Here is a 127,832-nt window from a genome sequence, read left to right as displayed (position 1 = left end):
ACGACTTGCCTTTTCACGGCGACTTTGATATGTGATTTCTTTTTTATTTCTGGCACAGTGCGACTTTGTGAATTTGATCTTTCGAGTTTCTCCGACACTCTGTCACTCGATCAACTTTCTTTTGTTGATTATACCACTGTTTAAACCAACAAATAGTACGTTTTTCCTTTGCCTCCACTTGGTATTCGCTGAAATTCTTATATTTTCCCCCGTGCTTTTCCCATTGTCTTTTCACAGAAGGCTATTTATATTGATTTGCATATAGACCCTCATAGACCCAGTGATCATCAAAGGTGACTGTGTGCAGATGGTGCAGACCTATAAATATCTGGGAGTGCAGCTGGATGATAAATTAGACTGGACTGCCAATACTGATGCGCTGTGCAAGAAAGGACAAAGCCGGTTATACTTCCTTAGAAGGCTGGCTTCCTTCAACATCTGCAATAAGATGCTGCAGATGTTCTATCAAACAGTTGTGGCGAGCGCCCTCTTCTACGCAGTGGTGTGCTGGGGAGGCAGCATTAAGAGGAAAGACGCCTCACGCCTGGACAAACTGGTGAGGAAGGCAGGCTCTATTGTTGGCATGGAGCTGGACAGTTTAACATCTGTGGCAGAGCGAAGGGCGCTCAGCAGGCTCCTATCAATTATGGAGAATCCACTGCATCCACTAAATAATGTCATCTCCAGACAGAAGAGCAGCTTCAGCGACAGACTGCTGTCACTGTCCTGCTCCACTGACAGACTGAGGAGATCGTTCCTCCCCCAAACTATGCGACTCTTTAATTCCACCAGGGGGGGTAAACGTTAACATTTAACATTATACAAAGTTATTGTCTGTTTTTTTTTCACCTGTATTATTATCATTCTTTAATTTAATATTATTTATTGTATCAGTATGCTGCTGCTGAAGAATGTGAATTTCCCATTGGGATTAATAAAGTATCTATCTATCTATCTATCTATCTATCTATCTATCTATCTATCTATCTATCTATCTATCTATCTATCTATCTATCTATCTATCTATCTATCTATCTATCTATCTATCTATTCAAAGAGGCGTAATTCTGGGAGGAGTTGGGGCGGGACAGAAGGCGCGTGCACGTGCGTTACTTTTCACGCTAATCGGGATTTATGTAGTGGAAGAACGTGAAAGTATGCGTGCGCACAGATTCCTGCATCTGGATTTTTCTGTGCGTACGCACAATCCCGCTTTTGTGCTTACGCCATGTTATAGTGTGAGTTCTACGCACGGCGTTATACATGAGGCCCCAGTTGACTGCATTGTTATATGGGGACGGCAATGTGTACTGAGTGCAAGTTATTCTTTTGAGAGTGACTGTTAAAATAACTGGGTTTGAAAATTTGCAGATAGATGATCATAAGACGTTTATATAATATTTAAAGTAGACTTGAGAGTATTAAATGTCTAGTTTTAAAATTAATTCAATGCTGGTAGCGCAATCGGGCGTAAAGGAACAATGTGACAGTAAAATCCATGCAGATATACATTGTCCTATGGGGACAATGCTGGGCTGCTGCTCTTTTTAATGCATGTGATCAATCTGGATAAGAGTATAAACAACAAGATGGTTAAGTTTGCAGATGATGCGAAATAACGAGGAATAGTAGAGTCAATGCAGAGGGCCTTGGACAGCATATGGACTTGGGCAGATTGTGGCAAATGGAATTTAATGTAAGTGAATGTATAGTATTACACATATGAAGTAAAAATATTAGATTTGAACGGGAGGTCCGAAAGCACCCCTTATGAGAAGGCCCCAGGATTCAAAATGGATTTATCACTATGTACTGTATGTCTAGACAGTGCACAGAAACCTTTAACAGGAAGATGACAGGATATTGGTTATATAGCATGATGTGTGGAGCAATAGTTAAAAGAGATGCCTCAGAATACTATGTGCCATTTTGGCCACCAGGCTAAAAAAAAGACATAGAAGCACTAGAAAAAGTCTAGACAGCAGCAACTAGGCAGATTCCAGGACTGCATGGTATGAATTATCAAGAAAGACTGAAGGAGTTGAACCTATTCGGATTAAGATTAAGAAGTGACATGATTGATGTTTTTACAAATTAAGAAAGGAAGTAGTATGGTGGATAAAGGGTTTTACTGTTAAACAAGTTTTTCAACATGAACATTGGGACACAGGTAGAAACTTGTTAAGGGTGAATGTTACAGAAATGTTAGGACGTTTATCTTCACACAAAGTACCATTAACACATGAAATAAATGATCAAGTGCACTATTAAAAATAATGGTTCTTAAATGGCACTTTATGGTTCTTTACTGATGTCATGTGGTTCTTCGTAGAACTACCTGTATTGCTTGACAAAGCATTTCATTCTGGGAAAGGTTCTTTGAATATGAAGTTGGTTCTTTGTTCTTTGAAAAACTTCCTAATATGTAACTGTAATCTTTAATATATTATAGTCTACCTAGGTCAGGTCATCTTGGGGAGCATGTACTGATACAGCACTGGAAATGACCCTCTATCTGCTGCAGCCAGATGTTAAATGGGCATCCCCTTGGCCTTGTCGAGCCACTCAGGGAATAGCACCACATGGCTGTGGTGCCGTAAGTGACACTCCTTTACAAAGCAGGTAATGTGCCTCATTTGGTACTCCATAGAATATCTAGCAGGACACTAAGATTTATTGTTTTATTGTATGCAGCAAGAGCCAGTTTAAAATCATGCCCCATTGGTATTTTACAATTCTGTTACCATCTATTTTTAGTTACTGTATGGACCTGTTTCGGATTTAAATAAATAATGGTTCTTTCTGGAACCTTAATGAGGTTAGGTCTTTTGGGAACCAAAAATGATTCCTCTAAGGCAGGAGTGTCCAAACTTTTTTCAAGGAGGGCCAGATTTGATAATGTGAAAGTGCCCAAGGGCCAACAGCCCCTGATGACATTATTTTAAACAATAAAAGATGCATATGAATATTCCGTTATTTAATGTTGTCATTTTCACACAGCAAAAGTAAAAAATATGCAAATTTAAGCATTGTCACGTACGAGCGCTTGGGGAGCAGCTGATCGACCCGGTTTATTGAGTAAAACGTCCCGCGAGGGAGCTATGGCAGTGTACTAATCCTTGTCTCCTTACTTCCTCAGAAAGGCCAAAGCGGCGGAGCCTAAAGAGCGCCCGGACGATTCAAGAAAACGCACACTTCCGGGTTCATTCATAACCTCTGAAGAAACCTGATGACGTCAGACTCCCAGAATCCATCTCGACACTTCCCAGCATCCCTCCACGTTATTTCCTGTCCGCCCTTATAAAATGTCTGGTCTCCCTATTTTGATTGTCTTTTTTGAGTTTTGAAAACCTGAACTGACCTTTACTTTACAGTATACGGGGCTTAAAAACCCCAACCCTTATCCTGTTTTGTGTATTCTTTTCACAGTGGCGTAGTCGGCAGGATTGTACAGTCCGAACAATGACAGAAGGACAAGACCTGAATGCGGTCCTCAACACGCTCGTCGCGGAGCTGCAAGCAATGAAGGTAGATGCAGCCACGACTAAAGCAGAGCTTGCGGATGCGAAGAGGCGGATGGCAGCAGCAGAAGCAGCAAGGCCGGAGCCCGCGAAACCACCCCTCCCTCCAATGCTGGCCCTTACGGGGGATGACGACATAGAGTCGTTTTTGTCGATATTCGAGCGAACGGCTACCCGAAACCAGTGGCCGCAGGCTGAGTGGGCATCCATTTTGGCGCCTTACCTGAAGAGGCCCGCACAGCAGGCTTATCACGACCTTCCCGAGGAGGAAGCCACCCAGTACGACCTCCTGAAGGCCAAAATATATCAGCGCTACGGAGTGATCTCTGGCCAGCAGGCTCGCTTCTGGCGGCAATGGCGATTTGACCCCGCACTCCGGCAAGAGCCCAGGCCTTTGAGTACTGGAGTAAGCTAGGGCGCTGGCTACAGCCAGATAAAAACCAGGCTCGCCAGGTGGTAGAGCAAGTGGATTGTGAGGGGCTGATCTATGCAATGCCAGATTATCTCGCCCAACAGGTCCAGAGGCACCCGTTCAAAGACATGAATGGTCTTCTGGAGGTTTTGGAGCGTCAACTGGTGGTAACCCAAGTCAGGGGGTCTGATGGCTTCAGTCGTGGGTCCCGACTGGGATGGCCCATTGTCCCAGAGCCCACTCGCCGTGCCACGGAGGCTCCAGCCCGGCCCAAGGAGCGGAAACTCGCGCTCCCGCCCTGTTTCAAGTGTGGGGAGCCGGGACACATGCTGCCAGCTTGCCCACTCAACCAAGAGCCCATGGATTGCAGCTGGACCCGAGAGGAAAGGTACTGTGCACTGTCTAATCCCCTCGCGGTTACTAATACGGGAGTGGTGTTATTGAATGGGCACTCGGTGGTGGCAATGTTTGACTCCGGGAGTAATATTTGCTCACCGTTATGTCTTACCGCGACAATGGCTCGCCCAGCATTTGGGGGTCAAGTGTGTACACGGGAAGACCAGATCTTATAAGTCCGCAATGTGTTACATCTCCTGGGAAGGGACTCTGAAACGGTTAATGGTCGCCATGATGCCGGAGCCACCCTTCTCAGTAATCTTGGGATGGGACTGGTCAAACAATAAAAGCGGTATGACTATCACCTCTCCTAAACCTAAACTAGGTCTGGTTATGGATGGTCAGGAGGCCCTCCCAGCTGCTCCCATGCCGTGCACCTCGGCGAACGTTGATGACGTAGAGGAATCGGGGGAGCGCTGTACGGCGCCGGACCTTGACCCGGAAATAATCCAGGGTGGAGTTCCGGGGTGGTCGAGAGCCCCCACGGACCCAATAGTGGATACACTCGGTGGGTTAGACATACAGTATCGCTCTACCCCAGCGTCATTTAAACGCGAACAATAGAACTATGAAGTTCGCCAGGAATGCTATTGTGTCTGCTGACGATATATCGTCTATGGCTTCCCAACCACATGGACCCTACTTTGTACTTGAAAATGATTTGTTGTATCGAGTGGCCGAGCACGACGGCGAGGTGCGGAAATTGCTGCTAGTGCCGCAGACTTACCGGCGGGAATTTTGCGAATTAGCTCACGCCCACCTCCTAGGCGCCCATCTCGGGGCTGAAAAGACACTGGAGAGGGTTAAGCTCCGGTTTTATTGGCCCAGGATCAATGAGGAGGTCCGTTGTTTTTGCCAATCCTGCCCAGTTTGTCAACTGCGACAGATTCCCCGGAGGGACTGTGCTCCTCTGATCCCAATACCCCTAATAGATATACCCTTTGAGAGGATCGGTGTCGATCTTGTGGGACCCTTGGAACCCTCGGTGCGTGGCTACAAATATATTTTGATAATGGTAGACTACGCAACTTGATACCCTGAAGCAGTTCCCCTGCGAGCTGCCAATACAAAAAACATCGCGCGGGAATTAGTAGGGCTTTTTTCCCGTGTGGGCATACGCAGAGAAATCCTCACGGATCAGGGTACGCCCTTTACCTCGGAAACGTTCAGGGAGGTTGCCAAGCTACTCCGGGTTAAGCATCTTAAGACATCCGTCTATCATCCCCAAACGGATGGACTGGTTGAATGCTTCAACCAAACATTGAAGCAGATGCTCCGCAAGGAAGTCAGAGAGGACGGTAGGAACTGGGATCAGCTTTTACCACTAGTACTTCTCGCTTATAGGGAAGCGCCGCAGGCCTCCACGGGGTTTTCCCATTTTGAATTATTATACGGACAACAACCCCAGGGCCTAATGGATATATTAAAAGAAGGATGGGAAGGGGAGGCCCGTCCCTCCACCAACGTATTGGAGTATATCGCGCAGTTATGCAATAGATTGGGAAAAATCAGACCTTTACTTAAAGATCACATGTCTAGGGCTCAAGCAGCGCAGGTCCGGAATTATAACCGGAATGCCTCCTTACGTGAATTTTGGCCACGGGATTGCGTAATGGTGTTTGTACCCACCTCGCATTCTAAATTGTTGGCTCATTGGCAGGGCCCATACGAAGTTAAAGAGAGGAAAGGACTCGTCGATTATCTGGTGATTCAACCGATTCGTCGTCCGAGTGAGAGAGTATACCACATCAACCTTTTGAAGCCGTGGAGAGATCGGGAAAATGACCCTCTTCCCGGCCCTTCTCTCTCCCTTTTCTCAGAAAAAACACCCCTTAACTTCGGCAACAATTTGCTGCCCCTACAACGACAGGAGCTTGAAAGAGCCATCCTGTCCATCCTGAAGGTGGTCAGCGAAGCACCTGGCCGGACCTCGTTGATTAAGCACGACATTGTGACAGCCCCGGAGGTGGTTGTGAGGGAACGTCCCTACCGCCTCCCTGAGGCGAAACGTGCTGAAGTGGAGCTAGAGGTTCAACGGATGTTGGACATGGACATCATCGAGGAGAGCCATAGCCCCTGGTCTAGTCCTATCGTCCTCATATCCAAACCGGACGGGTCGTGGCGGTTTTGTAACGACTTCAGACACCTTAATCAGGTCTCGAAGTTCGATGCATATCCAATGCCCCGGGTGGATGAGCTCCTGGAGAGACTGGGAACGGCTTGCTATCTGACTACCCTGGATATGACGAAAGGGTATTGGCAAATTCCCTTAACGGCTTCTGCTAAAGAGAAGACGGCTTTTAGTACCCCTAGCATCACTGGCACTATAAGGTACTCCCATTTGGACTGCACGGGGCACCGGCGACCTTTCAACGTCTGGTGGATCAAGTGCTACGGCCTCACCAGTCCTATTGTGCCGCCTACCTGGATAACGTGGTCATCTATTCCGGCACCTGGGAGGAACATGTAGTGCAGGTTTATACGGTTCTCCTGACGCTAGTGAAGGCTGGGCTTTGTATCAACCCTTGCAAGTGTTACTTTGGGATGAACGAAACCTGATATTTAGGCCACCTAGTGGGAGGAGGATTAGTTAAACCGCAGTGCACCAAAATTAAAGACATCTTGGAATGGCCCCGTCCGATGGTCAAGAAACAGGTGCAAGCCTTCTTAGGATTGGCCGGGTACTACTGCCGGTTTGTGCCCCGCTTCTCTGAGAGAGCAGCACCCTTGATGGATCTAACAAAGAAAAGGGCCCCTTTGACTGTGGTGTGGACCAAGGAAGCGGATCGTGCATTCTGTGACTTAAAACGGGCCCTTACCTCGGCACCTATATTGCGCATTCCTAACTTTTCATTGCCTTTTATTCTCCAGACCGATGCTTCGGACACAGGTTTAGGTGCCGTGCTGAGCCAAAGCATAGATGGTGTCGAGCATCCTGTGCAATACCTGAGCCAGAAACTGCTGGACCGCGAGACAAGGTATGCAGAGGTGGAGCGGGAAGCCTTGGCCATCAAATGGGCAGTAACCCACCTGCGGTACTACCTGCTGGGACGGGAGTTCACATTGGTAACGGACCATGCCGCTCTCCAGTGAATGGCCCTGCACTGGGACTCGAATCTTCGTGTCACCAGGTGGTTTTTGGACCTGCAGCCATTTAAGTTTACTATCGTTTATCGTCGGGGCTCCCTGCAGGCCAACGCTGATGCTCTCTCCCGCATTCATGACCTCTCGGTTCGGGTCGCCCGACCCGGTGGGTCTGGACTAACGGGGAGGTCCTGTCACGCACAAGCGCTTGGGGAGCAGCTGATCGACCCGGTTTGTTGTGTAAAACGTCCCGCGAGGGAGCTACGGCAGTGTACTAATCCTCGTCTCCTTACTTCCTCAGAAAGGCTGAAGCGGCGGAGCCATAAAGAGCGCCCGGCTGATTCAAGGAAACGCACACTTCCGGGTTCATTCATAGCCTCTGACGAAACCTGATGACGTCAGACTCCCAGAATCCATCTCGACACTTCCCAGCATCCCCCCACGTTATTTCCTGTCCGCCCTTATAAAATGTCCGTCCTCCCTATTTTGATTGTGTTTTTTGAGTTTTGAAAACCTGAACTGACCTTTACTTTACAGTATACGGGGCTTAAAAACCCCAACCCTTATCCTGTTTTGTGTATTCTTTTCACAGCATTTAGATACACAGATCACAGCATACAAGTTATCGGAATTTCTAGCAGAAATTGAAAACATTCAGAAACTCTGCAAATACAGCTGTGTCTAATTCTGATAACAGAGCAACAGGTAAGCTATTGACACTAATGTGAAGGGTGAAACTGAGATCTGGATTTCAATACACAGGCCAGGTCTGGTTTGAGAGCAGTAGTAGACATGTGTAAAATATCACATAGGTGGGAGTCACTAAGTCTTGATCTCAAGCGGTTCTTGTTTAAGTTCAGAACAGAGAAAGTCTGCTCACACAAATATGTAGAGCCAAACAAGCTCAACATTTTCTTTGCAAATGTTCCCATTTCTGGAAACTTGCCTTTATCCAGCTGCCGGTAAAAAGGCACAAGAGAGAGCTCACTACTGCGTTTTGTCCTTGAAGGCTAACATTCAGCACATTCAGATGCTTTGTTATGTCAACCAAAAAAGCCAAGTCTGCTATCCACTCAGTATCTGACAGTTCTTGCATTGGCTGTTTCTTTTCTGCCAAATACTGTCCAATTTTCCCTTTAAGAGAGAAAAATCGCTGCAGTGGTGATCCCCTGCTGAGCCACCTCACGTCATTGTGATATATTACATCTCCATATTCAGCCTGGATGTCAAGCGGGAACTGCAGGATCTGTTGGAACTGGCAGTGGTATAGAGCTTTAGAACAGATGAAATGAATTGCCTTTACCACTGGATTCATGACATGATCAAATCTTAGATGTTTGGCGCAAAGAACCTGCTGATGAATGATGCAATGGAGTTTAACAGCGTCACCTTCTTCGTCGCTGACTTTGTTACAGATAAGCATGGACAATCCACTTCGTTCACTAGTCATGGCAGTGCACCATCTGTAATAATCCCACTAAGCTTGCTCCATGGTAGTTTCATGTCATGAACAGCTGAACAAACATTATGAAATAAATCAGTTCCTCTTGTTTGGCTTTAGAGGCTTTTGAGGTCCAGCATCTCTTCTGTTATGTTTATGTCACCATCAACACCTCTCAAAAAATCAGTAACTGAGCAGTGTCTGATGCATCTGTGCTTTCATCGCAGGCTAAAGAAAAAAAATCAAAATTTGTTGACTTGTCTCCCAGTTGTCTTCTAACATCTGATGACAGCTCTTCAATTCTCCGTGCCACACTGTTACGAGCGAGGCAAATGTTGGCAAGTCTTTCTTCTTTTCTGGGCAAATGTGTTCTGCTATTTTCATGACACAGTCTTTAACAAACTCGCCTTCTGTAAAAGTTTTTCCATGTTTAGCAATTAACATAGCCACTTCGTAGCTAGTTTTGGTGATGTTTTCATTTGACTCATGGGCCCGCATAAAGAACAGCTGCTGGGCGGCTAAGCTCTCCTCGAGTTGCTTCACTTTTTCAGCATGGTCAATCTCTGATAGCTTGTCATATGTACTAGCATGTTTTGTCTCGTAGTGTCTCTTCACATTATATTCCTTATACAAAGCAACAGTCTTGTGGCAAATTAGGCAGACACAGTTGTTTCGGTTTTCAGTGAAAAAATATTGGAACTTCCACCTTGCCTGGAAGTGGCGTCCTTCATTATCAACTTTCCTTTATTTACTTGCTGTAGCCATGACAGTTGTAGGGTCACAGCAAATTTTACACAGCCATACAGTGTACCTTCAAATTGGCAGCGTACACCTGCAGAATCCTCGGTGTTAAACCCACCCAAACCCCACAGCATCGTGCGTCCAGCGAGAGCTGTGATTGGTCCATCATTCAATCTTTTTCTGTTTGAGGTTTTATGGCAGTTAGCAGACTTTGTTATAAAGTGCTGCCACCATGAGTTCAAAAGAGAAACTGCATGTTGAATTGGTATGATTTATTTATTCTGTTTGTGCATGCAGGCCAAGAATAACACATTTTGAGACAAAAGGCGCGGGCCATATAAAATCTGATCTTGGGCCATGATTGGCCCGCAGGCTGGACTTTGGCCTGCTCTAAGGCATCGCTCTAAAGAACCACTGTGGCCACTTTATTTTTAACGGTGTAGTGTGGTAAGAGAGCAGGACTTTAGGAACGTTCAAAATTTAACTTGATGTTATATTTGATGAATTAGGTGAATATGATTAGCAAGCTTTATAGGGCTGAATAGCATGATCTCTTATTTGAAATTTTTTTTATAAAATTCCACTGGGTAGCCATCAGGGCCAGCTGCTTTCCCACTTTGAAGTGAGTTTATAGCGTCTAGTAATTCTGAGAGTGTCAGAGGTTTATCCAGTTCCACAGCACTAAGAGTATTTAGTATCTATTTGTAATGAGTCAAAAAAACTCATTAGATTGTGTCTTATCTTCTTTAGACTGAGTAGAATATAAGAATTTTTAGTAATCTCTAAATCTGTGGATTATATTTTTATGGTCTATGATTTTATCTCCATGTTGATAATTGCTGTTATTGCATTGTGGACTTCCTTCTTGTGGATTTGTTGGGCTAAAATCTTATTGGCCTTATCTCTGTGTTCATAATAATAATGTTGCGATTTAAAGATGAGCTGTTCTGTTCCTTTAGTAGTCAAGAGGTTGAATTCTGATTGCAAAACATTTTCTGTAAATGGCCTTATTTGAAGACGGCATATTCTAGATCTGTTCTGGTAATTTTACTGATTAACTCAGACACCATCTTGGTTTCTAATTTATTTTTGTGAGAAAGATATGAAATATTCCATCCTCTTAAAAATGCCTTCAGAGTTTCCCAGAGTATTCCTGTGGACCTCTGGGTATGAATTCTGTATAGTTCTCATCAGCTAATGACCCGGGGGTACGACAGCAGCTACCAGATGACTGTGTAGGGCATAGTGATTTAAGTTCCATGCATGGCTGTCGTAGTGGGGGGAAAAAGGGTAATGATTATCTAGGGCTCACGGTTGGGAGCCCTCGAATCCTGGAATGAAAAGTTTATTTTTGAGAGGAAAGGCCCCATAGAGACTGCTTATGTATAGAGCCTAGAGTTCTGTGCTACACCCCTGCTTCATGATCAGTTAAGTTAGATCCACTATTATTAGCAATGTTTATAGAAGCTAAAGACAACAAAATTCTAACTCAAACTTTTCACCAAGCACTAATCACGGTCATTCCTAAGAAAAATAGGGACTTACTACAATGTGCATCATACAGACCAATCTCACTCCTGAATAATGACGTTAAGATACACTCCGAAGTTCTAGCTAGAAGGACTAAGAATTGTGTTTCCTTCTGTAAAATCACAAGACCAAACCGGATTTATTAAAGGCAGACAGCTTCTAATCTTCGATGTTTGTTTAACGTACTGTAATATATTCATACTTTATATCTAAACCCCGGAGATCTTAGGATGCAGAAAAAGCATTTGATATGGTTGAATGGAACTATATATTCACCATATTGCACAAATTTGGGTTCAGTGCAAACATATGTGCATAGATCAAACTACTTTATATTAGTCCAGAAGCCTCAGTTCATATTAACAACATTATTTCAGACCACTTCAAACTAGAATGCGGTACTTGACAAGGATGCCTCCTATCACCATTGCTCTTTGCAATCTCCATTGAACCATTGGCTGTTTACTTTTAAAATGCATCAGAGGTAAAGGGGATTTGCAGATAAGGACTTGAAGAGAAAATATCACAATATGATGATGATATGATACTGTACATATCTGACCCACAAAATTCTGTTCCAGCAGTCCTAAAGGCACTAGCAGATTTTCAAAAGATATCTGGATTCAGAATTAATTTGAATAAAAGTGTGTTTTTTCTAGTGAACTCTCTAGCACACAATATTAGACTGGAGACCTTCCCATTTATCTTAGCAGGTCAATTTAAATATCTAGGCTTAAATATCACAAGTAAATATAAAGGTCATTTTCAACAAAATTTTGCTGTCTTCATGGAAAAAATAAAACAAGATGTGAATAGATGGTCCACCTCCATCTCACATTAGCAGGGAGAATCAACACTGTTAAGAAGATCATCCTTCCCAAGCTTCTTTTTCTCTTTCAAACCACCCCCATATATGTTAACAAATCTTTTTTAAAATTAATTAGATTCAATCATAACCTAAATTATTTGGGATTCGAAGCATCCACACATCCAAAAGGTGACTCTACAATGACCTAAAGCAGAAGGGGGTTGGGGTTGTTAAGTTTGATTTGATTGTATGGATTGTTATTTGCTTTTAAAATTAATAAAATCAAATAAAAAAGAACAGACTGATCTCATCAAAAGTTTTTTAATGTTCTAATTTTCTAATACGTAAATTCCACACTAGTATTGAACTGACGAAGGGTTCAAACCTGGATACCTGAATAAACGTTGCACCACCATGTCACCCCCACCCCACAATAAAACTGCAAGTAGAAAAAAAACTCCTTTCAAATTTTGTAGGTAATTTAATCATGTAAACTTTCACAATTCAGTCTAGCTAGTGCCTCCAAGGATCTGTATTATCATTCCAACATCCATATGCAGAAACTAAATTTGGTACTCAGCTTCCAGTAATTAAACAGTGCCCACGATAATTCCACATAAAAAAAAAAAAATTCATAATAAAAAGTATCCCATAAGTAGCCCATTAACCCTCAAAACATCATGATAAAGATATCAGAGATAAACACAACAAAATAGAACAAAATAACATTTATACATTATACATTTACTAGCCAACCCGCGCATAATTATGTATTGATGGGTGAACACTTCCTGAAAGACACAGTTGTCCAAATGGGGTGGGTTTGAGGATACCACTGTAATTGAATGAAAAGATGGAACTCCGGAGAGAGCAACATACAATTGTCCGTGACTGAAAACTGGGTTTGGCAGATACAGGCATATCGTTTTGAAAGTGTGTCCCTGTGCCTTATTAATTGTCATTGCAAAGGCCAATCTAACAGGAAATTGTCTGCGTGTAAACGTAAAAGGCAAATTTGAATCTGATGGGGTCAGGGATTCTCTCTCTCTCGCGCCTGTGTGTGCGTGTCTCTCTCTCTCTCTCTCTCGCGCGCGCCTGTGTGTGTGTGTGTGTGTGTGTCTCTCTGTCGCGCGCCTGTGTGTGTGTGTGTCTCTCTCTCTCTCTCTCTCTTGTGCGCCTGTGTGTGTGTGTCTCTCTCTCAAGCGCGTGCCTGTGTGCTGTAAGTGAATGAAAAGATGGAACTCTGGAGAGAGCAACATACAATTGTCCGTGACTGAAAACTGGTTTTGGCAGATACAGGCATATCTTTTTGAAAGTTTGTCCCTGCGCCTTATTAACTGTCATTGCAAAGGCCAATCTAACAGGAAATTGTCTGTGTGTAAAAGTAAAAGGCAAATTTGAATCTGATGGGGTCAGGGAAATCTGGGGAATATGGACAGTTTGTGAGATAGGTGCTGCGATTGTTTTACACTCCAGTACATTGCGGTGAATGCTGAGAACAGTCAGTCTAGTGCCTTTACAGAGACTTCTTGCTGGCATGAGGTTTCTGAGAAGCATGACGACTGAACCAATTTTAAGTTTGACTTTATGCGGAGGCATGCCAGTGAGAGTAATGGCTGCTCAGCGGGTCATGGGAATAACGACGCCGGATCGCCAGTTGGCATCATTTATGGTCGGAACTACGACGGTATGTGATCTTCTTCGAACCTCCGATTTTCGTTCTTGATTAATGAAAACATTCTTGGCAAATGCTTTCGCTCTCGCGCGAATTGTTGGCTCTGTAGTGCGTGTGCCATGATCGGCTGCTTAATGAATTGTTGGTGGGCGGGGCTCGGTCTTGCGTGCGTCTTACTTGCCATGGACTTAGTGAATTATCCATATTACTAACCGAGAATGGTAAACCGGATGGCATGGATGCAGGTAACCGGATGGCATGGACGCAGGTTCACGGCGATGGGACCATGAGACGTACTGCGCAGGCGCGTACAGCTCAACTAACGGAAATAGCAGCAGGCGTCACCGCCATATTGTGAGTGGCACTACTGCGGAGTGAAGTTAGGAATAATGTGCTGCTTGGGATTGTACAAACCGCTGAACGCTTTACACCAAATTCAAAAACAATACAGCTCAACGATACACACACAAGCCCACCTGGATAAGATCAATGAACACAGGCGCCTACAACGCGCGTCTGAAACTGCGGAAGCAAAGCAAGCACGGGTTCAAAACGAACGAGCTCGACTGACGGATATACAAACACGAGCCCGCCTGGATAAACAACGTGCCCATAGCTAACGACATAGCCACACAGAAAAGAGGCTTCTGCACTGCACCCCAGAGTCAAACGTAACACACTACGGGGTCTGCAAAGGTCCACAAAGATAGTATGGAATATATAAGAGCACACCCATCGAAAAAACATCAGTCGTGTAAAAGCACATAGTACACACAAATCATGTGCTCTCAGCGCATATAAAGTGTATTTGGACAATATGGAGAATAGAGACCCAAAGGCATTGGAGAGAAAAAAAGGCAGATAAGAGATTATGAAAGCAGTGGAATTTGAAAAGTTCAAACAAACGATGGCGCGATACACATGCAGACAAAGTAACAGAATATGAAAGCAGTGAAATTCGAAAGTATTGTAGCGTCCCAGCCAGGTTGAGGGCTTTTTGGTTTTAAGTGACTGTTAGGTCCGATTGAGGGAAGGCGGAGTACAGCACGGAGGACTGATAGCGGGGTATTGATTTGATGCGGTGGGGGGGGGGGGCGTTGGAGAGGGTGCTAGAAAGTTGTGTTTGGGGTTAGGAAGTCAGCGATTGTTCAAGTAAAACTTTTGTGACACTTTATCATGTCAGTCACTACAGTATCAAAGAAAAGATAGAAACGATTGCATTACCGCAAACAAAAGGTGAATAATCATCAGATCCAGGTGTAATTGAAAAAATACCAGGACAAACTGAGGTCTGAAAAAAAGAGTAGACAACAAAGTCTTTTCGCATTCGCATCATTCAATGGACAGAATGTGGATTTACACAATAATGAACCATATGCTATGAGAATCTGTGGTCCCACAACAGTTAAAGGAACGACAAGTTAAATTTCAAAGAGTACACAATTCGGTCGGGTGTATATTGATGATCTTGGAGAAGCGATGCAAATTTTAACAGGCAAAAAGAAAGGTGATGTATATATTCTGCGAATAACATTACACACCAAAGGAGATCGTGATATGCCATTCGTAGTAAAATGTTTACAGTTTACCGTGAGAATAGCTTTTGCTATGACAATCAATAAATCACAGGGACAAACAGAAAAACACAGATTATTTATTACAGAAACAGAAACAATATTCACTCACGGGCAGTTATACGTTGCGTTGTCACAATGTGTCTCCAAAAAATATTGTTTTTAATGAAGCTTTAATGTAAAAGTGAAAATAATGAAATTGAAACAATTCCAAAAAAAAATGTAAAATTGTATATCCAATTAACCAAACACAGGGGTTGGCGAGCGAAGCGAGCAGGGGGCAAAGCCCCCTAGCATATATAGATATAAGTAAAGTAAGATAACTATACTTAAAATTAGCACCAAGTAAAAAAAGCTGCAAATAGTTTATTACATGAGACTACTGAAACAAAATGCAAAGTGTAGTATAAGTCACACAGATTGTACAGTCAGGAAACAAACAGGTTATTTTAAAAGGTGCTGATGTTTTCTTAATATGGTTAAAAAACCCAGAGTCTGTGAAGGTACTGATAACCAGTCAGTTCTTCTGGAGGCCCATATCTAACATGAATTCTATGAATATGTAATTATGAGTTTTTATAATGACGAGGATCCAGCATGACATCAAAAATGTTTGACCATGTCAACATTCCTCACTGCTTAATGGGACATCTGTGTGTCAGCATTCTCCCCTTTGGCTGTGATGTCCTTTTGCTTCTCTCTGGCCTGAATATGTATGTATACAGGATTATGCATTATATTCTGGGAATGAATGTTATCTTTTATTGCAAATTAAATACATATATCTCTTTTGGTATATTTTTCTTTTGTATTTACTTTCTGTCAATCAGTACAAAAGGGACGGTATTGGCTGTAGTCAATTCTGCATCAAGAAACACATCCCGGGGGAGAGAGCGCCCTCTGCTGGATACAACTGGATAGGATGCTGCCGTTGATACGCTGTACAGAATTAACTAATCGTTGCAGTGCTCGCCTGTCTTTGGTCAAGCAGTTGCTTTACTACATCGTAATACTGTACAGGAGGCAAGGATGCTCTCTACCACACATTTGTTAAAGCAGGTCAGAATAGAGGGGCATAGACCAGCCTGCTTCAGCTCATCAAGAAGTAGAGGTGTTGGTGGGTTTCTTCACCAGAAGGGCTGTATTGTAGATCCAAAAGAGCTCATTTGTAATATGCACCCCCAGGTGTTTGAAGCAGGTGACAATTTCAACCTCTTCCTCATTGATGTAAAGGGAGAGAGGAGGGAGAGTACCAGTCCATCGAAAGTCCACAATCATCATCATCATCATCATATTTTTTTGACATTGTTTCTAATGTTGTTATCCTTACCCTAAGCCTCCAGTTTAGCCACTTCCATCCTGTATGCTGACTCATCATTACGAGTGGCAATTCCCACCACTGCTTTGTCATCTGCAAATTTCACCATGTGATTGTTTGGACAGTGAGATAAGCAGTCATAGATCAGCATAAACGTATACAGTATACAACAAGGGGCTTGAAACGCACCTGTGATGGGTGACGGTGTTGAGAATGATGGTAAAAGATGTAATGCCATGGATGCTGACTGACTGGGGTCCATTTGTTAGAAAATCCAAAATCTAGTTGCAAAGCATTGTGTAGGGAAAGTTTGTTCAGCGTTTGATAAAATGGAACTTTTGCTTGCCATCAAGTAAAACCACTTTCTGTATAAAATGAAAAAAATACCTACAATGTAGAAGTCCTAATGGCAGCAAAGTCTTCCTAAGTAAGCCTCTGCAAGCTTTGCACACCTGGATTTGGGCATTTTTATCCCATTCTTCCTCTCAAACTCCATTAGACTGGATGGGAAGCATCTTTAAACTGCTATCTTCAGATCAATCCCATAGATGTTCTATGTGGTTTATGTTTTGGCTTCAACTAGGTTGCTCAAGGACAGAGACTGGTCCTGAAGCCACTCCAGCTTTGCCTTGGCTGTATTCTTCAGGTCATTGTTGTGCTGAAAGGTAAACTCTCACCATAGTCTGAGGTCGCCTGCACTCTAAAGCAAGTTTTCTTCAAGGACCTCTCTGTATTAGGCCACATTCATCCTTCCATTGAGAAGCACCCCCACAGCATGATGCTGCCACCACCATGCTTCATTGTAGGGATGGTATTAGTGCAGATGATGAGCAGTGCCTGGTCTTTGCCAGATATAGTGCTTGCAGCTCTGCACATAGGGTTCAGTTTTGTCTCCTCATACCAAACAACATTTCTCCTCATGCTCTCAGAGTCACCTAAATGCATTCAAATGCCTTTTTACTCAAGAGGGGTGTCTGTCTAACCCCTCAACCATAAACACCTGATTGATGAAGTGCTGCTGTGATTGTTTATCCCTCTCACAGGTCCTGCCATCTCACCAGAGAATGTGTCTGTAGCTCTGCTTTAGTCACCTGCCTGACCAAGGCCCCTTTTTCCCCAGTTACTCAGTTTTGCCAGACGGCCAACTTCCTTGGACTTTATGGCTTGGCTTTTGTCCTGATATGTAGTGTGAATTGTGGGATCTCATATACATAGGTATGTGCCTTTCTCAACAATGTTCAATAATTCAATTCAATCAAGTTCTAGACACGTTTCAAGGGGAATTAAAACTCCTGACCACAATGTCTTGGCCAAAGGTCTGAAAACGTATATAAATGAATGAGAGATTTCAGGTTTTGACTTTTAATATACAGTATTTGCAAATCTTTCTGAAAACATCTTTTCATTTTGACATTATGGGTTATTGAATGTGGATTGATAAATAATAATGGTACATTTATTCACTTAAAATTAAACCTACAACATAAAGTGAGCAGAAAGTGAAGGGGTGTGAATACTTTCTGAATCAACTATATTTCTACTCAGCTATATGTAAGGTTACCAGTGTAAATTCCACTAGTACAACTAACATCACTAATATAAATGTCAGGCAAAATTCTCTCTGGGATGCAAATGATTTTTTTATAACTTTACTGAAGGCTCCCATTTAGCTATCTTTATAAATGCTTATCACTTTATAACCTAATGATTTTAATACTGGCTTGAAAATGAGAATTTGTGATCTGATGCTAATTAGAGAAAAATCATAATAATTCAAACAGAAATGGCAGCATAAGTAACTGCCATCCTATAAGGGTCTGAATCATAACTCTTTCTCAGAAAGGAAGAATAGTGTACATAAGTTTGGAGAATATAACTATGCTGCTCCACTCTGGTTTTAAAAGTCTGTAAAAATTAGATTTGAACTAGGTGCCTTTTTATGATATTGTCTAGTAAAATGATTGAAAAGGTTCTTTTTTTTAGTTAAAATTAGAAACCTAAGCTGGCAGTTAAACAACTAAAATTCAATTTAATAAAGAATTATACATGCTACTATCAATTCAAAAGCATTTTGTATTGTAAACCTTATAACTTTCATTTTAATCAAAGGAGATATACATGGTAAATATAAATTACAATCTAGAAAGAATCTGCTGAAAGACTCAAGTGAAATGGGTTTTTATCAAGGATAAACAGAGACCATGTCACTGCAGTGAGGGTATTATTTCATATTTATTATCATTTCATAATCCTGACAAAAGGTGGTGCAGTTGTCAGCACTCACAGCTCCAATAAAACAGAGTCCAAATCCTGGCTCAGTCACTATTTGGGGCTTACATTTTCTATTCTTTGTTCTTTTTGGAATTTTTTTCCTGATACTTAGATTTCCACTCACATCCAAAAAAACATGCATGTTTGCATCTTGATCCTAGCTTCACTCAGTATGAGTGTGTTTGTCTTCAGATGCTTTGGTATCCCTCCTACATTTAGTTTCTTCTATAACCCAGTGCTGCTAGAATAGGCATCACCTCCTCATAACTGACCTGGATCAATAGAAGCTGTTGTGGAAAAGGGGATGGTGGCAAAATTGAATGCCAACATGAAAAATCCCCACCATCCCCACAAGGAGGTGCTCTCTTGGAGCACTTTTAGTCACAATCTCATTCCTCCATGGTGTACTAAGAAACATCTCGGGGGGGTCTTTTGTGTCCACTACTATCAGGCAACTCAATCATTCCTTCCGATGCCCCAAACTAAATGCCGATACTCATTAAATTAATTTTGCAATTTCTGAACAATATACACATATTATTTATTGATTGATTGATTTGTCCTGTGAGTCAGTATCTTTGTTTTATATTTCTGCTGCTGTATACATCTAAATTTCCCCTTGGAATTAATAAAGTTCATTGAATTTAATCTAATTCAACAGGCATATAAAATGGATAGATATTGTATAGATTATTAAAATTAGTTCATTGAATCTAATCTAATTAACATGCATAGAAAATGGATAGATACTGTACCGATTATTAAAATTAAAAAGGAATATATTCTTTAACACTGCTTTTGAAAGGAAATGTAGGAGACCAAGTTTATTAATAATACATTGTAAGTAGTTGTTACTCTGAAATGAATGTGTTTGAGGCAAGCTGTAGAGACCTAGTTTGCACAGTCATAGGTTACAACAAGGTCAGAAGATGTTGATCCAGCAATTGGCTCCCTATGAACTGAGTTACCGTACTTATTCTTATCAAAGTCATGTAACTACAAGCAGTTTAGTTAGCCTACCTTTCATGTAAATGTTTTAGCTAAATGGTCCATGGGTGTTTTATGAAGCAAAGAAACCTGGACAACAAGACAACTACAGTCCTGTGTAAACCATTATAGGGAATGAAAATTCAGTCTTCTCTAGAACAAATGTGGACCCAGATGTGTTTTCTGACAAATCCAGATACATGGGGAACACTGCAAGTACCCTTTAAAAAAAGGACTGAATTCCATACTAGCAATTTGTATGCAGAAGTTAATTATATATTTAATCCAATAAATCTTGAGAAGCCTTTTTTAACTTTGTGTGTTCTATTCCCTGGAATTATTAGTGGCTAGTTATTTTACCTTTCTAATGTAATAAAGGGCACTCAACTCTTTTGAACTGCTTCTGAGAACTATGTCCATTCATTAATATTAATTTGCTTGTCACAAAATCTTATTCTGATTGTATGCTAGTCCATCACGGTATGCGCACCAATAGGCGACTTGTCATTCCCAAGTATCATAAGAAAAGCCTTCCTCCCACCACATTTGTCCGTTCTGTTACACTTTCATAGAAAGCTCACAATTCCTGCATATTGAAAACATTGCCTGTCTCCCAAATACTCACTGCCTGGCCTGCTCCATTACTGGATCATCTTCAAATCCAACCAACACCTGGAAATGTATGACACCATGTCAATGATATGAAAAGGGAAGATGAAAATAATTTCAGCTAGTGACTGAACAAAGTTGGTAGATAGAAGCTGTTTTCATCCCAATGCAATTTCCGAAATTGGCCTGTAAATTATCTCAGTGTAAGATTACCATTTTTGTGTACTGCAGTAATATCATACAGCTGTTCACCTTCACAGTCAAGAAATTCAGAAAGCATTAGAATTTCTGTCAATCAGATGAAATGCATTCCTGATCTTCACCATACTGAGATGTATAATGGAGAGCATACTGGTTGACTGAATTACAGGCTGACATCAACAACTAATCTGTGGCTTTGTTATGGGTGGTTTAAATAACCCAATGAAAAAAACACTTTTTACTGCTTCAGGCTCCAACAATCTGTATGCTCTCTGCTACCCAGTAAGCAAATACTATAGCATTAAATGGTGATCCTGCAGACTTGTTAACAATTTTGTTTACTGTTAACTGACATAAAGTTATCAACTTGAACCTGCTTGTCTTGTGACCAAGACCCCATTATGTAGATAAATACCTGACCCATAAATCAGCTTATACTACCTTTTCCTTTTGAGTGATGATTTTGAATCTAAGGTACACATATACTGTCCAGCGTTAGGTCTTATGCCTGAAACATTCAGCATTTCTGTTGTGATGTTTCCTCATTTATTTTTTATTTGATACTGCTGCATATTTACTGTTCTGTTAAGTGATCAGTATTTTATTTGCAATGCAGGCATAATGACAATATAATGTAAGTTAGTCAGGTCAGGTCAGGTTGGGGGGCATGCAATGCTACGGCATGTTGCCTCACCCCACCACACAATGAAACAGCTCAGGATCCCGGTTGGCAACCCTCAGGTAGACACACACTCCATTCCCACCCTCCGGAAATGACCATCTATCTGCCGCAGCCAGGTGTTACGTTGGTGTCCCCTAGGCCTGGTCCAACCACTCGTGCCCTCAACAATGAGGATCCTGTGAGACGGATCACCTTCTGGGAATTAAGACACATGTAGCGCCATAACTGATGGTCCCTCACAATGCAGGTAATGTGCCTCATTCGGGACTCCATGAGCAACCACTAATTCAACACAAAGTCAAACCAACGGTACCCAAGGATTATCCGGAGAGACACAGTACCAAAGGAGTCCAGTCTTCGTCTCAGGTCACTGGATAGCATCCATGTCTGGCAACCATATAGGAAGACAGGAAGAACCAGGGCTTTAAAGACTTGGACCTTCGTCCTTTTGCAGAGATATTTATTAATAAATTAATAATAAATCAAAATTAATTGAATCACACAACAGTGCACATATCTAATGTTAGTAATTATGGAATTTTACAAAATGCACTATTAATTATTCTCTTAATTTTCCTGCCAGTGTTATGAATATCTATAAGTGAATTAATCAAATTCTCAATTATTATTTACATTCTCATAAAACTACAAAAGTGAAAGTGGCATTAAAATATTAACATCTGTCAAACTGCCCAATTCCTCTCTCAAGAGGTCTTGATCCATCCATTCATTAACTGAACTGTAATATTCCAATTCTTAATGTCATAGGATGGGGTGGTATAGAAAGTAGAAAACTCGTGCATACTAGCCCATTTTACAGTTGCTAATAAACCTAATATACAGTAGCTTGTATATGGAAGAAAAACTGCAGTACCCTGAGAAAAACTAATACAAAGAAAGAGAAAAAAATAGCCATTTTAAAAATTGTAAATGGGTTGCAGTTCAGACTCTGCTTCAATGTAGATGTGTAATCATAAAAAAAAAATTAAATCCTAAACAAGAAAAAAGCAACATAATTTTTGTAAATAAAAGTTTTAATTGCTTTCCATTTACTTATCACTCAGGTCACATAAGACATAATGCCTTTATAGTACAAAGCAGGACAGAACATAGAAATACATCAAAAAATGAAACTTGTGCATTAGAGCTTACTGTTGCACTTGGCAAATCTTCATACTGACCTGCAGAAGTTTAAACATCAAAGAAAATACACACACCTTACTGGTTATCTGCACTTTCTAGATAACACTCTAAATCTTTGGACAAGGTGACTGTACATTTCTTTTATTTCTGCACTCTATGCTAATGCTGACAAATTTACAGAGACTGTAAATATACCATCTAAATCAGGTACACTATTAATATATGCTGCTTTTCAAAACTGTATTTTGGGCACTTCTTTGATATATGACATAATTAAAAAAAAAGATAATTGATTTTGCCTTACAGTACATTTGAAGTTTCCTGAAGTGTCTGATAGAAACCATTTGCTGTACAACAAAATGAAGCAGTGCTGACTTATATTTTTAGAACAAAGCAGTTATGAAATTACTAAATAGAGTACTTGCAGGAGTCTTCAGGTATGGTCTCCAAAGGTCTCTCAGAGATTACCTTAAATGAACACTGTAACATTAGGCACAGTAGAAACAATCCCTTTATGTCAAAAGTTAGTGGCTTGTTAAAATACCCCTTCACAGCTAACCCAAAGTAACTCTGCAACATTGAACTTGCATCATTTATTGCCTTTTTCTGATTTTTAAATATACTGTAACAATAGCAGCTCCAAGGATGAAAACCAAGAGGAAAAACTGAAATACAGTAAATAGTAAGGTTTTCCACTGAAGTAGTCAAACATCATGAAGTTACCTAAATTATGCAAGGGATGTCAGGAATGATACTTGAAGCTAGTGGCAGAGCTAATGGCTCAAAGTGTACATTTCTATATTACAGATGGAACTGCATTACATCTCAGCAAATAACCGCAGAAGGAGTACTTGTCAGTTCATGAGAAATAGTAGCTCTTGGAAATCAATTCAAAACAAAACATAGAAAGTTTGCATTTTTATTCAAGGACAGAGAGTTTAGTAATTTCAATCACATACACATCCTTGTCAGCTTAAGAGTACTAAATAAAACTACATTGACAGATATTCGTAGTTTGTAAATATTACTTCACCTCAAGTCTGGATGGCTGCACTGTGTATAAGTAAAGGTTGGATTTATACACACCTATGAATGATTATGACTTACAACAAACATCAATTTTGAAACAGAAACAAAAGGCCATGAAATTTTACATTTGCTGTTTTATTTTTTGGTGGGCCTCAGGCCATGCACCAAAAGAAGTGAGACTGGCACTGACGAACAAACTTATCTAATCCATTGACACTTCATCCTAGCTCTGCACATTGCCAATGTAGAGGAAACCTCAGGCAGCATGTCAAAAACATACATAGGTCTGAGACTCCCAAGAACTCACTGACTCAGTTCAAAATGTCCTAGACAGGTTACAACTTAAAAAATAACACCTAAGTAAAAAGTAATGAATGTTTTTGTATAGATAATATTTTTGTTACCACTATAGAATTCAAAGTAGCAGGAGTTATAATTAGACTATGAATATTGTAGCAGAAAGCATGTATACTGCTGTTCTCAGCCTCAAAGCATCAACACAAAAGTTCACTCACATCAGACTCCCGTGTAAGCAAAAAAACCAATTTTATTTCAATTGTCCCAAACTGCTATACCTTCATACACCTTCATAAATGCATCCAAAACTCCACGTATCTTAGTAATTCATAGCCGCCAACATCATATATTTCTCTTAATGACAGCTCATACTTTCTCTCCAGTCTCCTCCAGATGTACTACATGCCATTCCTTCTGTCCTAGACGTGTCAAGAAATATTATTTGTTTTGGTCTACAGAACATTTCAACTTGCTTACATTTCCAAACCCTAAATCTTCTGCTGCGTGTCAAGAATAAAAATGCAAACATTTTTTTCTACATGTATCTAGCATATCAGAATTAAGTTGATTTTCTCAGAGATTGACAGGGAGTGTCCATTAATACTTTTGGCCCAATCGACCCTTAAATAAAATGCATTGGTGGGTTAAGGTCTTCTGTCCAATACATTATGTTATGGAAAAAAACAAAGAAGAAAAAAAATGGGTTTGTATTTGTCATCTGACCAAAAGGCACATGCATGAAACATTAACTGTTGTTACAATCACTTCTGGAACTTATTGTAAGAGGAAAAAAATACAATTTTCTTTAAAATGGACAAAAACTTAATGTACTCTACTGTACATCTGTGTAGTTAGCACACAGTAAGCACCTGGAGTCAAGAAACTCCTATCCAATTTCCACTTCAATATTGGCACCCTGTAATGAGGTAATAAACAAGTTATGAGACTGGCTGCAATGCCAAGGAGAAATAAGCAAAGCTGAGTATTGAAAATTAGAACTGGGAATGATATCTGCCCTGTATAACAGGTATACACAAGACAAATATCTTAAAAAGCTGTTGCAGTCTTATATTGAACATTAAGTGTTAGAAAGTCTAAGAAAGATACAGGTATAACTATTTCCTCCAGTACTTGAGAATTGTGGCTGTTCTTGCTATTCTTGTTTTCATCATTATTAAAAGTATCTGAAGGTCAGGGAGTCATTCACACTCATCATGATTGGTCCAAATCTTTGACAGCTCCAATCGAGCACTACATCATTTTTTATTCCCTCTGTCTTCATTAGATTAGTGAACACTTTGAAGCCTTCTTCTCTGATGTATCCAGTTTCATATCTCTGTTCACAGGAGCCTAATTAAAAACAAAAAAACAAAGATTTGATGATTTTTGAAAAGCAGGTTACTTTCAAATAATATAAATAAATATACATTTTCAATTCTCCCCCAAGATTTAATACCAGGTGTTAATTCAATATACATACATTTAAAGGGAGATTTATTTTAAAATATTAAATTAAATGGTGGCAGTTGGCACTACTCTGTCAACATTTATATTTTCCCTTCAGTTATATCAGAATACATTTGTAGCAGATCATACAGTGACTGCATTTTTGCACAGTGGGTATTCTTGTTAAAGAATGATGCATCATGAAAACAAAGTAATTGACTCTAAAAACCTGAATACAAATTGCAAAAGACTAATTGCTAAAACCTGAATACAAATTGCAAAAGACTAATTGCAAACAAAATTTCAAATCATGTTAATGCTCAAATTATTTTATTTAAATAAGGGGTAAAAACCATGCAAAAGAAAAAAAAAATAATTTAGTAAAATCAGGACTTCTTTCTGTAGCATAATGTCAAACATTCAATACTTTGTTTAATTGATCAGGCAAATTAACATACATTTTACAGTATGCCTTTAGAGACAAATATTGATAATGCATGTGGAAACATAGAAGAAAAGGTAAATAGTGAATATTTTATTATTTCAGTAAACAGTGGATAACAGACTTTGCTGTCCTTCATTATATAGCCTAGCATAATATTATGGATTAGGCCGACATAGCAGTTTTTCAACATTCTCACATCAAATTGGCACTTCTCAGAAATCATCTGAGTTTCTCTGTGAACAAAAATATGAATATTTCCAGGTATAATACACATTCAACACATTTAATTATTCTAAAGGTTTTCACTTACCTTCTTCTCATTTTTTTGAAGAATGTCTCGTGCTAGTCCCAGAAAGGCCTACAAAATAAATGTTTTTTTTTAAACCAGATCAATGTAAATTACTTATTTAAAAAAAAAACAGCACATGATTTGTCTGTAGTGAACGGACCAAATATTTGTATAATATATACAGCAACTGAATATTACTCTATTGTGAAGTCCTTTCCACAGGATCTGATGAACATTCAAAATCAACTGTTTACTCATGTCTGATTTGAAGGCTTACATTAAGTACTGTAAAAGAACACTAATTGTGACTCTCAAATTTACTTTATCAGAAAAATATTGATAACTCACTTACTTAGGCATGTCAAAATAACTAAATAGAAATGAAAAAATACTGTACCTCTTCAACATTTAAACTTGATTTGGCACTTGTTTCAAAAAAACGAATGCCATGATCCTTTGCGAGCTGTGAAAAACAGAGCAGAAAATGGTCACTGTTAACTTTTTATGAATATGTAAAATCAACTTTCATTTCTAATAACATGGCTAAGGTTATGTTTTATCTGGGAAAACCTGACTCCAATTTATGATCATTTATGACATCATGGTATACCAAAAAAAGTATATGGAAATTCACCTAGCTACTGCCAGACATATATAGTCAGTTCAGGCCAAAGGCAAGCTGAAATCTTGCCCAGGAACAACCGTTTCTCTCTCTCTCTCTCTCTTTTACACACACGCACACACACGCAAAGATAAATGGACAGAAGCAATATGAATATTCCAAACAACCTGAAGGAATGTCTATAAATAGCAACAGAAACTAACATGACAGGATGCAGTAGCAACAATAACTTCAATGCCACTGCACCATCCTTGATGATACAAATGAGGTTTGATAATTTATTATATTAAAATAGTAAAATTGTCCCAATTTTAAAAGTACCTACATATGAATGTATCACTTGAAAACTGATGCTTGCATCTGATTGCCTCCACCTGGAAAATCCTTCTTTAGGGCATTTGATATTCTTTTAAGTATTCCCACTGAAGCACTGTAATGCCTTCCTTGCTAATTAATTCCTTGTTATGATTTGATTTTTTTTTAAATGTAACAATCAATCCTTGCTATTTTGCATTACCTTTTTCCTCTCATATCTGAAAGCTGATGATCTTTTCAGCTAGCGCTTGTTTCCACTAGTTTGATTAAATTTAGTAGTACCTACAATAACATGTGTATACTTAAATCAGTACTTTCATTCTTCACTAAATATTTAAAAAGTAAAATAATAATCTGCAACACATAGCTTGAGAGTGCAATTTCAAAAATGATTACTGTATACCAAGACAGTGCTCTGAAACAAAACCTAGTAACTTAACTGAAAGCTTAAAAACTACATAGCTTAAAGCTTAAAACTACAAAGCTTAAAAACTACAGTATATACATATATACTATACATATTTATAAAGCCAGCATTGTCATTATATAAAGGTATATGCAAGCTATTATAAAAATGTTGAAAGAAAATAAAAAGTCCAATAATTTTTACATTTATTAACTGTCCTTACAAATATAGTATATACAAAGTTAATTAACAATAAATATCGTTACAGACCAATATCATTACTCTAGTCTGTTGTGCCCTATGACATAACAGAGGCTAAGCACTGACCCCTTCACCTCTTCTACTCAAGCAAAAGAAAATAAAACACAAAACAAAAATTATTGCCTAGACAGATACAGTTAATACACTTTGAGCAAACTATTAGGAAAACCTGTATACCTGCTTATCCATGGAATTATCTAATCAGCCAATCATGGCAGCAGCACAAGGCATATAATCATGCAGATACAGGGCAGGAGCTACAATTAATGTTCACATCAAACAACAAAATGCAGATGGAAACACCTTGTTGATGAAAGGGATCAGAGGAGAATAGCCAGACTAGTTTGAGCTGACTGAAAGACTATGGTAACTCAGAATGTACATCATGTCAATCCTTGAGGCGGAAGGGCTACAATAGCACAAGACCACATTGGATTCTATTCCTATCAGCCAAGAACAGAAAGCTGAGGTTGCAGTGGGCATAGGCTCACCACAACTGGACATTTGAAGACTGAAAAAAAATTGCAGTGTCTGATTAACATGGATTACTGCTGAGGGTCACAGATGTTTGAGTCAGACAATTGGCACCAACAGCATGAATCTAGACACCAAAACTGCCTTATGTCAACAGTCCAGGCTGGTGGTGGTGATGTAATGGTGTGGAGGGTGTTTTCTTGGCACACACTGGTTCCATTAATACCAGTCAATCATCGCTTGAATTTCATGGCCTACCTGAATGTTGTTTCTGACCATGTGCATCCCTTCATATCCACAATTTACCCATCTTTTAATATCTACTTCCAGCATAATAATGCACCATGTCACAAAGCAGAAGTCATCTCAAACTGGTTTTACAAACATGACAATAAGTTCAGTGTTCTTCAGCTGCCTTCCCAGTCAGCAAATCTAAATCCAATAGTATACTGTTGGGATGTGACAGAACAGAAGATTTGTAACAAAAAAGAGGTCCTACTCAGTATTAGTGTTAGTTCCTAATACTTTGCTCAGTAAGTGTATATATTCATTGTTCTCAATTTCATGAACTCTGTCTTCCGCAAAGTCCTTCCCTACAGATGAAGCTGGTTGTAACAGTCTGAGAACAGCATTAATTTCCAGCCAACCTGGAAAAATGCATGGGTGACCAGCAACAAACTTTGACTACTGCTATGTCCAACTATACATTATAGAAAATGCTCACCATTTCATTGGTGACCTGCTGCATTTATAGCTGGTCATTGCTGCTAGGCAACTCCTAGCCCATGCACCTCTACTTTTCTATCCCTCAGTGTTGGTGTGGCGTCATCCATGGAATTGTGTCTAGGCACAAAGCACAGCTTCTGCTGCGCTTCCACTGACTCAAACAAATGCTTTGGCAATACCACTCTAACAATACTCTTATAGTTCTCTCCTGACATGGGGCTTTTGAATGCTGGAATAACTTTATTTACACTGTTCTCTGAAGTCAACGGGTTACATCCATAACCCTCCCTCCCATGTCAGCTATATTTTAACTATGTCTGAACAAGTTCGCATGATTTGTAGTATACAGTTTTCTTTCCAGTTACTAAAAAAATGACTAATGATTCAGGGCAATGCAAAAATATATGAAATATTTTATACTTCTATAATATTTTATATTTCTTTCTAAAATCTTTGAATACAATTAAAGGAATGAGATATGTTTTTTGCACACTAATAAAATCTTGAACTTTTTTTTTTTTATTGGATTAAGTGGTTTTATGAATGTTATGTTACCTTCTGTAATTTCATCATCCCATGTAAAGAGCAAATAGAAAGTAAAGTTCTCAGTTTTCATAGTATAACCTGGGGAAATTTCAGCTGTTGATTTTCTAATTGTTGCTTTTATTAAGTATGTAATTATAATACACTTAGTCGTCTAGCTAAAATAGCCTGCCTTTGAGAAACACTCCATGGTGTAGAATTTACTTTGTACCTTTTTGTATGGAAAAATTAATCTCACAGAGAAGTAGCTAATTTTCAGTCATTTATCAGATATTGGTGTTCAAAAGAAAGCAGATACTAGAAATAAGTAAAACAATACATGCTAAATACAGAGAACTCTAATTCCCATTTGTAACAGATACAATGATTTAAGGGTAAGTCCTCAATTAAAAGCTAGAAGCTGAACCTGTTTAACTGGTTGTCCTTAAAAACAGTAGCCATGGGAAAATCCCAGAATAAGCACTGAAAATGGCTGTCTCACCTGGAAGTTATAAAAACCTTGGAAAAATGTTTTATAATTCCTATTTATTATTGAAATAGGCATCACTTTTAGATCGGAAGAATGATTTTGGATTAAACATGAGTTAAAATGCAGGTAAGAATGCAGGTAACAAACTGCATAAACTTACAAAACATGTTAAATTGGTTAGTCTTGAAAATATTTGTGGTACCCTAGAATCATCAAAATAATTATAGAACTCAGAGTTGGCCGGATAAGTGTCAGATAAAGATTAAAGTTCAAGAAATAACTGTAAAGGTTAATAATGTCAGTTTATTTATAGAGCACATTTAAAACTACATCAGTAATGCTGTAGCCAATGTGCTTTACAATAAATAATAACAATAAATAATGGGGAATATGTGCTACTAGACTATAATAAGAAAAGACTGAAGTGCTTAAAGCTTTTCAGTTTAAGCAATTAAAGATTAAGAGCTGACTAGACAGAGGTGTTCAAAATTATGGGAATTACTTGGGTAGACTGCTGCTACAAACTTAAAATATGTTTTTAACAAGCACTTAGGAACAGAGATAAGAGTTGGTTAATTGTAAAATTCTCACTAATTTTAGAAACTATTTTAAAATACTTACCTTTTCCCCTGCCTCCTTTGAAACTTTTCTTCTGTTCTCAATATCACATTTATTCCCCAAAAGCATCTGATTTACACCCGCAGAGGCATTCTTTGGGGAAAAAAGCAAAATATAAATATGTCGCACAGGATTTTTTAATATTTCTATATATATAAATTGTTTATAAAATTTCAAGAACTTATAATTACTTCTCTAAGCTCTGCCCTGAACATTTTAAAAATAAAACATAGTTTACTTAAATTATTTTTTGTAATTAATATTTAATTTGTTCCAAAAATATGCATTACAAAGGAAGTGTTATAATACAGTAATCAAACATACATCTGAGTGAAACAAAATTAAGAGATTTGAAAGTCTGTTCAATCAGAAACACAATCATACCCATATATCTCAAAAACAAGTCAGCTTATCAAGTGTCTTAGAGTAGGTCATAATTGGCTCAAAAATCTCAGAATGATGCAAATTTGGACCTGCTCTTAGGAACAGAAGTAAAAGCATTTTATCAATTTTCCTAATTTAGGAAACAATTCCTAACTTCTCCAGAATTGAGAGCTTGTGAGATGTCTTAACTCGCTATGAGCTGCCAGACGTTGGTGTTCTGGCATAGATCAGCACACACATGCCAGGAAAGCCTGAAAGTTTTAGAAATGAACTCATAAAAAGACTTGACAGAAATTTAATAATATTAGTAAAAAATCATGTATGTCATGTGATTGCTCCATCTATGAGAAAACGGCAAGCATTGTCAGATGGAATGTCACATTCACTGCCTCTCACCCACTCATTTTTCTTAACTAGTCTGCTCTTCTGTGCCTCCTTCTGACAACTTCACCTTTCTTGACACCACTGCTGCAACTGACACCCTATACTCAGCTAAACTATGTTTTGATGCTATCTGTCCTCTTTCTTCTAGAACTGAATGTGAAAGACCCTCCTGCTCATGACTATCTTAAGCTCTACGCGGTCTACAAACCAAGCTTAGGACAGCTGAAAGGAAAAGGAGAAACTCAAAAGCCCAAGCTGACCTGGTTAAGCATCACTCTCTTCTATCTTCCTTCTATTCCACTACTACCAATGTTAAGGTAAGTTTCTCTCAAAACAGGATTAACAACGTGTCTGATACTCATAACTTGTCCTCTGCTTTCACATCTCTCCTCAGCCCACAACCACTTTGATTGCTGATGAATTTTTTTCAGGAAAAGAAGGGCGATGTTTTTCAAGGAAAAAGTGACTGTCACCATCACTCTCTGGCCAGGCTGCTCCCTCCTGAATACACCACAGCATTCTCCTCTTTATCCTTCCTCTCCACTACTGACATTTCCAACCACTTCTCTAATTGTTCCACTTCCTGTTCACTTGACCCCATCCTCACATATGTACTCCCAGGCTATCTTTGCCTCACTCATTTCTGCAATTACACACATTGTCAACTCAGTACTCATTCAGCACAGGGACTTTTCCTACATTGTTTAAACAGGCCCTAATAACTGCTCTTCTCAAGCAGCCCACTCTTGACCCATCTTAAGTAAATAATTATAGAAGAGTCTCACCTCCATCATTTCCATCTAAAACATTGAAACATGCTGTCTTTAACCAGGTATTTTTCTTTCTTCAACAGCTAAGTCCTAATCAGTTGGGTTTCAAGAAGGGCCATTCCACCAAAACGACCCTACTTACCATTGTCAACATGTTATCTTGGGCTAGAACTATCAATGTGTCATATATCCTCATCCTGCTAGATCTCATTTCTGTCTTTGACACGGTCAACAACCAGATCCTCCTTGCCACCCTCTCTGACCTTGGAATCACCTCAGGTGGTCTGAATCTTACCTCTTGGTCAGATCCTATCATGTGTCTTCGTGTGGAAAGATGTCAAAGGTGCACCCGGCAAGCATGAGGTTGACCAAAAGATTGGTGCAGGGCCTTCTCCTGTTCTCTCTGTACGCCTCCTCACAGGATTCTATGATCTAGTTCCAAGGTTTCTCCTAGTCGTGCAATGTTGATACACAGCTATACCTGTTTTTTTTTTAAAGAGGACCATTTGGTATCAGCTAGAATCTCTGCTTGTCTCACTAATATTGCAACCTGAATGAAGGAACACCATCTCCAGCTCAAGCTGGCAAAGACAGACCTTCTTGTCATCCCAGCTCTCCTGCCTGTTCAGCTTGGTTCATTATCACTAACATCTGTCCTTCAGGGACCATGCTGCTATGGTCTTTTGGTCTTCCAAGACCAGACCATATCTAACAGCTTCCAGTTTGCAGGAGTACTAGGCATGTGTCAAAAGCCTGCTGCAGATGATTGAAAATAGAGCGGCACATTTGGTGTTTAATCAGCCAAAGTTGGGGACATGTCACTCCTCTCTTCCGATAACTATGTGATAACAACTTGTGATAATCAATTTAAAGTTCCTAAACCGTACCCCAGACTAATGTTACTCAGTTATGTTAGCAGCTCTTGTAAGATACTTTGGATAAAAGCATCTAGTAAGCAAAAAAATGTAAATATAGATGTACTATCATCTTTGTGGACTATGAAACGTAATCATGATTTCTGAGGAAACTACAAAACACCTTCATAAGTGCCATTTTGGAGGTTGGGTTTCATAAAATCATGGCATCACTCATTCTCAAAGATGATCCCCTATTCGTAGCTTGGAGTAGGTGTAGGATACTTCATAACTACTTTTCATGTCCTACTCTGAGGTAGGACAAATTTTTCTCCTAGTCAGACATTTAGTGCAATTCCTAGGAGAAACGCTGAGATGTATGAGAAATATGAACATGAATCTGTAATCATATTCCACACTAAAACCACCACCATTAACCCAACTAATCATTAACAAAAAGAGACTCCGCTGATATAAAATCTCATATTACTTAAAACAGTTGGAGTTAGTAGACAAACCAGCAGGAACCCAAAGACCTATTTTAGTATAACATTAAAAGGGCTTAAAAATGGTATGGTATCAAAGAACTTTAACTTCAAAGTTAAGCATCATTCACAAACTAAGTCTCTAGCATTTTTGAAGTATTTATAAAATTTTCTTAATTTCATGAGCTTTCCTTTTACCCAATATGCAGAACAAGAGAAAAAAGTTTGAGTCAGCTGCAGTGTGTCATGAGCTGGGGATGAGCCCATGCTGATCTAGTCTTACAGACCAAGACTAAGACTAAGTGCAGTTGCAGTGATTCTTAGATTCAGGGAGTTTCACAGTAGCAGCTACTGTATCATGGGTTCTGGGAATGAAATCCATTATTACACAAGTTTTACTTCTAACTGTAATTTTATACTCCAAACAATACGTGACCTTTCCAGCCTACACTCAAGACACAGTGTGTAACATGTAATAATGGATAACATCTTTCAAAAGCAATTACACTTGTATTATTATAGGAAATCTTTTGTGTAATTATTAATTTTTATTTATCAATGTTCATAATATTGCATTTTCTCAAACTTTTCCTTAAATGAGAAAATATCCGCAAAAACTCAAAATACAAAAATAATTCATCATTCAGTATAAAAAATAAAAATTACTTTGTTTTCTGTAATCAATTTTGAGCATGTATGCCTTTTGTGGATAAAATGATTTTCAGATGAAATACATTTATGGGCAGAATAATTTTAATTTATATTCACAAAGTGCGAACAGAATATTATAATATTTCAAGTGAAAAAGCATGTTAAAGGTATCAAAGAGCGCTCACATACTGCTGTATTCTATATTCTAGTCTAAAATAATTTTTAAGCCTTTTTCTGAAAAAAAAGAAAAAAAAACCTGTAAGGATGAACAGTAAACTGCTACTCATTAGCTGACAATGTAACCATGTGGAATATCACCACTATCACTATTAATCACTCCAGAGCGATGTCAAAAATATGTTGGATTTGACGCACAGATTGGAAGGGGCCCAGGCCACATGCAGGCAGAGGGGCTACCCCTAGTTAGGCTCCTTCTCCTGTCTAACTGTCATGTCCCCACACAGTTGGAGGGGACCCTCTGGGCGATGGCCCTTGCTGAAGACATTGACAAGGAAATTCCGCAGCCGGGACTGAACATGTGATCAGCTTTGCCTCCCACTTGCTCAGTCCCTGGAGATCGGCTTGGCTGATGTTTGTTGCTCTCAGGCCAAGATCTTGAAAAAAAAAGATAATTTTAAGGTCTCTGTTTGCTTAGCCAGGTGCGAGATCCCTGCCCTGTTGGATTCTGGTAGTGACCTCTGTGTAATCCAATGTGACTTGCTCTGGCAGATACCCTGCACAAGCACGAAGCATGTAAACATTCTAAAGTTTGGACTGCCATGTCGGGCTCTTCAAGAGGAATTTCCTATTCCCACTGGTCTTGGCCAACTACAAAGCACCTCATTCTTTAGTAGAAAGAAATGGCTTGCCGCTGACAAGGTCAGTCAAGAAGCTGGCTTGAAGATTGAACTTGATTTGTCCAGTGAGGTTGGGGATGATCATTCACCTGCTTTCCTGGGATAGTTGGAGGTTCTTTGCAAAAGGTGCTTGTACCTTCAACCTCCTCAGAAAGGGCTGCTGCTTCCGGCTCTGGGGAAGCATTGGCTAGGGAGGGGGGCGCTGCTGTGTCAGGCTCAGGAGAAGCAGTGGTTGTCACACAGACAGAGTTCGCATGTTTGCAACGAGCCACAGCAGCTTAGAATTTGCATTTGAGCACACACACATTGTAGGTAATTGTTAATATGAAGAGTGGGAGGGTCCTAGTTTCAAAACTGCACTTTTAAGTTAAGAACGGCTTTTTGTATTGGGTGATTTCCGATCGCAGGCTGATTGGGGACAGGCTGATTGAACAGTTGGTGGTTCCAAGTGCTCATAGAGAGATGGTATTGAAAATTGCTCACACACATGTCTTGGAGGGCCAACTCAGCATGGAGAAGACAAGGGATCGCATTTCGAAATGTTTTTATTGGCTGAATATAGGCAGAGATGTGGAGCAGTTTTGTAAGTCTTGCCCTGACTGTCAAATTGTTTTCTACTCATACACCTGCTAGGGCTCCCCTTTTACCGATGCCTATTTTGGATGTTCCTTTCGTAAGAGTTGGATTAGACATTGTTGATCCACTTTCCAAAAGGAAGTATGGTAGTTTATTAGCTTGCAGCCGTTGATTTTGATGTTCACCATTGTCCCAGTTCTGCACACATCAACATGGATGTCCTCTTGGTCTGGCTGAGCCTGGTTGGGACTGTCACTTAGTTCACACCAAAGCTGAGGTGGGGTGTGAGGGCCCAACACCCCTGAACGGGTGCTTAACAACCCCCCAACTGTGCTGTGTGCTGAAACTCTGTTTAAACAGGCAGGGGTGGTTGTCCGAACTGCAAGTTCTCACGCTCACTAAGTAATGTGTCAAATGACCTGGCCTTGCTCTCTTTCTGTCTTTTCTCTTCTGCAGGATGGCTATCTGTTCTTTTAATCTGAGAAGGGAGCTAATGTTTTACTGCCTTCAGTTAGTGAAGATCACGTCTCATCTCCCTAGTCTTTCTCTCCCAGGATTTTTTTATAATAGAGAGATATGACTATAGTTTATGTGAGCAAGTGTGTTTGGTTATGTTCATTAAATAGTTAAAAATCTTTTGAACTTTTTTGGTAAATACCCATATAGTGCACTACTGTTATTAAAATTTCTTTCCTTTTGCATTTTTTCAGTGTTATTTGTTTATACTATACATTTATGGTTATTTTCTTAATCTTTGCATGTACATTATTTGGAAAATTATTAGTTTACCAAAACTGGAGGAAATGGTCTAACCTGTATAAGGTTTGGTTTTGGTTAACATCTAAACATCTCCATCTCAGGGCAGTTAAATAGTACTAGATGCAAGCAGAAAAACCCAATTTTTACACTATTGTCTTATTGTACACTGCACAATAACATGATATGCTAATACCTAATTAAATTAAGACAAAGAGACTTAAAATTTGTTGCAGATCTTTACCAGAGAATCAAATGTCCTCTTTCCAACAAAAAAGAGGAAGAGCTCAAAGAGAAATTTTACGGTTCTGTAAACATAAACTGCTACTGCCCAGTATCTTACTAGTAAAGGAGAATCTCTGAAAAAAATGACTGCTGAGATATAGTGCCAAAATTGGATTGCTCTTGGTGATCACTTGACCAATAATGGTGCCCAGCAAAATTAAATGGGTAACCTACAATGATGGAGGAAAAAAAAATACAATGGGATACCAAGAAAGTTGTGTGCTTTGTTTCACAGAAACATGGCTGGTACATCAAAAATACACATGTGTACAAAAATATACATCTATAGCAAACTTCTGATTCAGCCCGCAAATATAATGGAAGAGGCATGAGATAAATAAGCAACAGTTTCTTGTGTGTGGACGAACAAGTCCCTTCCAAACTATGTAGCTAACCTTGGAATATATCACACCTACAGTGGTGCTGTATGTTATTATACACAGCTCAGAGATTATGATAGCTGTATGCAGTGGTCCTAAATAATGTGAATAACATCTTTTGTAAAAATGCCACTAAAAGTTACCTTCAGCATAGTTTAGGATTGCAGACACTAATAAGTTTTTGTTATAAGGTATATTGTTAAACAGACATTTTTATCTTCCAAAGGAAATATTGTAATGTCTTGGATCACTACTGTTTCACCATTAAAGCAAGGCTCCACTTCATGGAACACTACTAGATCTGATCTGGACTTTATTATTTATTTCCTTGTATAAACATGGACTTTATTATTTATTTCCTTGTATAAACAAAAAGAAAATAACACAAAAAGCACACAATTGTACTTCTAGTCAAACAAAGCACAGAAGCAACTTACTGACTGTATGAATAGAGCATACTGCAAAACTTTTACACTCCCTGTAGTGAATGTACAGTTCTATATTAAATACTATTTTGACAATTGTTTACCTACCAAAAAAGATCTGGCTATACATAATAAATACTCCAGGGCAAGTTTGATTTCATCGGAATGTCACTTGGCTCACCAGGTGTGGCAATAATCTGGATCATTATAACACCCTAGTAAAAGACACTTACCATCACCTTAGACATTCAGGTCACCACTCAGTACTGCTGCTTCCAGCTTACAAACAGAAACTGAGGAGCCTGCAATGAAAGTGAACCAGTGCTACACTAAAGTGGTAGAGGAAAAACTGTATGATTGTTTGATTCTGTAAGTTGAGATGTGTTTAGAAATTCCTTACAAGATCTGGATGAGTATGCAATCATCATAAGTAGATTCCTCAAAAAATTTATGTAAAACTGTGTGCCTATGAAAGCAATCTTTTCATTTTCAAATAAGAAACCACAGATGTCCACTGACATCAGTAATTTATTGAAGGCTCACAATAATTTATTCAGATTGACAGTGTGAAACTAGACTAGAAAAGCAGGTATCCATGAAACTAGGACATCACAAAGACAAAAGAGTTACAGTCCACTACAAAAGGCACGTTGAAAAAAAATGATCAGAATTAATGAAAAATGAGCTGCCTCAGACTCTTTGGGTTACAGACATAAAATGATCTACACACGGTGGGACACTGTTTTGAACATTGCCTTAGGCTATATTAGTTTTGAATACTCTATGTACAGAATATGTTTTTTGTTGTGATGAATAAGGTAATTACATACACAAATTCTAGATGTCAAATCATGAATTTGACAATACAGTTTCCAACACTTTATATAAGTAAAATTATTTTCTCTCTTTTATAGAGTGTAACACAAATAAAAAGCTATAAAAGTAATGGCAACATTTCACAAGAATGTGGCTAAACAGAACTACTTGCTTTCCTGTTTTTAATGGCTAACCTCTTTAATACTCTTCATCCAGTTCTGAATATTTTCAAAGGACTTCTCATCTGTAATGTCATATACCAAAATAATACCCTGAAAAACAGTGAAAGAAGTTTTAATTAGTAGAATAGTTTAAATTGTGAAAATAAGTCAGTGTTTTCAAATAGTGCCTTTGATGGATCAATAAAAATGAAACCTCCAATCATTAACTTTTTGCAGATATTATCAAATGTAATGCTAAACAAACACTAGGACATACCAAAAGAGGCACACCTGGTACAAGCTTTTTTCTGATTAGAAGTGTTGATGCAGCTTTCACAAAATTTTTACATACAGTATGTAAATACTGTATATCTACATGAATATTTACTGGATATTTTTATATACAATCACACTGGACAATTAGAATACAGTATGCAAAGAAATTAGAATCTATATGATTACACACATTTTACTATGCGATTCTGCACCTTATAAGACATTATTATTTTTAAAGTATATTGTAATCTCACCAATATGACTGAAACCCTGAAATATGTAACCACTCCACCAAGGTAAAATGACACCCTAACAGATGATGCCAAAGACTGGGTGAAGGAATAGCAATAAGAAGGTGTGGTTGAAAAACAGACAAGACAAAGCTGTCAAAATGCCAAGAGGTGCTAATCATTATCATAATGAATATGGGGCATGGATGGACAGAAATTAATGAGAAATGGGCACGATTGAAGGGCAATCACACAAAGGTGGCAAAATGCCATTAGGTGTTGTCCATTAGCATAATGTCCTTGTACTCAGGAACAGCGGCTCTCTCTGCAGATAGAACATGGATATTTATTATCTTTAATTAAAGTCTAAACTGAAACCAGAAGGCTTTGGGACTCTACGTGATTTCCTGGCTTTGGATATTATTGGATTGGGATTTAATTCTACGACAACAGATGCCCTTTACCAAAATTTTCTTATGGTATATTTTAAACATTTAACTAATGCAAAATAAAATTTGCAAGGTATCAGTTTTAATCAAAATCCACATTATTAGAAACATTAATCATTATAAAAGTAATTTCATCCATATTTTGTTTTATATTTACAAATGATGAATGCCCTTGTTACTAGTAGAATGCTAAAACATCCACTACATGTGTAGCATATTTGTTATACCTAACATGAAATCATTTTGTAGTAATGAAAAGGAATAATAACATTTGAACAAAAAAGAATGAAAGAAATGTTAGTAATTGCTATTAGCTGCATGTGTTTTAAGAAGGTACCAAGACTTTAAAAAAATAAACACTGCTTTTAGAAACTCAAGCATGTACAATATGTAAAGAAGCTTGTATGGTTCCTTCAAATGAAGTTCTTTTAATAGGACATTATAAGAAGATTAGGAAATGAACTAGCAGATTATTTTAAGGCCAACTGTGTTACCCAGCTTCGCCCAGAAAGTTTTGTAAGACAATGGGCCTCAGCTATAGTGCTGTCGGTTAATCGGTTGTATCTGAAGTACTGTGTAATTCAAGCTCTTCTGTATACAATATTACTGGTAGTAAGTTATTTACCAAGGACTAATATTATTGGCAGGGAGTGTGGCATTGTGGTTAAGACTTTGGACTTCAAACCCTGAAGTTGTGGGTTCAAATCCTGCTACTGTCACTGTGTGACTATGAGCAAATCACTTCACTTGCTTATGCTCCAATTCGAAAAACAAAAGAAAATCATGTATGATAAAGGTATAAGTGAAATAATAAGTAATATTATTATTAGGTCGTTGACTGCTCACTCTTCAACATGATATATAAAACTGCACATGAATAAATAATTCCTGCTTATTCTAGTGACTTGGCTTTTGTTGATTGTTATTTCAAAATACAGTGGAACCTTGGTTTGCTAAGAACTTGGTTAACGAGTGTTTTGCAAGACGAGCTAAAATTTTTCATAAATTTTGACTTGATAAACGAGCGAGGTCTTGCAATACGAGTAGTATGTATACGCTTTGTCTGCTGAGCGTCATGTGATCACAACTGAGCTGATGGTTCTTCTCTCTCTCGCTGCAGGATTGTGAGCAATCGTCTCCTATTCTCCGTCTGAGTCGGCGTGCCTCAGTCATATAGTCAACATCCGTACGAGTGTATACTGTTTACTACAGCATTGTGTGTGTGTGTGTGTGTGCGTGTGTGTGCATGTGCTGTGACGTGCGAGTCCCCGTCTTGCACCGCAAAACAGGAAGCTGAGTCTCAGTACTTTAGCAACACCAGCTTTATTCAGCTTGAAACAGCAACAGCGCAGTAATTTATTGTAGCAGGATCTGCCACTCTCCTATACACAGACACTGCGCATTTATAATGTTACTTGTTCCTTGTATCACCCATCGACGGTAGGCGCTTATAGCATGTCCGCAATCTTTTCGGATTCGCATTTACAGTGAATTGCTACAGCGCTGGGAAACTGCGATTGCTTTGGGACACTCTTCCGCATGTCGTCCCATTGGGTGGAATCCCACAAGAGTTTAGAAACTCACTCACACCAGCCATAATTCTTTTCAAACGTAAAGTGCAGGTTAATTTGTTTTATGTATTTGTACTTTATATTTTGTATTAATCATTTTTATATGAATAGTTTTGGGTTGTGGAACGAATCATCTGAGTTTCCATTATTTCTTATGGGGAAATTCACTTTGATATACATTTGAGTGCTTTGGACTGCGAGCACGTTTCTGGAACGAATTATGCTCGCAAACCGAGGTTCCACTGTACAATTTTACAAGAAAATGCAATCTTTTGAATTAATCAGTAAGACAAATGTGAAATCTGAGTACATATTACCATTATTAGATGTTCAAGATTTTAATTTGTTTACATTATTCCCTCAAGTACGGTATTTTTTCTTCTTTTACATCAGTTGTATGTGGTCCCCCTTTAAAGTTTGCAGATACAAATATATATCCAAACCAATCCTTGAAGTATATATTTTAAGTACCGGTGCCCTGTGTCACTGATGTATTAACATGAGGAATGTGGAGCAGTAGTTTCAAACATCATGACACAACTTCTTTGCCTTCACCATTAGAAATTAAAGCGCCACAATCTAAGACAGAGACTGGGGTATTGCGCTATTTAAGTAGCGTGATGAAAGAGTGGTTGTGGGTTGGAGAGTAGTTCTTTTCGGAGTTAGGTGAGGTGATGATTAGTGAGTAGCAGTATGGTTTCATGCCAAGAAAGAGCACCACAGATGCAATGTTTGCTCTGAGGATGTTGATGGAGAAGTTTAGAGAAGGCCAGAAGGAGTTGCATTGCGCCTTTGTGGACATGGAGAAAGCATAGGACAGGGTGCCTCGAGAGGAGCTGTGGTATTATATGAGGAAGTCGGGAGTGGCAGAGAAGTACGTAAGATTTGTACAGGATATATACGAGGGAAGTGTGACAGTGGTGAGGTCTGTAGTAGGAGTGACGGATGCATTCAAGTTGGAGCTGGGATTACATCAGGGATCAGCTATGAGCCCTTTCTTATTTGCAATAGTGATGGACAGGTTTACAGATGAGATTAGACAGGAGTCCCCGTGAACTGTGATGTTTGCCGATGACATTGTGATCTGTAGCGATAGTAGGGAGCAGGTTGAGGAGACCCTGGAGAGGTGGAGATATGCTCTAGAGAGGAGAGGAATGAAGGTCAATAGGAACAAGACAGAATACATGTGTGTAAATGAGAGGAAGGTCAGTGGAATGGTGAGGATGCAGGGAGTAGAGTTGATGAAGGTGGATGAGTTTAAATACTTGGGATCAACAGTACACAGTAATGGGGATTGTGGAAGAGAAGTGAAAAAGAGTGCAGGCAAGGTGGAATGGGTGGAGAAGACTGTCAGGAGTAATTAGTGACAGACAGGTATCAGCAAGAGTGAAAGGGAAGGTCTACAGGACGGTAGTGAGACCAGCTATATTATATGGGTTGGAGACGGTGGCACTGACCAGAAAACAGGAGACAGAGCTGGAGGTAGCAGAGTTAAAGATGCCAAGATTTGCACTGGGTGTGACGAGGATGGATAGGATTAGAAATGAGTACATTACAGGGTCAGCTCAAGTTGGACAGTTGGGAGACAAAGTCAGAGAGGCGAGATTGTGCTGGTTTGGACGTGTGCAGATGAGAGATGCTGGGTATATTGGGAGAAGGATGCGAAGGATAGAGCTGCCAGGGAAGAGGAAAAGAGGAAGGCCTAGGCGAAGGTTTATGGATGTGGTGAGAGAGGACATGCAGGTGATGGGTGTAACAGAGCAAGATGCAGAGGACAGTAAAATATGAAAGATGATGATCTGCTGTGGCAACCCCTAACAGGAGCAGCCGAAAGAAGAAGAAGATTGATTAGGGGCAATATTGTATATGATGGACAAAAGTATCAGGGGCTTACTGCTATGTCATATATATACAGTACTGTGCAAAAGTTTTAGGCAGGTGTGAAAAAATGCTGTAAACAAAGAATGCTTTCAAAAATGGAAGTGTTAATCATTTATTTTCATCAACAAAATGCAGTGAATGAACAAAAGAGAAATCTAAATCAAATTAATATTTGGTGTGACCACCCTTTGCCTTCAAAACAGCATCTATTCTTCAAGGTACACTTGCACACAGTTTTTGAAGGAACTCGGCTGGTAGGTTGTTCCAAACATCTTGAAGAACTAACCACAGATCTTCTGTGGATGTAGGCTTCCTCACATCCTTCTGTCTCTTCATGTAATCCCAGACACACTCGATGATGTTGAGATCAGGGCTCTGTGGGGGCCATACCATCACTTCCAGGGCTTCTTGTTCTTCTTTACGCTGAAGATACTTCTTAATGACTTTGCCTGTATGTTTGGGGTCGTTGTCCTGCTGCAAAATAAATTTGGGGCCAATCCTACGCCTCCCTGATGGTATTGCATGATGGATAAATATCTGCCTGTATTTCTCAGCATTGAGAACACCATTAATCCTGACCAAATCTCCAACTCCATTTGCAGAAATGCAGCCTCAAACGTTCAAGGAACCTCCACCATGCTTCACTGTTGCCTGTAGACACTCATTATTGTACCGCTCTCCCGCCCTTCAACGAACAAACTGCCTTCTGCTACAGCCAAATATTTCAAATTTTGACTCATCAGTCCAGAGCACCTGCTGCCATTTTTCTGCACTCCAGTTCCTATGTTTTCGTGCATACTTGAGTCGCTTGGCCTTGTTTCCACGTCGGAGGTATGGCTTTTTGGCTGCAACTCTTCCATGAAGACCACTTCTGGCCAGATTTCTCCAGACAGTAGATGGGTGTACCTGGGTCCCACTGGTTTCTGCCAGTTCTGAGCTGATGGCAGTCCTGGATATCTTCCAATTTCAAAGGGTAATAAGCTTTATGTGTCTTTCATCTGCTGCACTAAGGTTCCTTGGCCGACCACTGCGTCTACGATCCTCAACGTTGCCCGTTTCTTTGTGCTTCTTCAAAAGAGCTTGAACAGCACATCTTGAAACCCCAGTCTGCTTTGAAATCTTTGCCTAGGAGAGACCTTGCTGATGCAGTATAACTACCTTGTGTCTTGTTGCTGTGCTCAATCTTGCCATGACATGAAACTGTCTTCCACAACCTCACCTTGGTAGCAGAGTTTGGCTGTTCCTCACCCAGTTTTAAGCCTCCTACACAGCTGTTTCTGTTTCAGTTAATGACTGTGTTTCAACCTACGTGTGACATTGATGATCATTAGCACCTGTTTGGTATAATTGGTTGATCATACACCTGACTAGAATCCTACAAAATTCCTGACTTTGTGCAAGTGTACCTATAAGAATTGATGCTGGTTTGAAGGCAAAAGGTAGTAACACCAAATATTGATTTGATTTAGATTTTTCTTTTGTTCGCTCACTTTGCATTTTGTAAATTGATAACAATAAACAATCATTATTTATATTTCTGAAAGCATTCTTTGTTTACAGCATTTTTTCACATCTGCCTAAAACTTTTTCAAAATACTGTATATATAATAGAGAAAAAAATCGGACGATTAAACCTGAGGCTCCTATCCCCCTCCCAAAGCCAGTGTGTCTCTCCTGTCTGATCTTGGATCAGAGGACACCACTTCTCTGTTTCTCTCTCACTCCCTTTATACTTCCAGAAAAGCAACATCAATACACAGCTGCAGCACCTGGTACTGGAAATCAAGGTTTATAGCGAAATTGCTAACCATTTACCTTCACAACTTCCTTGTGCTTTGCTGAACTTTCTCCTTCCATTTCATACCTTACTGCAGATGCTAAACACTGGCACTTAAACAGCTAGCTGGTGCAGAGGTCAGATGTGACAATAGCCCCACAAAGGTCCGAAAAATTCTTAACAGAATTAATGGATTCCTTGTTCTTCTTTAGTTCAAAATGTTACTTTGTTTCATATGGTTTTTCAAAGAGGACTTACCTATATTATCAAATGTCACGCTCCTTCATACAGTAACGGCACCCTGGTAAATATGTATTTGATTTTTCTTGTTGAACCCAATCTTTTTAATCAGTATTTCAAACCATTTCAAGTTAAAAGCACAATTTCTTGGAATTATGATTGCTTGTTAAATCACTAGGATATGTTTAACATACACAGTTTAATTTACCTTGTATTTAACATTAAATATTAGCACAACACTAGTAATTTGATTTCCTGGCTAATGGCTACTACATAGCCATATCAGTTCACGCCTCAATGTAATACTACGGTGCAAGGATATGAAATATGAAATTAGGTGAGTTTTGGTTTGTGTTGGTGAAATATAATATTTTGTTCCTAATGATATGTTTTTATTTTAACTCACTTTAATATTTTCCATGACTTTTGAGTACCATTTCAAATTTTTTAGAATGTCAAGGACTTTTCAGTACTGGACTTTGGCTTGTTAATTTTTCATGACTTTCCAGGTTTTCCAGTACCTGTATAAACCCTGTTATAGGTATATGTATATTCTTAACTTACTTCAGCGTTGATCCCAGAGGGTGGGTTTGGAGAAGGCATTCTCAGTTCTAGCTAGTTGATTCCTTTAACACTCCATATGCCTTCTGTTCAGAATAATGAGTGGAGGAAAGCTTTCTTTTATTCTCATTATGTCATTTGCTATTTTTGACTCAAATTGTTTCCAAATACAATAAAAACATCAAAAAAAAAACTAATGTCCTATTTGCAAACTTACAGAATTAATTCAAGTAACACATACATGAGATTGAGTGAGCAATGCTGTCCTGCAAGTGGGATACTAAGTGACTAATTAAATGTAAACAATTATGACATAATAGCTTTTAACATAAAATTTGCTTCCTATGATTCTATTCATTTACATGAGGATTGTGTTAACATTGAAGTTCATATATGCATATTTTCTGAATCTCCATGAAGACTCTAGGAAGTTCTGGTATGGTCATAAACTCTGTACATCTAAATCAACTTTAAGCTTAAAAAAAATCCCTTCCCAGTGCCCTGCTCTGCCCAGGAAAGAACTGTATTTATGCTACTTTACTCAAGCATAACTCTGTCGCCAACTCAGGAAACTGGTAAATAGCTTTGACAATTATTCTATATACTGCAGCTACACAGGAAATGCAAAAATGTGGATAACAACAATGATAAAGACTCACCATTGCACCACGGTAATAGGCAGTAGTGATGGTCTTAAATCGTTCTTGACCAGCAGTGTCCCTGTCAAGAATAAACAAGTCAGGAATGGGGACCCTCAGAGGGACTGTGACTAATAAAAATACTAGTCCCATGCAGAACACTTGTAAGATGTACAGTAGAATCATTCAGTTTGTCATCTGATGTATCATAGTCTTTGTTTTACTCCAGGTCCAGTTTATCAATAAATATGTTGTAAATGCATTGCAATCAGGTTATGTCTTGGATCTCAGATTTATTTAATGCTTATTTTTAAAGTTCTTATAGATAACTGGTTTTGCTACCCAAACGAACATTCTTTTAATTAGTTATAATACTGTCCACTTATTCATTTCTGAACCTGCAACTCTATAATGATAAAATGCAGATTTATAAAATGGATGGTTTCAAGAAGCATTAATAAGTTTTGTATATATGCACTCTTTTTTGACTAAATGACACAAGTGCCTTTATTATAAAATCTCCAAGCTACAAAGAAACAAACAGAAGATTTATAGATTAAAAATACTAAGATTGCAGCTTTTATAAGATAAGGTGGATACAAGAACAAAAGAATTGTGTTTAAGAATGGGAGACTAACCACCTTTGTACACATGGGTGGGAAGTACCAGCACTACGTCAACAAGGCTGGTATTCTTTTCTACGCTGTGGTACTGATGTTTTAACTGGCTTTTTGCCAATTAATTTTCTGTGTTGTTTTCTCCATTTATTTTCAATTAATTCATTTATAGCACAGTTTACTGAGTACAAGATAGCAGAATTTAGGCAGGCTTACAAATATAATGATGCAATATTAATATACAGTACATAATTTGACAACATTTGCATACATAAACAACCTTATTTGGGTAAAGAGACACTTGTTTTGTCACCTGGTCCTTAGTCTCTGAAATTATTCCAAATGTTGGACAAAAGAACAGCTATGAAGGAAGACTAAAGAAGGCAACATGTAGACAAAAGACAGACAGACAGACAGAAAACTTACCAAACTTGGAGTTTAATCTTTTTACCATCAACTTCCACCGTCTTTACTTTAAAATCAATCCCTGTAATGACAGAACATCCAAATTTATTTTTTCAGAAGTGGTCTTGAAATTCAGTATAAACATAAGTGAAGTAAGCATTTTCATGAAACAGGTCTGTTCTAAAAATGAAAGAAATAAAAGGGTCAATCCATGTGAAATCAACCAAAGGCCCATTCACAAATTCTGGAAAAATTACCAGGTGTACCATTGTTACTCGAGACACCCTGTAACGTTTTTTTGACGTAAGATCAATACTTTCCAAGATATAGTCAGTTAACCGAGGGGAGACGGGTGTCAATTTTGTTTAGCCTAATTTTTTTTTAATCAAATTTCACAAGTCCATAGCTCAAGAACTAAACTACCGAGCAGGCTCAGAATTTGCATGCTGGTACAATAATTGGTATAGCATGTCACAAAATTAAAACATTTGGTCCAGATGACCCGGGCATTGTTCAAGCAGCCCATTCAAACTGACCATGGCTTTGCTATGTTTAAACCTCAGAAATACGTAATCAAGGCTGGGAAGGAGACGCTCTTCCCTTCACAAGTATATTAGAATATATCGCGCAATTATGCAATAGATTTGAAAAATTCCATATGACTATTCTAAAAAGTCATATGGAAGAGGCGCAAGCAGCACAGGCCCATTATTATGACCATGGCACAACGCTCTGAGAATTCCATCCGGGGGATCGTGTCATGGTGTTGGTTCCCACCTCCCATTCCAAATTACTTGTCCATTCGCAAGGCCCTTATGAAATTAAGGAGAGGAAATATCATTATACTATTTGGTAAAATAACCCCATTGTCGACCAAGAGAGCAAATTTATCATATGAACTTGCTGAAGCCATGGAAGGACATGGATCCCGATCCCTCCTCCGTTCAGCCACACTCATTCTTTGCTCTAATTGACACCCTTAATTTCGTCGAGGAATTAACTTTCAGACAGAGACGGGAGCTGGAGTCAGCTATCCTGTCTGTTCCAGAGGTGGTGAGTGAGAATCCTGGAAGGACCTCTCTGATTGCAGATGACATATTGACCGAGCCTGGGGTTATCGTCCGACAGCGCCCCCATAGACTCCCGGAGGCAAAGAAAGTAGAAATGGAGCTGGAAATCAAGCGAATGCTGGAACTAGGAGTGAAAGAGGAAAGTTTTAGTCCCTGATCCAGTCCAATTGTCTTGGTTAGTAAGCCTGACAGGCAGTTGGAGGTTTTACAATGACTTCTGTCGGCTTAACCAAGTTTCCCAATTTGATGCTTATCCCATGCCTCGTGTGGACGACCTCCTTGAAAGGCTGGGCCAAGCAAGGTTCTTGACCCTCTTGACATGACAAAGGAGTACTGGCAGATTCCTTTAAAGGATTCCGCAAAGGTGAAGTCGGTGTTTAGCACCCCTAGCGGACACTGGGAGTATTGTGTCCTTCCATTCGGGTTACACGGGGCTCCTGCGACTTTCCAGCATCTGGTGGACAAAGTGCTCCATCCCCATAATGCATATAGTGCTGCCTATCTGGATGATGTCATCATCTATTCCAGCACATGGAAGGAACACATACAGTAGGTCAGAGCAGTGTTGCGGACACTAGGAGAAGCTGGGCTCTGAATCAATCCAAAGAAATGTTTCTTTGGACTGAAAGAAGCTAAATATTTGGGCTACCTGGTGGGTTGGGGCACCGTGAAGCCACAGTGTTCAAAGATAGATGCCATTTTGAAATGGTCCCGTCCGCGAATCACGCAGCAAGTCCAAGCATTTCTTGGATTAGCCAGATACTACTGCCGGTTTGTACCTCGGTTTTCTGAGAGAGCGGTGCGCTTGACTGATTTGACGAAGAAAAGAGCTCCTAACAACGTGGTATGGACTGACAAGACAGAAACTGCGTTCTGTGACTTAAAACTGGCTCTTACTTCACCACCAGTATTAATCACTCCTAATTTTTCTCTCCCGTTCATTCTCCAGAAGGACGCTTCGGACACAGGCCTCGGTGCCGTGTTGAGCCAAAGTGTCAATGGTGTTGAACACCCCATCATGTACCTGAGCCGGAAACTGCTGGATCGAGAGATCAGGTATGCGGCAGTGAAAAGGGAGGCCCTGGCGATTAAATGGGCTATTACGCAGTTGAGGTACTACCTCTTGGGCCGACAGTTCACTCTCATGTTGGATCATGCTCCTTTACAGTGCATGGCCCTTCATAAGGAGTCGAATCCATGGGTCACTGGTGGTTTCTTGACCTACAACCTTACAAGTTTTCGCCCATTCATCATAAGGGCTCTCTCCATACCAACGCTGACGCCCTTTCTCGTGCTCATGACCTCTTGGTGCAGGTCGCCCGACCCGATGGGTCTGGGCTAAGGGGGGGGGGGCATTGTCACACACACGCGAGTAGAAGGCAGCTGAAGGGCTTAAGTAATGGTAATACCACATCCGACCAGGGGGCGGTGAGGTGCACTAACTGTCTCTCTCAGTTCCTTGCAGACCATTCCCTCAGAAGATGTCACTTCTGGGTCTGGGTCGTTTGATGATGTCACTTCCGGGTCTGTCCCCTTCGATGACGTCACTTCCTATGTGGCCCTTTAAAGCTGCCATCTTACAACCAAGAAATCAGTTCTGTTTTGGACTCAGTATTGCGAACATCTCTGTCAATTTAAAAACCTTTTGCAGCCAGGAATATTATACAGGTGTCTACCCCAAGCTTTTTTATGATGTCTGGTCTGTGTTTTTATCACAATGTGTATTACAGGACTTGCTTCCAAAGGTTGTAAGTATGATGTGACCATCTCGCGGGACATGAAAGTATCTCTCTGTCTCTCTTCAAAAGATCACGTCTCGTTGCAGGAAAAAAGTTTCGTCTCGTCCCAAGTTTTTTTTTATAATAGAGAGATTAGAGTTTGTGTAGGTTTGAGAATCAGCCAGCAGACAGTACCTACACTTATGTTGTCACAATATAGTTAAACAATAATTTCTCATTTGTTTTTAATATGAATGTTCATGCTGTAATATGCTTCCATACTTAAAATGAATCATTTTTATAAATTTAAAAAAATATAGAGCCTGTGCTGTTTAATTTAAAACACGCCTCAAACAACAGGAAAAAATCATTTATCCAAAAAAAGATTGTTCTCAGAGATTGATTTGTGTCTTGAGATTGCAAAATTGCTGTAAAGCAACAAATCCCTCATCAATGGTGTTCACATCATTGTCTGTCTTCCTCCACAGCAACCTTTCATAGATAGATAGATACTTTATTAATCCCAGGGGGAAATTCATCTCTAAGTTTGTGATTTCCTATAGTTTGTGAAAGCTTCAATTGTTATTTCGAGTGCTTACAGTGGTTATGGCAGTGCTTCCCAACCTGTGGGCCGTGGCAGCATTGTAAGTGGGCCATGGTGGTTGACCCTGGATGAAACCCCAACCCACTAAAAGCAAACTGACACTGGTGCTCAAATCACAGTGGCAACAATGCAGGTTAAATTCAGCCAACCACGGGTGAAACCCCATCCACTAGTTCAATGATCGCTCTCAATGTGGCAGTATCGCAAGTGGAAGCTAGTCTAAACTGTTTAAAATTTTATATCATTAATCTGTTGATCTGTCTCATTCTTGCCCATCTTAATGTTTCTGTTGTGAACAGTTTTTTCATATAGTAGAGTGTCTTTAATTTTTTTTAATATCTTCTTTATTTCTGAAGTCAGAGTAGAGTTGTTCAGACAGATTTTAAAAGCACTTTTTTACATAGTCTCCATCCAAAGAAAGGTTTTCCATGCTTTGCAATCTCAGAAGAAACAGCAAAACTTGCTGCAGTCACATTTCTTGGAAATTGTATCCAGTTGCTGCATATCAACATTGATTGTTACATTTTTTGCTTAATTTCTGTCACCACTTTTTTCCTTTCTTCTCTGAAAGAATTTTTTTTTTGCAAATACTTCTTGCTTTGTTAAAAAGTGATGTTCGAAATTAGATTTTTTGTTCTTGGATAACTTTTCATTTCATTTTTTAAAAAAATTTTTTTTATTAATTTTATTGTAATCATTCCAAACAAATAGATCAATTTATAACAAAAAAAAAATTGAAGACAAATCAAACCCCACCCCTGAGAAAGAGAGCTCAGCCAAAGGAGAATTGCTTAGGGCTTTTTAATAAGGCAACAATAAACAAAAGAAAGGAAGAAATATATATAGGTAAATAAAAAATGGAGAAGGGAAATAAATGCGGTAATAATTATTTCTTCTTATTCTAAAATAATATTGATTAGATCCTGCCAGGTTTTGAAAAAATTCTGTACAGATCCTCTAACTGAGAATTTGATTTTTTCCAATTTCAAATAATATAAAACATCGGTTTCCCACTGACTTATCAGAGGGGAGTTAGGATTCTTCCAATTTAACAAAATAAGTCTGTGTGCCAAAAGTGTAGTGCATGCAATCACCGTTTGCTTGTCTTTCTCCACTTCAAGTCCGTCTGGAAGAACACAGAACACAGCTGTTAATGGGTTAGGAGGGATTGTGACCCCAAGGCTGTCTGAAAGGCACTTAAAAATTTTGGTCCAAAATGATGTTAGTTTGGTGCAGGCCCAAAACATGTGACCCAATGAGGCAAGAGCTTGGTTGCAGCATTTGCAGGTTGGATCTTGCCCTGGAAACATTTTGGACAGTTTTAAGAGAGACAGATGAGCTCGATATATCATTTTAGTTGAATAATTCTATGCTTTGCGCATATGGAGCTCGAGTGACTTCTCTGCTTTGCTACCTTCCACTCCTTTTCTGATATATTGATTAAGAGATCTTCTTCCCAATGTACTCTTGGGTCTTTGAAAGGTAGGGACTCTAATAAGATTTTATATAATGCGGAAATGGTGTTTAATTCCTCGAAATTGAGCAGTATTTTTTCCAGCATGGTGGAGGGTACGAGGTGAGGAAAATCGGGCAGTTTCTGTTTAACAAAATTTCTAATTTGAAGATAGTGAAAGAAATGTGTAGCTGGGAAGTTGAATTTGTAACGTAATTGTTCAAAAGATGCAAATATGTTGTCTATATAAAGATCTCTGAGCATTTTAATCCCAAAACTTTTCCAGGTATTAAAAACTGGATATATTTGTGAGGGTTGAAAGAGGTGGTTCTCTTGCAGAGGTGCCACGGATAAAAGATTTTCCATCTTAAAATGCTTTCTAAGTTGGTTCCATATTCTGAGTGAGTAAAGCACAATTGGGTTATTAGTATATTTGCGATAACTTGCATTTATTGGAGCGCAGAGCAGGGAGTATAAAGAAGTACAGTAATCCCTCCTCCATCGCGGGGGTTGCGTTCCAGAGCCACCCGCGAAATAGGAAAATCCGCGAAGTAGAAACCATATGTTTATATGGTTATTTTTATATTGTCATGCTTGGGTCACAGATTTGCGCAGAAACACAGGAGGTTGTAGAGAGGCAGGAACGTTATTCAAACACTGCAAACAAACATTTGTCTCTTTTTCAAAAGTTTAAACTGTGCTCCATGACAAGACAGAGATGACAGTTCTGTCTCACAATTAAAAGAATGCAAACATATCTTCCTTTTCAAAGGAGTGCAAAGCAAGCAGTCAAAAAAAAAAATCAATAGGGCTTTTTGGCTTTTAAGTATGCGAAGCACCGCCGGTACAAAGCTGTTGAAGGCGGCAGCTCACACCCCCTCTGTCAGGAGCAGAGAGAGAGAGAGAGAGAGAGAGAGCCACAGAAAAACAAACAGTCAAAAATCAATACGTGCCCTTTGAGCTTTTAAGTATGCGAAGCTCCGTGCAGCATGTCCTTCAGGAAGCAGCTGCACACAGCCCCCCTGCTCACACCCCCCTACGTCAGCGCAAGAGAGAGAGAGATAGAGAGAAAGTAAGTTGGGTAGCTTCTCAGCCATCTGCCAATAGCGTCCCTTGTATGAAATCAGCTGGGCAAACCAACTGAGGAAGCATGTACCAGAAATTAAAAGACCCATTGTCCGCAGAAACCCGCGAAGCAGCGAAAAATCCGCGATATATATTTAAATATGCTTACATATAAAATCCGCGATGGAGTGAAGCCGCGAAAGGCGAAGCGCGATATAGCGAGGGATCACTGTACTACAGGATTTTACTTTTATTGTGAACCAAGCCTGTATATATTCATTTTTTTGTGTCCAGGTTTTTATGGCTTGTATGTTTGCTGCCCAGTAATAAAACTGAAAATTAGGTAAAGCCATGCCACCTTTTGCCTGAGGTCTTTGTAGGGTCACTCTTCGGATACGTGGGTGTTTTGAGTTCCAAATGAATGAGGTTATTGTTGAATCTTATTGCTTAAAAAATGATTTATTGATATATATTGGAATGTTTTGAAATAAAAAAGAAGTTTAGGAAGGATATTCATCTTAACAATGTTACTTCTTCCGGCTAGAGTGAGATGAAGGGTTGACCATCTATGCAAGTCTTGCTTAATTTTTTCCATACAGACGGCAAAATTTTGTTGATAAAGAGCTTTATGTGTTTACTTGTGATATTTACCCCAAGGTATTTAAACTGATCTGCTATGGTAAAAGGTAGGGTGTCCAATCTAATATTATATGCTTGTGAATTCACTGGAAAGAGTATACTTTTATTCAGATTAATTTTAAGACCAGATATCTTTTGAAATTCTGTGAGTGCTATTAAAACTGCAGGCACAGTGTTTTCTGGGTCTGATATATATAAAACCATATCATCTGCATATAGAGAAATTTTTTGTTCCAGTCCTTCTCTGATAATCCCCTTTATCTGATAAGAATTTCGGCGGTTGCAAACAGCAGTGGTGACAAGGGACATCCTTGTCTGGTACCACGTTCTAGCTTAAAGTAGTCTGAATAAATGTTGTTAATACAAACTGAAGCTTCTGGATTTGTATACAGTAGTTTGATCCATGCACAAATATTCGGGCCAAACCCAAATTTCTCCAATGCAGTGAAAAGGTAGTTCCATTCAATCATATCAAATGCTTTTTCTGCGTCCAATGATAGTAATATCTCTGGAGTGTTTGATTTTGCTGGTGAATATATAACATTAAACAAGCGTCGGAGATTGGAAGATAGGTGTCGGCCTTTAATAAATCCAGTTTGATCCTGTGATATTACCGAGGGCAGCACTTTCTCCATCCTTCTAGCTAGAATTTTTGAGAGTATCTTAACATTATTATTCAGGAGTTAAATTGGTCTGTATGATGCACATTATAACAAGTCCTTAACTTTTCATTTCAAATTAGGCATTTTGGAAGACCCATATAGTTTTGTGTAAAACCATAATTTTCTTCCCATTTGGCTTTAAATTCACGGTTTTCATCTTCTGTTTTCACTGTTTTTTCTTAGCTGCCATCTTGTGGTTTGGCATCTCAGTCTTAAATCACTTGGACGCGTAACAGTACAAAGGTGACTAATATTACAACATTGTTTAGTTCTGTAGTGAAAGTCTTCACTCTCATCCCTCCTTTCTTGAGTAATGTTTGCTCGGTTCTGCAGTCATCTGCCCTTCACTCATGACTACTGCAACTGTGCTGAATGAGAGTGCAAAATGTACTCACCACTCTGAACTCAGCTGGCTAAAATATGTAAATAAGAGAAATGGGTGGTGATTTACCACAATGTGTATTTAAAAGATTTAAGAATCCCAATAAACATTAAAGCATATATCCACTGAAGAAAACTCTGGACAGCATATCATTTGACTGGAAATGTAATCTCAGGCAGTCCATGCGTGGGACAAACAGCATGATTCACATATAGCTAAAGAAACATCTAAATAAAAAAAGAATAATATTAACCCATAAATAAACTATCTTTACAAAATTACTATGAAATAATATGTTGATACATGACAATGTGACTGTGTCTGTTGTTCTGAGAAGAGCCGCAGCCACATGGTCAAAGAGCCACATGTGGCTTGCAAGCCGCCAGTTGCCGACCTCTGAGAAGAGCCGCAGCCACATGGTCAAAGAGCCACATGTGGCTTGCAAGCCGCCGGTTGCCGACCCCTGCACTAGAGGATTCAGTTGAATTTACTGTAAAACAGAATAGGTTGTAAAGATAATGTAGTGTGAATGCATTAGAACCCGCCTGACATTTCACCTCTTTAGAAACAGTTTGAACAACTGTGACACATGGAAGCTCAGAGCAAGTGAAACACCAGAACAGACGAGAAGACAAATGGACCAGAGCTTAAAATGACTTACCCATGCAACTCTAGGTCCTGCTTCTTGTTTCTCTCTTTATGTATATTGCAGATATGCACACTACACACACATGATAAAGTGCCAGGCAGGATAATCCGGAATCTCGCTCAGGAGAAAAGGAGGAAGCAAAGCCCTGGCATTCTGTCTGGGAAAGGTATGAGACTCTTACTGAGACAGGAGGCCAAAACAAAGGAACAATGGGGGAAGGTGCCTTTACTGGAATATGTTCATCCCTAATGCACCAGATGGCAGCATCCCAGGACCTTGGTAACTATGCGGTCACATGCATGGCATAATGAGCCATGAATCAGCAGTACTGCAGGGATTCGTGATCCCAGTTTTTTGAGACTTCCGTTTGACAAGGAAATGCTGCCATCGGGCTATGCCTTGGCAGTGGAAGTACTCCCAGGTCTGACATAAAAAGAAGCCATCCAGCCTCCTCCAGTGTAGTCAGAGTAGAGATCAGCAGCAATATATGGGAACCCCAATCCTACCCCAGCCTTACTTACTGCTTTTCACAGATTATGGATTCAATTACTTAACAAGCCATCCAGTTTAATAATGTGGGATTAAACATACTCTATACTTTTGAAACCACGTTAAACTATGAAACACAAAGAAGCAGCGCTCATGCTTCCAACCTAGCAAGGTGTTGCCATAAGTATGCAATCCAATTATACACAAAAAATACAAATTCTTGAGAGCAGAGAAACTGATAGTTATCAGAGGTAGTGCACATGACAATAGGAAACTAGCATTTCAGCTAGCAAGGACAAAAGGGTCCAAAACAAAACATAAATGTTTGCTTTCTTACCTTAACATGTTATACAAATACAGATATACCTGCCGTATTTTTAAAAAATAATTTAAAAAAATGTATCTGCTCAAGTGATCATTGTAAATTAATAATTCCTGCTTTGGTTTGTGCTGTATTCTAATGTACTTTGCAATGCATTGTGATATTCTGTACTCTGTGAAATATAGCATATAAAATAAAAGTCTAATTAGGACCTATAGTTTTAATTTGTTAGTTTTATTCTGCTCTAGAGCTGAAAAGGTACTTTGTGGTTTTTAAAAACTTTGGCAGTTTTCCAAAGCTTCAGTATTATACTGAAAAAAAGCAGACTGCTTCTGCAAATGTGAGCCAGTTAATGAAAACAACAATGGCATCACTTCTTTTTCTCATATGTACAAGCTTATTTTGCTTCTTAAATTATTATTATATGTTTTTTTTTAAACAAAAAGAGTGTAATGTTTAGTTCTCTTCTTTTTTTATATCTGAGGCAAAAGAAAACATGCTCACAAACACAACAGCCCATACTCAGCTAGATATGATATCACCAGTACAACAAATGTCAAAAACAGAGAACGTCATTGAACATATACCCCTAAATAGAACAGCCACAGATTAAAAGAGTTACTTGGATAAATATGCTGGTAAACTATGGAAGGGCTCACCCCAATGTAGTATTAGATCCAGGACATGACAATGAAAATCATATCCACAGCTACGCCAAGTTTTTGTTTCCTCAAAGCCTAAAATTCAAGTATAGTAATAGTATGGAAACAAAAAACAATAAAACAGAAAACAAATATTAAAATATTTCAAACACAAAATTACCATTACATTACCTAAAAAGTACAATGTTTCCTTTGAAAAAGACCTTTTTTTTTACAATAATTTGTACCAACAGCTTTTCTAATCTTAAATGCAGCATCCATCAATTTAGGAGCACCTCTAAACCTGCCACTTGAGTGGAAAAGAAGAGAATACAGGCCCTTGAAAAACTTTAGTGTCAGACAGCCAACACAGGAGGTGCAATAAGCACCTCACAACACTGTGTTTGCCATTTCCTCTGTACTGCAAGTGTCATTTTCAATTTATCTTTCCCCAAGAAATATAACAGAGTATTTCATTTAATCCTACTTTCATGCTGATCATGTATGGGCAAAAAGTGTTAAATCTTGACAGGGAAGTAAAAAAACAAAAATTGTGCATTGTAAAAAAAAAACGACTAATGAGCCAAACAGGAGTTGCTGTAAAGCCATTTACAGTGTTTTCTGTAAACCTATATATATTGTATACTTTTTCATTAGGTTTTGACAATCAATTGAAACAAAAATAAAAGTATATATTTAAAATTTTATATCATGTGTCATACAGCACATTATTATCTAAAATACAAACCTTTGTGCCTTTTAACATGAAGGAGTGTTATCAATAAAATTTGTTAAAAAATAAAGCCCTGTAACACTTTATGCTCACACATGTACCCTAGTGTGTGGCAGTCTAAAAGACTTTTCTGTTTTACTTACAAGTGTCCCCAATCATATGCATCTTGTTTTTTTGAGTGAAGATTTGAACCCAAAATTATAGCCACATATCAGCGATTTCACACACTGTTTATTCCTGACAGGGATTAATGGTCACCCCTTGTATAGCAGCACTATAAAGTGTCACTTCTGGGTGACTAACCAAGAACATTTTTAACCAAAAAAAAAAACCAAACACTGAAATAGTCAAATTCTGCACTACTAATCACATCAGAGTAAGACATCCTAAACTCTGCATTAAGGCATATGGTTTGAGGTTAGCCTACATAACTCGCAGGAACCTTTCAACTTTTAAAACCACTCAATGGATGACCAAGGGAACCAAGGTCAAGGGAACTGAATTCATTTTCTCCTCCTCCTTTTCCTGTGAAACTGTGTCACTACCTTCTCAATAAATAAAACTGTCTTCACTGTGAAGTAGTGTACTGGTGTTGGTATTTGAGGGCTAAGAGAGAAAAGGATTTAGTTTAGTAATAATGCTAAATCTATAAAATCATTTGGGAAAGCAGCACAACTGTGAAATCACTTAATCACTGACAATTCAATGGAACTACCCCTGCTCAGAATATTAACATTCTGTAATTTAAGCCTACAAGATTCATTGTTATGTGATTGCGGTCCAGAATTCAATTAAAACTTTTCTCAAGATGAGTACACAGTGACAACACATATGTAAAATGCTTCATCTAACTACAAGGTGTAAGAGAAATAATAAAAATGCTCAATACAGTCTTAAAAAGTTAACTTAAAACATTTCTAATCGCGTCTACATTGCTAACTACACCAGTTATACCATTGTAAACAGCATGCAAAGAAGATAACAACATGAGCTGGTAAGACACTGTATTTCGCGAGTTAATAATATTAAGGTGTTACTGCAGTTCTACAGAATTTCCATCAAGTCTTTGGACATTTGTTCCTGAACCAATCCATCTGTAGCCAGCTGAAAAACACTGGGAAGGTGCAGACTAATAAATAAATATTTAGCTTTTGGATATTAACATCATATTTATATTTCATTAAAAGTGAAGAATAAAAAATTGCAATAAGCTACAAAAACAAATTTCGCTTAATACTGAGTAAAAACGGCAGGACAAATATTTAAAAAAATTTGATTAGGAAAGTCTTCAAAGTAGCACAAGAGTTTTTAGGTCTAGACAACATCTATCCATATAAAATATAATGCCATAAAGAAGCACTTGAAACACCAAAGAGAGTTTCAGTTTATATTAATAAATATGAAAAGACACACAATTATTCCTCTGTGAATATTCTTTCACACTGTAGCTTAAACAAATATGAGACCTCTGGCATTTATAGCATATATGCAAAGCTTTTAACCATACCATTCAGCTCATGCGAATATTTACATTACAAATTCTGTGCTATTTAGATGCCTCAAAACCTACAGGAGGCTGTGCTGTAAGATTTTCAAAGTTACACTTAATCCCAAAGGAAATTACCCAAAGGCCACCAATTTCGGAAGCACAAAGTAAAAAACAAAGGGTTTCTATGGCATACTTGTTTGCTAATTAATGCTTATAGCTTTAAAGAGGAATGCATACATACAGTCACACAACTTTAATGTATTTTCAACCTGAATAAAATTATTGGCAAACTACATATACTCACAGAGACAAAACATATCCACCTATTGCATCAAGAAATGTGAAAAACTGTCCTAAAAAACACGTCTTGATTTACAATATGAGGAATTATTAATGTAATGTACAACTGGTACACATGGTTCTTTAGCCATTCACAATTTTAAGGATTATATGCTATTGTGGCAAGCGGTTGGGGGTGGTACCCAGCCCGGACACCCGGGAGGACCGGAGGAGGGCTCACGCCTCCTCCAGACCACAAGGGGGCAACCGCCCTGGTTGCTTTGGGAACCACGGGAACTGAGCTTGGAAGCTCAACCCTATAGGGGCCCGTGGTCACCGCCAGGGGGCACCCCAATGCCTGTAGAACCCTGGCCCTCAGCACTTCCGTCACACCTGGAAGAGCTGGGGGGAAGAAGACCAGGAACACCCAGAGTGCTTCTGGGGGCGCAGCCGGTACTTCTGCGACACTGGGGAGTGCCGGCGGAAGCTAATCGAGAGGCACCTGGAGCACATCCGGGTGGGGATAAAAGGGGCCACCTCCCTCCGTTCGATGGCTTGAGTCGGGAGTGGAGAAGGACAGGCAAGGAGGCGGCCTGAAGACAAAGAGGCATTATAAAGAGGCCTGGACTTTTTGGGGGCTTTTGTGCTTCACTGTAAATAATAGTATCTATAATAATAAAAGGCAAAGCCCTCACTGACTGACTCACTCACTGACTGACTCATCACTAATTCTCCAACTTCCCGTGTAGGTGGAAGGCTGAAATTTGGCAGGCTCATTCCTTACAGCTTACTTACAAAAGTTAGCCAGGTTTCATTTCGAAATTCAAAGCGTAATGGACATAACTGGAACATATTTTTTGTCCATACACTGTAATGGAGGAGGCGGAGTCATGTATCGCGTCATCACGCCTCCTACGTAATCACGTGAACTAAAAACAAGGAAGAGATTTACAGCACGAGTCACACGCGGGAACGAAGGTAAATGACGTTAATTTTTGACTGTCTTTTAATACTGTGTAAGCATACATATTAACACATGTGCAATTAAACGTGTGCATTTACGGGGTGATTTCTCAGGCTTAAAAGCTCACCTTTTATCAAACGCGGGAACAAAGGTAACTGACGTTGTTCACTGTCTTTTAATACCGTGTAACCATACATATTAACACATGTGCAATTAAACGTGTGCATTTACGGGGTGATTTCTCAGGCTTAAAAGCTCGCCTTTTACTAAAAAGGTAAATGCAAAACTATTTTCAATCAGTTTATTGAAACGCTCCCGTTAAGGATTGCAATAACATATTCGCGAGATAAAAGAACGAAGTAGGGGGAAATGGAGGAACAGCCGCAAACAGCGAAGAGCAAAAAATTAATTAAACAATTGAGAACGGAGCGAGTTAAGCATACAAGCATGTTCATAAGGGAAACAAAGCACGGTGTAAAACGTAACTTTAAATTAAGTTTATAGAAACGCTCCCGCTGCGGATTGCAATAACATATTCGCGAGATAAAAGTTTAATGAGAAGACACGAGGTATAAACGAACCACACGCCGTGGCGCAACGTTAGGGGCAACAGTTTCAACCATTCTATGATCTGCTTCTCGCAACTGAAAGACGGCACATGGCGGATGTTAGCCGACTTGCTGACCGCAACGTTAGGGGCTTCAACTATGGCGCTGACGCCACATCTCAGTGCCAACACTTTGCAGACTGTACTTAAAAGACACGCCCTCCTCACTGGACAGTTAAAAACACCAATCAAACTAACGATGACATCAAGTATTACCCAATCAAAAGTAGGAAAGGAGGCATCTTCATAAAATGCGTGTGGGATGATTTGCATGAGACGCTGCTTTAAAAAAAAAATGATAAAAAAAATACGGGATAAATCCCGTCCAGTATTGATTCAAAACGGGACGCGCAATTTCATTCTCAAACGCGCCACGATTCCGTATTTTAAAGGACGGGTGGCAACCCTACAGTGCCAGGTAACCACCCATACAATCAGATTGTGATTCAGACTAGGAATGCAATGAATGTAATTACCCCGATCTACATACAAGGCGAAAGTCTTGCAACATTCAAAGATGATGGTTTGGGATAAGTACACCATACAACATAAAAGAGCTTATGAAGCCTTGAACCGAAAAAAGCAACATCTCAGAGATCGTAAAAAAAAAAATAGGAGGTAATGTCGTTTTACTCGCTGTAGATTTTAGTCAAACATTACCAGTTATTCCACGAGGGAGACCAGCAGATGAACTCAACGCGTGTTTAAAATCCATGCTTCTCCCACGCTCGGTTATATGTCGCGTGTTCTCCGGTAGGTGCACCAAAAAATGTATACATTTAAGCATGTAATGGGCAAACAAAAAATGAGGTATACCCGAAGGCACTGCAGTAGTACTTAATGTAACTTTACTTCTTAAATGTTAATGTTTTACTGTTTAATAATTTATACGCTTCTTATATGTTGTTCAAATTCTTTTATCAAAATACCACTGACAGTGCAATGCACGATAACATGGAGTGAATACACCATACGCATCCGCCCACGGCTGCCCGGCTGTGCGCAGATAGGAGTTGATTCTACAATAAAATAAAATAAAGATAAAAAGAGTAAAACAATCATCACCCATAAAGCGTGTGTGTGTGTATATATGTGTATATATATATGTTGATATGTGGATGTGTATATGTATATATATATATATATATATATATATATATGTAGATATGTATATATATGTGTATATGTATATGTATATATATGTTTATATGTGTGTGTGTGTATTTTATATATATAAAACACAGCAACACTCATAACAATGACAACACAATTACATTGACAATCATGTTACGTTATTTTTAAAATGTTTCCTTTTTTTTTCATAACCTCTTTAACACACTACTTCTCCGCTGCGAAGCGCGGGTATTTTGCTAGTGTATAATAAACGTGTGTTGGGTGAACCATTGCTGTCCGCCTGTCTGTGTCCGGGCTGCTTTCCACACTATTTATTTATAGACATAGACGTCCACTGCTAACAATCTATCAATCCATTATCATGCCCTGTTAAGTCAGTTCAGGATGACAATGGCCCAAAGCAAGGAATCAGGACTGGACAAAGGACATTCACAAGGTATCCTTATTCATACATCAATCCCCTGCATATCAAACAAATTTATTTAAAAAAAAAGCAAAATTTACCACAAAGCTTTTCCTGTTTTTACTGCTGAATCCCAGTTTCACCTTAGATGAGTTCACCAGTCAGTAAACAAAGAAACGGCAAAACTCTAATTGAGTTTTTTTGTTTAACCTTACTACTGGAGTGTACTGCTTATAAAAGGTTGTCATCAATTATAAGTCTGTAATCTCTATCTAAGGGGTATATTTATTATGTATTTAGTAAAACACATAGTAATGTAACTGCATAAATTGATAATTCAATAATCATATGTGTAGCTCAGGAGAACAATAAAACAAAATAGTAGAAAGGAATGAAAAATCGGATTGTCAAACAGATGGACAGTGGCCAGATGAGCATGGAGAAAACAACAAATTAGTGTCCACTGCATATCTTGATGGATGAAAGTCACAGTTTAAAGTTTAAGGCTTATTACATGGGCATGTACTGTCGGTGAAATATAGATATTATTAAATAATAAACATTTTATTTTAACATTGCACCTATTTGAGTAACTGGATGGTGTTAGCAAATTTTGGCAGATCTACCTGAATGAAATGAATGAACATTACAAAGGTTAGAGTGCACTACTTTTCTGTTATTGAAAGAAACTTAATAATGACTGAAAGGCAGTTAAAATGTGTCTATGATAGTATGGAATAGACAGAACACAGCAAACACTATGACCACTCCTTGAACACATACAGTATAAACAAATAGGTGTGTACATGTATATATTTTGTATATTATAAAATATGTGCAGAGTACAGTGATATTCGTATTTGAATGTGCTAGTCAGTATGCAACAAATTTATTTATTTAGAAAATGGAAAATAGTTTATATGATCTTTTTGACAATAACATTTAATATATTCTTGTTTATCGTGCCGAATTTCTCTGCACATGTAAATAAATACACCTCCTTACATATAAAATGCAAATAGTTTAGCCTCTCCCTTATCTTTCAGAACTTATTAGTGCCTACACTCTAGAGTGTACTTTGTGATCTCAAGATACAATCTTCTTTAAAATTAGGAGGAAAATAAAAGCAGCATAGGAAGAACACCCACACTATGGAATTATGTACCAATCAACATTATAGAAGCTCAAAGGGTCTTGATGTTTAAATTAAAGATGAATTCTCATTATTTTCAAAGAGCATACTCAGAGCTGCTGACAAGTTTATTTTATATTGCTCTCATATTAATTTCTATTAGCTTTTGTTTTGCCACTACTAAATATTTTCAATTTTCTTTTTCTTCATTATCTGTGGTGGCACTTTCTCAAAATGGATGCACTCTCACATTAGAAAGGCCTTCTTCAAGAACTTGTCTATCCAAATGACACTATCAGGTATCACCTGTCTATGGAATAATCCATTTTAGAATGCAGTTGACCTAGAACAGTTGGAATTTGAATATTGCTTTCATAATTTATAGTAGCGAAGGTTTCATACAGTTTGATCATTTTTTCTATGTACTCTCCATGGTGTTCAATACAAGTTTTCCAGCACTTACAAAGTGCACAGATTCCTCTAGAAAAAAAAGTCTTTTGATCTTGTGCTCAGCTACTCATGCACCATCTTCTGTACCTGGTTGTTAGACATTCTACCCATTCCTCCAAACAATGTAGCTCAAAGTGGTTTACAAGATGTCAAAAAGAAAGTGACAAGAAAAGAGAAACAAATAAGATTAGACAATAATATTAAAGAATAAGTAACAAAGAAAAAAAAAAGACAAAATAATCTAAACCATCTTTAAAACAGATAAATATCAAGTACAACAGTAGCGTCCTTATATACAGTGTTATGATTTAAGTCTCTAAGGATGAGTGTGGTGATAGGTTCAGATGGCTGGCTGGAGACAGAAAAAACAAAAACTCTAGCTAGGCTGAGAAAAAAAAAAATCTGCAGGGGTTCCAAGGCCAAGACCAACCAGCCCCCACTGGGCACGTATAGTGGATGTGGAAGAAATTCAAAGTGCAGGTCATTGATGGTTGCAACCATTGAACATGGAGTTTGTGGCAAAGCCTTGTCATGTTGCAACAAGACAGCTCTATTGTGAACCTTTACTCACTGATAATTTCAATAGGTTTCACATCATTTCAGTGTTCAAAAAGCAGATGACAAAATGCTACTCCTATTTGGTGCATGTTTCCACTATCTCTCAAAATGTCAGATGACCTTACTTCAGCTGTGGACACCCCGCTATATAGTAAACCAGGCCACTAAACAACTGAGGCTTCTCCAGCCATTGCAGTTTTTGGTTATGTTTATCTACTACTACTATTTAACGTAGTAGTTACATAAGTGCTTAAAACGAAGATTTTATTTTGACAGCACTGTAAAGACAAAGTAAATATACTCCAGACAAAGAGGCATCTCCCTGTACATCTTTAAACACACAGGCCTGGCACTGAGCAATCAGAGGGGATTATTTAATTCAACTTTTTTCAATTAATTTTCAATATACAGTACCTCAAAGTATTATGAGAAACATCCATTGTTAGTCCCACTTATTCAAAAACATTATAAATGATACAGCAGACACAAAGTAATATTACAAAGAAATGGCAATTAAAATTTTTAATAAAGTTCAATACATATGCAACAGTATCAAATTAAAGAAGGCGTATTAGATAAAAACATGAAATAACATCTGTACTACATTACGAATGTATGGCTTCAATTTAGTTTGTTTGGCAAAGTACAAAAGCAAAGTTGTTTCACAATGTTATGCAGAGCTTTTTAAATATTCAGACGATTATCTGTCTAGATTGGGCAATCTGTACCAGAGTCACCTTTTAAGGGAGGAAAAAACTTTGATTGCAATTCCAGTTAATTAATACCCCATGATGGACTGGTGTCATGTCAAGGGAATGTTACTGCCTTTCACCCTATGCTTGCTGTGTTAGGCTCTAGCTTTTCTGTTACCATACTCAGGATAAAACAGGTATAGAAAATGGATGGATAAATAGATAAATTATTAAATACTAACAGTGCTCAAATGGACCTCTAGGGCATTTCATTGATGACTTCACCCACAAGGAGCATTCTCTATGTCATTTTTTTATTTGTCCAATAATGGCTTACAATTTTTTGTTTCAAACTCTATGTAAACTATTTTTACTCTTTAATACTGTTCTATTAGCAGCAAAAAAATCTCAAAAATGTTGTATTACAGGAGTAAACTGTTCTACATTCATGCTGGCTGTCATTTAGAAGGGTGATTCCCAGCATCAGCGGGTAGAGATAATTTATGGTTGCTAGTTTTAATTTCAATCATTTTATAATGAGTGATTCATTCTTAATTGCAACCGACTTCCTCTTTAAATTATCTGTTCTTTTTCATCTCTTGGTTTATACTCAGAAATATATATAGTGAATAAAGGTACAGTTCCCCAAAGCTATGTTTGGATCAGATATAGATTTAACATTTAGTCAGATATTGGGTCAAGTACTCTCTCTACTGCCATCCATTCATTTTCTGAACTATTTTAATAGTTCATGATTGCAAAGTGTGCAAAAACAACTTACATTTTTCAACTACTGCAAAACTTATATTATTTGTATTGAGCACAAATGCATCTATTGTGTATATTAATGATCGCACTTTCATAAAACTCCTATAAATCTTGAAAGTTTAGATCAAACATAAATACTCTGATTTAAGGCCATTCAAACTTACGGCCAAGGACCATAGGAAACCAATAAGGTAATAATATTCTATAAATTGCTAAAACTAACTGTAGTAATACATCTTTTGTTATAATTATTATTTTTATTATTTCACAGGGGTCTCTTGTTTTCAGACTCTTGAAGGGGCCTTTAAGGATTCTTTTGATTAGCGTGCTCCATATAGCTAATTTTTATGTAATCAGCAAACACCACCCTCCCTTAAACCAGTGTTTCTCAACCTTTAAGGTCCAGAAACCCAGTTTTGTCTTTTTAACTCCATTGATAACACACTAGCACCAATTACAAACTGCCCCCCCTTGGTGAAACAAGCTCACATAGAAATGGGTAAATATATCACACAGTGACAGCAATTGCTTAGGCAACCCACTGCAACCCTCTTACGGACTAATGAGAGCAACCTGCAACCCAGTCGTTCAGAAACACTGCTTTACATGGTTAAGACTCAAAGATTGGTGTGTGCTGGTCGGTACCAGCAGTTAAAGTATGCATGTCAGTGACCCACACTAGACCCACAGAGGCTCAACTGCAAAGACATGTATACTATGTGACCGACATATGGCCAATGTGACATATGGCCAAATAGCTGGACCCAAATGGAGCTGTAAAGTCAATGTCATATTTTCGACTTTTTGTTATGGAACATGTTAGATTTGTTGAACTGAAAGTTGTTGGGCATGTTTACTTTACTGACTGAGTTAAACTTTCAAATATGGCTGTTACTGACCCTTTTTTTTTGACAGCTAATAGCATGCTCACTGACGGAGCCAGTGCTACTCTGTACGAAGGGTTAGCTGCATGGGGTTCAGCGGCACTCTCTGCTCCTTTTTTTGTTTTTCCATTTTGTCATGGTAGTTAAATTCAGAAACACCAGACAGAGAAGCCTGTTTTTTTGTAAGGTCCAAAATCCTCGTGTTGACTGATGGAGTCGACACTTTTCCTCTGCTGTGCGAAGGGGTAATGACTACAGTGAGTTGAGCCGCATTCTTGGCCCTTTTTTCTTTTTCCATTCTGTTTTAATAGGTAAAACATGAGACATCAGAAAGACAAATCTCTCTTTTGTTTGAAAGGTCCAAAACATGCATGTTCATTATTCCACATCACTACATTCTATGCATTGAATTCCGGATAAGCATTCATTATTTGTCAGCTTTCCTACTAACTTTGTATACACAGCCCACCCCCTCAAAAAAATCAAACCTGTTTCTTTCTATTTTAGCCAGTCACACACTACTTGGTCTCAGGCAATAGGTATGCCACATGCACTCCGACTGGCTAAGATTATGTAATTGGAAGGCTAAGTCTGAAAATTGCTGGAAAAGTTGCCTAATGTGACTGCACATGTCTGTATTACAGTAGTAGAAAATTAAAGTTTAATCATCCATTTCCTTAAGATGTTCAGTCCAATTCTGGGTTTTTAAGAAACCAAAGCATATCCCAGTAACACGAGTATGAGTTGGGAATCAAAATCACTGCTATTCATAGCATCCCCCTAAAGCAAATATGATAACCAATATATTACAAAACTAATCCATATGCATTAAAATGAGAATGAGGTATTGACCTTGGGAAAACATATTAAGAGTTATGATGTTAAAACTTTAAATCAAATCGTACATTAATACATTTTCACATTAAAAATCACCACTAGAAAAAAGGGAGTCTTTCCAATATTGGTATGATTACAAACTGGTTTCAGAATGGCATTAATATCTTCCATGTAAAAAGAGGTTTTGAGATTTGAAAAGCAAGTTCATTCTAAAGCATGGAAAATAAAGGTTGCAGCATTTGGTGTTTTACCTGTAAACAGAATGAAATAATACTATACACCATGGTGTTCTGGATGTTCCCATTTCTTACTGGAAGCAAACAATTTGCCGATTCCCATTAACCTAATAACAGAGGACAAAGACTTGACAGTGGCCTGCCTTCAAAATGCTGTGAAAGAAATAAAGGGTCCTTAGTGTAACAGTCATAAAAAACATTTTCTAAGCTAAAACTAGAAAGCCATAATAAGAATGTATATGGTGTGATGTGGTTTTGTATGAAGAGGTAGTGTGGTTAAGTGGTTAAGGCAATGAACAAACTGCAAACCATTTTTAATAAACAGTACCACTGAAATTGGTTAAGATGTTTTAGCTGAAATCAAATACATACATACACAAATTAATTAATTCAATAATGTGAACTATTTCACAGGCTTTATTTTACAGATCCAAAGTATGGGAACATATTGAGGATAACTGAACCTACAGAACAGAGAAGGAGATGTAATGTCACTGCTAGACATTTAGTTTACAGGTTGTAAAACTTTCATTTTGAAAATGTGAAGGCAAATTCCAGTAGCCATTAAAGAGATGTATTTCATAATTCACAGTATTGGGTATAAACCAAAAATGATGTATCCAGAGTAGTCTGTTCTTGATAAAGTTTGTTGTCATAGCAGAGGCGTGCCATCTATGCTACTCAAGAAAATGTACAACATAGTAAGCTACTACAAAAGAAGACTGTCCTTCACAGTCTCTGTAGAGTGAGAAGGGTTAAGCTGAACAGGACTGCATGACCTACACTTAAAGGAATGTGGCAATAATTAACACTGCTTAGGACACAGCTTTCTAAATGGGCGAAAAAGGCAATTCACCCGACAGATTCCAGACATACAAAAAAGGAAGAGGCTTGGCAAAGCATTTCCCAGCTACAGAAATAATGGTGCTGTTTATTTCTGGTGGGGGAAGGGAGGCTTCAAGGGACTCTCAGATCTTCATTTACACAAGAAATGGTTTACTAGTGTTCAAATGAGGTCATAACTAAAAAACAGTGTACTTTGCTGTCTTCAAGTAACCTTTTAATTTCTTCTGGTATTATAAAAAAAAAAACAAAAAAAAAACATCAGGTGGCTTAACTTTCTGTCCACAAGTATCATATTGTAAAAAAATGCATCTCCAAATGTAAAGTGTGTTTCCTGGATCATTTCACTGTCACAGGTAATAGCAAAAAGATGTCACATTTGAAAAACTCATTTTATCTGTTACACTTATCCATTACACTGTCATGGGAGCACATAGTGTGAAACAGGACAGTCATCCATCACAATTTATACTCATGTACACTCCTGTATTTACTAACACTATGCTGTTTTATCCATTACGCTTGTCATGGGAGCTTGTAGTTTGAACAGGACAGTCATCCATCACAAGTCATACTCATGTGCACTACCATATTTACTCAAACCATGCTGTTAAGATTTGCAAATTAACATGTGTTGAGAAGTATCCACACATGTAGAGAAATATCCACAATCCTCATCCCACTTAAAGTGGTAATGACAAACAATTTAATAATGTTTGGACTGTTGGGTCTCCAGCAGTATTTGTTGGACCCCTGCTGTACATATGGGAGAGCACACTACCTAGGTATTGTTTGCTCCCTAAATGACAGCTGATGTTCAGATGTGCAGGTTAATCCTGGACTGGTAGATGCAGCTCTAGGTCACAAGATTGTACATAAGTAATCCTCTCTCCAGAGTTTTCCTATGAAGGGCTACAAATATAAAGAAAACTCACCTTTAGGAGGTACGTATATTATAGTCTTGGAGTGCGGGTTAATCCAGGGCAAGTGCAACACTGTAGGGTAGAAAACAGACTAAAGCTGGGAGAGGAGGAGGCAGAGGTGTTTTCAGGGCTACTTGTGTGAAACTGAACTGGGTAAGTGGGCAGTCACCCCTAAAGGGTAAACAAGGGCTTTCTTCTTAGTTTGGTGTCTACTGTCTTTCTTCCTGTTTGTGTTGTACTACTGTACTCCACTTGGCCATCTTTTGCATGTGCTATCTTATTTTACTAAATCCATTATATTAACATTTTGGTTTTTGGTTGGTGCCTGGGTAATATGAAGTGAAGGAGAGCCATGTGGATTTTGTTCATCCTTAGGACAAAAGACTAAATGAACAGCTATTTATATAGACTACTGCTGCCCATAACTGAATTATATTGATAAGGTTTTATGGACTGTCTTAATTAAAACTTTATATGTTATAATTTGCCAGACAGGTGGCACTGTAGTTAACACTGCTGCCTCACAAATTTAGCCTTATAAGTTTGAAACCCAAGCTTGATCATGTCTGCATGAGTTTCTTTTCCAAATGCTCGATTTTCCTCAATTTTTTTTTTGAATAAAATGTTACAACATAATATTAACACAGCGAATACAACAGTATAAAGAGTACGCCTCACAATTAATCTAAACAAATTAGCTCAGCCTTCATCTCCTACTCAAAAAGAAAAAAGGATTCCACATGTGTAATGACATAAAACTTAGGTTAACTAGCATTTCTAAATGGTCACAGTGTGAATGAGGGTATGTGTACGGATGGTCCACGAGATGGACTAACAACCTGTTCTGAGTTGGTCACTGCCTTGCACACCAACTCTGAATTCAATTAAGTTGGTTTAAGGATATATAGTATATGTAATAATTTTTTTTTTTTATACTTTCAGTTTTTTGTGTCAAATCATGTCAAATTGAAATCAATAAATGTTTAAATTGTGGTCACAAAACTGCTATCATTAACTAAAAAGCTTTTAATCGTTACTTGTACTCACGGCTCAGAATATTAACTTCTATAGTATTGTTGATATAAGCACGGATATTTTGCTGTTTTATACAAATACCTCTACAAAAAGTGGGAGTAAAATAAGCTGGGAAACGATGCTTAATACTGAATAGCAAACTGTTTCACTTATTAAAATGTGATCAAAATTTCTTTTTTGTTTCTAGGCTCCTCAAAATATTAGTTAATAAAAATTGGTGAAATAAAGGTTTGATGTTAAAACCAGAATAACTAACAACAAAAATAATTTATCAAGTATACTGTATGTACACACACGTACAGTATGTGACAGTGAATTAATGTCCTTGTCCTATCTGAGGCTCCTGATGTATGGTATATTCAATTATTTCAGCAACATTAATATTATTTAAATTACCATCACTATGCTTAGTTTGTTTTTTTTCTGAAAACTGACTCATTATATGGGTTCATATGAAACATTTTGTGATTTTCTTGGACATATTTACTTTTTTGTTGCTGTTATAAAAGATTAAATGTAACTATGTTTTATATTTGGTCCTACAGACCTCCGTATTTCTTCCTGCTATTCAGCTATTATGTCTAGCCTTTACCAGATCTTGTTTAATTAGATAATATGTATGCAATGCTTATCCAATGTAAAGCAGAGTGCTGCAGTTACCAGTCAGTTATACAGTCTCATGACAGTGAAGATACACTGCAAGTGGGCAACCTTAAGTTACCCTGTAAATTATATATTTACTGAAAGACATTAACATACTGGGGGGGCACGGTGGCGCAATGGTAGAGCTGCTGTCTCGCACATATAGACATGGCTTCGCTTCCCAGGTCCTCCCTGCATGGAGTTTGCATGTTCTCATGTTCTGCGTGGGTTTCCTGCCATAGTCCAAAGACATGCAGGGTAGGTGCATTGGCAGTCCTAAATTGTCCCTAGTGTGTGCTTGGTGTGTGTGTGTGTGCCCTGCAGTGGGCTGGCGCCCTGCCTGGGGTTTGTTCCTGCCTTGCTCCTTGTGTTGGCTGGGATTGGCTCCAGCAGACCCCGCGTGGATGGATGGATGGATGGACATTAACATTGTTGCCATGCAGGTCCTTGGTACTGAGTTTTTTCTGTCCTCCCTGGCCATTGGACTTTACTTTTATTCTATGTTAATTGGTGTTCTCTTATTTTAATTCTTATTTTGTCTTGTTTTCTCTTTCTTCATCATGTAAAGCACTATGAGCTACATTATTTGTATGAAAATGTGCTATATAAATAAATATTGTTGTTGTTGTTAACTTGTTAATGTGAAACAATACCACAGCATAGGTTTTGAGTAATCAGTAGTTTTTCTTTTTTTCAGAAGATTTTTATTCTGGAAAGCAGTTTGCATTTGAATTCTCACATAAAAAAAGTTTTTAAATTACTCCACACATTTTTTATATTTTGGCCCTTATACATACTTAAACTTTAGTTCACAAACAATAAAATAAACTCTCTGAAAAAAACATGCTACTGAAATAATTTGAGTATTACCACTGGAAAATAATATTTAATAATAAATTTTATTTATTATGAAATATTATTTTTCCAGTGTAATTTAAAGATGTCAAAGAATAACCTTGTTTGTTCCCATTTAGCAATCAGATACGGAGTATATAACATTATTCATAGGGTGACGTTTGTCTGTGTCAAGTACAAGTTGAAAAGTAGGCAAAGCAAAGGCCAAACTTTCTGCTTTTACTTTTTGGAGCTGAGATATCTTAAACAGTACAGCTTTAGTAACCTCAAAGCGATCAAAAGGCAAAATGAGACTTGCTGAGTTATCAAGAATGTTTCCTGGCCTATTCTAAAGATCATTAACTCTTTTTTTGACAGTAAGCCCTCATTCTAAAAGTAATAAAAAAAGAAATCATACTCATAAAGGCACATTTTTTGATCTTCTTTTCTCATTTTATATCTGATAATACTGTATATCTAAATGAGAACCAAAAAAACTGTAGTGTTAATACTTCTCACATGTACCTCATTAAATATTCTAAAAAAATCTTTAGATTAGAAAAACAAAAGCTAATGTTTATCCCTGCAGCACCAAGTACAAAACAGGATATCAATTGATGGAACACACTACAGTTGCCAGGCACACCCAGCAGACATATTTATAACACCACTAACTTATAAGGGCCATTTCAGAGTGTCCAATAAACGTAACATGCACTAGACATCTTTTGGAGGGGGGAAGAAAATAAACTATATAGAAAAAAAGCGTGTGGGCATGAGGAAAACACGCAGGAAGTACTTCTTTACACAAAGTCATGTGAATCTACAACTAGTAGCTGAAGTGGAAGTCTTTACGAAAATGAAGAATCAAACATCAAAAATCAGACTCGTGTCTCCCTGAATCTGTGAGACAGCAATGTTTATCACTGCACCACCAGATCACCCCATGCCTAGTTTGTAAAACTAATGTACAAGTGACAACATTCACCTTTTGCAAAATGCAAAATCAAACATTTAAACAGCATCCTCTCTGGCATATCTAAATGAATTACTTACTAGTCATGCTGCCTGTCAAAGACAGGTAATAGAATAAGTAAAAAATATTTGCTATCTCTTACACTACATACATGTACCTTCAGTGCCTTTGCTTAGTATCCACGTGTCTGAAACTCTCTTGAACATTGCTCTTTTTCTTAAGCATGTTCCCGTAAAGCCTGCTCCCAGATTCTGTCATTATTTTTGAGGTGCCTTTCTGTTGTTGTGTTCAGTTTGATACTTTCTGTCTTTGAAGACGACTATCTTAGTGTGCTATACCTTTTCTACTCCTTGTGTGTCTCACATTCACACTTCCTCTTTGGAACGCATCACTAATCCAAAATGACCAAGATTCCCCTGATGGACACACTTTAGTACAGTAATCCCTCCTCCATCGCGGGGGTTGCGTTCCAGAGCCACCCGCGAAATAAGAAAATCCGCGAAGTAGAAACCATATGTTTATATGGTTATTTTTATATTGTCATGCTTGGGTCACAGATTTGCGCAGAAACACAGGAGGTTGTAGAGAGACAGGAACGTTATTCAAACACTGCAAACAAACATTTGTCTCTTTTTCAAAAGTTTAAACTGTGCTCCATGACAAGACAGAGATGACAGTTCCGTCTCACAATTAAAAGAATGCAAACATATTTTCCTCTTCAAAGGAGTGCGCGTCAGGAGCAGAGTCTGTCAGAAAGACAGAGGAAAGCAAACAAATCAATAGGGCTGTTTGCTTTTAAGTATGCGAAGCACCGCGGCACAAAGCTATTGAAGGTGGCAGCTCACACCCCCTCCGTCAGGAGCAGGGAGAGAGAGAGAGAGAGACAGAGTTTGTTTTTCAATCAAAAATCAATACGTGCCCTTCGAGCTTTTAAGTATGTGAAGCACCGTGCAGCATATCGTTTCAGGAAGCAGCTGCACAAAAGACAGCAACGTGAAGATAATCTTTCAGCAGTTTTAGACGAGCGTCCTTATCGTCTAGGTGTGCGAACAGCCTCCCTGCTCAATCCCCCTACGTCAGGATCAGAGAAAGTCAGTGCAAGAGAGACAGAAAAGTAAGCCGGGTAGCTTCTCAGCCATCTGCCAATAGCGTCCCTTGTATGAAATCAACTGGTCAAACCAACTGAGGAAGCATGTACCAGAAATTAAAAGACCCATTGTCCGCAGAAATCCACGAACCAGCAAAAAATCCGCGATATATATTTAAATATGCTTACATATAAAATCCGCGATGGAGTGAAGCCGCGAAAGGCGAAGCACGATATAGCGAGGGATTACTGTATTGTCACAGACAGGTGCATGGGAGGCAGTTAAATGGACCAAAGTAAGGTAATTCCACACCAGGCTAGGGGGTGGTGAGGTGCATTAAACCTTCCTCTTTTATCTCGGCAGACCGGACACGGGAAATTCTGCCTGATTCAGGCCCGATGATGTGATTTCCAGTTCCGGCCCCAAGGACGTCACTTCCACCTGCCTGCTTGAGACAACTTCTGCTGTAACCTTAGTTCTGTTTTGGACTCAACTCTGTACACATCTGTACTACTTTTTTGCCTTTTTGCAGCCAGGCTTCAAGCTATACGGGTGGCTGCCCCAAACCTTTTTTGTGTGTCGAGGCTATTTATTTCACAGTGTTTAGTATATACACTTGATTTGGTTGATGTCTTTATCCAAAATGACTTACAATATTTGGGAAACAACTGGTTACATTTCTTTTATTTTTCCAATTGGAACAAAGTCAGTGAAGTGACTTGCTCTTGGTCACACAGTGTCAGTGTCAAAATTTGAACCTTCCACTACACCATACTGCCTGCCTTAATCTATTATTTTGTTTATAGTGTGAGGTATTACATTGACCAATTTTATCATGGTTTAACAATACAAACAGAAAGACTATGGGATATAGTGATTGGGTTATAAATCCATATATTTAATGTCCAGATCCACACAGGTCCTACTAGACAGCTGTCTTTAAAACCAGTATCCTCACTTCTAGGTGATTATAACATCAAGTGTAAACAAAGCAGCACTAAAAAATGAACTACACAAGAACACACCTAAGTACACAGAAAACTAGGTAACTGATTTAGTGAGACTGGGCAGAAATAATGTTCATGTCAAGAGTCAATGGAGCTAATACAGCCATAAACGAAGATCAATAAGCTGTGCACTGGAGTGGGAGGTGCTCAGATTTCTTAAAACCCAAACAAAAAATGTTAACATAAAAATCCCTGAAGAAAGCAATGACAGGAGTACATACAATACAAACAATATTTCTCCAACACTATAATATTAACTATCATAAAAAACTAAATAGACCATAAAGATAACTAAAAACACATCTGCATTATACAAACACATATATTAGAATAAAACCCGGAACTAGGAATATAGCCAAGTCCTGTATCCCAAAGTAAGGGATTTAAACACTCCTATCAAACAGAACAGGCTGCTTTTGCACTGATAGCAATTCTTATGTCATGTTCATTAAATTGCTGCATGGGTGACTTGGCTGAATACTTATAACAACATTTATTATTGTTTATTCTATCTTAATTTGAAGCACTATGTTGCTGTGCTAAAAGAGAACCACCTCTGAGGAAAAGGAGCACGTTTTGCAAAATTAAAATGCACAAAATACAGCACTGAAATGTGGATAAAGACGTATTGCACAGAGCACACTTTTGACCATTGGTGACCTAAAGTTACCGGTCAATCACCAACAGGCTGCTTTTTTTACACAATGTAACAGGAACAATTAAAAAAAAATATTAAAGAAGAAAATAAAAAAACAGTAAAGCACACAAAATTGGCATTAAAACATTACAAATGTTTAACCATATACTTACATATAAATGCACATGCCTGTGCAATAACAATCATTTACAAATGACACCTTGAGAAGAGTCAATGCATATAGATCTAACAAACCGTGAATATAAATCAGCCAGCCACAGTAAAACTAGGGTTGCTCCGATCGATCAGTCACTGATCAGAATCGGTTGATTTTCACTAAAAACAAGACTCAATCGGTGATCGGTAAAAGGCTGATCAACAAAAACTGATATTTTCAGCCCCTGCTTTTCTAAGCCAGTCAGTCATTATCCAACCTGCTATATCCTAACACAGGGTCACGGGGGTCTGCTTTTCTAAGCTTTATAGGCCCCCTCTTCAGGGACCTGAAGGGCCTGAGTTGATTCGAAAACCTGCATATTGTAATCTTTTTAGTCAGCCAATAAAAGGTGTCACTTTGCTTGGCTTTTCTCTACATTCATAATGGCTAACATGGTACAACACCCTAGTACTATAAGCTTTATAGTAAATTAGTTGCAGTGCTCCTTTACACAAGCTAATATGGTAGTTGAGCAAGCGCACATCCTTTTTTTTTTCCTTTTAAAGCACACTTCCTATGGTGTAAAGTAAACAAACAGCAGAGAGTGGAGGATTGTTTCATCAATGAACAAGAGATGATTGGTATATTAGCTTTTATGTTAAAGTGGAGTAATAAAATGAAAAAAGTAGAGAAGTCATCCTTTACAAACAGACAAACGATAAGAAAAGCTACTTTAAGGAATTCACACCTTAATTTTATCCTACTAGGGGGCTCTGCCCCCTGCTCGCTTTGCTCGCCAACCCCTGTGTTTGGTTTACCGGATATACAATACAATTTATTTTTTGTACAGTAATCCCTCCTCCATTGCGGGGGTTGCATTCCAGAGCCACCTGCGAAATAAGAAAATCCGCGAAGTAGAAACCATGTGTTTATATGGTTATTTTTATATTGTCATGCTTGGGTCACAGATTTGCGCAGAAACACAGGAGGTTGTAGAGAGACAGGAACGTTATTCAAACACTGCAAACAAACATTTGTCTCTTTTTCAAAAGTTTAAACTGTGCTCCATGACAAGACAGAGATGACAGTTCTGTCTCACAATTAAAAGAATGCAAACATATCTTCCTCTTCAAAGGAAACAGAGAGGAAAGCAAACAAATCAATAGGGCTGTTTGGCTTTTAAGTATGCGAAGCACCGCCGGTACAAAGCTGTTGAAGGCGGCAGCTCACACCCCCTGCGTCAGGAGCAGGGAGAGAGAGAGAGAGAGAGAGACAGAGAAAAACAAAGTCAAAAATCAATATGTGCCCTTTGAGCTTTTAAGTATGCGAAGCACCGTGCAGCATGTCGCTTCACGAAGCAGCTGCACACAGAAAGTAGCAATGTGAAGATAATCTTTCAGCATTTTTAGACGAGCGTCCCTATCGTCTAGGTGTGCGAACAGCCCCCTTGCTCACACCCCCTACGTCAGGATCAGAGAAAGTCAGCGCAAGAGAGAGAGAAAGTAAGTTGGGTAGCTTCTCAGCCATCTGCCAATAGCGTCCCTTGTATGAAATCAACTGGGCAAACCAACTGAGGAAGCATGTACCAGAAATTAAAAGACCCATTGTCCGCAGAAATCCGCGAACCAGCAAAAAATCCGCGATATATATTTAAATATGCTTACATATAAAATCCGCGATGGAGTGATGCTGCGAAAGGCGAAGCGCGATATAGCGAGGGATCACTGTATAGCCCAAAATCACACAAGAAGTGTCGCAATGGGCTTTAACAGGCCCTGCCTCTTGACAGCCCCCCAGCCTTGACCCTCTAAGAAGACCAGAAAAAACTCCCAAAAAAACCCTTGTAGGGAAAAAATGGAAGAAACCTAGGGAAAGGCAGTTCAAAGAGAGACCCCTTTCCTCAATACAGTATAAAAATAAAAATTCTAGAAGTACGGAGTAGAATTTCACAATAGATGATATCACATAATATGATTTGGATTTGTTTTTAGTCCTGGAGACCTCATTCATCAAGCTGCCTCCCCCATTTTGCCATTCCACGTCTGAAATAGCGCTAATCCGATGAAAGGACCCCTCATTCCCACGTCCCTATTCATCAGGAATGACTTTACCTTAGGCAGGCAATCTACAATTTAAAGAGATTGTTATTTTCTTGTGAATTGTTACATATGCATTATTTTCACTTTTACTTTAAAAACTTTTGCAAAAACAATACTTGTTTCTTTATTTCCTGCCCCGCTCATGTTGTGAAGGGTTGAACGTACGCCAAGGATATGCCTTTGGATCATTTGCTGTCTTTTTGCTGCTTGCTAGCTGCCTCTTCTGCCTGTCGCATGTCGTTGTTTTAAGAGCTCGGAGCACATGATGCTTGCCTGCCAAAAGCAATCCAACAACTGCTAGCTTAGAGGTCTGTTGACTTGTTTTAAATGATGGCTCACTGCCTGGTCTTGTGTGACGTTGTAAAAGCAATACCTGTCTTTTATTTCTGGCCCCGGGCGTGGTTGAATTCTTTCTTGCAGGATGTATAACGCTGCTCTCGTTCGGTTGGGGTAGCTGCTGTCGCGCTGCCCTTCGATCTTTTTAAAGCCTGTACAGCCGCTGTCCTTTTTGCTACGGCCCTGGGACAATCTCTTGGCACCAAGTCTCATGTTTACGGTCCCTGCAAGACGCACCGTGGCAAGTCTCCTTGGTCTCGCGGGTCTTTAAAATGTCTTTCGAGATTATCACGTATCGTAGCCTTCCATTTGCTTTCCATTGCAGGATTTTCTTTTATATATAGAGAGATAATATTAATTTGAAACTGGTGCTTACTAAACAATAAGACTCTTTTTAAGATTTGTACTGTGTAAGAAACAAGCACTACATAATTAAAATTATAATCCATATTTTAGAATTATACCTCAAGAACTACTAATGTCTCTTTTGATACACTGGAGGTAAAAAAACTATATAAAAATAGAAAAGGTAAATATTAACAGCAAAAAGCTGTAGTGCAATTAATGTTTTAAAATGATTAAAACCTGTAAGTATCAACACAGCCACAGGGGATGCACAAACCTGTGTGTTTCTTTGTGCTGGTCCCAAGCTCGAATAAATGGGGAGGGTTGCGTCAGGAAGGGCATCTGATGTAAAATTTTGCCAAATCAATATGCGGACAAGATGATCCGCTGTGGCGACCCCTAATGGGAGCAGCCAAAAGAAGAAGAAGAAAACCTGTAAGTATCAATTAACTGATTGTGTAAAAACATATACATATTTTTCTTGTTAGAGGAATGGTGAAAATTACCTTTTTTTAATTAAGCCTTGCTTCAGATAGGTACATTACAGAAAAAATGAAACAATATGACAGCTTGTAATAATGAGAAACATTTTATACTCTTTTATGCCATATGTATTATGGATTTCTGTACAATTTTATTAGTCAAAGTATGCATTTTAAGAAAATTTTACTTATTTTACTATTTTATGGTCACTGAACAATAAGCCCGCAGAATTTCATTTTGTTAACAAAAATGAACAATTAACATCTGGGGTCTACATATCTTAATTATAAAAATACACTTAAATATAGGACTTAAGGCTTCTATGCATCTGGTTATGCAGGAGCTTAGTATAAAAAGTGTTTTAAAGGAATAAATTAAATAAAATAGGAATCGTCCAATCAAGTAACATGAAAATTGGTGATTGATATCAGCCGTGAAAAACCTGATCGGAGCATCCCTAATCGCCCTTGACCCTGGTACAGTACCAACCTCTGCCAAAGTCTGCAAAGCATTCCTTGAAATTGCTTAGGTCTCATGACGCTCATTGCTTTTGATTAATCGTGTCTCCTAAACAACTGAAGAAAAGTGACAAAGATGCAGTGAAGCACAGTACAAAAATTTAATAGTTTAAAGGTAAGCCTAAAATATTAAAGAGGTTTCTAAAAAAGTTGGTTTCAGTAACAAAGTACAAAGTATATGTACATTTCATATATAGCTTTGTGTTCACGTACAGAATACTTGTGCATATAAATATGCATGCATACCATTATAGTAAAATATGAAATTTAGGAAATTATGGATTTCTGAATTAACCATTTCTCCCAATTATAGTCTGCTATTCCAATGATGCACTGTACTTCGCTTGTTATTGATTAATTGTATTACTGCAGACATAAAGCCTCATCTGACAAAAACTCAAAAGTTTTAAGGACAGGATATGTACCAATGTGAGGGTGTTCCATGTTCAGTAACTAAATATTTCCACTCTTACCATGGAGAATGCTGACAGACTTGAAACCCATTAACATTATTAAAAAAATAAAACTGAGTGGGATGGACTGAGTCAAGAATTTCTCTCATATGGTGAGGTGTAACAAATCAAGATTTTTCCCTATAGAATATGATTTCCACTTTAAAAATGGACATAAACTGGAAAGCAAAAGATTGAACCACAATACCTAATATATGACAAAATGTAAAAAAAAAAAAAAAAATCAAAATATTACTGTACTATGAACCAACTATTGCTATTATATTGTATCTTAGGGCCAATGGAAATATCCCACCCCTACACAGACAACAACTAGTTACAGAATTCAGATCTAAGACACTGGTTTCATTAAGCACCAGTGCTTATCATTACACAACTGTGCTGCCAACTACATATAATTTAACTTTAATAAAAGCTATCCAAATTACAGGTAATACAGAAAAGAATTATGATTACAATTTAAAATGTATACATATCATTATGCCCCAAACACCACCTATTAAATATCCAGGAGTATTTCCTTTCATTGGAAAACAGTATCATTAAATATGGGAGGTGTTTCATTTGGAGTATATCATGACAAAAATCCACTTAACATCATACTACCATTATGCAGCAAACGCACAAAGCAGTCAAATTCTACTTTTAAAAGTCAACGTTTCTTCTAATTATAATTTCTGGCACCTGGCAGTATCATATAACATAGTGACACACTTTCTCAGGCTCCTTCATATTCTTTATATGCTCTTTTCACAGTCACAAATTCAACACTTAACAACTAGTGCATGGTACCTTCAGTGATATTTTAACCTCATCTGCAAAAAAATCTCTTGATTTGTTTAGGATAAAGGTTCTCATTCAGAACAGATCTTGATCAATATACTTTAGATATTTTTACTAGTGTTAAACAAACACATCAGTCTGATGTTATCAGTAATCCGTGTTGAAGAAGTATTACAGTACTGTGTCTTCAAATGCTCCAAGGTGAATCAGCAATATGAGGGATAAATGCCACCTGTACAAACTGTACCCTTTCACATACTCTCAGTGGCCACTTTAGTAATTTCACCCGCTCATTAATGCATACAACCTAGAGAAAATCATGTGGGTACAACAAAATATATACAAAATTTCAACACTGTCAAGAGGTTTATGGGTTTTTGATCAATCAAACATTAAATTAGTAATTATGTGATGTAATCCACTTTGAGTGTGGTATGACTTCCAGTATCTCAGAAAGAACTGACCTCCTGGGATTATTATATACTACAGGCACTAGAGTTTATAAAGAATTTTGCAATAAATGAAAACATCTAGTGAACAACAGTTTCATGGGCGAAAACACCTTGGTAATGACAAAGTGTCAGAGGTACAGTAAGTACTGAACTTGTTTGAGATAACAGAAAGGAAAAAAATACTCAAACACCAACTGTTTACAATAGTAGTGTACAAAATGGTATCTCTGACTATACAATATGCTAGAACTTGAAGCACAGAGGCTGAAGTGGCAGAAGACCTCTCCAAGTTCATTCATATTAGATACAAACAGGAACAGGCTGCAATGGAGCAACAAAACTGGATAATTTAAGTTTGGAAAAGTATAGTCTATGTCAAATAAATATCAAATTCTGTTGTAAGTCAGTGTTGCACATTAAGATCAAATTTGATCAAGTTCAATTTGGCCTTTGAGCAGATTGGACCAGGTCAGGTTTAATTTCTTTTAAGCCAATTAATAAGAATCTCTAAGTAGATAGAGAAGGAAGATGGATATAAACAAAGTCATAATATAAATACAGCTTTAATAATTTTGCATTTATTTACAGGAGCATTTGATCCAAATATACTTTACTGTAAACGTGTCTATGCTTTCTATCAAAATGACAGGATGTTGGCCAAATGAGAGACTAGAGCCATATCGTAAAGGGACATTTTATACTGTAATATTGACTTTATTTTGTTTAACATGTCATACTGAGTAAAGCATCATACAAATAAAATAAACCCTGGCATATCATATTCTTGAGATTGTCAAGTATGTTTCCACTGTACTGAACAAAAAGAAAAGACATTCAAAATATCAGAGGAAGGCTATTACAGTATATTATGTAAGACTTACCTGTCATGAACCCTACAAAACTTAATAGCATATCTGGTACTCTGACACACCTTTTTTACCTGAAGGTATGTATACAGCATGACTGATGCTGCATCAAAAGTTAAACTACATGAGCAAAGAAGACCATTACTAGCAAACACATTGTAAAAGCATGCTTACCACAAAAGTTGATGTGATCAACTGATCACTTTGAAAATAATCAGGTCTCAAAGAATAAAACCTACAACAAACTTAAGCAGCTTATGACTGAGCATTAGGTACAAAATATAAAATAACCATACAGCTTACATGGCACTTTTGAGTGTAGGGCATGATGAAACCTTAAAGCCACACAAAACTAAACTACCCCTTGAACTCAACCCAACAAGTGACAGAATTAAACTATCTAATCTGTTTTTATTTTAACAGGATGACTCCACGTTTACTATATCTCACTTCTAGGTATAAAGTAATGACTCTGAGCTTACCCATCCTGCTATTAACCTGCAAAATGAACAACCCTGCTATAGAATTACAGTTCACTTCTTAGAACGTGTTATATGCAGCATGTACACCAGTTACAGTAAGTGATAGAGCCCGCTATCTGCTGGGTGCAATACATACATCAAATCCATGCGTTAATGTATGTAAAGCCTTTTTAATACAGTCATGGGGTTAGAGCAGAATCAAATATAAGGCAAGAACGGACCCTTGATGGTGTGTTAGTCCATTCCTAAGTATATTCTGTTGTGAAATTCATGACACAAGATGTTAAAAAGGGGTACAGGCCATAAAATATACAGAACCACACTAGTCTGCACCAAAATAGTCCTCGTCTCAGGCAGCCTGACCCTAACCTCAACAGGCTGGCCGGCTCCATGGCCCAAAATGACACTACTTGTTTCAAATATAATTTAAATGACCCAAAATTACAAACATCGTCTTCAAGAGAGTAATCCATAATACCTGTGCCTTGAGAAGACAAGGTCAATGAAAAATCTTTATAAGGAATTTATTCAAAAATAATAAATGAAAAAAACAAAGAAAGGTCAGATAATAAGCAAAAAAGATTGGGAGCGCATTGCCACACCCACCACATGACGAATCACCTCAGGATCCCAAATTAGGACCCGAGTGCTGCTGTGCAATGGCTGCAAAGCTGTGCTCCACACTAGTTCAAATGAAGTGGAACAGTGTGAGGTTTTTTACAGTGGCTGGAGTGCCAGTCATGCCACCAACTCCTGAGTTTTCCCAGCAAGTTGGAGGACCTGCTTGCAGGGCTGGATGCAGGTTAACGTCATACCCAAGACAGAGCAATTGAAGGTAAAGGACCTTGCTCAAGGGCCCAACAAAGTGGAATTACTTCTGGCATTTACAAGATTTGAGAGCAAAATCCAAGACGAAAGCAAAAAATCCCAACAATACCTACATAAAGATCCTAGCAATCTAACACAATTTGAACCTTTGAGGTTCTCTTCTTCTCCAACTGAATATAAAGACTGAGGGCGATGTCATGGTTTCCTCATTCCCTGAAATACTATTTTAAGTGGACAAGACACATAACTAAATCTATTAAAAGCAGAACAATTAAACAAAATTATACTCAACAAATAATGATAAAACCCATGAATAACAACATTGGATACAAAATAATATCTAACAAAACATAAAAATAACACTTAAAAATAATGATTTACATGGGTCAAGGATAAAATCCTGGCTAAAACATAACATATTCACTCATACATCACTCTCACTCACACAGAAATTTTCAACAAACCTAACTTGCACATTTTCGATATGTAGAGATAAAACTGTGTCATATAAAGAGAAAAAACAATGCAGACATGGGGAAAAATGTAAATTCCACACCACTTATGTGACTTCTGGGTACACAAAATAATATTTAACATCAATGTTACTCCTTTAATAATGAACACCAAATAAAAATGCTGTGACCAAAGTGTCATAGTTCCATATTGCTAAGTACAGTTGATTTTCAGTTTCAAAGTTCAACTCAGGCACTGTCACAACATTGTCCCTGTATACATGTGAATTTTGTCCGCTTTCTTCTTAGATCCAAAAATGTGCTTATTAGGGTAACTGGCAAATATAAATTCATAATGTATAAGCAGGTCATAGTAGATGAGACGACTTAGTCAACTGCAAGAATTGAGGCATGACACTAGTAGTGTGCTACAGTAGTGTCAACACAGTAAAGCTACCTGTATGAAATTAATTACTTAAAAGTTAAATTGAACACTTAAATACATCTATGTAAGCCTAATGGGACCAAACAGAAACTGGGTGTGCTGAATTGAGAGTGGTAATCTTTTCTTAATTTAACAGCTTTTACATAATAATATTAAAAAAACGTTTAGATGGGTATTTTATCGTAAACGGAAACATTGACCTTTCAAAAATAAACTAGGCAAACCTAATGTAACGGGGTATATATAAAACTATATATAATTCAGACCAATATCGTACCCAAAATCTAAAACAATAAAGACACCTAAGAGATTCTCCTAATTAGATAAGACAGGAAACAATAAATAAAAAGCAGTTTTGTAACACAAACAAATAAAAACTCCTAGTGCTAACTAGGGAATATAAGCAAGGAGAAACAAAAACTGGGATAAGGTTTAGGTAGACAAAGAAAAGTTTGTCAAAAAGCAAACAGTTAAGAATATAGATGTTAAAGCAAAACACAACCCTAAAGGAGTTGTTTCAATTATTTCAATATATTAGAAATAAAATAATAGTTGAATAATGTTAAAATCTTTAAGGGGGAAACAAAATATCCAGAAGAGGAAACAGCTGTACAGCTGTGAAGAGACCAGCAGTTACAGGGACTAATAAAGAATTACTAAGCATTGTCGAGATCAGAGATAGCAAAGTGCAACTGGGATTAAAAAACAATAACAGTACCAAAAAGCACTTATCCAAGAGCATTTAAGCAAGCTACCACTGAAATAAATCTTCAACATGAGTGTTTTTTATATATCACTAAATAAAAGGAAAATTCCTAAAAATTACTAAATATTTTCCCATGATCGAGAATGTGTTAAACCTAGTACCTATAAGCTATTTATCTTAACATTTTCCATATTAACAGAACCAATTATACCATCTAATAAAGATAGCACAAAGCAAATTATGTTAACAAATACTGTATGCTGGAGTTTTAGGAGGTAGCAAGCAATGTTGAACAATGTCTTAAAAGTTCTGTACTGTGACTGTTGTCTAGCGTGGAGGCAGAATCTCTGTGTTTTTCCCAGTTTATTCTGGGGTTCGTCAGGGGTGTGTTCTTACTCCTACTCTGTTCAATGCTTGCATGGACTGAGTGTTGGGCAGGGTCATGGGGTCCAGAGGCTATGGGGCATCTGTTGGTGAAAAGAGATTCACTGATCTTGACTTTGCCGACAATGCTGCGAGTGAGGAGTCTGTGTGTCTGGGCTTGCGAGTGTCCTGGATAAAAACCAACAGCCAGGCCTTAATGACCTCTTGGGCACAGCCATCAGCAGTGTGTCAGTCTGTGTAGAGTGTGTCGACCTTGTGGAGAAGTTTACTTACCTTGGCAGCGACAACATTCATGTCTCTGGTGACTCTTCCTATGAAGTCAGTAGACGGATGGGGAGAGCATAGGGGATTATAAGGTTGCTGGAAAGGGGAGTTTGCACTATCAATATCTTTGCAAAAAGACCAAGGTCCAAGTCTTTAGAGTTATGGTGCATCCTGTCTTGCTATATGGTTGCGATACATGGACACTATCCAGTGACATGAGATGAAGACTGGACTCCTTCGGTACTGTGTCTCTTCGGAGAATCCTTAGATACTGCTGGTTTGACTTTGTGTTGAATGAACGGTTCTGAATGAGGTAATTTACCTGCATTGTGAGGGAGCGTCAATTACGGTACTACAGTCATGTGGAGTGATTCCCCAAGGGTGATCCGGCTCTCAGGATACTTATTGTTGAGGATTGGAGTAGTTGGATCAGGCCAAGAGGACGCCCACATAACACTTGGCTGCGGCAGAGAGATGGACATTTCCAGAGGGTGGGACTAGAACGTGTGTCTGCCTGGGGGACTGCTAACCAGGATCCCAAGCTGTTTCTTCATGTGGTGGGTGCAGCAACGTGTTGTACCAGTGCATGCTCCCCAACCTTATAAAATAATTTTAAATAAATGTCTACCAAAAGGAGAAGAGAAGTTACTAATTACTTTTACTCATTCAAACACAGCATGTATATTTGATTACTGTGGAGCATATACTGTATTACATATATTGACTTTAAAAAAGCTTTTCATAATTTAACATGATGGATTAATAAACAATCAAAATGTTTTAGAAGTTAATGTCGGGAAAGGTCGATGCAGTGCTGACCCAGACACTTATATCAACAGGTTATGCTATTTGAAACTTTATCTGAAGTCAAAGCAGAGGTACCAGAGAGGCCACCACTCCACTTAATTCATAAATAATTTAGACGAAAACTTGTCTAACCACATAATGAATCTACAGTCGGCCAAACCAAAAAAGAACTTGAATAAAATTCATGAAAAAGTAGGCATATTGTAAATGAAGTATAATATAAAGAAATATAAAATTTAACAAACATGAAGTAAACAAAAACTATAATTACACAAGGGGGGGGGGGGTCTAGAGCAGGGGTGGGCAGATTCAGTCCTGGAGGGCCGCAGTGGCTGCAGGTTTTTGCTCCAACCCAATTGCTTAATAAGAAACTCTTATTGCTCAAGTAACACTTCAGCTTCACTTTAGTTGTCTCGCTCGTTAAGATTTTGAACCCTTATTGCTTATTTTAGTCTTAAACAGCTGTATTCTTGGTTTTTAATTGCTCCTAATTAGCAATGCCATGCAAATGACAAAAGAGACCAGCATTTCTCCATTTAGCTTGTTTTCATTTACACCTGTGTGTATTTATCACGCACTATTTGGTTTAATTAAATACTTGGAAGGAAAGTGAAGAGAAAAAAGTGAAGCACTGAGAATTACTCATCTGTTTTAGACTTCAAATCATTTGGACGATATCCTTAGAAAGGAAAATAAATCTAGGATATGAGAATGACCTGACATGGCAGAGTTAAAGCACTAACAAGCCATGCAATTAAATAATTGACAAGGATTGGTTTTTAATTAAGCAACTGGGTTGGAACAAAAACCTGCAACCACTGCGGCCCTCCAGGACTGAATCTGCCCACCCCTGGTCTAGAGGCTACAATATGCTACTCATAAGTTTTAAAAAGCACATATAACAGCACTACAGAAATTCCAGTGAAGAGCTGCTAGACTGCAAGCACTGAGATTTTAGGAAATATTGAGATATTCAAATCTTTTCACTAAATGGAGGTGAATGCGTGATATGATTACAGCATTTAAAGTTACAAAGAGAGTGAGCAGTGTGGATGAGAGTTATAAATACTACAAATGGAACAGAACAATGGAAGTTACCAAACAGCACTATTCAAAGGAGCAGTTTGTGGATCTTTCAATTCCAACCTGACAATACTTTGAAAAAGTTAAGTTGACAGAAAATGAGTTATGTACTTGTTCAAAATTCTTAACATTGTAATTATTCACACTTGAAAGATTCAGTGCTGTAGGCAAGCACACTGGTGTAATAGTTAATTTATTTCATTCTGAGCAAATAATGGAGAGATTTTACTAGCACAAACCTTACAATCGGGGATAACATTCATATTGATGTAAAACAATACCATAGACTATTACTGATTCAACCAACAGATCTCCTTGTCACAATCCTGGACCTTGGCATCACTGGGACTGCCCTCAGGAGGTTTGAGTCCTACCTCTTGGGCAGATTGTAAAGTGCCTCTTGGTGAGAAGAGATGTCAAGGGTACACCAGCCAAACACGGGGGTCAAGAATCAGTGTTGGGCCCTTTCCCCTTCTTTTTTTGCACCTCCTCAACAAGCTCTATCATTATGTCCTATGTTTTTTCTTATCAGTGTTATGCCAATTATATTAAGCTGCACCTTTTGTTCCCTCCAGAGGACCACAGCCTGAATTTCTGGATTAAGGAACATAATATCAAGCGCACCATGGCAAATACATACCTTCTTGTTATCTCAGCTTATCTATCTATTCAGCACCTCATTATCGCTAACACCTGCCAAGTCTATACAAAACCTTAGGGTGGTGATTGACGATCAGCTATTCTTCAAGGATCATGTTGCTGTGGTCAAATATCCACAAGATCACAACATATCTGACAGAGTATGCATCACAATTCGTCCAGGCTTGGTGTTGTCATGTTTAGGCTACAGCAACTCTCTGCTGGCAGGAGTACCAACATGTGTCACCAAGCCACTGTAAATGATTCAAAATGTAGCAGCATGTCTGGTGTTTAATCAGTTGAGGCAGACACATGACACACATCTTTTCAGATCACTTTATTGGTTCCTTGTATTGGCACATATTAAATTCAAATCCTTGATGCTTGCCTACAGAGTAGTCAATGAGTTAGCACCTCTGTGTGACATAAAATCTAAATTCAGACTCTTTTCATGTGTAGCTTTTGACTCCATCAATGTGTATAAGTGGCATGTGAAAACTCTCTTGTTTAGTGAATTCCTGTCTAATGGATATTGTAGCTAGGTTTTTGTAACCTAGGAATTATATAACTAATTTGTTTTTGTTCTGAGCTCTTCACTTGCGATGATTAATTTGTAACCTTGTCCTGTAACACTTATTTTCCAAATAGTTCTCCAGACTGATGTTTACTTGATTATGTTGACCTCTTTTGTAAGTCACTTTGGATAAAAGTGTCTGCTAAGCAAATAAATGTAAATAACAAGTTAACACATACAGTAAAGATGAATAATGAAGATTTTTTTAAACACATGAAGGGCCAAGCACAGAGCAAACTATATAACACTGCAACTGCAACATGAAAATCTGTCAATACCCGGGTCTACTATACTGAACTTTAGCCTCTTTCCTTTTCAGTCGTCCAATTTTGGTTGAGATACACATGCTTTTAACATATTTTTCTTACCAGAACAAATGTTTAAGAATATAAAAATATTATATTTTTGGAAAATAAGTATACAGTATCTTCAAAGGCACATACTTTCAAAAAGAAATAATATATGGTTAGTTTGGATTCAAGAAAAGCAATATAACAATCTCTCTGACAAATTTCATGCTTTCTTTATGATGACACATTACCTGCTTAATCCAATTTAGGGTTGCAGTGGGCTGGAGCCTATCCCAGCAGCACTGAGAGCAAAGCAGGAAAAAACTCTAGTCAGGGTGCCTTTCCATTGCAGGGACCACTTATACTTTGACATTCATGATCTGCATGTCTTTGGATATGTAGGGGAAAACTGGAGAAAACAAAAGAAAGTCTATGCAGACATTGGGAGAATGTGCAAACTCGACAAAGAGAATAACCAGGTGAGGATCCTCTCTGAAACCTTGCTTGCTTTCCTCCATATCCATTTCATTATCTCCATATTTAGCTTCCCAAAGTATCTAACATGACTTCTTGTGTCTCCACCATTTCTCTAGCCTTTACTGACATCACAGTTCATTTTCCTCTTTCTTCTGACCATTTATTCATTTTTCCAACTAGCTCAGAATGCACAGGCCTTCTATTTTGCTTTTTATAGTACAGAAATAATGTTAAAAAAAGAAATTCTGCCTGACTGTAAGTGGGTTTTTGGTATCCATTGTTTCAGATTCCTTTCCCTGCTCCTTTCTTTATTGCCCATGGTACAAATTGAAAAACAAACCTGTTTCATGATTAACAAAACAGATAAGTCCATTCATCAATTCCAACACAAAAACTCTCCAGAAAAAAAGTCTCATTAACAATATAATCCAGCCCAACAAATCCCTACTAAACCAATCAGTAAACTGAACATTCACATTTCCTTACAATTTTTATTTATCCAGTTTGCACCATTTCTTCTTTTTTCCCCCCAATATAACACATTTCTTTACTTAATCAACTCTCTGCCTTGACTATTTTCTGAATGTTTTGCTGGAAGAACAGTGATAAGATCTATTGTACATTATCCTTAAATTTTGAAATAGGTATAAACTGGGACATAATGACCTTCCAAGAGTTTTATATTGAGTACAGTATTTGGCTACTGAGTCACAGACACTGCATAATTACATCAGCAAGCTGCTGTTTCTAATTAAGCTAAGTCTGAAACAGTGGAAACTAAAGTATTGTGAAGTGACTACCAAAATGTGGAAATAAAACACTAAACTCCACACTAAGTTAAGGTTTGCTTAAATAATTTTTTTTTTTTACTTAAACTTACTATTTCGTTTTCTTCAGTATTTCTGCATTTTACAGAACTTGCTACCTGTGACAGCAATCACAAAAAATGACATTTAGTGTATTTCTGGCTTCTCATGACCATTTAAAGGAAACAAATTGGATCTGAACTGAACAGATTAAATGAAGGTGAATTCCGTTTTAATGAAATAAACTAAACAAAATGAACTGTTAGGAGGAGAATGGTATAAAACAAAAACAAAGGCACAGGTGTGCTGTATTTTACAGACAAACTCCAGCTGGTTTGGATGTTTCCTCTGAAATGATATCATGTTGTTTAAACAAATCCATAGTCATGCAGAGGGTTCATGCTGAGTGTCATGCACACCCCTTTTAGGTGGACTAATCACAAGGAACCTGCATGCCTCAATGAGTGGGAATTTACATTCAAAGAACAAAACATCATAAATGGTATAAGGAATTTCCAGATCAGATAAAAGTGTTCCAGCTCCATGTTAAGAAAAAAATGCACTATTATGTTAAGATGCAAGTCTCTACAATGGCAAGATCGGGAATCAAACGTGAAAACATAACATTGTGAGGTAGAATGTGGCACCATAATACCTGTATTACTAAACTATTTTAAAGTCACAAAATATGACCTAAATAAATTACATGAGGCTGTCGAAACAGCTATCAAAGTTTTTATACTATAAAGTGACCATGTACATACTCAAAATTAAGTGCATCATGGCTGAAAGCTTAATCTAGAATATCTACATTTTGTTTTCTTGTGTAGTATACCGAAGCCCTAAGGTATAAACTAAAAAGTTAAGTCTCACTACAATTCACAATTTTAAGGCAACAGGCAAGATGTTTGGTCAGTATGCTTATATTCTACACATTTAGTGTCAATCTGTATTGAATCAGAGATTTAGGCACCTTTAGGCTCTGTTTGTCACATTGTTAAACGTGTCCTTCTAATAAAAAAATTTAAAAAAAGCTGTATCAACGTGGTCATGTTGTTCATAGTTACTATGTCCACTGTCAGTCACATGATGTGTTATATACTGAAGACGAGATGACATAAGATTGTGAGTGAAAGTTTCTGGTGTCCAAATATTTGGATCCATTTAATTAAAGAACAAACAGTGTTTTAAGTAAAAATAAAACAAGTTATTTTGAGCACTTTTTAACATTACTTTCAACTACAACTTTGTTTTTTTGTTTTGGTTTTGACATTTGGTTCTACAGACCTCTCGTAGTTTACTGACTTTAGCTTGAGCTTTAACAGCAATATAACCAGCTCTTGGGCTACACTCAGTATGTATTGAAAGATACTATTTTTGTGCAAAATATGCAGGTGCAGCTAGTCAATGTTTAAACTTTGGGAGGTGCAGTTTCAAATGTGCAGCATGCAGTGTCCTGTTTGCAGAACACCATTATCTTCCTCCCGTTCTTGCCCACTGGATGCATGCTCCTTGGTGCTTGCACTTTCTCTCTCTCAACACTAGACAAAGCAGTAGCACTGCAGATGCAAAAAGGGATATAAATGAAACAACTTACATTGAGATTATAATTGCAAATCAGGGCAGGCCTAGTGAAAGTGTCTTGCTGCATCAGGACCTGTATCAATTGCATAATTAAAGAACCAATAAATTTTGCTCTGTATCATAAAATTCTTAAGGAGAATATCCAATAATTTATTTGTAAGATGAAACTGAAGCACAGGTGGTTCATGCAGCACGATACCGATCCAAAACACAAAAACAAGTCCATATGAAAACAGCTGGAACGAAGTAATATTAAAGTTATTGATTAGCCTAATCAAAGTCCAGATCTAAATCCAATACATATATATATGCTATGGCAGAACCCTAAAGGAGCATCTCAGCTCATACTTAACAACCTAACAATGTTTATAATGAAAGCACTTTGCCAGACTCAGTGGACTAAAATTCCTCCAGTGTTACAGTCATTGCAGCTTAAGGAGGTGCAACCAATTGCTAAGTGTTAAGAGGCAATTATTTTTTATCACATACTGCCGATTGATGTATGTCATTAAATAAATGACACAAAAAGTTCTTATCTGTTCATTCAAACTTTATCTAATATTAGATCGTGCTTGCAGTCCTGAAAATATTAATTGTCAAATACATAAAATAACATATGACATCAGGATGGGACAATTGTTTTTTTCCACTGAACTACTTATACTCTGTGATGGTTAATTTACAATGAACTTTAATTGGTATCAAGAACCACAATGTTTTCAACATATTTTGCTTGTTCACTCCACTAAAAAATGACAAATGTACAACAAGGAGCATCTCAAATGTCCCTCAATAGGAAGCCCTGGCATTCTGCAACACAATTTCTGCCTAAAGGAGCTGCACTTCCAGTGAACCATGCCTGATAATTCCAGTTTTCACAAGAGACAGAAGCCACTAAAAAAAGTAAAGTTTTGCAACATCCAAATTGTCATAGTGGCAATATTCCTATTGGGAAATTAAAAAATATAAAAGGAATTATTAATTTATAAGGTAAAAATTATAGTGCATTTGGCAATAAAAGTTCTGCTAAAGCATTTTCCTCTCCTGCAAATGTAGCCAGGCAATTCCAGTCTTCACAAGGGACAGTAGCTTTAACTCTATTAAATGTATAACAGAAAACAAAACTGCTGAGTGCCAGATGTTTCTGGACCTCCACCCTTTCACAAGAAACAAAACCTTTAAGAGACACTTCCTCAATTCTTTTGGATAACCCCTTTTGTTACAACATAAATAGAAGAGTATAAGAACATAAGAAACTTGACAACCGAGAGGAAACCATTCAGTCAATCAAGCTTTTTTGTTTAGCTAATAGCTAAGATGTTCCAATATTGCTGTGCCTAAAATGAGTATTCATCTTGGTAGATAAGCAAATAACAAGATGTCATGTATTCGTCTCATTATCCAAATTAGATTCTAAAGTCCAATTTCAATGATTTCTGCAAACCTATTTTGGAAACTATGGTCCTCTCTATATGTAATGTAAAAATCCAATCTTAAACATAACTGAAACACTGTACTCGAATATAAGCTAAACTCTAGCAGGCTAAAATTATGTCATACTGTAATGCAATTTGGTAGGGCAAACCAGTCATGACAAAATACCAGGCCTTCAAATGTAGTTATATTTTTTTTCCCCCCCAAGAGAAAAAATCTAAGATGGTATACTGTGTTTTTTCTGCCAAAAACACTCTTGAACACTCCGGGTAAATTAACTTCTATATTTAAGTACTCTATCAAGAAAGGGGCTTGGTGTCACTTTATACAGTAATCCCTCGCTATATCGCGCTTCGCCTTTCGCGGCTTCACTCCATCGCGGATTTTATATGTAAGCATATTTAAATATATATCGCGGATTTTTCGCTGCTTCGTAGGTTTCTGAGGACAATGGGTCTTTTAATTTCTGGTACATGCTTCCTCAGTTGGTTTGCCCAGTTGATTTCATACAAGGGACGCTATTGGCAGATGGCTGAGAAGCTACCCAACTTACTTTTCTTTCTCTCTCTCTTGCGCTGACTATCTGTGATCCTGACGTAGGGGGTGTGAGCAGGGGGGCTGTTCGCACACCTAGACGATAGGGACGCTCGTCTAAAAATGCTGAAAGATATATCTTGACGTTGCTACCTTCTGTGTGCAGCTTTTAAGTATGCTGCACGGTGCTTCGCATACTTAAAAGCTCAAAGGGCACGTATTGATTTTTTTATCTGTCTCTCTCTCTCTATCTCTCTCTCTGCTCCTAACGGAGGGGGTGTGAGCTGCCGCCTTCAACAGCTTTGTGCCGCGGTGCTTCGCATACTTACAAGCCAAACAACCCTATTGATTTGTTTGCTCCTTTGAAGAGGAAGATATGTTTGCATTCTTTTAATTGTGAGACTGAACTGTCATCTCTGTCTTGTCATGGAGCACAGTTTAAACTTTTGAAAAAGAGACAAATGTTTGTTTGCAGTGTTTGAATAACGTTCCTGTCTCTCTACAACCTCCTGTGTTTCTGCGCAAATCTGTGACCCAAGCATGACAATATAAAAATAACCATATAAACATATGGTTTCTACTTCGCGGATTTTCTTATTTCGCGGGTGGCTCTGGAACGCAACCCCCGCGATGGAGGAGGGATTACTGTATACCAGTCTCACTCTGAATATTGAATATTGTGTGCACCAGGTGTCAATGTCTGTGGATCTCAAGCGGGATGGTCTTAGTTTTACAAATTAGTTCTACCCAACATCAGGATTCTGACAAGGCAACTAAACTGAGGAAGATAAAATGTCAAATAAGGTTTATGTCCCCCTTTAGATGGAATTCTTAGGGATAACAAGAAAACCTCAGATGTGTAACAACAAGCATGCTGCACACAACCTTCATGGAATGTGATTATATCACTGTTACAGAATGTAACAATGGGATGGCATGCAGGCTTTCATTAGTGTGATTAAACACATTTACACTGCAGCTCAAGCCAGACCAAATCCAAATAGTGGGTTTCAGTTTTAAATTACTCAGTTTAACTGATTGTAAAGTTTGAATATCTAGTCTCAAATATGTTCTACATGTTCTAAATGTATTAATCTCCACAGATGTCCACTGGTTAAAGGTCTTTCTGAGTAGCATAGGAATCTCTGTGGGAAAACATTCAGATACTATACAATACCATTTTCTAAGCCTGCTTAATCCTGAGCAAAATAACAAGGGGGCTTTAACCAGTTCCAGCAAGCATATGGAAAAGGCAGGAACAACCAATGGACAGAGTGCCAGTCCATCACAGGGTGAACACACACACAAGGCCTGAAACGAAACTTTTATTCACAGAGAAATTATTTATTTGGCAGTATTTTAGGCTTTCGTTAGATTCTGAAATGTTTTCTTCCGTGAAGCTTATGTTCTAGTGGAGATTGCTTGAAAAACATTGAGATCACAAAACTAAGAGCTATGCAACTGAGGGGACTGAAGCATTACAAGAGAGTACAACTTTGAACAAAGCCACTGTATCAAATATATATGCATTTAATTTTAAAAACTGGAATGCTGAAGGAGAAAAACTGTCAAAACCAGTCAGAAAATCACATACTCCTTCACATACTGTGCAAAAACCTCACAAAACTCACACTGACATTAAGTACATTGAAACACAAACCCACAACAAAACCAAGAAATGAAAGCCTTTAAATTCCACTTAAACGTTAAGATTTGGCCTGGCATATACATTAAAACATTATTAGTGTTTCTAAGAGTAACTAGTAGCTAAAAATGTAAGCATGTTCCACGCAAGCAATACCATGCATTATGATATTTCTTGCCCATTCAAGAAACATGCTTTTTGTCACAGCAGAAAAGTTGTACAACATGCAAATTGCCACAGTAGCAACATACCTATTGGAAAAATAAATTAATATATACAATCTCATTAATTATTTATAGGGTAAAATTTTAAATTATAAAATAATTTCACACTGACAACAGGAAGCTAATTATTGCAGTCTACTAAATAAACATTAAGGCATTCAATAGTAGAATCTGAAGTAGAATTTCCCATTTGCATACGCTGTAAGCATGAAGTTGCCCAATACTCATTACGTTAGCCACCTACCATCAAACCCTCTAAATCCAGTTTAGTGTCATGGAAGGCAGCACTGGACATAAAGCAGGAATTTGAATCACAAGACACAGTCATGCACAAACCCACACAAACTCATTAAGAGCAAATTTTCAGTTGTCAGTAGACCTAACATTACAATGTTTGGCAGATAATGCTGCTGCTAACATGCACAGAACATAGCAATTCCTACTGGATGATGCCTGGTGGTGGATTTTAACCAAGTATAATCTGTTAAGATTGATGGGGCAGTTCATTGTGACTTCCAGTTTTCATTTCCTTTTCAGTGTAGTGCTGTGGCAACCATTTCTATCATGTTTTTCCTCCTGAACATGGAGAACAACAATAATAATAATAAAAATACAACAATAATAATTCTTTACATTTATATAGCGCTTTTCTTACTACTCAAGGCACTACCACACAGGATATGATGTTCTTACTATGAGGCAGCAACACTACCACTGCGCCACCTACATGGTCTGAATGGGTCTTGTGAAAACACCAATGATAGATCCAAGGTCAGGCCTTTGTCATGATACATCACAAACCTCAACATAGTTTTATTGTTCATGTTTGGGCAGCAAGTATAAAGTAGTTCATTGTGCACATTTAAATATGGACCTGATGAAATTTTGCACACATTGCATGAATAGGGATTACAAAGTATGTTTAAGCAGCAAGTCCAATTTTCTTTAAAACAGTTATTATATTACTATTGGATTTCAATACTAGTTGTGAATTGTCCATAATAAACATATTGTTCAAACAGAAGTGTTCTCAAAAGTATACCTAGTAATATACCACCTAGGGCCAAAGAAGCCATGTCATCTGATCTAAGGACATATACAGTCATATGAAAAAGTCTGGGAACCCGTCTTAATTCTTTGGATTTTTGATTATCATTGGCTGAGCTTTCAATGTAGCAACTTCCTTTTAATATATGACATGCCATATGGAAACAGTTGTATGTCAGCAGTGACATTAAGTTTATTGGACTAACAGAAAATATGCAATATGCATCATAACAAAATTAGACAGTTACATAAATTTGAGCACCCCAACAGAGATATTACATCAATACTTAGTTGAGCCTCCTTTTGCAAATATAACAGCCTCTAGATGTCTCCTATAGCCTTTGAGGAGTGTCTGGATTCTGGATGGAGGCATTTTTGACCATTCTTCCATACAAAATCTCTCCAGTTCAGTTAAATTTAATGGCTGCCAAGTATGGACAGCCTGCTTCAAATCATCCCATAGATTTTCGATGATATTCATGTCAGGGGACTGTGACAGCCATTCCAAAACATTGTACTTCTCCCTCTGCATGAATGCCTTTGTAGATTTCAAACTGTGTTTTAGGTCATTGTCGTCTTGGAATATCCAACCCCTGCATAACTTCAACTTTGTGACTGATGCTTGAACATTATTCTGAAGAATTTGTTGAAATTGGGTTGAATTCATCTGACCCTCGACTTTAACAAGGGTCCCTGAACTAGCCACACAGCATGATGGAATCTCCACCAAATTTGACAGTAGGTAGCAGGTGTTTTTCTTGGAATGTGGTGTTCTTCTTCCGCCAAGCAAGGCGCTTTTTGTTATGACCAGATAACTCAATTTTTGTCTCATCAGTCCAAAGCACTTTGTTCCAAAATGAATCTGGCTTGTCTAAATGAGCATTTGCATACAACAAGCGACTCTGTTGGTGGTGCAAGTGCAGAAAGGACTTCTTTCTCATCACCCTGCCATACAGATGTTCTTTGTGAAAATTGCGCTGAATTGTATAACGATGTACAGATACACCATCTGCAGCAAGATGTTCTTGCAGGTCTTTGGAGGTGATCTGTGTGTTGTCTGTAACCATTCTCACAATCCTGTGCATATACCGCTCCTGTATTTTTCTTGGCCTGCCAGACCTGGGTTTAACAGCAACTGTGCCTGTGGCCTTCCATTTCCCTGATTACATTCCTTACAGTTCAAACTGACAGTTTAAACCTCTGAGATAGCTTTTTGTAGCCTTCCCCTAAACCATGATACTGAACAATCTTTGTTTGCAGATCTTTTGAGAGTTACTTTGAGGATCCCATGCTGTCACTCTTCAGAGGAGAGTAAAAAGGGAAGCACAACTTGCAATTGACCACCTTAAATACCTTTTCTCATGATTGGACACACCTGTCTATGAAGTTCAAGGCTTAACGAGCTAATCCAACCAGTTTGGTGTTACAAGTAATCAGTATTGAGCAGTTACATGCATTCAAATCAGCAAAATTACAAGGGGACCCAAATTTTTGCACAGCCAGTTTTTCACATTTGATTTAATTTCATACAACTAAATACTGCTTCACTAAAAATCATTGTTCGGATAAAACACCCCAGTACTCAGATGTTCCTAGGAAATGAAAGATATACCACTGTTATCTTTTTTTGTTGAAAGGAGAGTTAATTATTATGCAGGCTGAGAAGGGTTCCCAAACTTTTTCATATGACTGTACCTAGACCATCCACATAGTGACAAATGGTCAGTTGTTCACCACTGCGTATCCACCTGGCTCAGACAGTTAAACTGTGTTAGCTGGGCTAACCAGGGAGACCCACAGTTTTCCTCTGGAAGAGTTCAAGTATTATCTCTGTGAGAATTTTTACTGCTTATTGGAAACGTTAGGTAGCTAGGTGTTTGAACAGACTTTCAATGCATGATTGTGTTGAAAAGGTATGGCAAGCAACCCAGGGGGCAAATGATGGACCCTAATAGTAAAGGAAGCCATCAAATTAAAGAAAGATGTCTTCTTGTTTGTAATTTGAAGTTGGAGTTGGAGTTGAGGCTGCAGTTCCTTGGAGTACTAATCATGAATTAGGCTAGAGATTATTTAGAAACTGAACAATATACTGGTGCATTGTTTAAAGAGAACCAGGAGTCAATTACTCCATTGAAGATCTCTATTTTCTTGTCAATCTGTGTTTTCATCCTCATATTTGGTAATGACTTTTCGATAGCTATCTAAACAGTAAAATCAAAAGCAGAGTTGAAAAAATGAGGCTCATTTACAAATTACACTGCTTGACTCATTCGCCATAATAGGATGATGGTTTCATCTATCTAGAAAGATCTCAGATTACAGTCATTGCTCCTCTGAATCAAGAGAGATAAGATGAGGTGGCATGTACATAATATAAGGATGTACACTTTGCAGCTCCAGTGAAAGGTACATCTGGCATAGTAATGAGGAAGTAGATGTAGGGCAGACAAAAGACACTCTTAAAGGATTACATATTTTTCTTGACCTAGAAACATCTGTAAAATTCCATAGGAGAAGCTAAACACTACTACATAGGATACAGATGGCAGCTTAAAATGCTGCCATCCTAATTCGCTACAAAAGAAGAGGATAGCTAGATAGTAGGTGTAGCAGTGCAAAGCTACAAAAATCAATATGTAACAATTAAAAACAATCACACCACACAAAAAGTTTGTATATTTGTATTTATTATTCTCTCATGCGCTCAACCTCAGCTTCTTCACAGGAGTAATCCAACAACCAGGCTGTAAACGATGTGTAAATTCTCTAGGAGGAGCAAAGCTCTGTTTTCTTATGGACATGGACATGAGATCAGCTCTAGTGAGATTGTTTGCATCATGAGCCTCACCAGAAGAAACAAACAGCCTGCAAGTAAGTACAAAGCTAAAAAAAACCCATGGACCAACTAGGTTAGATTGAAGGTTGCACACTATATTTTACAAAAGCTGGTTACCTCCATTACATAGCTTTAATTTAAGGCAAGACCACAATAAAGTCACAAAATTTCCTACTTTGCTAAGGAATCATTCTGATTGCATACTTGTGGTACATAAGCATTCATTTTTTGTGAATGTTTTGGAATTAGGAGAAAGCACTTTGCATTGTTTAATGGGAGAAATGAGGATCATCTTTAATCATGGCTTCCCTCAAAACAGTTGTCACTATGGCTGCAACATATTCATGATTATAGCTTCAGATGCCATTGTTAGCTTTATTTTAGAAGTCTTTAACAAACACGCAGCAGGACTGTTCACAAGCAGCTTAATCAGCATTTCTGTGTAAGAACAATTTGGGCTTTGATGGACTGGCTGACTATCTATCCAGGGATTGTTCCTGCCATGTGCCCTATGCTTGTAGGCATAGGCTCCAGTTTCCCCACTAGTCTGCTCAGTAGAAAGTGGGTTTAGAAGTTTGATGGATGGATTTATGGATTGAATCATAAAGAACTATTAAACAGCCTGGCACATTAAAAAATGTCATCGCTTTTGCTAGCCTTGTACTCTGTTCATCACCCTTGATGCTTCATTGCATGTTATGAAAATTTAGACTTGTAAAAAAGTAGGTGGTTAGACTAATGTCTAAAGTTTAACTTGGTGTGTTATAATGTAGTAGTCTAACCTTATTTAGATGGAAATTATAAAGTTTTATTGGAGTTACTTAAGATTTCATTAACAAGTGTAAAAAATGTTCTTTCAAGTTACTTTAATGTCAACATGTTGTCAATGCTGGTATATCAAATTGATAATATCAAGCTGTGGGTTTTAAAGATAAGGATGGCAGCAAAAGAATTTCTAAATTGAGGCAGAAACATGCTTTAAAAAAACCTCTGAATATGTTGTTAAAACCACTTATGATATCAAGGGTCTTCATTTTGAAGTGCCAATGAACAGCATAATGAGATAAAATGGTATATTTACAGTAAAGCATAAATCAACAAGATGGCTTCACGTCTCTTCACTTCTGCATTCAAATATCTTTGTTTGGAATTGATGATTCCGATTATCTTAAATTCCTGGAGTAGCAGGAATTTCCCTCAGGGATAATAACGCCTACCTTCATACCAAGCAAAGTCGAAGTGCTCATAATCAAATTAAAATCACCAAAGGAGATCCTCAAACCTAAGAGGTATTCTCACAGAAAGAAGAGCAAAATGTGTGCACAATCTATCATGTCATCAGTACAGAAAGGCAAGCAGGCAGCAAGTAGACATGATTAGATTTATTGAAATGTGAGTGAAACACCAAAATTACGATAAACAATCCTAACTTGTGCAGGATTTCTGTTATTAACAATTAGTTCGTAAAAATGTTAAGGATACTCATGTCTAGATCTGTATGTAGTGCTTAGATCTTACAAAAAAAAATCATAAAATTAATAAAAATATAGTTTTTAAACTGAAAGCTGTATAGATAGTATCTTTTCTTAAAAATATGTTTTAGGGGCAGGTTCTTTAGTTCTTCAGGTAAATTAGATATGATGTTCTTATAGGGGTGCTATGTTCTGCAATGGTTGACTGACACAAAAAGACATACCCACTCAAGCCAGTTACAGGGTCACACTGAAGAAGGGGCAAGAAAACATTTATTAAAGGAACCGTGGCTTCGGAGAAAAATTAAATTCATGACTTTACATGTTTTAACTAATAACATCCACATTTTTCATAACTACACTGTAAAAAACAGGAAAGAATATTCTGGAGACAGTGGAAATTACTTCAAATAGACATTTACTTACAACTGAAGCCATAATACAGCTTCACACTGAAACATTCAGTAACAACACCAAAACGGATTTGCCTTCTATCATACTCTTTCTTATACAGTACTACAGAATTGCAAGCCTATTCTAAATACACCAAACAGAGGTACATCTTACTGTATGCTATGTTGGTATTAGGTCTACCACTGAAATCTTTTTTGCTTTTTGTTTGATTGTCCTTAAGTTTTTTCATTTACTTGTACTGCTTGTATCTCTTTTTGTTTCTTCAGAAGTAATATTATTTTGTCCAAATGTGGTTCCTGCAGCTGTACACTCCCGGACCCTCTCAGCCTCAGAGTATATTAAAAGGATTCAATAACTGATGCATAACACTACTTATAACAAAAGTTGGAGCATCATTTCTAGCCAGCAGCAAATTTTGTAGGTCTATCATATGATTAGGCGACTTTCCTTTCCCACACATTTGACAACAGAAGATATGCACTCTTCCAAAAAACATCTGAAAAAGACGAATCCCTGCCACTCACCATGTAATTTTAACAAAACCAACTGGCCGCAGTGTTAAATCAACTTTGAATCATGTTTAAGTTACCTTTGCAACATTACCCATCATACACTTTGGATTCAGTGCCCTCTAGTTGAGGGTGCACACTTAATAACCCCTGTCCCATGCCTATGAACTGATGGAATGAATATCGAAAATAGGATTCATTACATATAGTGAAGAAGTCCTGGCACACAGTTAGAGCTTTGAAAATTACTTTAATTCAGAAAGATATTAATAAGGGCTTTTCTTACAGCACAGTTCAACATTTTTTTTAAATTGCAATCTGAAATTGAGTAAACCCAACACATTATTCTGATTCATTTAAGACCAACATATGATACAAATCATAAGTGCTTACATTTACTTCATTCATCATTTAAAATATGTCATTGATTCTGAACCAGATTCAGTTCCATGATTAAAAAATTCCTGTGTTCTGCAAGTAACCCAAGTGACCTCCGTTCACTTGCTAATACAAATTATACATTGTCTTAGGCTACCTCAGATGACCAGGATACTATAGAGAGGACACCTCAGATTATTTCATTCAAACAATTTATTTTAGTATGTGGTTTGCCAGAAACACCTCGTGGAGGGATTAAAGAAGACACTTGCACTAATAACAATGTATAGAAAGAGCAAAAGAACCCAACTGTCCCACCAGAATTTACATGGGTGATGCCAAACACTCATGACACTTTACATTTGCCCCAATAATACATCTCAATTACTCAAGATTGATTTAAAGACTTTCTTTCCAAGGACTTTTTTTTTTTATTTCCTCCCTGCTTAATATAATTAACACTGCCAGAATAAGATGTATCTTGAAAGGTTTATGTACCGGTATTTAAAATATGCTGCTTCTATGCCGTGTCAGTAATCATTGTAAACTGCATAATAAGCTTTTATCATGAAATGGACCCCACACCCAAAGCATACATTCATATATATCCAGGCTATATAAATAATGTACCAGTAAACTGACAGTTCAGCTTTGTTTGTTCACACATGCTTGTTACCCATCTATAAAAACCTGATACTGTAAACCAATTTTCCAGGTAAAGACCTAGCTTAAATCCCAGGAATTTATCGACTCTGCTTGTGTGTGAATAAAGCCATAAAACTTCTAGGATCAAGTTCAAAAAAATATCTACATCTACAATGTAGACATGCTTGAAGTAATATGAATAAGCAGGGCCATGATGCATAATAATCTATGAAAGTCTACTTTGTAAAAAATTAACCATTTGATGTGTCTGGAAACCGTGCATATTGTGAAACATGGAAGCTACTCTTCATCCAAGTGAAGGATTACGTTATTGACAAACATTTTCCACCATTAAATGGAGGAATGTGCTAAGGTAGTAGTTAAAGTGAAGAGATGCAGCTCTCATTCAGAGGACACCTGAAGGTTCACATGCTTTTAGGTACAAAGACACATATATATGCCATATATACTGTATATTAGCCCAACCTTCTCCAAACCTGCTTGGAGAGGTTTCATACCCAGTCTCCCAGTGCTGTGAGAAGACTGCACTGAACACTGAACTATACATACATGAACAATAATAATAATAATAATAATAAAAATAATAATAATAAACACCAGTAGAACAAATGCATCACTCAAATGTTGCTGTTCACTGCCTGTTTCACTTCAGAGAAAAATAAAAACAACTTTGATGTGGGTGCTTGTAAAACTCATCATTTTCAACCAGGCAAATTATGTGTGAATGAGCAAATTTCAATAAATACTGGGAATGTTAAACCCAGTATTCTATATCTGAACAAGAAAATCAAAGGAAATGGGTAACCTTGGTAATAACAGAAAGTTAGTCATCCAATGTATCTCCAGCGATGGCTATATAAATGACAACAGTGGTACAATGTCCTTATAGGGTTCTCAGAATCCATCATTGATTATTAGACAGGATCTTTGTCTGGTTTTACATGGACAGACTTCTCTTTATTCCCTGCAGATAATCCATTTTTACTCAGTAGTAATTTCTAAATATGATGGGCATTCTTTGAACTATGATAACATTCTTTTTAAAGACTACATTTTTCAATAATCTCTCTTTTTCTAAAGAAGAGATATCTTTTTCATATGGTATAAACCCCTGTGCTATGAACAGCAAGTTGTTGGAGTTAATCCATAAAAACAAATGTTAAATAATTTGGGATACCTTTATCTTTTTGTTTGTAATGTTATAATGACAAATTAAACTTTAATTCCAGATATTACTGTGTTCCCTTTAGAGGAACAAATTGCTGAAAACAATTTTTTTTAAAGTTACATTACCTTTATCCATGAATTGTTTAAATATGTTACATTGTTTTAAAGCATTTTAAGATAGCACTCAATTAAAAGAGCATAATATTATGTAAACATTTATTTGCAGGAATTCAATATTTATCTTTGAACTTAGGCAGCATGGTTGTGCATGATTGCCTCAGAGCACTTTGAATCCCTGCCCACTCACTTTTAATGTGGAGTTTAGTTGGGTGTTTTCTCCAAAATAATTATCTCTGAACTATTTTCCACAGATCACACCCTCAATTTCAAGTATCAACTGAGGCGTGCTAAATTCAATTTCCTCTCCACTGCGCATATCCTTAAACGGCTCCTTTAACCTAACCTCTCTGATACACTATCCAACTACACTACAATGCTAAATGTCAAAACTTTCAATATTTGTATCCAGTTTTCATTGTCCAGGTCACCCAAACTGTAGATCCTGCCATAATGCCTAAGCCCCAATAAACTGACTGGCAATCACTGCCAAGGCCTCCGAGAACTTTCACTTATCCACGCGTCGATGGTTCTTGCAATTCCTGCTTCCTTTGCACTCTAAAGAAACCTCTTCATTGTTGCTCCAAAACGGCGGACCACCACCCTGATTCTGACGTCTAAACTATCTGAAAGTCTGTGGCCATTGCCCAATTCGGCAAAACTTCGAATTGTTCTCCAGTTTTCAAGCAGCCCCAAAACAAATAACTTATGCCAAATCTCTGTGCCCTTCTGCTGCTGATCAAATCCGTCTACGTCTAACACTGTCAAAGGCTTAGTGATTGAAAGTGATAACCTGTAATAGCTGTGCTGCTTGTGAAATAGGGGATTACAGTCCACGTCATAAAGCACGGGAAAGGTGAGCAAACCACTGAGTTGGAGCCGCAAGATCTTTGATTGAAAATCGCCAGGCTCCAACTAAGGACCCCACTACAAAATAACCCATTAAGTGACAAACTTCAATTTAACGACCCACACCCCACTCCCGAAAAAGCGGACAATCTGCGTGGGTTCAGTGAAAATTAACTGCGCAAACATACCAATGGTTGAGATGTATGTGCTGTTGAAATTGTCTTCTGCAAACCTGATAATAAGACAGGTCTTCCCGACGCCACTGTCGCCGATGAGTAAAAGCTTGAAAAGAAAATCATATTTTTTAGCCATGCTTCTGCTCAAAGCCCAAAAAACGAGGAACGCGAACGTTTGGCAGTTTTCCGCTTTGCAGTGTTTTAGGAGTGGCGGTGATCCACCCGTTGTCGCTTCCAACTTTTTTCCACGTCTGTCTTATATAAGTTTTTTTTACTAAAGACGGTTGAGACCGTTGAAAGGCCTGGTCTCCCTTTTACTCTTGGATTCTTATTTTCCACAAAGACACGTATATTCCAAACGAATAAGCAGTTATCGCCAAGTTTCACCAACGTAGTCTGAGTGCCTAAAGTTGTTGTACACTCAAAAAGAAAAAAATAATGAATGAAATTTTGTTTTCGACCGGTAGGCGGCGAACCTACAGTAGCTTCAAAGTGTGTGGCCTCAACATGGCCTGCTGGGAAGTTGCCGTTCAAACTGCGCACTCTGATTGGCTGTTGACTTGTTCTGCCCGCAAAATTAATCTATGATATGCTGCAGTGCAAGAAAGTCAACCTTCCGTAGAATTTTCAAAGAGTAATTTTAAAGAGATAAAATGCATACATATTCTGTCCCGTTAGGCATACATATTCTGTCCCGTTAGAAAAACTAAACTGGTAAACCTTTCGCATAAAAATTATATTCATCGATCTCTACAATTACTGGTGATTTAGGAGCGCAGTCGTTCCCTGCGCAGATTGTGCACATATTATGCGCTGATGTCATACTTCAGGACGGCTTTGCAAGACTACCTGCGTGCCAGGATTTGTGTTGCAACGATGGTTCTGCAGTAAAAAAAATAAACAAAGCTACTGTATATCTGAATGTAGGTCGATTTTTTGAATATTTCGTATTTTGTAACGTATATAAATGTAATGATTTAACATTTCAGTATATTTAAAAGTATGCAACTTGTGTAGTTTTTATCTCGGAACTTAACCTGCTCTATATGATGTTTCAGTTAATGTGGATTTCCAATTACTTTTTATCATGGCCTGACATAGACTTGTTTTGAATTAAATTAATCGTCTGCATATTTATTGCATTTTTTTTTATTCATTTTGTTTATTTTTGACCTTTTTTAAGCAACCTTCTTTTGCTCAAGGACATGTTTTAATTGTTATCCTCTTCTCAAAAAATTAATAACCCCGTCATTAGTTTGTGACTGGCAAAAGGTATGATTGGCAGCTCTCGTTATAATTTTACAAGTTAAAACGTTAACAGGTTTTCATCAACTGTTTACACTTGTCATTCAAGTATTAATTAAGACAAGCTAAGGTTTTCTTGGTAAAACCAATAATATTAAGTAAAACCATGATTTAGTAGACCCTCTGGTGAATTGGTATAAATAGGACTGTTACAATATTAATAAAACCCAAAAACATAAGGATAATACTCGCAAATAAAATTGAGCAATCTGTGGTGCAGAGGCAAAATATATTTTTTCTATGTATTCCTTATTAAAGCGACTTAATCCAGAGCCTGTACTGGCACACTAGGAACAAGGGCACAAATCCACTGCAAGGCACACTCATGCACATATTAATGCGTACTGGGTTTGTCAAAAAATAAAATTTACAGCATTCTATATTAAAAAGAATGAGTAAATCACTGAAATGTTCACTTTTTTAACTGCACAATATATATGCAAGGGTTACATATTTTAATTTATAAATTGTTCTGAATTGTTGTGGCAAATATACAATTAAATATAATTAGAATAAAGCCAGAACTGTGATAGACTGGTCCCTTGACCGTATGTTGCCAGGACAGGATATGATGCAGTCATAGCTTTAATTAAATGAGTTCAAAAACAGAAAGAAACTAAAATAACCCACATATGGAAAAAAGCCATGACACAGAGTTCACTGAGAAAACACTCACTAACCAATTTAGTGTGATAAAATTTCTAAATTATGAATGTAACATTTTAAATAAATTGCAACAGGACATATTGAAGTTTCTAGTTTTTCTCATTTGGTTACCAAAAGCTTGTGCTCTGCAAAAGTACTGTAGTCTAGCAAAAATTAAATAGGTTATGGAAATTCATAAGAGGAACGTTAATTAGATAATTTCACCACTGTAGATTCATATTTGACTTCATTACATAATTTAATACCCTATACCTGCTGTAAATGATTTGATATAAATGATAAAAATAATAAAATACAGTTGTACTGTACAAGGCTAAGACACTCCATTTGAGACCTGTCATTTGGATAATTATTAAACTTATTACAATTAAGTTTTTACATTTGTTTTTACAGACTTATTTATGAGTAGCAACATGACAGCATATGAAGCCTCATAAGAAAAAATACACCTTGGATTACATTAGGAGTGCCAAACTTGCCCCATGTTAGGGAATGCGATGCAGTGGTTCTTGTTCTATCTGAGATTGTCATTAGGCTTTTTTTTTTTAATACTTTCTTGACAGAGATTCTCATTGTAAACTCAGCAGAGCTTTTAAAAGTCAGCTCCTTGGAGGCTGTAGAACAGTCTGAATATCATTCCCCCCACACTCTAATGCTATAGATACATTAACATCTTTAACCAAACGGCTCAATTTTTGTTTTCCTATATTGTCATGCCAGTTTTTGCAAGAATATTTGGCATCTCTGCATGTCTAATTATGGTAATTTCACAAAGATGACTCTGGATACTGTAAATGAAGAATAATAATCTGATTGGAAGATTCCTTGCAACAAAAACTAGCAGCCTAAAGATTGGAGTTTGCCATCCATGGATGAAGTTATCTAAAATGCTGTCATTTAAATCAAATATAATCTTGCAAGTTAAAAAACATAATAGTTCATTAGTAAAAATCTTAACTATTTTAAGGAACTTTGTTACTTTATTAGTTATTCAGTATGTTTTTTTATATATGTGTGACTATTTCTTTAAAAATGTACTTCATGGTAAAGCAGCCCTAGAAATGCAACTAGACCTTATCATCATGGCCTCCTCACCACTCCACCCGTTACTTCCGCTCCCTGTGAGCAAACCCCGTTGGTTGATATTAGAGCTCGGTTTCCGGTTTTTCCTTCTTTTCGGCAGCGGCTTGAAACACGCCAAGATGCCTGTGAGTGCTCGTTGTCAACACTTTTGGTTTTAACTCTTCAGGTTTTGATTTTCACGCATTGTCGTTTTCCTGGGTAGTTGTGACATTTTACTTACTTTAGCATCATGTTTTGCGAACTTCACTATTACCTAAAGAATAGATTTCAAGTTATATTGGAGTGTATGTAAGCGAAAAGATGGCGTCGCTCATGTGCCCGATGCCACGGGTAGCAAACAAGAGTAGGTAGCATCACAGGGCACGTTTGGTTTCATACTTTTGCTTTCATAAAGTTGGCAGTGATTGTTATTATCTTTGCCCGCCACAGGAGCCCGTTTTACTGTTGTGGGGACAAAAAAAGTCGCTACGAGTATGACGTAGGATGCATTGTTTTTTATTCTAACTTGCATTGTAGTTCAAGTATGGAAATAATGTTGGGAGTTCGGCAGTGATCGAGTTGTTTTGATATGTCGAGGTTGTAATTCTTGTTGAAAACGGTGGCATTTTAATTCACTAAACGTTATAAACTTGTACTTTATCTAAAAAAAATGCTTTTACATAGAAGGCCTAGAATCGGTTTCCGCCGCCGAAACGTTTGGGGCCCTTAGAGCTACGCATTTTTGTTGTCGCGATTTATTTTCTGTAAAGGGGATATTGTAACAGAGCCCAAGGTTTTATCTGGCAGTTATTTTAATTGTCTGAAGCCTATATGTAGGCCTTATTTGATATATTTCTCTGGTGTTTATAGGCCCCAGCAGGCCATGATGATGGTTTAGACTGATTTAAAATCGGGACGGATATCGATGGTATTATAGTTCATTATTTAGTAACTGTAATAAATTCTTTGATAATGGTTGCGTTTCTTTAAAATGATGGAATTAGTAGAATAGTCAAAGTGTGCGTTAATTTTAATATGCTTCAGTAAAACCAACAAGTGGAGTTTTATCTTGCAATTAATAAATACGTAGTTGTTTTTATTCGTAATGACGCAGTTTTTGTTTGAGCGATAATAACTAAGGCCTTGCCCAGCATACTCTTGTAAGTAGTTACGTAAGAAAGTGACTGATGCTCCTACGCTGTTGTTTTTATGGAGCTATTCGAAAGTTATCACTTGACAAGTATCCTCTTCTCGTTTCTTTGCGCTTAACTGAGTGCCTAGTCTGTGTTTTGGGAGAAAAGACGGATTTTTTTTCCGGGTGAATCTGTGTGTGTGTGTGTGTGTGTATATATATATATATATATATATATATATATATATATATATATATATATATAAGTTGATTGGATGGAGATTGGAAGTTACCTGTTCGGAAGAAGTTCGTTTAACTCGAATTTCCCGTCTGACCAATCATGATAACAAACCACTAAGTATGAAGCATGTCGTTTTTTTTCTGGTACTGTCCTTCAGAAAACAGTGTAAATTCACTGCAAATTGATAACGGGATCCCACTTGTGCCAAAAGTGTACATTATTTGACGTTTTCTTTTTTTTTTTTTTTTTAGCTCGCAAAAGACTTGTTGCACCCATCCCCCGAGGAGGAAAAGAGGAAGCACAAGAAGAAAAGACTCGTTCAGAGTCCGAACTCCTATTTCATGGATGTGAAGTGCCCAGGTAGGTACCTTGGATGACCTCTGGGACCAAGTTAGAATACTTTATACAGGTTCGGTGGATGATTGGATTAAATCCTATGGCATTTTTTTTTTTTTTTTTACAATCGTTAATTGAAACATTTTGTATGGTATCACTTTATGAATCTGCATTAACAAGGGGTTTAAATTTTATTCTTTGACAATTCTTTAGGACTTAAAACAGTTGTGGGGGTTTTCTTGGTTGAGGATCAGCACAAAACCAAAACTTTGGCAAACTGCTGTTTAGTGACACAGTATCTTTGTTACATGTTTGGTTATTGTGTAATGTTTGGTTTTCTTACAGTGGGGTTACTACTACTGCCCCACATTTCTCTTGTCTGAAGTCAAGTCATGACCTAGGCACAGTCCACAGGGAGTTTTGTAGCTCTTAACGTCTGTATGCATTATCTGTGGTTCCTTAGTTTTTTTAAGTTTGGTTTGGATTGATTGGCAATTCTAATTTGCCATACTCTTGAGATGGCTTGCCCTTTGATGGAATGGCATTTTGTTTGTCTTGCTTAATGCAGCCAGGATATGCAGTGCCATTCCTTGCATTGTTTGAGAGTGAGCAACTTCATATTAGGCATGAAGTGTTCCTGAATTTTGAGAAATAAATTAATCCATTGTTTACCTTTAGATGTACAATTGTATAAATTAATGTAAATTAGCACTGTTAATAGATATTAATCTGAAGTAATTTACTGACTTTAATCCAATAATAAATGTCTATAATATGACAAGTTAATGGGTCCTTGCTTTTGTACAGGTTGTTACAAGATCACTACTGTATTTAGCCATGCACAGACAGTCGTGTTGTGTGTTGGCTGCTCAACAGTGCTGTGTCAACCCACTGGAGGCAAAGCTAGGCTCACAGAAGGTAAACACTTGACCTTATTCATTACGCATCTTGCAATAAACACTTGACCTTATTCATTATGCATCTTCCAAGTAGCGCTGCAGTTTCTTTTATGTCGATTTTGTTGTAGGTTATTTTTCCTTGCAACATTAAGGTAAAGTTTTTTTTGTTTATCTATAAAAGAAGAAACTATCACTGCTGGGCAAAAATGTGATATAATGCACATCTGTTTTCAGTGTTGGGACATTTCTCCCAAATCATTTTCTTTTAAGAGTGGCATTTGCCAAACCTTCCTATTTTATTTGGCCACTTTCATTATTTAGAGAATAGAATACACATTTTATTCTCTTAAGCTTATTTCACAAATAGACGGTAGCGGCCACAGATAACAGTACCAGTCAGACGAGTTGAGATTGTGAAAGTTTTTTGTTACACTTGTCACTTTGTTTTTTACCTTTTGGGGGGAAGAAAAAACTGGTTAGTGGACTGTAGTAATCACTGAAAGCCTTATTCTCATATACTTACAATCTTAGGAATTTATGGGGTTGTCGGCAAAATGGCAGGGTGGGGGGTCGAGATTTAAAAAAAAAAAAAAAGTCTTCAAGGTTATCCTAATTTCCCTTTTCAAGATGTATCCCTATGAAATTGTCAGGTTAGTAAATGAGGGATGAAAGCCACTGAATTGCCAGATAAATCATCAATGTTTTGTCTTTATATGAAATGTTGACATCCATATAAACTAGTCACTATTGCCATTAAAATCTAATTTGTTTCTTGGAATTTGAAACTGGACAAATGTATAAATAAAAGGTAAAATCCACTTCAAAGAGGAAATGTTTGAACCCTGTTTCCAGCATAAGCTGCAGTAAATTTGAGCAAAGTGTTTGGTGAAACTGAACCTTGTGCAGTTTTCTAGAACCAAAGTGCAAGTAGCATACATCTTTAGAATCATCCTATCTGTAGCGTTTGTCTCCAATGTTTTTTTTTTTAATCCTGAGTTATGTTGTGCAAAATAAAATCAGACTTGCAGTTGAGCATTGATACTAACCAGAATATTTTCTGTAAAATTAGAAAGTGTAGTCTATGGCAGGGGTGGGCAGATTCAGTCCTGGAGGGCCGCAGTGGCTGCAGGTTTTTGCTCCAACCCAATTGCTTAATAAGAAGCCCTTATTGCTCAAGTAACACTTCAGCTTCACTTTAGTTGTTTCGCTCATTAAGATTTTGAACCCTTATTGTTTATTTTAGTCTTAAACAGCTGTATTCTTGGTTTTTAATTGCTCCTAATTAGCAATACCACGCAAATGACAAAAGAGACCAGCATTTCTCCATTTAGCTTGTTTTCATTTACACCTGTGTGTATTTATCATGCACTATTTGGTTTAATTAAATACTTGGAAGGAAAGTGAAGAGAAAAAAGCGAAGCACTGAGAATTACTCATCTGTTTTAGACTTCAAATCATTTGGATGATATCCTTAGAAAGGAAAATAAATGTAGGATATGAGAATGACATGGCAGAGGTAAAGCACTAGCAAGCCATGCAATTAAATAATTGACAAGGATTGTTTTTTAATTAAGCAACTGGGTTGGAACAAAAACCTGCAACCACTGCGGCCCTCCAGGACTGAATCTGCCCGCCCCTGGTCTATGGTCATGGATCTGTTCAACACATTTGAGCTTACTGCTGACTGGGTTGAAAGTTTCTGCCCAGTTGCTTTTTTGAATTCTAATTCTAGGATTTGGTTGTAAAACTAATTACTAATTTTCTAGGTACAGTGATCCCCACCTATCACGGAAGTTACGTTCCAGACCCATCAGCGATAGGTGAAAATCCGCGATATAGAAAGACCATATAAATAAACATTTTTATAGTTAAAGCCTTAAAATACCCCTCCCACCTGCTTTAAACACATGTAAACTTATTAAAACACACTTTGTAAACACATATGATATGTGGATGTCGGGCTAAGGATGAGTAACATGTCTCTATTATTTAAAAAAAATAATGATAATAATAATCTCTCCAGGGAGATGAGATGTGATCTTCTTGGAAGACAATTTGATGTAGTGTGCCTCCATTGGGGGGTATTGGGGGATGCTACTTGTGTTTCCATAAAATATAACGTGCTTTTGACTTGTGCAGTGTTGCTTAAAAGGCCACTTCATTTTCTCTTTGCTGAATCCCATTTCAGTGGAGTTTGGCAAATGTTGCACTGCATCTTTTTACCTGTTACTTTTACGTGTAATAATCACAAGCTCCGACAATCACTCCTGATTGGTCAAACACATTAAACAGCCGTTTTTGTCACCTATGCTTCTCTTTGATCAAGTAATGATCCTTTTCTGTAAATTGAGTGCATGGTATCCAAATGAAGCGACTGAATATGCTTAAAAAGTGGTTCCCAAACTTGGTCCTGGGGGCCCACTGTGGCTTCTGGTGTTTTAACCAGTGTACATTTTTAATTGTACTCCTAGCCCAATTATGTAAGCTGTTATTTCCCCAGTTTGTGTTTTGGTGTCAATGTAGAAATTGCAAAACTGTGTGGTTAATTTAAAATATACTAAGCAGTTACAATGAGCTAATGAAGTTTTTTTTTTCTTTTTTTTTTTTAACTTTATTTTCATCATTCTCCTGATCAGGTTATTTAACCAGTATTTACTAGCTGAACTAATTTCAGCCTTTCATCATTAAATGTTTCCCTGGGTGTCAGCTCTGCTCGCTTTGTCATAATTAGGATACAATAAATGATGCAAAAACTGCACAGAAAAGGGCAGAGTAACAGGAAAATGACATGTTAAAGCATTTAAAGCTAGTAACAAATATAAATATTTCTAAATGACTTATAATTGTAAATCATACCACTGTGATTTCTGAATGCAGAGTAAGAGACCGGCTAATTAATGGAATCAGTTTTTATCAATTATCACTGATTGTGAATCAGGTTGGAAGTGGATCCCAGGACCATGTTTGGGAACCACTTAGCTTAAAGGTTGCATACAGTCTTTAGGTATTTTTTTCTCAAAATTATTTAGCAGACACGTTTATTCTAAGCAGCTTACAGAAATGTTAAGTGAGTACAAGTGTTTATTATTAACCTAGTAGTTTCATGATATTAAAGCACAAGAAGTATATGCTTTGTTACATAGGTAAATGAATGGTAGCATCTTTTAAAAACAAACTGTGGGTTGGCTGGTGTAACTAAAAATGAGCATTGCTGATACTGTGTCAGTCAGAAACTCCACATACTTTTCAGAGGTCATTTTCACACCTTCAGGGACCCTAAAGGGGCCGACCAGCTCTCTCCCCATGATTCCGGCCCAAAACATGACTCCGCCCCCTCCTTGCTGATGTCGCAGCCTTGTTGGGACATGGTGGCTGTCCACCAACCATCCATCTGGACCATCCAGGGTTGCACAGCACTCATCTGTAAACAAGACTGTTTGAAAATTAGTCTTCGTGTAGTTCTGGGCCCACTGCAGCCATTTCTGCTTGTGAGCATTGGTTAGGGGTGGCCGAATAGGTTTACTCATAACTGCAGTCCTCTGGAGGATCCTGCTCCTTGATGTTCACGGGACTGAAGAGGCACCAGCAGCTTCAAATACCTGTTTGCTGCTTTGTAATGGCATTTTAGCAGCTGCTCTCTTAATCCGATGTATTTGTCTGGCAGAAACCTTCATTTTGCCTTTATCTGCACGAATCCGTGAGTGCTCTGAGTCAGCCACAAATCTTTTAACAGTACGATGATCATGCTTAAGTTTTCGTGAAATATCTTAAGGTTTTCATACCTTGTCCAAGGCATTCAACTATTTCACGCTTTTCGGCAGTAGAGAGATCCTTTTTCTTTCCCATATTGCTTGAAAATGGTGGTCTGCTTAATGTGGAACATCCTTCTTTAGTAGTTTTTCTTTTAATTGGGCTCACCCGGCAAACTAATTATCACAGGTGTCCGAGATTGATTTCAGTGATCAAAAGAGCCCTGAGACATAATACCATACCATCCATGAGTTTAATTGAAAACAAAATATTTAATCTTTGACACTTAAATTCAATTTGCATAATAATTTGGAACGTGGTGTAAACTATAGCAGCAGATCTAACACTTAAGTGTTAAATCACTTTTGGTCCATATTTTTCACATTTTCAACAACATAGCTGTATGATTAATGTATAACTTTCTCATTCCTGCTTATTCCAGTTTTGGGTCACAGGTTAGCCAATGCCTATTTAGGAAATATCAGGCAAAATATAGGAAGCAACTCTTAAACAATGGAACCAGTCATTGGGTCTTCTGCATACACACAGATGGGGCAACTTTAAAACTGCCAAGTAACCCCAGCACACGTCAGTTGTAGTTAGTAATCAAAAAAGACAGGATAGGCACACATTTGCAGAGAAGCACAAAGAATCCTGATATCTAAAGGTTAGTTTAAACTGTTAAATGACATTCGGCAAGTTTTCACATTGCAGGAGGCTGGTTTGAATCAGTATCAGCTCTCGTATCTAGGAGATATATATTATAAATGAATGAAATGGACTTGCATGCACTGCATAGAATATGAAGCACACCCACTAAAATAGCTTTAACCTATCATGGTGTCCATCTGGAAAATGTTAATTCAGGTCACAAATCAACATTTTCATGTAAAGTTACGGCTGGGTGATATATTTTTTTTCTTCCCATAAAGTGATAACAAAAAGACCATTCTGAGTCAAAGCTACATGTCTCAAATGTCACACACACTTTTATTAACATACAGCTGTAGATGTACATGAGAAATGGCTCAAACAATAAACTGTCGGCATATATTAATAATGATAGATAGATAGATACTTTATTAATCCCAATGGGAAATTCACATTCTTCAGCAGCAGCATACTGATACAATAAATAATATTAAATTAAAGAATGATAATAATACAGGTGAAAAAAACAGACAATAACTATGTATAATGTTAAATATTAACGTTTACCCCCCCTGGTGGAATTAAAGAGTCGCATAGTTTGGGGGAGGAACGATCTCCTCAATCTGTCTGTGGAGCAGGACAGTGACAGCAGTCTGTCGCTGAAGCTGCTCTTCTGTCTGGAGATGATACTATTAAGTGGATGCAGTGGATTCTCCATAATTGATAGGAGCCTGCTGAGCGCCCTTCGCTCTGCAACAGATGTTAAACTGTCCAGCTCCATGCCAACAATAGAGCCTGCCTTCCTCACCAGTTTGTCCAGGCGTGAGGCGTCTTTCCTCTTAATGCTGCCTCCCCAGCACACCACTGCGTAGAAGAGGGCGCTCGCCACAACTGTTTGATAGAACATCTGCAGCATCTTATTGCAGATGTTGAAGGAAGCCAGCCTTCTAAGGAAGTATAACCGGCTTTGTCCTTTCTTGCACAGCGCATCAGTATTGGCAGTCCAGTCTAATTTATCATCCAGCTGCACTCCCAGATATTTATAGGTCTGCACCATCTGCACACAGTCACCTTTGATGATCACTGGGTCTATGAGGGGTCTGGGCCTCCTAAAATCCACCACCAGCTCCTTGGTTTTGCTGGTGTTCAGGTGTAGGTGGTTTGAGTCGGACCATTTAACAAAGTCATTGATTAGGTCCCTATACTCCTCCTCCAGCCCATTCCTGATACAGCCCACGATAGCAGTGTCATCAGCGAACTTTTGCACATGGCAGGACTCCGAGTTGTATTGGAAGTCCGATGTATATAGGCTGAACAGGACCGGAGAAAGTACAGTCCCTTGTGGCGCTCCTGTGTTGCTGACCACAATGTCAGACGTGCAGTTCCCAAGACGCACATACTGAGGTCTGTCTTTAAGATAGTCCACGATCCATGCCACTAGGTATGAATCTAATCCCATCTCTGTCAGCTTGTCCCTAAGGAGCAGAGGTTGGATTGTGTTGAAGGCGCTAGAGAAGTCTAGAAACATAATTCTTACAGCACCACTGCCTCTGTCCAAGTGAGAGAGGGATCGGTGTAGCATATAGATGATGGCATCTTCTGCTCCCACCTTCTCCTGATATGCAAACTGCAGAGGGTCAAGGGCGTGTTGAACCTGTGGCCTAAGGTGGTGAAGCAGCAGCCTCTCCATGGTCTTCATCACATGTGATGTCAGAGCAACAGGCCGAAAGTCATTCAGCTCACTAGGACGTGATACCTTTGGGACTGGGGTGATACAAGATGTTTTCCAAAGCCTCGGGACTCTCCCCTGTTCCAGGCTCAGGTTGAAGATGCGCTGTAGAGGACCCCCCAGCTCCGATGCACAGACCTTCAGCAGTCGTGGCGATACTCCATCTGGACCTGCTGCTTTGCTGGCACGAAGTCTCCTCAGCTCTCTGCTCACTTGCGCTGTTGTTATTATGGGTGGGGATGTTTTTCCTATGCTGGTATCAGCAGAAGGATGTGTGGAGGGTGCAGTACTCCGAGGTGAGAGTGAGAGTGGGTTAGGGTGGTCAAACCTGTTAAAAAAGTTGTTCATTTGGTTTGCTCTCTTCACGTCTCTCTCAATGGTGGTACCCCCGCTTCGAGCTGCAGCCAGTGATGATCTTCATCCCATCCCACACTTCCTTCATGCTGTTATTCTGCAACTTCTGCTCCAGCTTTCTCCTGTACTGCTCCTTCGCCGCCCTGAGTTGGACTCGGAGTTCCTTCTGCACGCGCTTGAGCTCATGCTGATCACCGTCTTTAAAAGCCCTTTTCTTCTGATTCAAAAGGCCCTTGATGTTACTTGTAATCCATGGCTTGTTGTTAGCATAGCAGCGTACTGTTCTTACAGGAACTACAATGTCCATACAGAAGTTGATGTAGTCAGTAGTGCAGTCAACAACTTCCTCAATGTTCTCATTATGAGATCCCTGCAGGATATCCCAGTCTGTAGTTCCAAAAAGTTCTCTCAGAGTATTCTCAGCCTCCGGGGTCCACTTCCTGAATGATCGTGTGGTTACAGGTAGGACTCTAACTTTTGGTTTATAGTGAGGCTGAAGCTGAACCAGGTTATGATCTCCTTTCCCAAGCGCAGGCAGCGGGGTGGCGCTGTATGCGATTTTAACGTTTGCATACAGTAAATCAATAGTCTTATTTCCCCGGGTGTTACAGTGCACATACTGGGAGAATGCAGGTAATGTTTTGTCCAGCGTCACATGGTTAAAGTCTCCAGCGATGCTCCTTGAATGAAATAAAATGTTCTTTTCCTTCATAACAAAAGACTCACAACTTTGCAATTTAAAAAAAAAATGTAACAACAGGGCGATTTGCTCTATGGGTTTCCACTGCAATATAAAGTTTTCTTTACCTCCTGTGTTTAGTCCTGTACAAAACATCTATGACTTTGTGCAAATAACAAAACATGTAACAACTGACAAAACAAGTGACAACTTTCTTACAGAGAAATGGCCTGGGTGATGCAAGTATCATCCATACCATGTCCTGTAACACACAAAATAAAAATGTTAAAAATTGCCTTTTTTATGTAAAGAGGCAGATCACTCAAGGGCAAATTAACATCCATCTGTGTTTAGTAGGGGTGTATAAGATTTAACTACTTGTGTAAACTATGTTGTGTAATGTGTAAGCTACAAATGGTTTTAGTTAAAACCATTTTGACAAAATCAACAACAAATGAGTGAAACATGTATATTTTAGACCTTTTCAATCTAAACACTTCTGAATTTAAAATGCATCCCTGTCTGTTAATTTGAGTAGTGCTGTGGTGGTAAGGAATTGCTTGCTGTCGCTGGTTTCAATTCCGCAATTGCTTCATCCTGGGTATGACGTTAACTTGCATCTAGCCCTCCAACTTGGAAAACTTGGGGAGTGGTGGCAGAATTGGCCCTCCAGCCACCTTAAAACCCTTCGCAGCTCCACATGGATTTGCGTGGTGCCGAGGCATGTCAGGTGTACACAGCACATGCTGCCCTTCCCTTTCCTGTTTCTTCTCAGCTGGGGCTCTCATTCAGTGTCACAATGCACAGTCTAATGCACGCACGCACATAGTCCAATAGGGCTTTATGTAACAAAGTTTCAATTTCATAAGTGGTAGCTGTATAAGCTTAAACATTTCAAATAGATTATCTTGTGGTCAATAGGCATAATTAGCTCTGTTTCTATAAAACCTTTTACTTTTTTAGGGCGGGCAGAGGGCAACAAAAAGCTACAAACGTAGATAAAACTCACCATTACGTTTATAGGTAAACCCTCTTTACTTAGAGGACTGTTAGACTCATTGACTTAACGTTGAATTCCTGCATGTGTGTGAGTAGCATAGAGTAAACGTCTATAATGACATTGACATCAGGCGAGAGAGTGAAGCGAATGTGCAAAGCAAAATACTCGGTGGATGACATTTTGCATATATTTTGAATTATACTTGTGAGTTGGTGCAAGTGATCTGGAGGTCAAAATCTGAAACGAAAGTGAGGTACTGGCATCAACTGATCAATTGCCAGCTGACTCCCCCAGTCGTTGAAGCTGTTTCTGCCAGATCTGTAACACACAACAGTACACTGCATGCAGCAACAAACATGGTTTTATGTGAGAAAGTATTGCTTTGTGTGCTTTTTAGAAATCTGAGGTTTTTTGGAATAAATATTCAACCCTGGGAGGAAAAAAAATTGCGATATGATAAGCACTGCTTAACTTTTGCCTCACTTCACCTTTTCTCTCATAAGGCACAGAACGGGTAAACGAGTTTTGTAACGTGGTTTATTTTGGGGGGGGTCTGGGCTGCAGCATGCATTTTCACACTCTTCGTACTGCACTTTATGGCGCTGTTGTAAATAGTGGAAAAGAGTAGCAGCGCTTGAAGCTTTTGTCAGGACTTGTTTTCTGCATTCTGTACAGAATACATTATTCTGCTGCTCATCTGACACTTAGAACCTGAACCATTTCCAAATAATTGAGCCATTGTTTTTCTTTTTATCAACCAGCTCTTCTTCGATAGCTTCTTTAGTGTCTATCCATCTCCATCATGTCGCTGCCTGTAGGACTTACCGAGTGAAGCAGTGGGGAAGGGATGAGTTGTTTTTAGAGAGGGAAAGAGGTGCGAGAGACAAACTGGGAGAAGATAAAGGCGAACTGGCGGCTGTACAAGAATAAATTTAACCCAAAATACTCAATATAAATGATATTGTCTCAATCTCTCTCGTGTAAAAATGTCTTTTTTTAAAAAAAAACTTGATATATTGTTTAAATGTTTTGATAATGTGTTTTAGCTTAAGTAGACTTAAAATGATCAGCTGTCTAATAATTTCTTACGAGGTTTTCTGGATCTACCTTTAACATGTAAAATTGTAGTATATCCTGTCATAGAACTATAAATCACTTTCTTTGTGTTGTACAGGGTGCTCATTCAGACGAAAGCAGCATTAGAATGCTACGGTTTCTGGAAGATGCTGTACAGGATTCAGATTATGGATCTCTTGGAATAAAGGCTGTTTGGTGCAGTCCAACCCAATGGGACCTGGATCGTCTATCAGTAATTGATTAATGAAATTTCATGTGGCGGGGCACAATTGATCTGTCCTTGTAGCTTCTGCCAATATGACTAAATAAATTTTGTTTAAAAAAAACGAAAGTATTGGTGGAAGTTTGTTTGTGGAATTGTTCTGCTCCATACTGCACAACTTTAATCTAGTTGGCCTTGATATTACATGGATTTCTGGTTAATATGTTGTCATGTATCTGAGATTTGCACAAAGGTAAGGCAAATGTGTGCATAATGAATTGTGCAGTATTTTAAAAACAATATTGTTAATTGAATAGGAGACTCATTGAAACTGTTTTGAAAGTGTAGAAATTTGTTGGGCTGTGCATAAAGCTAGTGCTTTTTAAATTAAGCCAAAAGCATATTAAAACTGAAGACACCTTTATGGCACAGTCACAGAATTTAAAGCTCGCAATTTGAGACTTAATTCCCACTTGCTTACAAGTAAGGTCTGTGTACAAGTCTAGTTATAATGAAATTAAAGCATATGTTGTGCAATATACACATACAGTGTACACTAACAGATGAAGAGACTGTGCTGCAGCCACTGGACCCTATGACCCTGCCCAACACCCAGTCAAGCATTGAACAGAGTAGGAGTAAGAACACACGTCTGACAGACTCCAGTATCATCTGGGAAAACTCGGAGGTTCTGCATAGCACTCGCAGTACCAGTGTACATGCCAGCCATGATGATATCCAGCAACATTCAGGAGATCCCAAGAAGTCTCAGTATGTCCCACAGGGGAGCTTGATCAACTGAGCTGAACACTTTATGAAAATTGACAAAGGCTGCAAAGAATCACTGCAGATATTCGTGTTTGTGCTCCATGAAAATCCTCAGTGCTAGGAAGTGGTCGATGGTAGACTTCTTGGGCATAAAACCAGACTGCTTTGGTCACTGGTAGGTGAGCAAGTGATCATGGATCCTATCGAGGATGATCCTAGCAAGAACGAAGGACCTTACCTGGCACTGAGAGCAGTGTTATTCCCCATTAACAATTCTGTTCCAGAATTCAAAGGTAATATGTCCATTGGAGGTCATAGTAAACTAAAAGTGCTGCATGCAGTTAATTGGGGGTGGAACAGTAGGTGGCACTCCTGAATCACAGTACCTGCTCTGCTTTGCATATTGGAGCTCATGTATGTTTTTTCTGACGGTCTTAAATTATACTGACAGCTTAATTAGTACTGTGCTTTATAATAAATTGCTGTCCCAAAATACGTTCCCTGATTATAAATACAGTATATGGATTTAGAGAACTCGGTACTGTATATTGTTTAGGTAGTGGATGGGTGGAACCTTTCATTCAAACGTTCTAACTTTAGGATGGCAATATTTATCACACTGATCTCATTCTACTGTTGTAACTTCCCAAATTTCAGGTGGGTTTCTATGAAAGAGAAGATCAGATTGATATTATGGCTTGCATTTATAACCATGAACTTGGCTTTATAGTGCCCACCAATGGTGTGTCTTGGAGCTATGTATTTAATCCACCATTGCTTGAAATGTATGAATACAATATGTAATTATTTTTGTGTAAGCATCTATGCTTCTTGTTAACTTCCTTATTTAGAGCTTTTCCATGAAATTTAACATTCTGGCCATGTGAAGGGGCTTTCCCTAAAATGCAGGTGAGGGAGGAGCAGCTGGATTCTTCACATCAGTCAGTGTGTTTTCTGCACAGGCCATGCGTGCTACTGAAAGGCTAACAACCGGGCAACTCGACACATCTGTGAATGGAAAGTTGATTTTTTTCAGAACTAAGGTATGATCCTGCCTTATTTGACAATCAAAGTTCAGCTCTGGGATTATTTAAAATTGTGGAAAACTATTTGTATTTGCAAAATATTAAGGTGTGCACTGTTAGATATCGGTAAGATGTCATTTTAACAACATGAAGAGCTACGAGTGTGTTGTGTTACTCCTGGTGATGTTAATTATAGGCTTGCACTCTAAAAGCAAAGTCCATAGCTTCAGGTTCACTAATTGGAGCCTTTGGGATGATATGCTGTTAAAATGATCCAAATTTCATGTTTGTTCAAAGAGAACCTTATATAAACTTTATTCCACAGGGAAATTCAGATGCATACAGCAGCTGAAATACAAAAAAAATAATACAGATAATACTGCCAATTAATAAGTAAATAAAAATACACTTGATGAGTATATTGGTTGAAAGGATTGAATTGGCTGATAGCAGTGGGCATTAAAGACCCCCAAGGTGCTTCTTAGCACACTGTGGTAGAATGAGCCTGTGGCTAAAAATGCTCCAAGAGAGCCTCCTGAAGGGGAATTTTCAGGATGGCATCCAATGTTGCCACCATCCTCTTTTCCACAGCAGCTTCTAGTGTGTCTATGGGTCACTGGATGTGATGGTGTGCAAGCTTTCCTGTTAAGTTCGTTTAGGATTTGTGCTTCTTTTGTGCTCAAGTTGCCTCCCTAGGAGACTGCAGTGTAGAAAATCACACTAGCCACTATGGACTGGAAGAACATTTCCAGCAGCTTGCTGCACATGTCGGAAGACCCAACTTGTGTCTTTACTGGGAATTATTGTTTTTCGGTCAATAAGATGGGGAATCTAGCCTGATGAACAGCCTGTGTAAATGTCACAGTGCAGAGTGGGAGAAAGTACGGCCCAATTGGTGATCATGGGTGTGCAAGTGCCATTAATGGAGTGCAAACTATCAAAATGGGGTACTGGGTGGGCTGACGCCTTTGAAATCCTGTTCCAGTAATTCGGCTCTCATCAGATGGAAGAATGTGCTGAGAAGCGAGTCTGTCTCTGACGTTTGGTGTTTAACATTGTCAAAATGCAGCTACCAAGACTCAAGTTAAATGACAATGTTAAATCCTACAATAATTTACTGTATCGTCTATGTAGAGAAAAGCCAAGCAAAATGACACCTTTTATTGGCTAACTAGAAAGATTACAATATGCAAGCTTTCGAGGCAACTCAGGCCCCTTCTTCAGGCAAGATGTATCGTCTATGAAAAGTCTATGTATGCTGAATCAAAAAAAATAGCGTTCAGTTAAATACAAATTTCTATATTTTTGCACCACATTTCCCATATGATGTTAGAAAAATAATAGACGCTCTCATTTGTTGTGTTTTAAAGTGAATTCACACATCAAATTCAATTTTATAATAATTCTTGCCTTGTGAAGTTACATAACTAAGATCATATTTGCTTGCTCAATTTTAGAAAATATTTTTTAAATAATTTTTTAATAATGAGTACAGAACTTGATGCAGTGATTTGGGACACTGTTAGTCAAATATGTGATCATTTATATAAAGGACATAATCAGAATAAAATGATTTGCTGATTTGCTGTAGGCTCCTAGGCACACTACGCCCTCTTGCGTAACCTTCTAGAATTGTTCCACCTTTGCATAAACAACGGCACCATTTTGCATGCAATGTCAGAAATATGCCGGAAATCTCCGTTCTAAAGCATGTTTCTCCAGCAGGGGGCAACAGTACTCCAAATTAAAAAAATGTTTTGTAGTCAGAATTAAGAAAGCAAATTCCACAGAAAAAGATATATATATATTTTTTTTTAATTAAGTGTAAATCTGACACTACTGCACTTTTCTAAATGCAAAATAAAAGGAAGAAACGGCTGGCTGACTGAGGTTTGGAACAAAAACCTGCAGAAACACAATGGCGACGGGGAGCCCTGAGGACTGAATGCTGAGGACCACTGCTGTAGATGATAACATGAGTAGACAAAATCAATGTCCCATTGTGAAATAATCATTATATTTATTTCAGGGTGGTAAGGTTCTCAATAATAAATAATAATACATTTTATTTATTTGTAGGCACCTTTCTAAACACTCAAGGACACCAAACAATAGACAAAACACATTAGGCCTATAAACAAAACTAAAATACAAAAAATAAAATCAAACAGAGCAATTATAAATAAAGAGATAAAACTCATTTGTTTAAGACTGCTTTAAGTTTAGATTTGAGAAGTGAAAATGATTCAATATTTCTAAGCTCAGATGGTAGTGAGTTCCAGAGCTGAATGCTCTGCTCCCCATAGTGGTAAGACGGACGAAAGGGACAGTCAAGTGGATGGAGGAAAAGGATCTAAGGGTACGGGAGGGAATGGCAACATGGAGGTGGTCAGACAGATATGGAGGGGCAAGGTTGTGGAGAGCCTTAGAAGTTAGAAGAATTTTGAATTGAATGAGGAACTTAACTGGAAGCCAGTGAAGCTGCTGCAAGACAGGAGTGATATGGTGAACAGAGGGGGTTCTAGTAATGATGTGGGCAGCTGAGTTCTGGACAAGTTGAAGCTTATAAAGAGATTTACGAGAAAGACCAAAGAAAAAGGAAATTGCAATAATCGAGATGAGAAGTGACAAGGCTATGAACAAGGATAGCAGTGGTGTGGGGAGTGAGGGAGGGGCGAATACAATTAATGCTACGCAAGAGGAAATATGCAGACCAGGAGATGTTATTGATGTGGCACTGAAAAGATAAAAAAAGATAAAGTACTGTCAAGGATGACACCCAGACTCTTAACCTGTGGGGAAGGGGAGACAGAGGAATTATCAATAACAAATCAAAAATGATCAGTTTTGGATAATGTTGATTTTGTACCAATGAGGAGAACCTCAGTTTTGCCATTATTTAATTTAAGAAAATTTGAAGATTTAATTTCTGCTATGCAGTCAATAAGCAAGGAGGGTGGAAAAGGAAAAAGCAAGTTTGCTAGTGAGGTAAAGCTGGGTGTCATCAGCATAACAGTGGAAGTTAATGTTATATTCAAAGATATTACCAAGGGGAAGGAGATAAATAATGAAGAGGAAGGGCCTCGGGACAGGGCCCCGGGGCACACCTGAAGTAACAGCGGTGGGTTGGGAGGTGAAAGTTTTAAGCTGAACAAACTGAGTGTGGCCTGAGAGGTAGGATCTGAACCAATCTAGTGGAGTGTGGGTAATGCCAATCAAAGATAATCTACTGGGAAGAGTAGTGTGACAAATAGTGTCAAAGGCTGCACTCAGATCAGAGAGGATGAAAATAGTAATTAAACCAGAATCATCTGCCATAAGGAGGTCATTAGTAATTTTTATAAGTGCCGTTTCTGTACTGTGGAGGGGATGAAAACCAGACTGGAACTGTTCATACAGATTATTTTGAGATAAATGAGAATGAAGTTGAAGATATAGGCACATATAGGCAAGCCTGTCCATTCCCACTGAGGTATATTGTTACAGATTTTAAGCATCTTTCAAAAGAAGTATAAATACTAAAAATATGTTATTGTTTAGATAGATAGATAGTGTGATGGATGGCCGGCAGCTCAACCTGGCCGGGAAGCCCCTGGAATGGAAGGATGGGGAAAGGCACCTACTTGCCGACACTGCTTCCCCCCAAAACGCTAGATGACAGCACCCCTGCAGTGTGGCAGTGCCCCAGATTCCCACAGGGCATCCTGGTACTTGGAGTTCGGTTTCTCAATCCTGTTGGGTGCCGCCAGGGGAAGTTGTTGAAGAACCTGACTCATACTTTCCTTTTAGTCCGGAAGTACGTGGTAGTCATGAGGACGGAAGAAAATGTCAGTTCTTCATTAGACCCAGAAGTGCCAGTCAGTCATGTGGTCGGAAGGACAGAAGCACTTCTGGGTCAAGGACTATTTAAAGGACTGATGGGAACACAGCAAGCGAGCCGGAGTTGGGAGGTAGTAGAACAGAGCTTGGTGAGAGGTGTGGAGGAGAGATTTAAATATTATACCACATCACCTGTAAAACACGGTGGAGGCAGTGTGATTGCTTGTGTCGTGCATGGCTGCCAGTGGCACTGGGACACTAGTGTTTATTGATGATGTGACACAGGACAGAAGCAGCCGAATGAATTCTGAGGTGTTCAGAGACGTACTGTCTGCTCAAATCCAGTTAAATGCAGTCAAATTGATTGGGCGGCGTTTCATGATACAGATGGACAATGACCCAAAACATACAGCCAAAGCAACCCAGGAGTTTATTAAAGCAAAGAAGTGGAAAATTCTTGTCAGTCACCTGATCTTAACCCAATTGAGCATGCATTTCACTTGTTGAAGACTAAACTTCGAACAGAAAGGCCCACAAACAAACAACAACTGAAAGCCGCTGCAGTAAAGGCCTGGCAGAGTAATAGAAAGGAGGAAACCCAGCATCTGGTGATGTCCATGAGTTCAAGACTTCAGGCTGTCATTGCCAGCAAAGGATTTTCAACCAAGTATTAGAAATGAACATTTTATTTCCAGTTATTTAATTTGTCCAATTACTTTTGAGCCCCTGAAATGAAGGGATTGTGTTAAAAAAAATGCTTTAGTTGCCTCACATTTTTATGCAATCGTTTTGTTCACCCCACTGAATTAAACTGAAAGTCTGCACTTCAACTGCATCTGAGTTGTTTCATTTAAAATTCATTGTGGTAATGTACAGAACCAAAATTAGAAAAAAGTTGTCTCTGTCCAAATATTTATGGACCTAACTGTAGGTAGGTAGGTAGATAGAAGGAAAAAGGAACTCGATAAATAGAGAATGGTACTATATTAATAGATAGAACTGTATTTGCCTCACCAAGTGACCACAGCAACACATCAAAAATTGCAAAAGCACATAATTATGAAGTTCACGTTGCCAAAGCTTCATGATATTTTAAGACATCAGTATTGCAACGCTGATCATGGAAGTAGTGCGCAGTACATTCACGGGCAGACACTTCTGTAATACTGAAACTGTGTTCACTGTCATGGCCATACTTAAAGATATGACAACTACTCTAACATATTCACGGGCAATCGCATTGCACTAAACATCAAATGCGAGACATACACAAATACACACACGTACACATACACTATACTCATACAATGAAGCTGGACCTAAAATGCTTAACCAAAGGACAGGTTCATTCACAGTCATTCAGCCTGAGGTACAGTATATCTCAGTGTACCATCTCTCCATTTTCTGAAACGTTTTACAATATCAGGGGGAAGTCAGAGCCTTTCCTGACAATACTCAGTCCTAGACAGGGTGCCAGTCAATGACGGGCATAACTTCACTGGAACTGGACAAGCTTAGTGTCACCAGTTAAGACATGGTTGGCATGTGGAGGAAGCACAGAGCAGCTGGAGACAATGTGACTGGGCTGGGAAAGCCACCCAGTTCTCTGGATTTGTGAGGTGGTGGCACAGACAGTCCTGCCACCTTTGTACCAGAGATTATACATACCACTTACACTGGGGAGTTGCCATGCATTCCCCTAGCTGCTAATGTAACGTTTGAATGAGCT

The 127,832-nt window shown here is 38.2% G+C and overlaps 2 protein-coding genes across 2 annotated transcripts; one reads left to right on the top strand and one right to left on the bottom strand.

Moving 5' to 3' along the window:
- Positions 1–22,265: 22,265 nt before the first annotated feature.
- On the bottom strand, positions 22,266–105,852 carry rab13 (RAB13, member RAS oncogene family). Its single transcript, XM_028795136.2, has 8 exons — positions 105,421–105,852; positions 46,784–46,844; positions 45,762–45,822; positions 38,151–38,228; positions 30,337–30,426; positions 26,297–26,362; positions 25,921–25,968; positions 22,266–25,069 (listed from the first exon to the last, which is right to left on the bottom strand). The coding sequence occupies exons 1-8, from the start codon at positions 105,542–105,544 to the stop codon at positions 25,001–25,003; spliced, it is 597 nt and encodes a 198-aa protein (XP_028650969.1). The 5' UTR covers positions 105,545–105,852; the 3' UTR covers positions 22,266–25,000.
- A 2,625-nt stretch (positions 105,853–108,477) lies between these two features.
- LOC114646793 (40S ribosomal protein S27) lies at positions 108,478–120,548 on the top strand. The gene is made up of 4 exons (XM_028795135.2): positions 108,478–108,587; positions 110,066–110,174; positions 110,958–111,068; positions 120,387–120,548. Exons 1-4 carry the CDS (start codon positions 108,582–108,584, stop codon positions 120,413–120,415), a joined length of 255 nt encoding a protein of 84 aa, XP_028650968.1. The 5' UTR covers positions 108,478–108,581; the 3' UTR covers positions 120,416–120,548.
- Positions 120,549–127,832: the final 7,284 nt, after the last annotated feature.

The sequence above is a fragment of the Erpetoichthys calabaricus genome, chromosome 2, assembly GCF_900747795.2.
Source record: "Erpetoichthys calabaricus chromosome 2, fErpCal1.3, whole genome shotgun sequence".
In the NCBI taxonomy this organism is placed as follows: domain Eukaryota; kingdom Metazoa; phylum Chordata; class Cladistia; order Polypteriformes; family Polypteridae; genus Erpetoichthys; species Erpetoichthys calabaricus.
This window is presented reverse-complemented; position numbering and strand designations above follow the sequence as displayed.

Coding starts and splice junctions, on each gene's coding strand:
- LOC114646793 (XM_028795135.2), top strand. Junction 110,175..110,957: donor CATGGATGTGAAGTGCCCAG/GTAGGTACCTTG, acceptor GCTTTTGTACAG/GTTGTTACAAGATCACTACT. Junction 111,069..120,386: donor CAAAGCTAGGCTCACAGAAG/GTAAACACTTGA, acceptor TGTGTTGTACAG/GGTGCTCATTCAGACGAAAG.
- rab13 (XM_028795136.2), bottom strand. CDS start 105,544: ATGGCTAAAAAATATGATTTTCTTTTCAAGCTTTTACTCATCGGCGAC. Junction 46,845..105,420: donor CACATACATCTCAACCATTG/GTATGTTTGCGC, acceptor CTGTCATTACAG/GGATTGATTTTAAAGTAAAG. Junction 25,070..25,920: donor TTCAAAAAAATGAGAAGAAG/GTAAGTGAAAAC, acceptor GTTTTTAATTAG/GCTCCTGTGAACAGAGATAT.